The 144,179-nt window shown below is 37.5% G+C and overlaps 3 protein-coding genes across 7 annotated transcripts in view; 1 reads left to right on the plus strand and 2 right to left on the minus strand.

The window, feature by feature from the left end:
* Positions 1–26,258: 26,258 nt before the first annotated feature.
* On the plus strand, positions 26,259–28,629 carry h1m (linker histone H1M). Its single transcript, XM_084115504.1, has 5 exons — positions 26,259–26,396; positions 26,487–26,767; positions 26,861–26,978; positions 28,127–28,173; positions 28,261–28,629. The coding sequence occupies exons 1-5, from the start codon at positions 26,315–26,317 to the stop codon at positions 28,522–28,524; spliced, it is 792 nt and encodes a 263-aa protein (XP_083971630.1). The 5' UTR covers positions 26,259–26,314; the 3' UTR covers positions 28,525–28,629.
* Positions 28,630–39,401: 10,772 nt separating this feature from the next.
* ephb4a (eph receptor B4a) lies at positions 39,402–85,762 on the minus strand. Of its 2 annotated transcripts, none has more exons than XM_084113518.1 (17): positions 84,765–85,762; positions 64,442–64,512; positions 64,067–64,348; positions 62,581–62,971; positions 54,612–54,767; positions 52,932–53,267; positions 51,948–52,072; positions 50,285–50,453; positions 49,962–50,061; positions 46,165–46,229; positions 45,948–46,061; positions 45,213–45,460; positions 44,529–44,744; positions 44,251–44,400; positions 43,265–43,458; positions 41,484–41,642; positions 39,402–40,653 (listed from the first exon to the last, which is right to left on the minus strand). In XM_084113518.1, the coding sequence occupies exons 1-17, from the start codon at positions 84,844–84,846 to the stop codon at positions 40,545–40,547; spliced, it is 2,967 nt and encodes a 988-aa protein (XP_083969644.1). In that variant the 5' UTR covers positions 84,847–85,762; the 3' UTR covers positions 39,402–40,544. The 2 variants fall into 2 exon arrangements, with proteins under 2 accessions (XP_083969644.1, XP_083969645.1); XM_084113519.1 differs by having other exon boundaries at positions 49,962–50,058; positions 84,765–85,758.
* A 14,040-nt stretch (positions 85,763–99,802) lies between these two features.
* Positions 99,803–144,179, minus strand: part of dlg4a (discs, large homolog 4a) — a gene marked incomplete at its 5' end in the record, with an annotated part of 163,128 nt that continues 118,751 nt past the window's right edge. For all 4 annotated transcript variants that reach the window (XM_084115411.1, XM_084115410.1, XM_084115409.1 and 1 more), the window contains 19 exons: positions 99,803–101,654; positions 104,602–104,693; positions 104,803–104,915; positions 104,992–105,164; positions 107,546–107,647; positions 112,515–112,562; positions 112,686–112,716; positions 115,200–115,242; positions 116,477–116,653; positions 118,953–119,067; positions 121,555–121,657; positions 122,997–123,153; positions 125,928–126,066; positions 126,247–126,391; positions 126,801–126,937; positions 127,311–127,480; positions 132,629–132,753; positions 133,837–133,887; positions 134,209–134,262. In XM_084115411.1, the coding sequence (XP_083971537.1) occupies positions 101,548–101,654; positions 104,602–104,693; positions 104,803–104,915; positions 104,992–105,164; positions 107,546–107,647; positions 112,515–112,562; positions 112,686–112,716; positions 115,200–115,242; positions 116,477–116,653; positions 118,953–119,067; positions 121,555–121,657; positions 122,997–123,153; positions 125,928–126,066; positions 126,247–126,391; positions 126,801–126,937; positions 127,311–127,480; positions 132,629–132,753; positions 133,837–133,887; positions 134,209–134,262 (2,082 nt within the window). In that variant the 3' untranslated portion in view covers positions 99,803–101,547. The remainder of the gene's footprint in view (positions 101,655–104,601; positions 104,694–104,802; positions 104,916–104,991; positions 105,165–107,545; positions 107,648–112,514; positions 112,563–112,685; positions 112,717–115,199; positions 115,243–116,476; positions 116,654–118,952; positions 119,068–121,554; positions 121,658–122,996; positions 123,154–125,927; positions 126,067–126,246; positions 126,392–126,800; positions 126,938–127,310; positions 127,481–132,628; positions 132,754–133,836; positions 133,888–134,208; positions 134,263–144,179) is intronic.

Here is a 144,179-nt window from a genome sequence, read left to right on the forward strand (position 1 = left end):
TATGTAAAAATTAAATGGTTTAAATGAGTGTGTCTGGATTTAATGAGGCTTACTGGTATTTTTGTAAGGAAAGTGGATAATCTAAACCCATTTAGATCTTTGGAGTGAGAGAGAGATTTCATTAAATGATTTTTGTGTGTTGACATAGGCCTATATCATATACAGCCTCTTCACTTTTATTTTATGTTTACACACCAACCTTTCTTTTATAAAGGAGTACCACAAAAGGAGTGGTGCTGAACAATGGCACAGGATGACCTCCTAAAATAAAATTATGAAAGAACTAAAAGCCTCAAAACACCCATTTTGATTTCATGGTTTCTATAATAGAAAGGTTTAGGAGAGAGAGGAGCAATGGGAGCAGGACACACAGATTCGAGCCTGCGTCCCGTATGAGCACACGAAGACATGCACTATACCCACTGTGCAAAATCTCCATTTGTTTATTTCTTAAATGATTGACTGTGTACCCAATTGCTGCCGCGTCATGTAAAAAAACATGACATTCTTGGCCTCCTACATAGATGTCACTTCCAGAGGAGCATGAGGCGGGTTATTGTTTCCTTTCAGTCTCAGATCAGGAAATGTTCTCATTGTACCTTCACAGAACCTCATTTGCAATTTTGTTTACAATTTAAGGACAACGGAGGAAGTTTACGCATTTTTCTAAGCTAGTAACACGACGCCCAGCAGTGCGTGTTCAGGGTTTATGAGCAAACACACACACCAGCTCAGTCTGACAGGTAATCTATAGTTAGACACAGTCTACACTAGCTGTCACAAACACACTGCTGGCTGTGTGTGTGTGTGTGTGTGTGTGTGTGTGTGTGTGTGTGTGTGTGTGTGTGTGTGTGTGTGTGTGTGTGTGTGTGTGTGTGTGTGTGTGTGTGTGTGTGTGTGTGTGTGTGTGTGTTCAACGACCCCTGTTCCACATCAATAGCAAAAGCTCTCAATTTGGGTACATCTTAAACATCTCCTCTCAATTTTATTTCGATCTTACTCTACGCAGGGAACACGGGTTCAATTATCGGATGTAATTTGCTGTAAAAACAACAAAAGGCTGAGGGGATGAGGAGAAGTATAATAGGAGGAGGGATGGGTAGAGATGAGCGAAATGAAAGTCTCTCCCTCAGAGCTCTCCTCGCTGGGTTTGAGGCTTGTGTTTTTGATGGAGATGTGACTGTAATTTTTTATTTAGAAATTTCAGACGTTACACTGTGGAAGAGTTGAGTGAAGAAGCAGTGTATTATAGTTCTTGGTGTGTGTGTGTGTGTGTGTGTGTGTGTGCGCTATAGGTTTTGCATAAGAGTATTTATACTTCACTTTAAAATGTATAATGTATGAATGTAATGTTTTCAGACATATAATTGCATGTTATTTAGTGTAATTAGTTGAACTGAAGAGTGATTTTTTGACCCACATAAGATTAGATCTTCATATGTAATTTCATAATTACTCCTATTATCTAAAATACACTTTAATGTCATTTCTATTGAAACGTGTATGCTTGTATGTATATTTAAATCATTTATAATTACACATTGTAATGATGACGCTGCTATTTAGTGCATTTAAAATATATTAACTTCAAGTGTAATATTAAATAACACAAGTTTAAATTATATTCAAATTATAATCAAGTACTTTACATGTATGTTAGTCAACACATCAAAATAATGTGTACTTCTATAAAGCACCACAAAAGATTATTAAAACATAAAAAGTAGCCTACTTTAAAGTAAAACTTTTAATTTGACATTATTACAAAAATGCACTTTTGTTTAGAAAAAAAAAAAGAAACAGTCATGAGAACACGATTAAAGCGGCCTATTATTTCATTAATATTACATTATCTGCAAGTACAGTTTCAGAATTGAAGTAACGTTACACTCAAGTTCGAAGAAGCACTTCAGAAGCAAAGCGTATGACCAAATATGACATTTGTTTGCTTTCGTGAATTCATCGCTGGACAACCGTGTTCATGAGACAGCCACTTTTGTTGCAACTTGAGATAATAAACATTTAGAGGAATTCTCTTTTAAATCTGTCATGTTAAAACAAGATAAACAAATCTATTATGGATGGATGTTTTTGGATCACTAGGTTCATTTATGGTTTATTGTTTGTGTAATCGCCCTCACCACTTTCATTAGAAGCTTCAAGCAATCAGGCTCCATTACATTCATTCCCATCAGATGCGAAGCAACCGCAGATATATTTTTATATCTATCTGGGGGAAGTCCGGACCAATCACAGATGTTGTTTGTACAACTGAGATGCGGGGTTTTGTAGGCTACGCCACAGCTATGCAAAAATACAATGCATTGGCAAAATGTTGGCCAAATGCGTACTTTCCTAGAGTTTGTTTCTGCCACAGACTAATTCATTAATTTGTCAGTTGCTCTTTTTTCTGTATAGTTTGTTCTTTCTGTCTGAGGATGTAAAGGAGGAAAAAACAAACAAGCTTTCACCACAGGCTCAAGACACGGTGAGCGAACATTCAACTAAACACACACACATTAACCAGACACACTCTTCCTCTTCCTTCCCTCTTTTGAGTGTGTCCATTTCCTGAACTCTGTCCTCGACCTTTTCACAGACTCTTCAGACTGCCTCAGAGGAATGTGTTTTCTCATATTTGGTTTGAAGTTCTCTGTTTCCCCTTTCACCCTCCGACAGAGAGCATGGAGGTGCCGGGAAAGAAATCACACACACGCGCACAGTAAAATTGGACATGGGTTCCCTATGGAGAAGCCCAACATTTTTATTTTGGGATGTGTCAGTCGGCTGTGAGAAGCTGCTGAGACGGAGGACGACTCCTGCAGGTGCTGTGATATCGAGGGTCGTGTGGACGCGTGACCTTTTTCCACTACGTGTGCAAACATTTCAATGCAACATTTCATAGATCTGAGCTGGAGACAACTGTCAGCGCTTTGTGTTCGGTGAATAATATTAGCACCATTCTTTAGTCATAATGCCGCTGGGATTTTGAGTTTCAATTTAAGTGTGCGCAGCGTTCATCTTTAATAAACTGCTATCTGGATGTCAGCATGCTGTTTTAATCAAGTGTGTGTTAAATGAATTGATATTTGTGTGGTGACCTGGTGACTCACTGGGTTGCACAACAATCACAGGCCTTTTGTTCTGAAGGATATTTCAGACAGCTGGAGTCCTCTGTGTTTATGCATTGTTTGTTCGCATTTACATTTTATTCTTTTAGCAAATGCTTTTATGCAAAGCCGCTTGCAAATGAGGCAAGCAATTTATCTTACAGGACCCGACAACGTTAGCAGATACTGCATTGCTGCATTTCAAGAGAACAGCACAGAGCTAGAGAATAGTGTGATTGCAGAAAAAGATAACATTTGTGAACTTGTAATTGGACAAGACACAGTGAACTCAAAAGGTTCATTCACATCCCAGCATGCACTGGAAGGTCAGTGGCAATCAGAGCTTCTTCTACATGGATAATCTTTCTCAAATTTGCCTCAAATGTTATGTTAAAGAAAATAAATACCAGGTCAATTGCGTACAGGAATTGCAAAACTCCAAAAACGTAACAATATGTACAATATACTGCAGTTTCCAGATGAAATGAACACTAGTGGCAGTAAAACACCAACAACTTTTGTTGCTTTGCACACAAATTATGGTTATGAGGCAAATTATCAATCAGTACGGACTTATGTTCAATACCATGAACACTTTTACCATAGTGCACAAGTGTGAATTAATACATTTTGAAGTAAACATCTCATAATCAGCTCCAAATGTTTGGCTTTTGTAAAGGCGAAACTCTGTCCGAAACTCATTTCGCTTTCATAATCTGACATACTTCAAAGGAAAAAAATTCAAGGTGTGACTTAATTGGATCCATCTGAAACTGATGGGATCATGCCAGAATGGGTGGCTTGAAAAGAAAAAAAAATAGGGATTTATGAAATCATATTAAAAACAGGAATGGGGGATCAAGTTATTATATTTTAAGAAAAGATGAGATTACAAACATTTATGATGATACAGCAAGAAAGCAAACGGGGGTCGAATTTGAGTTCATGTTGAATATCAGTGTGTTTTCAGATGCCGTGTCTGAGAGAAAGGACAGATGTCTATGGGAGCTGTAGATTACTGATGTTTCTCCGTGCCGATGATATATGAGTGTTTTCCTCTATTGATCTACTTGTCCATCCATCCATCCTTTAATAATTCCATGCTAATGCTCAATGAGGATTATGGCGCAAAGCTTGCAATACAGTACCTTTTATATGCCGAACTCAAATTCTCTCTATGTTTCAGTGGCAGTTAAAATAATGTACTATAAAAATCTGAAAAGTCTGCACTACATTCCAAGTCTTTATTTTATTAGTTTTTACTTTATTTGTATGTTGTTGTGTCCAGAAACATTGCCTTGACAAGTTATGCCAGGTAATTTGCTGTCCAAAGCAAGGGAGCATGCAGTTTATATTAAAAGCTTCAAAAAATGTCATAAGCATATTGTTTCATTGGCTAGGTTGGCATGTCAGGTGCTTTGGCAGGTTGTTGTGTGCTTTTTAATGCATTTCAGAGATGTTTTAATGTTGTATACTCTCGTGGGAGCAGAACATTTGGGCAGGAAGTGGAAAAGCATTATTTCTAATGATAAAATACAGAAAATATATTTTTTTATATATCCAATATACTTATTTTTAGTGAATAGCTTGTCTGCTGCTGTGACTTCAGAAGAAATGTACATGAGTTGAACGCTTTTATTATACTTTATGGTGTTTTTTTAAATACAGGGTGAGTAAACAATGACAGAATAAGTTCAAACTCACGGTTTTGGGAATAACTTCAATTTTATTTCCTGACCAAAGTACTTACCAACACACACTCATACCTGCAGCTTCTAGTGATCACAGAAATATTCTTCTGCTGTGTTTATAGGGTTCGTAAAGAGTGTGTGTTTAATGAGCCGTGAACTGCTTATCTGACATCAGACATGAGGCTGGAGAAAGCACCGCACACAGCGTCTGCCCTCCAGAGAGGAGAAATATGTGGATGCATCAAATTTCAAGACCGAACTGAACAAAAAGGAAAAGTTTACCAATTCCTCAGAATGTCAGAAGGTAAGATCATGATCATGTCCCAACCAATGAGATAAAACAGGATAGATGCGTACAAAGGTTCTTTATCGGCTTTGATGGTTCCATGAAGAAACTTTAACATTCATAGAATCTTTCCAATGCAAAAAAGGTACTTTAGATTTTTTTTTAAGTTTTCTAAAGAAAATATTTAAAAAACTAATCACTGAAAGTGTAACGGTCACCAGCTGGAGTGCCCTTGAAAGCCACCAGAGGGCACTCCACTACAGACTATTGTCATTCCCTCACAAACTACATCTCCCATAATTCTCTGCCTGGACTCATTAGCACTCATTGTTTTCACCTGTGTCTCATCTTCTTGTTTACTCACTGTATATAAGCCTGGTTCTTTCCGTCATTCCCCGCGAAGTCTTGTTTAGTGTCACACTGCAATTCCAAGCATTCTCCTGGTTTTTGATCTTCTGTCCGGGTTTCTTGGTTTCTTCTGTTTTTGCCTGTGCCTGTGCCTCTTTGACCCTGTTATTGTTTGGACTGATTACCTGTGCCCGGTTGCATAAAGCACCTTAAGTTTTTCCCTTAAGTATGATACTTAAGGGGCGATTTCCCCTTACCTAAGAGAATAACTTAAGGGTGTTGCATATAATCTCTTAAACGGTTCTCTTAGGTAAGGGAAACATTTAAGTGTTTCACGACAGCGATCCTGGATTCACGTTATAAAAGTCTGTTGTTGCCATAGATACGCAAAACACTAACACGCCGCGTCGCGTTTAGGACAACTGTATCACACACCGGACGCGCACTTTCTCAGTTTATGGCCAGCAATATTGTTATGTTTAAGGACATTATGGAATTAAGATAATGTCTGTACGTTATGTTATGACTACTGTACTGTACAATTAAATATAATCGTTGCTATAAGTCTGCAGTCTGAACACTTTACCTCAGAGCGTCCGTTAACTGAATGAATTGAGAATATCACCTGAAAATCCGATACACACTAATTGTAGCCTACATTTATTGAATGGTAGCCGATTTATGCACGTGTAAAACATATCCCACTACTGAAAACTCCCAGTTGCAAAAAAATGCAGTGCTATAAGCAGTTGTAACACCGCAAGTAAAGAGTGGTTGTTATGTGTGACATGGTCAAGGTCGCTCTCTAGTTTGTTAGCGATATATTGCGCAAATATTGCGCGTCGATCAAATCGGTATTCTTGCAACAATTTTTCATCGCTAAGATGGTCCAAAGGGTTCTCCCTATCCTTAAAAATTCTTCTTGGCACATAATGATCTTCAGCTGGTTCCATAAATTCAGCCATGTTGTCTTATTTTTGTCCGCGTTACTCTTAAGGTTACGATTTCCAAACCTTAAATTATACTTAGGGAAATGACCGTTAAGGGGTTTTATGCAACACTTAACGCTTTTTAAGGGATTATTTAAGTGAAAAAACAGCATTTAAGGGAAATTCTAAGTGTTTATGACGTTTCACTTAAAGAAACCCTTAAGTAACACTCAAGGGTTTTTTTCTGCAACACCCTTAGGTTTAAGGGAAACATAAGGGCAAACTTAAGGGAAAATTACACTTAAGGTGCTTTATGCAACCGGGCACTGGTGTTTATGACCTTTGCCTGTTTTTGACTACGATTGTGGATTAGCCTTTCAAAAAAACTGGATTTGGATCCTCGACCTTCGTGTCTCGGAGCAGTTTGTGACAGAAAGGTTCTTTGGGGAACCCAAAATGTTCTTCAGTTACATCGCTGTGAAAATATCCTTTTGGAACATAAAAGGGTGTAGTTAATCACTTTCAGTGATGCACTTTATGTCCAAACACATGTGAACACTCCCTTATGATAAATTTGTCTGTTCCTGAGTTTCTGAGTTTGGCTATTCAAATGAAAACAAATCTTAATGCTATACCTTATGTGAGATTCTAGAGAATCCTGCTTCCAGTTTTGTTTGGAGTTTGGGGAGGTTTATTTCATCTAAAATGACCTTGCAACATAAAATATGCTCTGATGGGCTGCTATTTTCTGCTTCGTGCAGCATTTTCGCTTTCATAGAGAACAGAAAAATGATGTTGTGCTGGAAACTTGTTGTGTCCTGCCTTTGTAGAACAACTGTGCCATTCCTGTCATATCAAGAATGAATTAGTGCCGCTTGCCAAGTCAGACATCACTAATACTACTAATGGTTTAGGATTCAAACTCTATTGATTTAGGATACAAATCGTTTGGATTTGGAACTCTAAATATAAAACTGCAACTTTTCCCACACTGTTTGCTCTATGGACATGAATGGTATATCATATTTTGAAATATTTAGTATTTAAAAATAAAATTAAAAACTAAATAAAAATATTCTTGAAAACATGGTTTCATGACCTCTATCACATTAAGAAAAAAATGGTTATTTTAATTTTATCCCTTAAAACTCATCTTTGATCAACAAAATTACATATTGATTTTTATTTCCTTGAAAAACAATTCTTCATGCCTTAAAATAGCTTGAATTTAACTTGCAAATGAGCCCTGCCTCCACTCACTCACACAGCTCAGAGATCCACTCATTGACGATCACACGTTGACCTGATTGGTTACAAGGCAGGAAACTGAGACTGTCTTTGGTTCACTGCAGTTTTAAGGAGAAAATACTCATCAATGCTGTCGACTTATGAATTTACACATGGTTTGTCTTAAAGCATATTAAAAACACCACACAGACATATAAACAACATTAAAAACTTGATTTCCACCACAGGGGGACTTTAAGAACTTAAACCCAAAATGGTTCTTGCAATATATATGGCATTGTTTTTTTCTTTTTAACCTTCCTGCTTTTTTGTGGCTATTTCTCATTTAGGGTCTATGAATGTGCAAAGTTTTGACACATAGATGTTTTTGGAAAGGCTGTACAAACTTTGGTTACATCAATTGTGTTTGAGTCAAATTGGCCCCCATTGTTTTCCGTTGCTTTGAAAAACAGCAAAGAGCCAGGTTAAAAAAAAAACAGAAAACCTTTGTCAAACACTAAAATATTAAATCCATGAGAACTTATGAAACGTAAAAGTCAAAGCTTACTCAAAATTGACTCGTGTTCTGAATCAATGGAGAATACACACTTCAAAAATCAGTGAAAGGATGTTTTTGGCTGTTAGTTTTTTTGAAGCTTGATCACTAATCTGTTGCAGCACTGAAAATAAGTGTGAGAAACCCATTTTACTCTCACAAGGGTTTGAGAACCTATGGAAGCTTGTTTTCGCCACAGAATAAAAAATAAAAAAGGTAATTGCGACTTTTTATCTCACAATTCTGACTTTTTCTCACAATTCTGACTTTTTATCTCACAGTTCTGACTTTTTATCTCACAGTTCTGACTTTTTATCTCACAATTGCATATAAAGTCGCAATCGCAAGAAATTCTGATCTTCAGCAAATCTTCTCAGGATTGGGTGTATTTTTTCTCGCAATTCTGACATAACACTCAATTGAGACTTTATATCACGCAATTCTGAAATTATAACACGCAATTGAGACTTTATATCATGCAATTCTGACTTTATAACTAGCAAATGGAAGATATAAAGTCAGAATTGCATGATATAAAGAAGCAAATGTGTGTTATAAAGTCAGAATTGTGAGATATAAACAATTTGCAGCCTTGTGACTGAACTCATGAACATGTGACTCTCTTCAGGATTCCTCAACCGCTGCTAAGCACCAATAATCAATGAAATCACTTCACAGCATCTGCGGGATTGTATCTCAAGCTCAAGCTTTTTTAAAAAGACAGTTTAACTGAACCTATCCTCAAAACCAGATTGCCGCACTTAAAAGTGAAGAGCGTGCTTTTTCCCTGCCGCTCAAGAGACATTTCTACACATTTCTATTTTTAGCTGCTGGCTCTTTGATTGGACCATAGTGATGTGTGAGATGCATACATAAAAGGGAGAAGAACCGAAGCCATGTCCTTTTCTCACACTTTTTTTTAAGAAGTTGAGAAGGCTAGACATGTAAGATAGAAGGAGTACTGATGTATCTTCACAGATGACTATATGCCACAGAGTGCTGAAGAGTGGTAAACATTATCTGCAGGAGGGTAATGGTATACGGACTACCTGTGATGTGTTATTCTCACAGAAGCTTCATATTTTCCCTCTTCTTTTGCCTGTTCTCTTACTGAAATGGCTCTCTGTGCTATTAACGCAATTAAGTGAGTTGCAGGGATGTGTTCTTGATAGTTGTCGGTTCCACATGTACTAGTTTTATGTGCAAAATAGTGCAGCTGTTTATATACATTTAGTGGAGTTGAAAACATATTAAAGCTTTTCAAACTGTGCTTTTGCATGTGGTGCTGTCAAAACCTATAATATACAATTGTTTGGTGATAGAAAAAAGTATATTTTTATTGACAAATGTGTGTAATGTGTATTAATGACCCTTGTGAAAAAGAAATACACTTTTTTTTGTTGAATGTGCACTTGACTTGTACTTAAAAGTACATTTTTAAAAACTGTTCTTGCAGATAATATAGGCCTAATATTAATAAAATAAGGCAACTTGTACACGTTCATGACTGTTTCTTAACACATTTTTTAAAAAGTTCACTTTCTAATGATGTCAAATTGAACATTTTATGTTAAAGTACATTATAAATCCTTGTTTTCATAATCTATTGCTGTGCTTTAAAGTAGTTCACTTATTTTGATGTGCCGACTGACATACTAAAGCACATGTAAAGTTTAAAAAATTCATATTACATTTAAAGTGAAGATTTTACATTTATTTCATCATGACAAATGTGTGACTGCAAATATTTGAGCTGCCAAGTCAATTAATCGCGATTAATCACATCTAAAATATAAAAGTTAGTAAATATATATGTGTGTCTGTGTGTGCATAATATATATATATATATAAACACAAACTTTTATGTTAGATGCAATTAATCATGATTAATCGATTTGACAGCACTTATACTTATTTGCAGCTATATCATACAAATAAATAGTTAAAAAATCATACATTGTGATTTCTGGATTTTTTTTTTAGATTATGTCTCTCTATATAAGTACTGTATATTATTTCTGTAATAAGTACTCATTTTAAATGTATAATAAAGTCTATTTCTATTTTGCAAGTGAGACCATCATATAATAAATTGACTATCCTGTGCTAATCTTCAACATACAAGAGCAAAGTTTGCCATGAAATATTTTTATAGATAACTTTTGAAATATAAAAAAAAATCATCAAAAAGTCTGTTTTTTCAAACATGTAATCACGTTCAATTGACTAAGTACAACGCACAAAATTACACATTCACTTTTTCACCACACCTAATCAGTGTGTCATCAAAGAAATACCTTTCATATGAAGTAATTGTCTTTCACAATGCAATGCTCACAATACTTTTGATGTGCTTCTCATCTGATTTGCGTAAATACATTTAACCAACACTTAATCTAACTGATCTTAATGGTTAATCACTGAACCGTTTGGTAAACCTATAGATTTTCATTTCAGCAATATACAGTATATGGATTTTGAGAACTACAGAAATAAAATGTGTGTTTGTACGAACTTATAAATTACGTGTAACCACACATGATGGATACTCGTTATTGCTAATTGATTTCACATAGTGGTAACCACAATTGGTCACTATATATAAAAGTGGGGGTGTAAACACTGGCATTTTCTTTCAACATGGAGCAGGATAGACAGCAAGGAATAGGAAGAGCTCGTGGACAAGGGATCCGTCAGAGAGGTCAGAGAGATGGGCGCCAACAGAGAGGTCAGAGAGGTGGGCATGGGCACCAACAGAGAGGTCAGAGAGGTGGGGACCAACAGAGAGATCAGAGAGATGGGCACCAACAGAGAGGTCAGAGAGATGGGCACCAACAGAGAGGTCAGAGAGATGGGCACCAACAGAGAGGTCAGAGAGGTGGGCACCAACAGAGAGGTGGGCATGGGCACCAACAGAGAGGTCAGAGAGATGGGCACCAACAGAGAGATCAGAGAGGTGGGCACCCACAGAGAGATCAGAGAGGTGGGCACCCACAGAGAGATCAGAGAGATGGGCACCAACAGAGAGGCCAGAGAGGTGGGCATGGGCACCAACAGAGAGGTGGGCATGGGCACCAACAGAGAGATCAGAGAGATGGGCACCAACAGAGAGGTCAGAGAGGTGTGCACCAAAAGAGAGGTCAGAGAGGTGGGCACCAACAGAGAGGTCAGAGAGATGGGCACCAACAGAGAGGTCAGAGAGGTGGGCATGGGCACCAACAGAGAGGTCAGAGAGATGGGCACCAACAGAGAGGTCAGAGAGGTGGGCATGGGCACCAACAGAGAGGTCAGAGAGATGGGCACCAACAGAGAGATCAGAGAGGTGGGCATGGGCACCAACAGAGAGGTCAGAGAGATGGGCACCAACAGAGAGGTCAGAGAGGTAGGCATGGGCACCAGCAGAGAGGTCAGAGAGGTGGGCACCAACAGAGAGGTCAGAGAGATGGGCATGGGCACCAACAGAGAGGTCAGAGAGGTGGGCACCAACAGAGAGGTCAGAGAGATGGGCACCAACAGAGAGATCAGAGAGGTGGGCATGGGCACCAACAGAGAGGTCAGAGAGATGGGCACCAACAGAGAGGTCGAGAGGTGGGCACCAACAGAGAGGTCAGAGAGGTGGGCATGGGCACCAACAGAGAGGTCAGAGAGGTGGGCATGGGCACCAACAGAGAGGTCAGAGAGGTGGGCATGGGCACCAACAGAGAGGTCAGAGAGATGGGCACCAACAGAGAGGTCAGAGAGGTGGGCATGGGCACCAACAGAGAGGTCAGAAAGATGGGCACCAACAGAGAGATCAGAAAGGTGGGCATGGGCACCAACAGAGAGGTCAGAGAGATGGGCACCAACAGAGAGGTCAGAGAGGTGTGCACCAAAAGAGAGGTCAGAGAGGTGGGCACCAACAGAGAGGTCAGAGAGATGGGCATGGGCACCAACAGAGAGGTCAGAGAGGTGGGCATGGGCACCAACAGAGAGGTCAGAGAGATGGGCACCAACAGAGAGATCAGAGAGGTGGGCATGGGCACCAACAGAGAGGTCAGAGAGATGGGCACCAACAGAGAGGTCAGAGAGGTGGGCACCAACAGAGAGGTCAGAGAGGTGGGCATGGGCACCAACAGAGAGGTCAGAGAGGTGGGCATGGGCACCAACAGAGAGGTGGGCATGGGCACCAACAGAGAGGTCAGAGAGGTGGGCACCAACAGAGTGGTCAGAGAGATGGGCATGGGCACCAACAGAGAGGTCAGAGAGGTGGGCACCAACAGAGAGGTCAGAGAGGTGGGCATGGGCACCAACAGAGAGGTCAGAGAGATGGGCACCAACAGAGAGGTCAGAGAGGTGGGCATGGGCACCAACAGAGAGGTCAGAGAATTGGGCATGGGCACCAACAGAGAGGTCAGAGAGGTGGGCACCAACAGAGAGGTCAGAGAGGTGGGCATGGGAACCAACAGATAGGTCAGAGAGGTGGGCACCAACAGAGAGGTCAGAGAGGTGGGCACCAACAGAGTGGTCAGAGAAGTGGGCACCATCAGAGAGGTCAGAGGTCAGAGAGATGGGCACCAACAGAGAGGTCAGAGAGGTGGGCACCATCAGAGAGGTCAGAGAGGTGGGCATGGGCACCAACAGAGAGGTCAGAGAGGTGGGCATGGGCACCAACAGAGAGGTCAGAGAGGTGGGCACCAACAGAGAGGTCAGAGAGGTGGGCATGGGCACCAACAGAGAGGTCAGAGAGGTGGGCACCAACAGAGAGGTCAGAGAGGTGGGCACCAACAAAGTGGTCAGAGAGGTGGGCATGATGCTGATGTGAACCATCACAAGTACATTTTTGTTGATGAAGCGGGCTTTAACCTGGCCAAAACTCGTCGCCGTGGACGGAACATCATCGGAGATAGCTGCGCACATGGAGATGTTTCCTCCACGTTGTCCAGGCACTTGGACAGCGCACTGTGCCTGGACAACGTGGAGGAAACATCTCCATGTGCGCAGCTATCTCTGAAGATGGTGTCGTAGGATGTAGGCCATTACTTGGCTCCTATAATGCTGCACATCTTATTGAGTTTCTCAATGAAATTGAGCCGGCCTGTCAAGGTGAAGGGGTCACCTATGTAATTGTGTGGGACAATGTCAGGTTCCACCACACAGAGGTAGTTCAAGCATGGTTTCCGGCCAATCCCTGATTCATGACCCTCTACCTGCCTCCATACTCTCCCTTCCTCAACCCTATTGAGGAATTTTTTTCAGCATGGAGGTGGAAAGTCTATGATCGCCAACCCCTTGAGCATGCCACCCTCCTTCAGGCCATGGATGATGCATGTGATGACATCAGTGTAGAGTAGACCAATGTCAAGCATGGATTCGTCACGCCAAAAGGTTTTTTCCAAGGTGCATGAACAATGATAACATTCATTGTGATGCCCATAATATATATTAGTTGTGGTGTATACAGTATAAACGTTTAGCCACACATAAATATCCAAGTAAGGGACAGACTGTGAGATATGAGGATCAAAAAGCACTGACATGAGTGTGTGAGTGAGTGAGAGAGTGAGAGAGTGAGAGAGTGAGTGAGTGAGTGAGAGAGTGAGAGAGTGAGTGTGTGAGTGAGTGAGTGAGTGAGTGAGTGTGTGAGAGAGTGAGTGTGTGAGTGAGTGTGTGAGAGAGTGAGTGAGTGAGTGAGTGAGTGAGTGAGTGAGTGAGTGAGTGAAAGAAAGAAAGAAAGACTCCTGTCTTATTGGACTATAAGGTTTCACTCTCCCAACGAACGGCTGAGAAAATGTTTTTACTAGCATAGAAAAACACCTCCATAGCCTGACAGAAAATAATGTCTGCATTAAACTCAGAAGCTATTTTTGACTGTGTGTGTGTGTGTGTGTGTGTGTGTGTGTCACACACTCACTCACTCACTAAATGACTTCATTCATGAATCTGATATTAGAGAAACACGAGTTGTTTTGTTTCAAAACCCTTACGATTTGAAACCAACTGTTCAATTAGTGCTGTGAAATGTTGAGGAAAAGAGGAAGAGAATGAAAATTAATTAGGAGAAACAAAACAAGCAGCGGAAGAGACAAGAAGAAAACAAACATCAGGAATTAATGAAACATAAGGGCAAATAGAAACTCCTGCTTATGTTTCCAAAGACCCAAGTAATCTTCCTCTAGAAGTCAGAAGATCGATGTCTCGATAGAAGAATGTCTCGAGCTGAGCTCGGATTTGTTTAGATACTCCGATTTCAATGTGGGCATTTTTCATCAAATTCTTCCAAAAGCAAATGATCTCAGCTGCCATCCACATTCATTTCTGTTTAATGATATTACTAGTTGCCATATTCTCAAATATGCCAAACTTGGATATTTTTTATTATGAAAGTCTGTGGAGGATCATTGTGTTTTGATAGTTTTAAATGCAATTGTACAGAAATTATGTAAAATGTGTAAAATGTCCAAACTCATTCTGTCCCTCAGCTTTCACCAATTTATGAGGTTTTCTTCGTGATGGCAAGTTTTCCCACAGGCGAGCACCACTCACGTTTTCTCCAAAAGAAACTAGTTTTCTTACTGTAAGTCAACAATTGTCTTTCTTAAAAAATGTAAGGAAAAGTGTTTGAGAAAATTTGATACACAATTCTCAGTTATGCTTCATATCTACATTATAAGCACAGCAAATTCGCACACACTCACGTTGCGTTTCCATGTTTTATGGGGATTCTCCATAGACATAATGATTTTTATACTGTACAAACTGTATCTTCTCTCCCCTTACACTAACTTTCTTTATCACACAAAACTTTCTGCATTTGTACATTTAAAAAAAAAAAAATCCCTTAGTCTGATTTATAAGCTGTTTTCCTCATGGGGACCAAACAATGTCCCCACAAAGACAAGGATTTCAGATATTGCCGTCTTTGTGGGGACATTTTGTCCCCATAACATTGGATAACCAAGACCACACACACACATGCACACACACACACAAATCCCAACAGGGATTTGGGTTTATTGATATGAGGGGCCTCAATTAGATAAACAAAGATGAAGTCATTGCAGTCAATTACTGTAATCATCTACTAGAGCCTTCCAGAGGGAACACATGAGGAGAGAGAGAGAGAGAGAGAGAGAGAGAGAGAGAGAGAGAGTGAGAGTGAGAGAGAGAGAGAGAGAGAGAGAGAGAGAGAGAGAGAGAGAGAGAGAGAGCGAGAGAGAGAGAGAGAGAGAGACGACAGAGTCGGAGGAAAACAGGAAGAAAGTGAGGAGAGGGAAATCTGCAAGAATAATAAGAGTCATATTTTTACAGAGCAAATTTTAGATGAAACGCTGACAACTTTACATGGTATTCATAGATTTGTGAATTTGTTTTGAGAGATATTAATACTTTTATTCAGCAAGGACGCATTAAATTCATCAAAAGTGACAGTAAATATTATATATTATTTATATTATATTTATAGTGATATTTATAGTAATGTTACAAAAGATTTCCATTTCAAATGAATGTGACCCAGTTCCTTTTGAACTTTCTATTCATCAAAGAATCCTGAAGAATCACAGTTTAAGAATATGAAGCAGCACAACTGTTTTCAACATTGATAATAATCATAAATGTTTGTTGAGCAGCAAATCGTCATATTAGAATGCTTTCTGAAGGATCATGTGACAATGAAGAGTAATGATGCTGAAAATACAGCTTTGATCACAGGAATAAATTACATTTTAAATAAAACGTTCAAACAGAAAACAGTTCTTTTAAATTGCAAAAATATTTTGAAATATTGCTGTTTTTACTTGATATAAATGCAGCTTTGATGAGCATAAGAGAACAATCTTACCAACCCCAAACTTTTGTACAGTACTGTACATCTTAAAACACATTTTAGGAGTTTTCCCTCAACTATTCCCTCAATTATTTCTCTTAGGAACCATGTCAGGAAAAAACAGCTCATACCAGCTTAAATGGATAATTCTCCAAAAATGAAACTTCTGTCATTATTTACTCACCCTCCTGCTCTTCTAAACCTGTGGTTGTACGTTCATGTGTCAAAGTAAAAAAACAGCACAAAAGTGGGTCATACTTTTGCTGCTGCGCACTAGAGATGCAACAGACTGCAGTTGATCCGTGATCCGTACGGACCAGACTGGAAGTTTATCATTTGCATGTGTTTTGTCTTGCCGATTTACACATTCAAGCAATTTTTAACCATTAAGCGGCGAAAGAGAACTGGCCCGCTGTAATCTGAGCGTACAGCCGCACACAAACACACACACAGAGAGAGGCGCTTTTCAGCACGCGAACACCGAACTGATTCCTCTTTTGCGTCTCCTCGCGCTTGAACGGCCACATACACACAAAATCATATTAAAATACCAATCCTGGCAAGTATTCTCATAAACACAGTCTGTTATTTCTTAAGTGAAAGTAACTAGTAGAGAAAGAAATCGGATGTGTATCATTATATTAGATCTGTGCATTAGGTCTTAAAGTGACAGCAGCCTTTAAACACCTGCTGTCTGTCATTAATGTTAATCAATCAACAAAACACTGCTTTAACAAAGATTAATCTACTTAATTTATACAGTGAACACTATGATGATTACATTTCTGTACCTAAATACTACTTTTACACTTTACTATATTTGAAACTTTGTTGTATTGTATTTATCTATGGTTGTAATTTGTGTCTCTGTTCTTATTTGACTGACTATTCACTCGTCTTTAATAATGTTAGGAGTTTGCTGTGGTATCGAAGTACTTAAAGTAGGCTTTAAGTTATAAATGAAAAGTAAAGTTGCATCCCCCACAGCCACACCCCCCAATTATGATTATTATTTATTTTTGGCTGATCTGAAAAAGGATCCGATCCGTGACTCAAAAACCATAAAATGACCCGAACCACGAGTTTCGTGATCCGTTGCAACACTACTGTGCACTATTCTGAATGTGCACTATATATATTTTCTTTATTAGCGCTCATTAGTATAAACTGTTGTTGTGTGGGGGGGAAAATCTGCCTAAAGCAAACATACATTTAATTTATGTTCCATGAAAACCAGGTAGATCATCCATCTAGACTATAATGACCATAGAGCAAAACCAGCTCCAGTCAGAATCCATCTTTTGCTGGATTTTCCAGCATTGAAAACAGGAGATAATATAAAAAAATAAAATAAAAAGTAAAATCATAGGCGGGCGAGGAAGTCATCCTGACAGCTAAAGCTAACATAATGATGTTGATTTTACCAGAATATGAGAATGTAAGTATCCAGAAAGGAAATTATTCCTAATGTGAGATGAATGCAGAATGAAGAGTATCATAATGCTCAAATGAAATGAACACACACACACACACCCACACACACACGCAGGCACGCACGCACGCACACACTGGGGGAAAAGCTTATAAAATCTCTATGAGCACACCAAAGCCTCACACATAAACAACCGCACAATGTTTATCTTGGCTTATATTCATGAGAAAACATGATTGAAGTGAAACCATTAACATACTCTCACATTCTCTCACTTAAACACAAACAAACACACATACAAACTAAACAAAATCCGTATCTCTGTGCCATATGGGCGTACATGTACAAGCAGCACATTTCCACATTATACCAACACGCTGAGATTTACATTTATGTATTTACCCGAAAATAAATGTTTTTATAAATAAATTATCCAACTTTGAAATCGGCACGAAACAGAAGTTGCGAGTCTGTTATTGCTTACTGTGACGTATATCTGAGTGAAACGGCTTCTCGAACACTGAGAAATGAAGGGTGGGGCTTGATTTTGTCCATTGGGAATTGATTGGATGTTTGTGGTTTGTTATTGGTCCATCTCATGTGAGTGACAGGTTGCCCCGCCCTCGCGCCAGTAAACGCATCATCAGAGAAATGATGACGCTGCAAGAGGGGAGGATATTAGAATAAAGATTACAAGGGCACATGAATTAAAAAAAATATATAATGATGTGCACGGATAATTCATTTATAATGTGTACTGCAATATTCCATAAAAAATAAGAATTGTCAATTTGGATTTCATGGTGACTTTAATGTGAGATTTAGAGAGCGGAAACAGGCAAAGGAAACAACATTACAGGCCTGGTAAAGATTTGAACCCCCTAGTGAGAGAGGGAAAGGTCAACTATGTGCCCTGATACAGATATAAGGGTGAATGATTGTTAAGAGGATGTGTGTGTTGGGGGAGACACACTGAATCCGGTGACATATTAACATTTGGAGATGAAAGAGGGAAAGGCCCTCAGAGGAAGCTGTTTCAGTGGAGAAAGAGAGAAATTCTTCCTCATTCTCCATCCCAACAGGGGAAGAATGCAATTACTGCGGTGTTTCCATGCCCACTGTGGGCCAGTGTCCTCTGGGACTCACACACACACACACACACACACACACACACACACACACACACACACACAACAACAACAACTGATACTGAAGCATTCGAGGAATGCAGGTGTTCAAAAGCTAAAGCATTCGCTGCTCTTTCTGGCCCAACCTGTGAATATGTCAAATCCTCTAGACCCTGGACCTCTCTGCTGAAAAGCCTCGTTTCATTTGAGTAAAAGGCAGTTTAATGAATTAAAAAAGTCTAATGAAGGCAATTAAAGATTGTTGAGCATTTTTCTGTTGTTGAGCATTGCATCAGTCTGTTGTTTGCTCATCTTTTCTTTGATCCTTTTAAATTTTTCTTGCTGCATTCATCATTTGTGAGTTTCTTTAAACAGCTAAATGAATAAATGTAAAGGTAATTACGCACTCTGACATACATCCTTAGACCAGTCTCACCAGGTTTAGTTATATATTTATTAACATAAACTAACCTGAAGCCGAAAGTTAATAATAAAGTTTTGATGTTAAATATATTTTTGTTATTCATGTATCAGCTTCTCAGATATAGCCAGTGTTTGTCACTTTACACAAATATAGTGTTCAAAATATGACTTGAAGTGGATTTCTTTTTCAAACAAATTAAAGGAAGTGGCACCAAAAGGTTTGTTATTGATAAACTTTTATTTCCCAATATTAAAAAATAAAAATACTTTTTATAAATACGTTTTATAATTTTTCTTCCTATAATTTTGATAACAGGGTTGAATGGTTGAGCTTGTAACAGGACACCAAATTCCTTACTGTACATTTATATTTTTAGCAGATGTGTTCTTTCCAAAACAACATAATAAAGTGCACAAATCACTATATTGGCCAAAACAAAGACAGTCAGCTGAGTAAACACACTGCACAATCACAGCGAAGAAGCTTAGTACAACTGCAGAAACAACTTCGAAGAAGAACTTACATGAAATGCATTTGCAAAGTGGATGCGTGCATATGGTAATGCAGTGTGTGAAATAAACGCGTGTGACGTAAACGCGTACGCGACGCCACCGTGAGCAGATCGGTGCCTTCACTGTCTAGCAGACTTTTGCGTTTTTACCCTTTAGACGGGAACGCGACGGTGGAGCGTTTTTAAGGTTTCCACTCTGGAGGGTGGTTTAACTTTTTTGCGTTTTTAAGCCCCAAAAACGCCGTCGCCGTCTAAACGAAAGGCACATGATCTGATAAAATATTTTTACGTTTTCACCCGCGAGCGTTCTCGTGTAAACAGGGCCTAAACTCGTTTTCAAAATGTTGCATTTTCAGGCCCCCAAAATGCCGCTGTCGTGTAGCCTAAATGAACGACAAACCGTGTAAAAAGTTTTCAGTTTATTGAAAATGGTGTAGTGTAAACGGCCCCTTAAAAAGTCTGTAAAAATAGGAACAATCAATGTAGGCTACTGTTAATTTGAAGGAAATTTATGTATTGATTTTTCACACGTGTGCACTGTTGTGTTTCAGGATTAAAGAAAACTAGTGCAAAATGCCCGTGCAAAATCATTTTTTTGTGTGTTTTTAGTAATTGTTGGTTTGGTGCCCGTGAAAGAGACTGTGAACACATTGAATTCAGGGAGCAGGCTAGGTTACTACAAATGATGGCCGTGAATAAAATATAATATTCAGAAGTAAACAGTGTAGCTGACTGAGTGTTTATGTCAGAATGTTTATTTTTAAACCACAACCTTCTTGGGGCTTCTTTGACCGATACAACCCTCTAATGTCAGAATGTTTATTTTTAAACCACAACCTTTTAAAAATGATATATTTAACGATATCTTTAGCATTTCTCATCCAAACAACGTCAAACTTGGCACCGCACTTAAATCCATCGGACTAACGGAGATATGCAGACACACACACAGACAGACATACAGACAGACATACAGACAGACGTTCCTGTAATTTATAGATAGATGTCCATAAAATCAATGGATAATGTCATAGCAGAAAACTACTTGTACCTTTTCCGTTTTTCTGGATTTTTTTTTCTTACAGTGTATAGATTCATGTTATAGGGCATGTACGCTTTCTGGGCAGTGAGCTGGTTTTGGGAGTTACGATAAACCTGGTTTCTATTACTCTGGAAAAAGAGAGCAGGGTAAAGGAGAGGACATTTACACACACACACACACACACACTCACAAATGGTGTCTTGGGGGCCTCAATAAGCCTGCAAAGGTCAAAATATCCATAACTCACTTTGCACAAAACACCCATATGAGAAAATAGTGAGATTGTGCCTTCCCAGCCATCGCCGATCATCAACACCAGTTATTTTTACACTCGCCCAGATAACGCCTGGCCGAACGTCTGGGCTGGAACTCTTCTGCAATATGTCTTCCTCAACTCAACACACTTTCACTAGAAATAAAATAAAAAAATAGGAGAAACATGATTGTACGGTAAGTGTGTATGTTTATAGCCACACAAGACAAATTTGTCCACAGAAATATTACAAAAACCTCTTAAGGTTTTAAGCATTTTGTAAAACAATTTATAAGTGACAGAATGTTGTTGTTTTTTTATATTAAAAATGCTAAAAGTTTTCTTTCTCCTATTAGGCCGTTGTGTGAGCTCATACATCTCTACGCTACTGCCCACAAAATCGCGCTGAAATTTAAAACATTTAGATAAATTTTCAAGGGCGAATATGTCGATTTTCTATATTGTCAATAGTGTAGCGACGTGAAACACTGCTCACACAAAAAAGTCACTTTCAAACCACGGCAAATTTCACGTGACAAACTTAAACATGAGCAAAATCTGCATGAGAACTTCTTCACCCTGACACTAAACTCCTGATCGCACAGAATCTTACTGGAATGACTGGAATTCAATATTCAGTAATTATTATATTTTGTTTTATGTAAAAATGCATGGTATGTCCTCATTTAGATAAAGGTAAGTAATGGCCTGTTCAAACCAAGGATGATAACTATAACAATTTTTAGTTCTATAATTTTAAAAGTAGCCTATAGTATAGTAGAGTCATCACCACAATTATAACAAAAACGGCACAAAGAAACAATATTGTGGGAATCACTTTCAGAGTGATTTTTCCTTTGCTGATGAACAATAAAATCATTGACAGCCAATCAGAATCAATCCTGCTTTAAAGAACTCAAGCATTTAAAGTGGTGGACGACAAAACTGAAAGATATCATGTGTTGGACACTTATATTGTTATCGCTATATTTACCTTTTAAGTTATCATTCTTAATGTGAACAGCCCATAAATTTGTGTTTTTTTATATATTTGAATTTTGAAAGTTCAGAACATTACTGTGGATATGTGTAGAGAGAGAGAGAGAGAGAGAGAGAGAGAGAGAGAGAGAGAGAGAGAGAGAGAGAGAGAGAGAGAGAGAGCTATGGATAAGAGTAATCTCATCTGGGGAGTGTGACATGGCTCTCGTATAAATGGGTTAAAAAAACACCAACACACACACACATATATACACTCAAGCTCACAATCCCTGTGATCTGCACAACACGTGTAGCTACACACACAAGCACAGTCTGAACTCAAATCATACTCAGTCACTGCACAAACACACACACACACACACACACACAAACCTAACACAAACGGCACTTACTGAAGGACAAACAGTCATATCGTAACCAGATGTTGGGAAAAATCAAAACCAAATGATCCGGCCTTGAACGTGTGTGTGCACAAGTATGGAAACTCACACGTGCACAAGACACAGCTCTACATGTCCACAGTTATGAGTTAGCATGTGTTATAATCACTGAACAGAAATGGAATAATAAACAGACAGACAGATCACACCATGATCATATTAACTCATGATGAGACAAAGGCCAGAACACTCCAGCTCATTATAATATTAATCTGGGTTTCTCTGATTATTCATCTATCACCAAGTCCAATTCACTGTTTGTAATTGCATCAGAGTGGCTGTGTATGTTAAGTTATGGTTAATTTCCCAGCTTAATTCCAAATGAAACAAAATGTTCTCTTTCTTTTTCTTTTTATCTTTCTTTCTTTCTTTCCTCACATGGCAAAAGTTAATTTGTCTTTGCTGAAGTCAATTTAAAGGACCAAAACAAGGTAGTAAATCAACTTTAATAAGACGTTCTGGATGCATGGCAGTTATTTGCACACGGGTTGAGTTTTCAAAGAGAAGTTTAGGCGTTCGGTCAACTTGCGGTCAGTGTTGAGGAGGTTTAAGAATTTATGGTAAACTAGTTTCTGACAAGAATAATTGTAAACAGAGAACAGAAAGGATGAGGTGTTACAGGGAAAAAAAAGAGAGAACAGAAGGAAGCAGTGACTTTTTTTCAGCAGCCTTGGTTCCAGAAATATTTTCTTTTTCCAAATTAATTTTCTCCAAAGGGACTTCTAACAATTCGTCAACAAAAGAGACTAAATCAGCCAGCTCCAGGGTGAATCATAACATTAGAACTTTACAGGAAGGGGGAAAAAAATGAAAATGAAAAAATAATAAGACAAATCGAACTTTGCGAACTTTTATACGCCTATGCCTATATAAAAAAATAACAAAATGTTATTAATGAGAGAGTGCAAAAAAAAAAAAAAAAAAAAATCTAGGCTACTTTTCCTTCAAAACAAGTTTTTATCCAAATACACTTATATAAAAAAAGCCTAATATTGATTTATGTTTTAGAGCTGTCGAGGACGGATTTTGCGGAAAATTGCATATATATATACGCCATTAACACGTGCGTGTAGGCTAACGGTCACGTCACTTCATTTCGGTTGACAGAGAAAAGTAGCTCTGGCTGTGGGTAGCATGAAACTACATGACAGTTTGTTTGAATGAGAAAAATTGGCCATGGATCATTTAAAACGGCAAACTGACCAGTTGTAAAAACACAGAAACCGTTATTTATGTGTCGATCCATCCGCTCTAATGAGATCGTGTATGTGTTTTTTACAGTCGCGTTTCTTTCCACCGAACCTCATTCATCCGCGCAGAGGAGCAGAGCCGAAGCACAACCAAAACAATGTTCTTCCGCAAGACGCATGCAGTTTTAACAACTAGAGGCCCAAAAGTTACATCTTCCCCGTTTCACAGACAAGGCTTAAGGTAGTCCCGGACTAAACTGCATGTTTGAGCTTTTTTAACCGAAAGCAACTCGCACTTATAGACCTTATGCGCCAGAGAAACGAGGGCGCCGCCATCTTTAGAATATTTGAACTTCCGTTTTTGCGGTCGCTCTGTATATTCCTATGGCATTGCTGTCCAGGAGTAATTAGCTTTTCAAGTGGATTTACTTAATGTAAAGTTAACGAAAGTTATCATGAGGATTGTAATGTTTAAAGCAGATGTCTTAACAAATGTCAGTAGACCGGGAAGATTTTAAAACGAGCCGTTCATTCATAAATACGCAATATCACTGTGAAAATACAGACCGGAAGTCAAAAGACAACGAGCGCAGCGGTGAAAAGGGGCGGGGCTTCATAAGGTCTATAGGGGAGAGCGGGGCACAACCTAACACATTTTGGTTTTGGCTCAATTATAAAAAAAATAAAGTTAGATTAATCTATTTTTTTACACAAGCAACATACACATCTCTGCTACAAATTAACACTTAAAGTTTTTTTCTAGGACCTACCATTTTCGTACAGTTGCACTGAAAGTGACAGAAGTGCAAATGTTACAACTTACTCCACATGCAGGGTTAACTGTAACAGACAGAGGGGTTGTAAGTTGTAACACTTGTGTGTAACATACATAATTCAGTACTATTTTATCTGTATAGTTTGATATTGTTTGTACATCTGTATAGATAGATATCCATACATCCATCCCTCATCCAATCATCCTTCTAATATGGATCAATATCATGGATAGAGATATAGGAAAGGGCTGCACAGTTTTGCATTAAATAAATAAATAAAAGCATAAAATATTGTAATTGCTATTGAATTATATTTGTGTGTGGCAGCTGCATGCAAAATTATTATTATTAATAATAATAACAGTAATAATAATAAAAATGAGTTCAAAATCAGGGTTTATTGCATGAAAAACAGACTTTTTAAAAGTGATCAAATCATAGTAAACAATACTTTGGCATTTAAATTCCAACATTGTTTGTGAAAGTCCAACAAAGTTAAATGTGGCAAAATAAATATATAAATAAATACTCAAACCTGAAAAGTTGTGTGGCTCCCTGTTTTCATTTCATTATCGTTGTACACTTGGCGGGTTAGTTGTAATACTGTGCTACAACTAAGCCTGCTGTCTAAAAAATAGTTTAAGCATAGCTAACAGTTGCTATGTTTTAGCCAACAAGACAGTGATTAAGGTAATATAAAGTTAGATTTGGTGACGTACACACCCAACTCAGAAACCGAAAAAAACGTATGATGAAAAAATGACTGCATGGTGTCAAAACACTCTTTGTCCAGTATCTTCAAGAAGTCAAAACTTTCCTCAAATCCACGGGAGACCGTCTTCTGGCAGCGAGAGAAAAAGAGCGGAAACACAACTTGCTTGACCCTGACTAACTATGTAAAAGGTCCATGTTACATTTAACCCCGCGTTAGTTTGTGCCCCGTAATCCCCTATATCTTAATATGCCAGTGCCATTGTTTTGCCTCAAGATGCACACCAGCAATGCACTTTTATAAAAGCTACTTAAATGTCCTAATTGTACTAAGGCCTAATCCTGGTTTAATCTAAGCCCTGTCTGTAAAACCAGGCCATATGTAGCTTTAACATGCTTTATGCAAACTGCACACATTCAAAAGTTTGCAAATAATCATAATTTTTTACTAACCCTAAAAGATCATAATGGGATCAATTGAGAATCTACTGGATGAACTGTGCATATAATTACACACTTTATAAAATGTGTATGAAAGAATTCCAGAGGCAACACTTTACAATAAGGTTTCATTTGTTAACATTAATGCATTAGATAACATGAAATGACAATGAACAATAATTTAGTTTTACAGCATTCAAAAATCTTTATTAATGCTTTAGTTAATCGCAATACAAACATGAACTGCTTTTGTGTGTTCGTTCACAGTGAATTAACTACTTAAAAAACATTTATTTAAAAAATGAGTAAATGTTCAAATTAAGACATAAATGCTGTAGCAGCGTTAGTTCACGTTAACAAATTTAGGGTATAGGCTACATTTACACGACAAGATATGCTTAAAACGGAGAATCCGCGGACAGACACCGTCAAAACAATCCCCATTCACGGATCCACGAAAACGCTGCATTCTGCTGCCAGGCCGGTAGATGAAACACTATTGAACATGTGATGCGCATATGTCATCGTTTCCACAGATGTGCATTTTTGTTGTTTACATGGAGAGTTTTCAAAAACTTGCACTTTGAAACCCGTTCCCAAAATTTTGCGTTTTCAGGCACACAAAACGCTGTTGTCGTGTAAACGAATGGCCAAAACAAATAAAACAGTTTCTAGTTGAAAACGGTGTCATGTAAACAGTCCCTCAGTTTACTAATGTCCACATTCCAGAGGAAAATACTCATTAATCCTGAATCTGTTTCTAATGGTCCTTCTAAAAGCTCTTTTAGGTTGGAAAGGAATCAGTAGACATTTTCACTTCAGTTCTGAGCTAATTATTTCTGGCCAATCACGTTAATGTGGCTAATTAATTGGGAACAAACGACTTGATGATGAACAGGTGACAGACAACAGCAAAGCATGCTTTCCGTGGATAAAACACACACACAAGCTGTCTGGATTCATGCTGGAGTGAATTGAGTGGGTTTTAACTTTATTGATCTTTAATTTGATTTTGAAATGCCTCCTAAAAAAGCTTCTGCAGCACCGACTGCCACGATCCCAAAGGATCCTGAGGATGAAACTATTGACACAAAACCAGGTTTGCAAGCAGTTTTGTGATGTTTATCAAATAATAAAATGTTCCTGTTTTATATTTGTTGTAGTATGACTTGTTTAAATGTTGTTTAAGATGCTCCTGAAAGCTCAAGCACTAAGGCCGCTGGACGCAAGGTTTCTCCGCACCCATCCACCATGGAGATGGTGAAAGAAGCTCTGAAAGAGCTGGACTCCAGAAAGGGTGTCTCCGCTCAAGCAATCCGTAGCTACATCAAGGAGAAGTACAAGACCGTGGATGAGACCCGGCTGAAGTTTATGGTGCGGAAAACCCTGAACAAAGGCATCGAGACTGGTGTGTTTGTGAGACCTGCGAATTCTGGGGCAACGACGACAGGTGCTCAAGGGCGCTTCAGGGTAACTTCCATTTTCTCTTGCGCTGTTCTATGAATCATTGTTAGGAATTTCAATATAACATAATGCCTGAATGGTCACCGTGTCCTCTATCAGATTGCTGCCAAGACCAAAGCAAAGGAGGCAAAGGTGCAGTCAAAGGAAAACGCTGATCCAAATGTGCAGAAAGCATCCAAACCTAAGAAAGCCAAGGCAACTAAAGCCAAGGGTGAAGGTAAAGTTTAAGTAGGCTATTAAAGCGTTTTAAACTTCTTTCAAGTCATGTTTACACTAAAGTTAAGAATTGTTCTAATTCTAAGAGAATTGCAAGCATCCACAATGAATGCAGAGAGTAAAGGTGTTCTTAGGTTCACTTGCTAAGCTTTTTTTGGCAGTGGCTATGTGAAAACGGCTTTTTTTTTTTTTGTTTACGATAGATGCTTTTTACACTGTTTAAATGGCGCTATATATATATATATATATATATATATATATATATTATATATATATATAAAAAAAAAAAAAAAAATCTACACCAAGTTTAGTGACCATGGCAGCATTTTCTTAGAATCTATTCACTATTTTTATGTAGTAAATGGCATATCGCTATGTAAACTAAATAAAAATGGCAGTACTTTCTTTGCAATAAGTGTAAATAGTTTAATGCTATTTATACTTGCAATTGGTGGCAGATGCTATTTGCACCTCAGTGTTGTACGTTTAACAGTATGCTGTGATAACGGAGTTAGTTTGAATATTTCAATTTATTTATAAAGCGCGATTTTTAAAAACAACTGCCGTTGACCAATGTGCAGTACAAAATAAGTAACCATTAAATAAAATGCAGACAAAGACACAAGTAAACAACAAAGACCGAACTCATGAATTATAAGCCAGATCAAATAAAAAAGATTTTAACTTTGATTTAGAAATGGATATTGTGGGAGCAGTTCTGATTTGAACAGGTAAACCTTTCAAAGTCTCGGTGCAGAAAATGCCCGTCACCCCTCGACTTTAGTCTGGATTTAGGGACCACTAAGAGCCTCTGATTGGTAGACCTAAGAGCTCTCCCTGGTTTAAAAAGCCTCTGCCAATAGGTGGGCTATTTGCACTTGGTGTAAATAGAAAGTCCTTTTCTTTCTTTATATTAATCTCAATCTGTTGTTGTGCTGTGGTTATGTTGACATCACTGCAGGTTGCACTTAGAGTAAACCAATCATTGTGGTCCATTGGTGTAGATGTGTTATGTTTTTGGCGTGAACTGGTCTTGGGACTGAAAGCCCTTTGTGTAAACCTTGTCTATATAGAATAACTGCTGTGACAACTATTTTAGTAATGTCATGAATGCTTCAGTCTTTTTAATGGTCCCCCCTCCCATTCAAGGGACAAGCAAAGAAAAGAAGCCCACGAAGAAAAAGGAAGCCACAGATGTGAGTTGTCTTATTTTCACCTTGCACATTCTCAGCTGTGAAGTCAGAACGCACATCCACCCTCTTTCTAACTTCTCTTTCTCTTAGGATGCTAAGCCTAAGACGCCTGAGAGTGACGCCACCGCCTCAAAGGTGGCCCCTGCGAAGAAGCCAAAGGTGAAGAATGCTGCAGGGGAGGGTGGACCGGAGCCCAAACCCAGCAAAGCTAAAAGAGCCTCTAAAGCATCAAAAGAGGGAGCTGAGGAACCAGCCGCTAAGAAAGGAGGAAAGAAAACTGCAGCAAAGGCAGAAGAGGGCGAATCTGGAGAGAAAGTCGCTGCAAAAGCCCCGGGGAAACGAGGAAAAAAGTGATGCGTGGCCTTTTTACTGTTTTTACTCATTGTGTAGTGACTTTTATTCAAGCACTTGTATACCAAATAAAGCTTTTTACGTATGTTCAAGATGTCATTGGATCTCATTGAGCTAGTTTGGTGGGAAATGAGTGCTGGTTTAAGGCTCTTTCAAAGGCTAGGTTGATGGCTGCAATGTTAGCTGATGGTTAACCAGGTTCATGGTAGCCTATTACACTGGCTGTGTCCTAAATTGCATAGTCTGAGTACGTGCTTATTTAGAATAACTCGTTACCACAAAAGTACATTTCTAAGGCTGTTTAGACCGATGTACGTAATTGTTTACATGACGTGCACTACTGGTGAAACCCTTGACGTGTGTTTAAATGATACATCCTAAGCCCTTGATCCCTTGGAATCTGCTATGTAGCTTTTTTTTCTTTTTTCTTTTCCAAGGGACTGTTTGTTTTTTATTTAAGGGGCTACCAGAAGAGTTTTGAGATCTGTAGTCAAAATAGACTTGACCCTCCCTTTGCAAGAAAATTATTTTATGACCCTCAAATGACTGTGAAGAAGGCATAACCCTTCCCAATAACTTGATTACTTTTATACTGGTTTGCGCTTGGCAAATATGTTCAGCTTTGTTTTTTAACAACCATGACAAATGACTTAACCTCTGCTTTCTCCTCTTACACATCACACTCCACTGTTATGGTGGCCATTTCAGTAGATTTACTCACTAACATTGTTGTGGAAACACAAGCATGGAAACTAAAATGTGCTAGTATCGCGCTACAGCGCACATTCTATCAGCTGCAGTTCTGGCGCCTCAGTCCCAATACTGTAAAACTCGACGTACATTCACATCACATGTTAATGCAGCGGTAGAGTTACTCACAGGACACTGCACTTATTCGCAAAGTTCATTATCATTATTTGCTCGTGCTTTAAAGCTTTTCCGGGTAAACATTTCATTGGCGTTCTGTTCTGATATGATGCACTTTTTCTGAGCGCGCGCACTAAACGGCGCCTAACTGGATTTTTGTTGAGTCAGACCCATTTGCTAGCGATGGGGGGTTGAGACTGAGAGAGCTACATGGAAAAATATGCACAAAACAAGCCACTTTGAAATTTTGCTGTTTTAATGAATAAAAAAGTTGGATGACCCTCCCCTCAACAAAGAATAAAGACATTACCCTCCCCTATTTACCTCCGGTGGTCCATTCCATAAATACCAAACGGTCCCTAACTATGAAATAGTTACGCACCATTCTATAGGCCTGTGTATGATTGGGCTGTTAAGTTAATATAAAAATTAAAAACACAAATGTAAATAATATAAATTCTGTTAATGTCAACGTAAGGTACAAGTATTAAATGTCAAAATAACGCCAATATCATACGCTAGAGTTGTGTGGGTTGGGAGTACATGAAGCGCGATCTGCTGTGACGTCACAATCATGGTCTATGGATCTGCCTGAAGTGTACAAATTGAGGGGTCGAGGGTCTGTCCGAATAAACTAACCTCATCTACTTGTTGAACGCACTTTAAAATGGCGGTGGGTATTCTCTGTGGGGAAGTGCTCGAGTAAGTTTCCGAGTGTGTCTAAAAGTGGAGTTAAATGTAGGCTATGAATGCACTGCATTCACCATTCGCACTTCACTGCCATTAACAAACTCTCCCGTGGCCTTGTGGGAAATAAAGTGGCCATTGTATGTGCACTTCAGAATCTCGCCGGATGTACTAGGTCATCTAGCTTTTTGAGTACTGTGAATTCAGATGTACTACTCATAATTTATTATATATATATATATATTTTTTTTTATTAGTTTTTTTATTTATTTGCATACTCTATAGTAGAGAAGTGTTTTATTTCAGATGCAGCCAATGTTTAAAAAAACTGTTTATGGTTCTAAACCCAGCAGCTGTGGTTGCCAACTTTAGCTAAAAAACAAAATGCATTCAAAATATTTTAGTTTTATAGATTGAACTTGAATTTACAGTATTTCATCATCTGAAATGGTGTTTAACATGGCAAATTGTTAAATTATCCATACAAAATAAATGTTAGCATTTAGCAAGTAGCCCTCAAATAGTTTTCATTTAATCTATTAGTCTGTGTTTAAACTGCAATCACTGTCAATCATCTTAATTTTTGGTGGGACTCACGGAACGATAATACAGAGTCTACCGTTGGTCATCTAGCAACGAGGGAAAAACAACTTCTATTCAAATTCTTTCAAGTGAGCAACGAATACTCTTTATAATCACTGAGTTTGCCTTTTAGCACTTTTGGTTCCATTTGTCCTGAAGTTAATGGGTTTTTGGTTAGATGCCTGAATTAAGGTCTGTATACAGGTGAAACTCGAAAAATGAGAATATCATGCAAAAGTTTGTGTATTTCAGTAATTCAAAATAAAAGGTGAAACTAATATATTTAGTATATATAACTATATACATATGCATGATTATACTTTTCAGAGGGCCGACATTTCTGTATTTAAAATCCTTTTTTTAATTGATTTCATGTAATATTCTAATTTTCTGAGATTTTGAATTTGGGGTTTTCATAAGCTGTAAGCCATAATCATCAAAATTATAACTTTTGCACGATATTCAAATTTTTCGAGTTTCACCTGTATATAGATATATATTCTTTTTTTTTTTTTCTATGACATAAAATACATCAGTAATACCCCCTTGTGCTTTTAAAAGCTGTTAAGTGTCTTGAAAAAGGTGGTTTCTAACAAGTGTCTAAATGGGACTCCAAAGGTTTTCGCACCAAACGAGTAAACTCATCTACTCACTACACGCTTTCACAACCTCATTGTTTATAATCACGTTGTTGCATACTATTCTAACTCAAACTTTCAGAGAAAATGTGTTTGTTTGTTTTAATAAATACTGAAACAAGGTGGTGATGTTGAAGTCACGTGACCGTGGTGCTCTTTGTGCATAGCTTTTTACCTCTGCCGTTTATTAGTCACAGAGATTATTTCCTGCAATAATCCATAAGTCAATGGAAAAATTAAGCAAAAAAATTATCAAAGGAACCAGGGTGATGCCAACTTCTGGGTTGTCCGACAAAAAAAAGTCATGCTCTATAGTTTTAATTGAGTGCGTTTGAGGGTGCTTAGTGAATCACACCGATTTTCTCCATGTTTGATGTAATTGGCTGTTCGCTATTCAGGTCACACTTTCCAGTGCACATGCTATTGAGATAATTACAAACTCCTGATGAAATCCCGAGGTAGTTTGTAGCAAGTGTTGTGTGGCCGCTGGTTTTTGTCAAGTCAAAAACAACTCCTTTGTAAGACAGGCTTCTGCAGGACTAGTGTGGGTTTTTACTCAACAGGGATGTATGTTGATATCTTCATGCTATGTTTACAAGGATAAAAAGTATTTAGGCTTGCTAAAGCTGATCCCGTATCAGAGTTTAAAACCAACCCCCCACCCAGGTTAAGGGAAGGCCTGAGCAGTCAAGACAATCACATTAAGACTTGCTGATCCGCAGGAAAGACACCCGGATCAGAGGTCACCTGACAATGAAATTCTTCTGGGACTGAGACTGATTGTGAACGTTTGGCCCCTTGAGGGAAGTTTAATAAGACAGTTTTAACTGTGCAGTTTCCACCACGCTCGGGTCCCCGAGGGCCTGCGGAAGCCTGGGGCGAACGAAGGGCCGATTCAGGCGAAAATCCCTCTGATTACCCTCTCATTAGTGCACGGCTCCCAGCCAGGTGAAATCACTGAGGAGTGGGATGGTGGAAGAGTAGAAGAAGAGGAAAAACAGACTAAATGACCGCAGGTGGACAGAGGGAGGACAGGAAAACAGATTGATGAGGTGGATGTGTGGACAAGGAAGATGGATTGAGGAAGTGAAAACAAATGGAGTGATATGAAAGAGGACAAATAGACCGGGCTTTAAAGTTAAGACAGACTGATTGAAAGAATGATAGAGGTGGGCAAACACTAAACCGTACGCAGACTGAGAGAGGCATGGACAGATTGATGGAGGGAAGGAAAGATAACCTCAGGCTGAGAGAGAAGCGAAACATCTGAGCGTGGTCTGCTGTTCTTGAAATGCATGTGATGTTGAAGGACTCTTCCGGTGTGTGTGTGTGTGATGAGCTACTGTGAGATGAGGAAGGGCTGTAACCACCGTAGACAAGATCCCAGCAATAATCAGATATGATGCTTTTGATACTGATCTGCTGGATTAAATTATGCAAAACTCTGCTTGTTGGTGTTAAGATGACAAAATAACATTTTAGGATAGTCTGTCTCAGTACAGCGCTTGTCAGTGTCAAACTGACTGAGATGGCCAATCAAATCAAAGAAGGCGGGGCTTACTGTTCATTGAAGTTAAAGGTGAATTCCAGCATGACACTTCAGTTTTAATGGTTAAAGAGTGCAAGGTAAGATGTAAGTAGCTAAACATTTAGTATTAGACGACTTTTTCATGAATGAAGTGTGAAATGACCGTCAGTAATATCCAGTGATTGAAGCTATAAAATGTTTTGTCAAATTTCACATTTTTGAATGGACCCATTTCACAGACTGATACATTTCCACAGTCATTAACCTTGTAAATCTAGCAATGTTTTATATATATATATATATATATATATATATATATATATATATATATATATATATATATAATGTACATTACATGTTACACTACACTTTGTGTCATTGATTACACTGGTCATCTGATCAGTAATGAGTGTTTTGATATGCTTTCCTCTTTTGTAAAGTGCTAGAAATGCATATTGCATAAAATGAATATTTTGTATTTTGTATTTGTTGTAGTTTCTGTTCACCAGTTCACAAGTTTACCCAGCTATGACAACTTCCACTTCTGAGAAATGTTTAAAGGGTCCATTATAAATGTATAATTTACGTAGGCTAATTCATGTAATCCATAATTGAATGTGACATGTTTTCGTCATATTAGGCATACGAGCAAGAGTGAATGTGTGCATATTTTAAAATAATAACTTGGTTTGGCCATCCCAATGTTCAATGCTTACGGCTTTGATTTGTGGATATGACTTTATATAGCAGGGGGAAAACGAACTAAAGACATGTCACAATAATACACTTTCATTGGATGTAAAAAAAAAAAAAAAAGCAGAAATGTGTAGCTTGTATTTTAATAATGTGTACCAGATAATAATGTGAGCTATTGAATTATAAATTGTCTAGATGAGCAAAGGTCTTTGGATGCCCAAACAAAACAATTTTTAGGACAGTTAGGAAGTAAGAGTACCATCTCTTGCTTTTCAGGCCAAGCTTTCCTGTTTTCTTGCCTCCCCATCATCAATTTGTATGCTGAAGTTTACCTGGTCACTATTATGCTATATCCTACCGGTCAACTCGCACTGTTAAAGCTGAGGGCCCTCTTGTCTCTGGCAGTTGTGCCCAATGTCCCGGTCCATAATCCAGCCCTGCTACATCATCTTTTTCTTTTTTTAAGTAGGACTACTTTTCTAGGCGGATTAATTTGAGACTATACATTGGCTGTGGTGGATTTTTTCCTGTATTACAGAGCAACATTTTACACAGATCAGAAATCGTAATTGTTTCTGTGTTAATCAGCAGTGTCTCAGATGCTGTCCTCAAAGCTTAACTTGTATTCAACTCGGAAAATTATTTTAACTCTTATAATGACCAGCAAATCCCCCTAAAGCATGGAATGTTAATAATACACACACACACACACACACACCCCTTATGGAGTGTCTGGTTTTATATCACTCTTATCTCCGTCCCCTCTTCAGTCAGGTCTACCCATATGCTTCACTGCACACAAGAATGAACAAGACATAAAGAGCTGAGTGTTCTCACACACACACACACACACACATCTCTAATAGGACAGACCTCTGTCCTTATCTTCCCCGTCGTTCTATAATGGATGGCCATTCACACAAAGGTCACATACACACTCTGTCAACACTCAGGCACCAGAGACGTCCCTCTGACAAGTGTGTCACACACAGCAGTATACACTAAACACACACTAAAGCACAAGAGAATGACCTCCTATAAAACAGACCAGTAAAACAAAGAGACTTCAAAAACTAAATTACAGCACTTCAGTTTGTTCGTCAACGTTTGCCGAATTTTGTGAAACAACTTCGTTGTTGTTTTTTTAAGCCCATCATTAAGTGAGTATCCTATACTTAATTTACAAAAGTGTGCTTAATTGACAAAGACTATGTTTTTATTTCCCAATCCCCTTATTTTTGTGTTCGTGCAATGAATTTTATAGAATGATTTCAGTTCCATTAGCTTTCTAGTTTGTGCCACAATACTCCTCTTAGAAACTGTTTACAGCTGGCATTAAGATGCGTTTTGGTCGATCAGATCACAAGTGGACGACGCTAAATACTGGTGTAAACGGGGTCTAAAACGCTTTGAGCTTGTCCACTTTTGAACACTTCCAGAGGTAGTGGAAAACACATTCGACCGGATTGCTTTCGTAGTGTAAACGCTCATGTGGTCGAGTGTGTTCAAACCGCCACAGAAGACCGTCTACTCTCCGTCTACTGAACTAATGCGTGAACATTATGGGAAGAGCTCTAGCCAGACGGGATTTAAACTCTGTCGGCTGGAGACACAAGTTTGGTTTGAAGATGAAAAATGTACCAATCACAATGTTCTCTCATCATTCCTGATTTCTAACACACACTCACAGTGTTCGGCGTGATCTTGCGTCTGTCAGAGCAGAAACTAAAGCTGATGCTCTCCGTATGTTCTTCTGTTGTCTCCGGTTGTGTTCATATGTAAATTGTGTGTATTTTGTCCATTAGATGGAAAGAAGATCTAAAAAAAAAAAAATAGATATTACCCGCCCATAGACCCTCCCCTCGAGAAATCAGGACAGAAGTGGTTGAAAGTGGACAAAAGAGACGGATTAAAACACCAGGTGTAAACGGGAATTTGTCTCCTCGTCTACTTGTGATCCGATCGACCAAAACACATCTTAATACCAGGTGTAAACAGGACCTTAAAGACCTGAACCTGAAATGGTTTTGGGGAATAACATTTTCATTCCTGTGTTGACCAGAAATGCGTAGCCCCTATAGCATCCGTTAGTTTTCTTCTTCTTCTTCTTCTTCTTCTTTTTCTTCTTCCCCTTTTCGTGGGAAAATTATGAAATTTGGCACGCTTAATGGGGTGGGCAGGAATAATCAGTTTTTATATTATATAATATAAGCAATTTAAATATCAACTTTTCTTTTCCTTTTCAACCCTTTGTCCTAAAATTGAAAACTCTGTGTGCTTCATTACCATGATTTGAGGGTACAACAGAGCCACATAATGAAATCTGAAAAATTGCTTCTTTTTTTTTTGCTTATAGCTTGTGAAATGTTTGACAGAAAATATGAATTCCTCAGGTCATGCTGAATCTGTTGACACCAATTTTGCCAGAATTGGTCAAATCATCCATCCACCATTTAAACATTTGATGTAAATATTGATTTCCTTTAACCGCTTCAACACACTGGCACGAAATGTGGTAGGGATCATCAACAGCATGACCTCAAGGTATCTGAGAAGTTCAATGTCAGCGCCACCTAGTGTTCCAAAGACATACGCCTTTTCACAACGCTTCAAAATATTGTCTTGGTGTTTCTATGTTCCTTGGTTCCTGTATGGATTATTTTTCTCCAACTCCAACTACATCATTATCACTGATCATAAGCAGGACTGCTAGCATCATCTCAGCACATTATATAGATGAACCTTATGAACATTCATTTTACTCTTAAATCATATCCTTCGGTTTCACACACTGACTATCAAACACATCTATACCGAGCTTACCTAACTAATAAATTACTAAAGCCACAAAATACTAATTAAAATTTTGAAGGCCATGCTAGCTTCATGATTTTTCCTATTGCAGTATCTGAACTGAAATTGTCAGTGGATTACTGTCCCTTTTAAAATGTAGTTTGGCATATAAAACATACTAAATTGGTTATTGTTTAAGCATGAGAGTTGAGAACTCAACATTATTCACAGACACTTCATTGGGGAGCTTACTAAAGATGGGAAGTGCAGCTTTTTGGCTTGAGTAATGACTGAGGAAGATGATAAGTCCATATGCGAAGGAAGAGAGGAGTGTGCTGACTTCTGTCTTTTGTCCTGCAAAGGGATGCATGGTAAGAGGAGAGTCTGGCGGGCATTGTTTAAAGACAAAGATTGGAGTAGGGGGTGGGGTGGGACACTTGAGGAATGTGCTTTGTGTTCTTCCTCGAAAGATAAAGGCTCCTGGAGCAAACAGACACGCAACTGAGACAGACAATCATAGACCCCAGAAACTCAGCAAAGCAACATGTAATTTACTAAAGCATTCAGAAGAGCTTACCATAATAAGGACAATCATAATCTCTTAACCACTCTCCCGCCCTAATAATACGGACTCAATATTAAAGCTATTTGTATTTGACATAAGGCTTCTTGTTTCAGTTTCTTCCAGATGAACAACTTGGTCCACATAGGTTTCAAATGCAGCCTAAAAAAAAAAGAAAAAAAAAAAAGCTTTTTAATGTAAAAAAAAAAAAAAAGCGGTCATCAGTCATATTTCATTCCAAAATAAAAATAAGAAAATTAAATTTTCATGACAACTTCCCAACCCTCCAACTAATTACTGTGATGCAATTCTCATAATGCAGATATTTTTCTTCTAATAAACCATATGCATTATGAATATTGTTATTATTAGTGTTTTTTGTTATTTAATTTATATTATTAGATTTGTTCTGGGCTATGTTTACACTTACAGCTGTTTGTCAGTAAAAAAAAAAGAAAGAAAAGATAACCGACTGATTAAAAAGTTTCTTTAGGGGAAAAAAAAGATATTGGTTTAACTAATTATTGGTGTTTCTTTAGTCAGGACACAGTGATTTTCATTACTCTGTTTCTGTAATGGGAGTCTAAGGATAATTATCTTTGAGAACATAGATAATTATCTATGAAAATTAGAAATAACTTTTAAAAAGTAAAACATTGAGGCACATCACATTAGAATTCCAGGGGGAAATGTTTATAATCGTCTTTAAGAGAACGTAAACAATCTTAAGTATTCTAAATTACTTTGTGTCTATATGCAAATCATAATTTATTATCTCTTGATTCTAGGATTGAAAGTGTACCTAAACACATTTTCATGAGACTAACCAAATACCACTGCGTCTGAGACATGTTTGCAAAGAAGGGATGGATAAACTTACAAACAGACGTGCAAGGAAACTGCAGCATGGGAGGAAAAAGAGAGGAGGCGAAGTCAGAAGAAGGTTTAAGTCAAGGACATTTTCAAGGAGTCTTGGGAAAGAACTGGTTCTTTCTTCTGAAGGGATTGGGGACAAGAGATCCATTGGTAAAGAGACACAGATGGGGGAGGGGGAGGGGAACTCTAAGCCCCATTCCCAAAATCTCACTCGCACCTCTGCCGAGGAAAGAAGGTCATTGTCTCTTCAGGGAGGAATGCTTAAAACAAGAATGTCCAAGAAATCGGATAACCCCAAAACAATTATGGAAATATGCATTCAGTAGGTGTGTGTGTGTGTGTGTGTGCAGACAGCAGCATAGTCAGTCACAGATAAAAGGATCAAAGAGGAACACGGGAGAACGGGAAGAGAGGAAGAATTAAAAGGGTCATATAAAATTTGCATTCATTTCGATTTTTCTCTGAGGTCGACTTTAATGTTGAGAGATTTATGTGCCAAAAACATATTTAGTGTGTCATGACCATTTTCCACCCTCTCTCTGAACCTTAGAATTAAACAGGCTTCTTAATTCAAGATTATGTTTCTGCTGTGCCTTGACTACATATGTAAATGTGCCCTTCACCTTGAGTTTGTTGCCCCATCTTTCAATAACATCCTCTTTTTGCAAATCTGCATTACATAGCGAAATTTTCACAAAAACAACCCAATCTGGTCCTTTCAAATGGTTAAGATCAAACCAAAATTATCTCAAAAATAAACAGCCACCCATTTCCAACATTTTGGACACAGCACACAGGAACATCACACGCTTTGACAGACTTTAATACTTCTAATCTTATCAAAGGCTCTTCTGGTGTTTAGGAAAAATTGTATTTATCATTCTTCTTCCTTACTTCACATGTGCAGTCACATTTACCATTGTTAGGCGAAGTTTCGCTGATGAAATAGGATAGGAAATCCAGGCGATTGGGAATTTCCCCAAGCATATTTGGCATCAGCAGGTTCAGGTTGGTCACGTTGAGTTGCCATGTTGAACAACGAAAGCTGAATGGTATGAAAGTGACTTCAGTGTGAGCTGTGCTTTATACATCACTACACTATTCATAATAAACAATGGACCGTTTATTCATAATAAACAACCGGAGACGACAGAAGAACATACGGAGAGCATCAGCTTTAGTTTCTGCTCTGACAGACGAAGATCACACCGAACGCTGTGAGTGTGTGTTAGAAATCAGGAATGATGAGAAAATTGTGATTGGTACATTTTTCATCTTCAAACCAAACTTGAGTCTCCAGTCGACAGAGTTTAAATCCCGTCTGGCTAGAGCTCTTCCCATAATGTTCACGCATTAGTTCAGTAGACGGAGAGTAGACGGTCTTCTGTGGCGGTTTGAACACACTCGACCACATGAGCGTTTACACTGAAAGCAATCCGGTCTAATGTGTTTTCCACGACCTCTAGAAGTGTTCGAAAGTGGACAAGCTCAAAACGTTTTAGACTCCGTTTACACCTATATTTAGAGTCGTCCACTTGTGATCCGATCAACTTAAACGGTCAACGGTCTTAATAAACTCTTTATAATCAAGTGAAATTTGTTTCCTTGTGTTATTAAACATAGAAGCAATCAAGAAAGAACATTTTAAAACTAGACTAAATGTATACATTTTATTGTAACAGAAACACAGATTACACTGACAAAGAAACTGAATCTTTTTACATAAATCAAGATATATTTATACAAAAAAAAGAAGAAGAGGCAACAGAATAAAAGTCCCTGGTTTGTTCTTGTGGATCTCCAATGTGAAGACCAAATCCTCCTACCCATAAACCCCCGCGTGGTTTGAAAGGGTGGCTTTTGAATCTTGTGGTTAGTTGATGATGAACACCAGCTTCAAGTTGGTGAGTCAAACCAGCACAACATTCCTGTAATAAACAAACAGTATGGCACGCGTTCAAAGGTTGTTTCGAGTCTTTCAGCCACTCATAAAACAACAGACAGTCTTTTATTTGGTCTCTTTTTAGTGCCACTCAAGTGTTGCAGATCTCTACATATGTGTGTGTGTGTGTGTTTGTATAAGCACGTATGTTTCGCATATTTCGTTCACCAATGGAACCTCTGCCTCGTGTCTTTCTCCTCTGAAAAAAAGTGCTAAGACTTTTGTGCTCATTTTTCTTATTGCTGCTCACACACACACACACAGAGTGCATCCTTTAAAAAAATACCATTTTCCTAGCACTTCAGCCACGTAGTGTGTATCTGTGTGTGTGACCGTTCGCGCACAACACATCCTTAAAATGAAGGATCAAAAGTCGTCATTAATAATCACTTGTATCCACATTCTTGCGTTATAAAGATCATATGTCTCGTCTTATGCTGCATTTTCCTCCTTCAGTCTCTTCAGTATCAAAGTCTCCTTTAGAAAAATACTCTGCAGAAATGGAAACACGTCACTGTCTTTGCATTATGATGCCAGAGCAAGTCTTTTCTTTTGGATTACATCACATGGCACCCCGAAATGCTGAAAAGGGTGAGGTAACATCCCGTATGAGACCCGTTTGATATCACAAATGAAGCTTTGTAATATTAGTGGTATTACAGTGACAATTCCCACAGGTTTCCTGGACTGGTCCCCTTTAGGTAGTCTTGGAAGCAAGTAATCAATCTTGATCCTTAAGTGACCCGGTAAAAAGGAAGTAGAAATGTTCCTGATTGTGAGTGGACAGGTTACATGAAGGTTCTCCTGCAAACTCGACAAGCGTTTGCATGTGTGTGAGTGTGTACGTGTCACTCAGTAGAGCACATTCCCTGGAGTTTTGTTCTGAATCCCAAGAGCCTCGATGCTGGACAGAATCTTCTTCTGATGACCGGCCAGAGTTATTCCCAAACGCAGCAGATCCCTGAGACACGGAAAGAGAGAGATAAACAACAGAATTAGCTTTTAAAATAACAGCGGACATGAACACAGAAAAGCTTATATTATGTTGTTTGCATATGTAGAAATAATACATTTATATAAATATACACTACAATTCAAAAGTTTGGAATCAAGTATTTTTTTTATTTTTTTTTTGTGTGAAATAAATTCATTTGAACTTTTATTCAGCAAGAATGCATTACATTAATCAAAAGTGATACACTGTTCCCAAAAATTACATTTTTAAATAAATGCTGTTCTTTTAGATTTTTCTATTCATCAAAGAATCCTGGAAAAAAAAATTAAGCACAGCTGTTTTCAACATTGATAATAATCAGAAATGTTTCTTGAGCATCAAATCATCATATTAGAATGATTTCTGAAGGATCATGTGACACTGAAGACTGGAGTAATGATGCTAGAAAATAGTTATTTTAAATTGTATTTACATTTTACAATATTACTGCTTTTACTGTATTTTTAATCAAATGCAGCCTTGGTGAGCAGAAGAAACTTATTTCAACATTCAACATCGTACCGACTTCAAATATAATAATATAATATAATATAATATAATATAATATAATATAATATAATATAATAAAAGTCCTTTTTATGTAGTTTCTTTGTTTCTATTAAGTAAAATTATTATTTTTTTATTATAAATTTGATTGTGAATTCGTTTATTTCCTCTTCACCAAAGAAGATGTTTTTAACCTTCCTTGTAATGCAGTTGTATTTTTCCAAATTTGCTCTCTATTATATCTGTATTTCAGTGAGTTGTTGGATGAAGGTGATAGTATCTTCACTCACTCTGTGTTGATGTGGGCGAGCAGCTGCATGGACGTGTAACCGGCCTGTAGAAAACTCTCCTCGTAACGCTCCATCTTAATGGCCCTGAGCCAGTCGCCCACTGTCCCACAGGATGAGGGCGTCAGAGGGGAACGCTGGTCCAACAGAGGGTGAGAGGGTCTGAGGAGGAACACAGGGGACTGTTAAAACGCATGTAATTGCCCATATTAAGATGACGTCTTGAGTCAGCCTGCAGCAACACAAATCTAGAAAGGCTGCCAACTAACAGCTTTCCCTTGAGGCGAGGGGGGAGGGGAGACCAAAATGTGACGGACAGATATGAGCCCAAACTGAGACTTGATTGACAGACTGACAGGCCAACATGCCGAGAGGGGAGGGGCAAGACTAACATACAAGAGCCCATACTGTGAGCTAATGAAATGATGGACGGAATGAGATCTGACTAAAGCTAAAACAGACACTTCTATGTTCTTGATTGACAAGCATTGTTGGGGCAAATGCATTACTGTAATCGCATTACTTCTCCTGTGACCAAGAAACGTTTGAACTATTTTTCAGTAATCATGTTTCTGCACAACATTAACTCTTAATTCGCCAGCGGTTTTGAAAACAATTGTCAGTCACCGCAAGCATTTTTGATCATTTTCACAAAATTTTCTGAATATTTTGTTGTATAAATATCTGAACATGCATTATATTTTTGTATTATAATAACACAGACCTCTGCTTTCAAACAAACAAACAAACAAAAAACCTGTTTTATTCTAGCTTCATGCATTCTTTTTTTTTTTTTTTATCAACACTTGAATGTGGGTTAGTTTAATAAAAAAATCAACATTTTGAACAAAAAGCTGAGAAAATCACAAAGACTACATCTGGAACAGATTCAGAACGATGATCAAAACACAGATGGAGTAGATCGAGTCCATCAACACCCCCAAAGCTTCACAGCCCTGTATCTCATCCTGGGTCGACATTTCATTCAGTAACATTAGGCAGTTTTGATTTATATTCTGTTTAATGTTGGTGATCACGTTATTTTACATATGCATACGATTACTTATGATATCATTTGTTTCTGCTTCTTTTCGCATGTGCTCTGATCAGGAGATTCAGTACTCTTTCAGAAGATGCGTAATAGCGCCCCCTACCGTACAACAGTGAAAAAACAGAAAGCCAGAAATTTCCTCAATTGTTTTGGTTGACATGGCAACATAAAACCAATAGAAATACAACTGACAATTGGGTAACGCTTTTATTTGAGTCCACTTAAGACATTCTACAAACAATATGTAACTACGTCAACCAGCAGTCATTAGAGTATCAGTAGTCTGTCAACTCAATATCTGCTTTATTTCTGATTCTGATATATAATATCTGTTTAATTTCTGCTTTAATAACACATTATTTTGATGCTTCCCCCAACAGACATTCTGCTGGCTATAAGTGACTTTGAAACTACATGTCAACTTATTCTACTAACACCTAACAGTCTACTAATACTCTAAAGAGACTTAGTTGACGAGTTACTTATAGTTAGAAGAATGTCTAAAGTGGACTATTGAAATGTAACCGAAATATGAAATGTCCTAACATTTATTTGATCCAAAATAAAGAAATCAGTGGGCAATTTGATGCACGCTTTTCATAGTAATTTTGTGTAAAAAATAGAAATTGTTTGCAAGTTAAATTTTTGTTGTTGTTGCTGTATTCGGCTGCAATGCTCTTTGTAATAACAGCAGAAGTACGTGATATGGAAGCGTAATGGATGTGAAACTCACCCTGCCCCCTCTTGGGCGGTGATTTTAAGTGAGGCAGGGTTGCGGATTAGCTTGTCGAGTGCTGAGACGATGTTGGAAAAGCGTGGCCGTGCCGTCCGCTCCTTCTGCCAGCAGTCCAGCATCAGCTGGTGCAGGTATGTGGGACAGTCAGGGGGGGGCGGCAGCCGGTAGTCCTGCTCGATGGCATTGATCACCTGATTGGGTGAGACAGATTGCGTTAATAAGCGCAGGAAGAAAGAGAGGAAGTGAATTGAGAATGCAGGATCGAAAGAATGTATTAGTGAACATATACGTATAATGCATAATGTCAATATTAGCACTTTTAAGATGTTATTTTTTGTTTCGGTCAGATTAGGTTGATCGTTTGTAATGTACACTACCATTCAAAAGTTTGGGGTTGGTAAGATTTGCTTTTTGAAGGCTACATGTATTCAATCACAAATACAGTGAAAACAATACAATAGTGGAATATTATTACGATTTATTTAAATATATATTTTAAAATGCAATTTATTCCTGTGATCAAAGCTGAATTTTCAGCATCATTACTCCAGTCTTCAGTGTCACATGATCCTTCAGAAATCATTCTAATATGATGATTTGCTGCTCAACATTTATGATTATTATCAATGTTGAAAACAGTTGCTTCTTATTTTTGTGGAAACTGAGATGCATTTCTTTCAGGGTTCTTTGTTGAACAAGAGTTCACAGAGTGAACAGCATTTATTGAAATGTGAATTATTACTGTCACTTTTGATCAATTGAATGCCCTGTTAAATAAATCATACATACCGCACACTTTTTGAACAGTAGTGTAACTTAAAGCAATATTTGCAAACATTTTGACTATTTGCATACCAAACATAATTATCAACCACTGCAAATGGATCATTTTCTGTATCACCGCTCTATCATCTGCTTTAATCTAAAGTAAAGCTGTCACAATATTAACCAAACTGTAATCATATTAAAACACAAACACTTACATCCTGGTTGCTCATGTCCCAGTATGGTCGCTCTCCAAACGACATCACTTCCCACATGACGATTCCGTAACTCCACACATCTGATGCGGAAGTAAATTTCCGGAATGCAATCGCCTCGGGCGCCGTCCAACGGATGGGAATTTTACCACCCTGAAAGAAGCAGCAGATCAGTTACGCTCTGATAAATAATGGAAATTAAGATCATGATGCACGTGTTGCATTCCCCCCCCGCCCTAAAAATATTGAGTCCGTGTGAAGTCCCGAGCCTTTGCTCTCACCAGTGAGCTTGTGTATGTAGGATCAGAAGAATTCTCTTGCAGGAATCTCGACAGCCCGAAGTCGGACACCTTGCAAACCAGGTTACTGTTGACGAGAATGTTCCGTGCGGCAAGATCCCGATGTACGTAACTCATTTCGGAGAGATACTTCATTCCCGATGCGATGCCGCGCAGCATGCCGACTAACTGTATTGGAGTAAACTGGCCATCATTGAGCTGGAGAGAAACAAAGATCATGTCAGAGAGTCCTTGTGTATGAGAATCACTGGCTACGTTTACATGCACAACTTTAGTTTCTGAATTCATTCCGATCGATGAATCCGAACGTAGTGTTTACACGAACGCTAATCATGTGATCAGATTAATGTGCGCGTTTATATGTCACAAGCTTCAATCTCGGAATATATTTTTTTGACAAGTCCTTTCAGTTTCGGTTTTCAATCCGATCAAGTGTTTACATGTTCTCTCGATCGGATTAGAAAAGGAATAAACCACCCCTTTCAATCCGATCGAAATTTCATTCGGATCGAGCTCAATCGTTTCGAATAAGGTGTTTACATGAAGGCTTTTCAGTTCGATTGAGCCGTCAATCCGATTACTAATGGATTATTTGGTTCCATGTAAACGTAGCCACTGAGATGTTACGTCAACAAACACGTACCACTAGATCCTACGCATACTTACTCTCAGGAAGGAGTCCAGAGCTCCGTTCTCCATGAACTCTGTGAGGATCATGACGGGACAGCTGGCTGTTATTATGCCTTCCAGGTGGATAATGTTGGGGTGCTGGAACTGGCCCATGATTGAGGCTTCGGAAAGGAAGTCCCGCCTTTGCTTGTCTGTGTATCCACCCTTAAGAGTTTTAATGGCGACATAGTTCTCCTTCTTCCCAGGAATCCTCAGCCGTCCCCGACAGACCTCGCCAAATTCGCCTTGAAATGGCAAAACAAAGCACCCAATTTTTAACATTTTTTTAGTCCAACCAAGTTGCGACTAATAAGAAAAAAACATTTTCGTGAAATCTCTTAGCTGTGTGTTAAATATCAAAGACTTTGCTTTCTGTGCGAACATTAGTTAACTACATTAGTTAACATGAACTAATAATGAACTGCACTTATACAGCGTTTATTAATCTTTGTTGATGTTAATTTCAACATTTACTAATACTTTATTAAAATCTTAACAGTTGTTAATGCACTGTGAACTAACATTAACAGCTGTATTTTTATTAACTAACGTTAACAAAGATGAACTAATACAGTAACAAATGGATTGCTCATGGTTAGTTCATGTTAGTTATTACAACTAATGAACCTTATTGTAAAGTGTTACCGTTATATCTTACAAATGACTGAAACCGAATATGTGACTGTACTGTGTGTCCAAATGAAATAAATGTTGTGAGGCAGGAAGACTTACCCGCCCCAATAACCTCTTCGATTTTGACAAATGAGACATCAATCTCCTTAGCAAACTCTCTCACGGCCTCATTAGGGTCCTCGTAAGTGAATGGATCAATGTAAACTTTCACTCCTTGGAGAGAAAAACGTGTCCGTTACTCCATTAATCAAAATCAAAAAGCCACAACTTAAACAGAGTGCATAATTATAATAAGACAAGATGTTGCAGTGCTCACCTTGACCCATGAGATACTGGCCATTTTTATCACTCAGTTCTGGATCTTTGAAATGATTTTGCTTCCTGTGAACAGAAAAGGAAAAATTGGATATGAATAAGTAGCATTACATAACATTCCCAAATATGTAGGTCTTTCAATGGTAAACACTGGTGAACATGCACAAACAACAAAACTAGTTTTAGGTTTTTAGACATTAATGCCCAGCAAAACTCTAATTACATTTTCAAGGATTGAGGAAAATCCCATGGCAGCATGACGCACGCTTCAAGCTATTTCACAGCTGAGTGAGTTGAAGTTTGACTTAAAGCGTTTAGCTTTTCAGTTCAATCCGTTTTTCTCCACATCACAAGTCACAGACTGCCTGACGCTGCATGCTAACTGCTGGTTTGGTGCTAGTTTAGTGGATTTATCATGTCGTTGGCCACTTAGCAAGGTCTTTTTTGGCTGCTTGACCACAGGAGTATTGCTGGTTAAGCTAGTTAGCAAGTCTGGTTGGAACACCAGCATACTAGCATCCGAAACATGCTTGTCTCTTCAGCAAAGTTGGGTAATGTTAAATAGCTAACTTTGAGTATGACTTTGAAGAATCTTATGCAATCTTTCAATGCAACAAAAAAGTGCTTGGAAATGATGTTGGACAGCCGCTGTCTGAGATGTTTAGGAGTAATTTGCTTTATGCCTTTACACACACAGGTTTAAGCGGGAACTGCCGATCCAATATACTGCTTCTGGGTCTCACTGACATTGCTAGAAAAGGGCAAAAATAAATGCACTGTATTCATTGCATGGCCGCCGAAAGTACATTATTGCCTCGCTTACGGTTTCCCAAACTGGGGTTCATGGGTTGATAAAAAGCTAATGATTAATAAAATGGAATGTAACATTAAAATGGATGGTAACACTTTATTTTAAGGTGTCATTGTTACACTGTAATTATACATATTGAGTAATATAAAGTAACTACATGTACTTACTATAGGGTTAGGATTAGGCTTTGGTTTAGGGTTAGTTGCATGTAATTATGTATAATTTTTCTGTAACATATGTAACAATGACACTAAAATAAAGTGTTACCAAATAGATAAATATACTGTAGGGCTGCACAATTAATCTAAATAAAACTGTAAATGTGATGTAAATCAAAGGCTGGAATTTAAACAAGTAAATCTAATAATCTCGAGGGTTTGAATTTTTGAATTATTTAAGACATAAATATTAGTACTAGTAGTGTAAAATAAAAGTATTGGAATTATCACGTTTTTAAAAAAAAAACTTGCAGTACAACAACAATTATGTATTTTTATAATTAGAGTTAAAAATAATACTAATAATATTTTTAAATAAAAACATTGTTTTACTTGCATGTCATGCAACCATTAACCATCGTCAGAGAACCGTGAATAAATATGCAAATGTGTTGTTAAATTATTGAAATATTAACTTCAAGTACTTCAAGTAAAAAATGTTAGATTTTAAGGGATCGCAAGCTCACTTCTGACACGAAGGCTGTTCCAAACGTACCTTCTATTTCTCAAATTCTAAGATTGGATCGCATGTTAAAAACGAAATACATGTCAAATTGTATCAATTGTGAGTCAGCCGCAATCTGACGTTTTTAGCGAGCGCGGAGAAATCCGGGAAACTTGTTGTGTCATGCCTGGTTTGGGCTCGGTGTGCTTGTTGTGTTCCATGTTCTTGTTCTTGGTCTTTTGTTGTCATATTACTCTGAGTAAAGAATGAACTGAATGCACAGTAAATCCCTCTCTCCGCCCCGTTCTTCCTCTTCCTGTGTCTTTGTCTCTTACCTCAGGCTCTGGTCTCTTATTCAGACAGTTTCATGGTGTATTATACTCGAACGCATTCTTAAATTACTCAGGTCGTTCTCCTTGTTATTCTTGTTATTTTCTTCTCTCTCTTTTTTACTGTATGTCCTTCTCATTCTTTCTTTGTGTTTTGGACTTTGGACGCTCGCTTACGGCTCAAAACTGCGTTCACGGAAACTCACTGGTTTGCAACTTAAGGTTGAAAGGAGAATGAATGGACCTTTGCTTAAAAGTTATCCCTAAAACCAAGGACAACGGCACAAGACTGAAAGAATTTAGTTTTTTTTTTTTTTTTACCCCTAAAGACACTCAAGTTTGTATTCTAAAGTTTAGAGTCAAAGTCGATTCAGATTCTTTCATTATTTAAAAGATCTGAGCTATACGTTCATTTTATAGCAGTCTGTCCCATGTTCTGTTTCTTAAGGCATATTAGGAGATACATCCGAAACAAAAGTTAATACTTAGAATAACTGAATAATACTTATAACTGAGAACTTCATAGCTTTGAAATGGCAACCAAATTTTACACGTCTATCTTTCTCCCTGATTTCCCAGGATTAAAATAGCCACGTTTGTCCCGCCCAGTGCTGATGGCAGGTCTGGACCGGAGGCTCCCGGTGTGTGTGTGTGTGTGTGATTGATTGTAGGGACTCTCCGTTTAACTGGGTGTGAAAAATTGTGTATGTAATGTGTGGAAATGTGAACAATATATGTAAATATCCAAACACACACGATCCTGTAATCTTAGCTGTTCATATGTGGGCAAATATACGGCACATTTATCAGCAATATCTGCGTTTGCATGTACACTGGAGTGTACGTTCACTGTGTAAATAACACTTGCGCTTAAAGAAGTGTGTGTGTGTGTGTGTGTGTGTGTGCTACCCCAGGGTCATGACTATTGTTCTGCTGATTTGGCCTGTGGAGACTGGGGTGGGACAACTGTATCCTGTCTCCACTTCCCCTTTCTCTCTCTCTCTCCCTCTCTCTCTCTCTCTCTCTCTCTCTCTTTATTTATTTATTTATTGACATTTCGAATTGGTTCATTTTTATATTTTCGGTTTTTGTTTAGTGAGCTTTTGTCACTTTTATTATTAGTTTTTGATATATTTATACTTCCATTTAGCCTTAATTTAACTTAACTTAAACTTAAAAAAACTTAACTGAAATAAAATAATTTTAAGCATTTAATACAATTATTATATAATGTTTTTCAATTTTATTTCAGTATTATTTTAGTATCATTGACATACTATTTTTTTGTTCATATTTTGAATTAGGTTTTCATTTTCATTAATTTTAATATTTAACTTTTATGTGTTTTTTTAAATTCTATTTTTTAATATTTCTATTTAGCTTTAATTGATTTTTCAGTTTTAGTAATTGTAGTACTTTTCCAATTGTAGTATGGCAACATTTCTAATTTAATTAATAATTTTTATTATCATTACTTAGTATTTTTTATCTAATATTTATATTTAATTTTAGCTTCATTTTGAAAATGATTTTTAATAGTTTCAGTGCAAACAATTTCGTGCATGCATAATGACTGTTTCCGAACAGGTTTCCCAAACACTCCTTATTCATAACTCAATAAAACAAGTAGTCCTAAACTCTATTGACTGAACCAGATGACATAAAATAAATGATGTTTGAACCAACAAACAACCATTAACCTACAAAGAGCTTACTTACAGTTGCCTTTTATTAAGCCAGGACACGAGAAAGTATCATAACAGCACATTTATTCATGGTAAACAGTGCTGAGATTTTTATAGAGTTTTATTGCTTGCTGATGGGAAGCATTATTAAAAATAGCCCATTTATTTAATAAGCAAGCATGCAAGGGACAGTGGATGTGTGAATGACGGCTGTTTGAATTCTGAGGAAATCTCTGGAGCTTTCTGCGGGCATGCAGGCCCAATTATAACAACCTCACACCCTCTATTGCTTGTTGGTCTGTTGTTTTACCGTATACAGTAGATAGCAGCAGCGATGACGATGATGAGGAGCAGCATGCCCACGGCTATGAGGATCCCAGTAACAAGCAGCGGAGACGAGGAATCATCTTCTAGGGAAACAGAGAGAGGCAGACAGCCAAAGTGAGAGAGAGAGGGTTTAAAAACAGCAAAAGGTGTGATACGATCTCAAGAGAGAGAGAGAGAAAAAAAAGGCTTCAATCTGCACAAGGAGAGAAAAAACAATCAATAAAATGCCTTCTCACACAAAACTCTAGGGCACAAAAAGTTTGGCACTAATAAACTTCCACATTGCTAAGTTAGACTCTTTCTTACCGTCAGGCAGGGTTCGAAAGACGATAGCTTGACCGAAGCTGCCGTAGCCGGCCAGAGTGCGAGCGCGGACCTGGACCTCGTACTGTGTGGCTCTGCGCAGGTCGCTCAGCACAACCTCGTTCACACTGCTCTCCATATAATGACAGGAGTTCTCCTCAAAGCCACGCTCCTTTCAAAACAACACACACCGATATCTTCCATTTAGCTGATTCTTCACGTACAGTTTCTGAGCTGTTTGAATATATTAATTGTTAATTAGTCTGGCGGGTTTGTAGTGTAAACAGTGAACAGCTGCGGCACAGAGAGCCATCGATAGCGGTGAGAAAAAGAGGAGAGAAATAAAAATAGACTGTATTTCAAGCTGAGAAGAACCGAGGAAATGGTGGTATAAAAACAATACCGAATTACAGTGTGAGAATTCACATTTTCCTGAGTAAACGTGGTGTATCGTAGCCAATGTGAGATATCTGGATTGTAAGCAATGCAAGCTTTAGCATGCTTTTAAAAAGCAGACTATAATGCACTCAAGTGCAAACTGAATGTAATGTTTTCAGACACTTAAATGCATGCTAATAGCAAATAAATGAAAGCGTGCTTCAGTTTAAATTTGTTTTTAATTAAACGAGTGCTTTTTGACCATCTTTGTATGTAATTTCATAATTACTTCTATTGTCTTGAATATATGAATACATTTATGGTAAACTAAAATAGTCTATAAAATGTCATTTCGATTGACACTTGTATGTCATGTATTAAATTATAAAATGTATTGATAAAAGTACATTTAAAATGTGATATCAAACAGCACACTACAGTTAAGATTATAATCAAGTACTTAACATGCGCTTTAGTGTGTTAGTTGGCACATCAAAACAAGACTTAAGTGTACTTCAGTCTGTTAATAAACAGTCATGAAAGTTTACTCTCTTCAAGTGCACTTAAGTGGCCTTTTATTTAATTTATATTATGTGCAAGTCATTTTTTTTAAATATATACTTTTAAGATTTGAAGTGAACTATAAGTGCACATTCAATACAATTAAGTGGACTTCTGTCATTTAGAAAGAACAGTATAGAACTTATATAATTTAGTATAGAACAGTACAGTTCTCTATAGTGCAGTATAGAGTTTTATAGTGTTCTATTTTTGAAGTGTTGTGTAATATGTGACCCTGGACCACAAAACCAGTCACTTGGGTCACAATTTTGATACATAGATGTATACATAATCTGAAAGCTGAATAAATAAGCTTTCCATTGATGTATGGTTTGTTAGGATAGGACGATATTTGGCCGAGACAACTATTGAACATCTGGAATCTGAGGGTGCAAAAAAATCGAAACATTGAGAAAATCTCCTTTAAAGTTGTCCATTTATGTTGGCGATTGTGCTGCATTCACTCACAGAAATAAATGTTTTATATATTTACGGTAGGAAATGTACAAAATATCTTCATGGAACATGATCTTTACTTAATATCCTCATGATTTTTGGCATAAAAGAAAAATCGATAATTTTGACCCATACAATGTATTGTTGGCTATTGCCACAAACATACCCGTGCGACTTATGACTGGTTTTGTGATCCAGGGTCACATATACGAATAATGAAGAGTCATATAGCATTGTATAGTGTAGTCTAGTTCAGTGTAGTGTAGTTTACCTTCTCACAGTAGCGTAGTTGGTACTGTAGGATCGTGTAGTGTGATTGTGTCGGTGTGTTCCAGAGCAGCGTCAGACTGGATTCTGTGGCTGTGCCCTTCCTCAAACCCGACACCAGTACAGGAACTGTACAGTACAGGAACACACACATATACATGAGCAATGAAAACTAGCGGTGAGAATCTTTTGGTACCTCACGATTTGATTCGATTCTTCAGGTCACGATTCGATTTTAAATCAAATTTCGATTCGATTTTTATATATATATTAAAAATGGGAACAAAGAAGCAAATTACAAACAAAAGTTCGCAAAATACGAAAAATAGAAAAATGAAATTAAGTTTTTCAGGTACAGTAGCATAGGATTATTAAACATGTAGTAAGAAATACTACCGAAATTGAATAATCAAATGTAAAAATAAAACACTGTATAGTCTTCACTGTATGAATCAAATATAAATTGATTCGTAATAAGGATAAAAAAGTGTGGATAAAGAAGCGAGTGTTTTTTATTAACATTAATGAAACGAATGGCAACAGTTTATGAGGCTGCTGTCTCTTTAAGAATGAATGCACGGATATAGTTACAAATCCAATTTTCTCCAATTTCTTTTTGTTTGCGTAGGACATAACAGACTCTGTTTACAATGAATCCTCCAAAGTCCACACGATGTGTGACACACTTGTGTGTGTAGCTGTGAAAGAGAACTGAATACGAGATCGGATGCATGTGAGATGCGGCATCTGTGCGCGTACTTCGAGTCCTTATTCGCGGCTTATTGTGATTAATAACTTTATCAATAACTTTAGGTAACTTTAAGCAGTACTGCGAAGTTAAAGAAGTGTAACACTTTAGAAAATCGATTTTTGAAATTTGCGAATCGATTCAAATGGGTAGAAGATATATGAATCGTTTTTTTCCCACACACCCAATGAAAGCATTGACTGATGACAGGCTTCATTAATACGAGCTGCAGTGTCTCACCGTTGGGGCTGGTGGTGATGTTGATGGTCTCCTCCGCGGGGCCCAGGACACTCAGAGCCGAGACCCCGTTCAGGGCCGTCACGGTGAAGCTGTAGGTGGTGTGAGGTCGGAGTCCCCAAATGTCCACGCGCCGGCCCTGGATCCCCGTCTGAGAGGGCCGATAATTCACACCGTCCCCGCACGGCACGCACGGGCTCCTGGGGGTCGAGCACATTCGACACTCCACGCTGTAGGCGAGGTCCGATCGGCCCCCGCTGTCCAACGGCTCGCTCCACTCCAGCGTGAGAGACGTGTCATTGACCTGAGGAACAGGGTTGCGTGGGGACGAGGGCGGACCTGAACACAACACAACAAATACACGCCGTTTGAATCAGAGCTAGAAACGTCTGCGATACCCAGAATGCAACATAAAATCCAGAATAGCTATGTTTCCATCCAAAGTTGCGGATTTAACTTTGGAATATCGTTTGCGAATAAAGTACGTAATACGTGGCGCGTCGCAGACCAGCACAAGACGAACAATTGTGGTTAAAAAGTATATAATTTTTTACTTTTTTTTTTAGAAAATGACCGATCATTTCGCTAGATAAGACCCCATTCCTCAGCTGGGATCGTGCAGAGCCCTTTGAAGCACTTCAGAGCCCTTTGAAACTGCATTGATTTGAACTTCAACATCTTGGTTGCCATTGAAGTCCATTGTGTGGAGAAAAATCCTGAAATGTTTTCCTCAAAAAAATGTATTTCTTTTCCACTGAAGAAAGAAAGACATGGACATCTTGGATGGCATTGGGGTGAGTAAATTGTCAGGAAATTTTCATTTTGAGGTGAACTAATCCTTTAAGCATTTCAGAATTATCAAACCAACATTTGAGATGCTGTGCGATGCGATTGGTCCGCTGGTTAGTCCAGTTATCCAATCACATCCTTTTTTTGTTGCACATCAAGGGATTTGTTCGTAAATGTGTTTCCATCACAGTTTATGTGCATATCTTCTTATTGGATAAAAAAATCATCCACTTCAATTGAGGACATACGTTTTATGCACATTTTTATAATTTATGAGCATTTTTATGCTATATCCCAAAATTTGCATGAGAAAAAACGGATGGAAACACAGGTAATGTAGACCATAACAGAATGAAAAGAGGAAGGAATAATATCAGTCGTCACTCTATATCTCACAATAATAATGTCTTAGTAAGATGATATTTAAATGCTTAGTTTTATGATCAAAGCTCGGTGGTTTTCATTGTTGGGGCAAAACTTGCAATACAATGATTAAAAAATGAACAAAAACAATTCTCTGATTAATCATATGATACTCGCATTTTAGCCTGATTTTTAACTAAATATGTATGGATAATCAAGTTAACCCACGTTGCTTCAGTCCAGTAAGTGTTCATTTTGAAATATTACTAACAATATAAAAGTTATTCTGTTACTTTATAGAAATCAGCAAAGTTTCACAGCAAAAAGACACGTGAAGGTGGACATTTGTACAATTGGACTAAAAGGCCTTTTACTAGCTAAAAAAAAGAGTCTGAACTATCAATCAGACGGCAGAAGGCTTGCAGTAGATTGTGTGTGAGCAGTTTTGATCATGTTGATCATTTAGAGTTGCATATCAGATTTGATAGAACAGGATTTCTAGAGTTAAGCCATGAGGAGATCTTTACTCACGTGTGCAGGGTGTATCGGGACTGTCGGTGGGAGCGCGGTGGAAACCAGGCCGACACACACACGATGAAGAGCCCGTCTCTCCTGTGTGACTGGAGTCAGGACACGCAGAACACGGACCGGGACCAGAACCCATCTTAAAATGCCCCGCAGGACACGCTGGACACAGACACAACGCTTTTATTATCAGCAACTGTTAGCCTTTACAGGAAATATACATCAACACATCGATTATGAAATCCTTCTCGTTCTGCCTTTGCTTTAGTCTGAACAGTTCAGTATGTTCACCAGCACACACTAGTGTTTCCAAAAGAAGTCTTCTGCTCACCAGGACTGTAATTATTGGATCAAAAACACAGTAATATTGTGAAATATTATTACAATTTAAAATAACTGTTTTCTATGTGAATATATAGTAAAGTGTAATTTATTCCTGTGATCAAAGCTGAATTTTCAGCATCATTACTCCAGTCTTCAGTGTCACATGATCCTTCAGAAATCATTCTAATATGATGATTTGATGCTCAAGACACATTTATTATTATTATTATTATCAATGCTGAAAATAGTTGTACTGCTTCATATGCTTCGGAAAAAAAAACATTGTTTTCATCTTCAGGATTCTTTGATGAATAGCTTTTGTAACATTATAAATGTCTTTACTGCCACTTTTGATCAATTTAATGCATCCTTTTTGAAAAGCATTTTTATTGTTATTATTATTATTTTAATCCTTCTGGCGCCAAACTTTTGAACAGTAGTGCAATTTGGATTTAGTCAGTGATTTTCACATTGCTATGCTGGTTTGCTAGCTAAACCAGCACCAACCAGCATAAACCAGCCTGGACCATCATAAGTCTTTTTAGGGCTGCACGATATTGAAGAAAATTGTGATATGCGATAACACATTAAATAATGTGATATTCGATATGCTTAAAGTGTGTAAAATAAACTTAAATTATCTTTAAAATATATTTACAATTATATAACCTACATGTGTTTCACATTCTTTTTGTGACGAGAAAACGTCCCTACAGCTTCTGAAAGTGAACATCAGTGTTTTACTGTAGCATAAGAAGAGTTATTTTAACATCAGTGTAAACCACGGAGTTCAGGGGTTCAGGTTATCCTACATTAGCTTTATTTAACAACAGAAACTGAATAATCAAATGTAAAAATAAAACACTGCTTAGTTTTCACTGTATGAATGAAATATATACTGATTCTTATTAAAGCTACAAAAGTTATTCAGCCAAGAGCAGTGAGTGATTTTCTCTTTGTCTTTTGTTCGCGACCCCAGTTATTGCAAGCCGTTGTGATATGCAAATCGCGATATATACGTTTGCGATATTTCGATATATATTGCGCAGCCCTATAAAGCAGAGAAACAACATGTTTTGAGAGAATAAGCACTGTATTATCATTAAACAAACACACTTTTCCAGCAAATAAACACACACTCACGCACTCTCTGCGCAAACGTCATTTGTCCTGATGTGTCAACATTAAACAATCATTTAGACAACCATCCAAACAAGCGCCGGTATCTATTTCAGTGGACGCTAGTTTAATTTAGGATTTAAACCGCTTCTGAATCTCTGTGTGGCAAAGTCTGCAGTATGATATGGAAAATGATCATGTTCCTCGACGACTACGTGTTTAGCAGCTCAATCACTTGATTTACAGCCGGCCGTCTGACACCGCAGATAAAAGCCACACACATTCAGGTTGCATAAGAAACTCGAGTCTTTTTCTCCGACGTGACATGTACACACATACAGACACACACATGTATGAATGAGCGATGCAGAGTCTCATGAGACCGGAAAAGACAGGGTTGCAGACCAGTTTCATTTCATAATCAGTTCTCCACAACCCCTGTACTGATGGAAACACATCTGGATTTGATCAACATCAAATTCACTCTGACCAAAACATATGGTCTGAATTATCCTGCTAGTTAAAGCAGCTTTACACTGGGTGTGTGTGTGTGTGTCTCATTTGAAACATTTCCATAATGAATGTCTCTGAATTTCCTTGCTGAAGGATAAAGATCTTTCTAACTTCAGCGCTGGTTTTACACACATGAAGATGCTTTTACTGCTGACATCCATATCACTGTACTAGAGATTAATTATGAATTGAACAAAAATGTTTTTAACCTATTTTTAAAAAAACAAACAAAAACAGGGAGTAAATCAGTTATCAAAACATAAGAACACACTACCGATTAAAAGTTTGGGTTCGGTAAGATTTTTAAATGTTGCTGAAAAACTATGTGAATAAATTGTAAAATGTAATTTATTCCTGTGATCAAAGCTGAATTTTCAGCATCATTACTCTTCAGTGTCACATGATCCTACAGAAATCATTCTGATATGATCATTTGCTGCTCAAGACACATTTATTATTATTAACAATGTTGAAAACAGTTCTGAAGCTTAATTTTTATGTGGAAACTGTGATACATTTTTCCCCTCAGGATTCTTTGACGAATAGAAAGTTCAAAAATACAGCATTTATTTGAAACAGGAGTCTTTTGTAACATTCTAAAAGTCGCTTTTGATCGATTTAACGCGTCCTTGCTGAATAAAAGACTAATTTCTCTCTCTCCCTCGAAAAAAAATCTAACCGACCTCAAGCTTTCGAACGGTAGTGTTTATAACTTGAATACTTTTGACCTGCCATAATTTGTGTTTCATAGACACACATTGTGATTGGAATCCCATCTAAATTGAAAATGTCTGTTTTTCTCGCACAACCTCAGGAAAAAAATTACTGAGCAAATTACTCATGTTTTCTTTTCATACCAGAAGGTCCTCTGAGAAAACGAATCTTGTCCAGATAGGAATCTCTGTGATTGCGGTATGTTATTGTACCTCCTCTCCTCGTTCATTTCAAACCCTCGTCAGACACTATAACTAAAGCTAATTTTCTTGTTAAACAGCCTGGGGAACCATTTTTGCCAACGTTCTGGGTTAGTGGTACCGCTAGTGCTGCTAGCGTTTCATCCACAGTAAATCTGTTCTCAGAAACCACTGTACAAGCAGCGTCAGGTATGATCATTATCCTAATGCATTCCTTCCCTTAATTGCATACATAATGATATAATTATAGAATTAATTAATTGGGTTAGTGATGCACGCGTTCAGAGCACGTGATCTTCTGTAACGACAGACACTCCCATCTTAGAAACAACCACAAATATTCCAATCCCATCCACATCTTTGCATCAAACATCTGTTTTAACAAATGTAGCTCAAACATATTTCAGAAAACAAATCCAGTCCAAAAAGAGCTATTAAAACGGGCATTCATCTTTTAAATGAGTCTTATATGATCTCCTTCCACTGTCAGCATAAAGTGATTATTAAAAAAAGTTACACTCTATTTTAAGGTGACATTTTTATAGTGTAATTACGCAAATCAGTACTAATTCATATTAATTGACTAAATGTACTTACTAAAGGGTTATAGTTAGGGTTTGGTTGAGGGTTAATTTCTTGGTAATTATGCATAATTTACTGTTACTTGAAAGTACATGTAACGTGCAACTACGCCACCTTTAAAAAAAAGTGTTATGTAAAAACTGTGGTCCAATACGGTCACCAATTTATTTACTAATCAAACATTGGTAATTAGTAAGATGGTATACTTTGAAGTAACACTACTGTTACACTACTGGGTAACACTTTACTTGAAGGGGTGTGCATAAGACTGACATGACACCTTCATAATCATGACATGGCAGATGTCATAAATATGAAGGAGGTTTTATGCATGCTTATGATAACTGTCATTAAGTGTCATTCGCTCAATTATGACATTTTTAATGCAAATATGACATTGATTGAGATGTCTTTGTTGTGGCAACTTGACATAAACCAATACATCATAACCTGTCAGTGTCTTTGTCATGACAACTTGACATTACCAAGACAACAGAAATTGTCATAAATATGCCATAAACATGACATAGCAGATTAATTATCAAACTTAAAAAAAACACTTAGCTTTATGGGTTAACATTTCATTAAACTGTCAGGTGGTTGGTTTTGACATTGGCTGTCATGAGGTCATTATAACTGTCATGAATGTTTTTCTTGACCTCAACTACAGTGGTACAAATTGAATTTGTCATTAAAATGTTATAATGGCTTCATGACAGCCAATGTCAAAACCAACCACATGACAGTTTAATGAAATGTTAACCCATAAAGCTAAGTGGTTTCTTAAGTTTGATAATTAATCTGCTATGTTATGTTTATGACATATTTATGACAGGTTGTGTTGTCTTAGTAATGTCAAGTTGCCATAACAAAGACATCTCACACAATGTCATATTTGCATTAAAAATGTCATAATTGAGCGAATGACACTTAATGACATTTGTCATAAACATGCATAAAACCTCCTTCATATTCATGACGTGTCATGTCATGATTATGACGGTGTCATGTCAGTCTTATGCACACCCCTTCAAGTAAAGTGTTACCCATTACTGTTCAAAGGTTTGGGGTCAGTAATATATATAAGAAATGAATACTTTTATTCAGGAAGGATGCATTCAATTGATCAAAAGTGACAGTTTAAAGACATTTATACTGTTACAAAAGATAAATGCTTTTTATTCATCAAAGATTTCTAAAAAGAATCATGATTTCCACAAAAATATGAAGCAGTGCAACCATTTTCAACATTGTTAATAATCATAAATGTTTCTTGAGCATCAAATCATCATATTAGAATGATTTCTGAAGGATCATGTGACACTGAACACAGGAATAAATTACACTTATTTTAAATGATTTCTCATGCCATGTCATGCCATCACTGGTACCACCATAGTTTTTTCACAGCTAAACAAGAAGAGATTGTACATGTGTGAATCTGTATGCGACTAATTAGAGTCATTAGTACCATTAACCTCACCCACACACACATTTTCTGCTCTTCCTGCCCTTCACCTGTGACCCCGTGACCACACACACTCTTCATTCGGCCTTTCACCTGCCCAATAAACTGCAGTATTCTCTTTTTCTTTCTCTCTCTGCCCATACCTAATTGGTCATGTCATTAGAGCGGCTTTGTACCGGACACAACCCTGCCTGCAGGCGCCACTATTATGGCTTTGCGCTGCCTTTGTGTGTGTGGGTGTGTGAAAGAAAGGGATGAACAGCAGATGTAGTGTGTTTGAGTGGATGAATGCTGAGTAAGTCATTGAGTGTGTGTGTGTGAACTCCAGGGGTTCACGCCCACAGAAAGCACAGCTGCAGTTTAACACACACGCAGGGCCTTTAACACTCGCTCTCTCCACCCATCCCAAGAAACATCATTAAAGAGCTGAAGTCATATTTGAAAACTGGGAGGATTTGGACTGATCCACTTCACTGAGAGACGGCGATTACTCGAATTAAAGTAGATCAGTCATGTCCTTAAATTAATTTTCCTGGTTAAATCCTCTTCCCGGTCAACTTAAGCTGCACGCATGCAACATATGCTGTCGATTACCACGGAAAATCATTGCTGAACTTTGTAAAAAATTAAGGAAAATCGTGTTTGCAGTAACAAAGTCTATTAGGCAATCGTTCCCGAGGGTTCAAAAGCAGAAATGTGAAGTTTTGTTCATGCACGTCATAAAAAAAAGTTTGTTTTATGAGAGGCATATGAACTTAGTTGTGCATTACAATAGTTCCTGTTAGTGTTTAATGCTAACACATGCAATATTTGTGTTATGGTTCTACAACGAAAAATGACAATGAACTAATAAATGTTTAATTACTCTAGTGCTTCAAGCCTACTAGGCTTCCATTGTAAATGGATTAATTTGAATATTTTGTGAGTGACAGGAAAGACATTTATCATGAAAAAATCTATTTCAAATAAATGCAGTTCTTTCTATTCATCAAAGAATACAAAACAATATTATGCTGTTTTCAACATTGATAATTATAATAAATGTTTCTTAAGCAGCAAATCATCATATTAGAATGATTTCTGAAGGATCATGTGACACTGAAGACTGGAGAAATGATGCTAAAAATTCAGCTTTTATCACAGGAATAAATTACATTTTTAAATATATTCAAATAGAAAACAGCTGTTTTGATAATATTTCACAATATTTCAGTTTTTACTGTATTTTTGATCAAATAAATGCAGCCTCGGTGAGCAGAAGAGATTTCGTTCAAAAACATCTTACCAAAAAATCTTCCCGAACCCAAACTTTTGAAAGTAGTGTATGTCTGATCTATGTTTCTGCGGTCTTATTCACTCTTCAAACGATGGCAGTCATGTGTGCAATCACACTGCAAGACCGTGACCCCAAATTTTGGACACACTGGAGACTAAAATTGATCAGAAAGACAATTAATCTGCCATATGTGAGCATGTCATGTTAAGCGATCAAAGACTGGTGATTTCGCCCTTCGATGAAAGAAATCTTTTGCAATTTCACCACGAAACTTGTACAGTCGCTTTTGTACAAAAGTGTCTGCCACATGCAGAAATGTAAATGTACCCAGGATGCACAGCAACTGTAATGTAACAGCGAATGAAAATGTGTCCAGCCGTAGGACACTGATGAAATTCACAGTAATCCTCTCCTGATCTCTCCACTTCCTCCCTCTTTTCTCTAGTTTAGAGGAAGACCTTCATCTCACCTCTCTCACTCACTGTTTTCTCTCCTTCTCAGTGTCACAGTCTTTGTCTAATTCAGTCCCATCTGTCCTGTACTGTCTCTCTCTCTCTCCATCCGTTGTCTCTTATCAGTGCTGAAGTTGCAGTCATTGTCAATATAAACTTCCTCAACACTTATTCTTAAAGTAGAAAGGCAGTGTGTGTGCGTGTGTTTAAAATATTCTCAACATTCTCTCAGGCCGTTCACAGCTGGTATTAACATGCGTTTTGGTCGATCGGATCACAAGTAGACGAGAAGACACATTCCCGTTTACACCTGGTGTTTTAATCCGTCTCTTTTGTCCACTTTCACCCACTTCTGTCCTGATTTCTCGAGGTGAGGGTCTATGGGCGGGTTAATGTATGTTTTTTTTTTAGATAATTCGATCTAATGGACAAAATAAGCTCACGCAATTTACATATGAACACAACCGGAGACGACAGAAGAACATACGGAGAGCATCAGCTTTAGTTTCTGCTCTGACAGCCACAAGATCACACAGAACACTGTGAGTGTGTGTTAGAAATCAGGAATGATGAGAGAACATTGTGATTGGTACATTTTTCCTCTTCAAACCAAACTTGGGTCTCCAGCCGACAGAGTTTAAATCCCGTCTGGCTAGAGCTCTTCCCATAATGTTCACGCATTAGTTCAGTAGACGGAGAGTAGACGGTCTTCTGTGGCGGTTTGAACACACTCGACCACATGAGCGTTTACACTACGAAAGCAATCCGGTCGAATGCGTTTTCAAAAGTGGACAAGCTCAAAGCGTTTTAGACCCCGTTTACATCAGTATTTGAAGACTTCAGATGCAAAAGCCTCTATGTGCCATCTGAAATTTTCTTCTAGAATGAGCATTTTTATCAAGCTTGTATGTTTACGTTCAGTTATTTCACTTTAATGGCAATGTAAATTACCTATTAATTGTCATTAAAGTGAAACTACTGAACTTAAATATACGAGCTTGATAAAAATGCTCATTTTAGAAGAAAATTTCAGACGGCACTTAGAGGCTTTTGCATCTGAAGTCTTCATTTAGTGTGGTCCACTTGTGATCTGATCGACCAAAACGCATCTTAATGCCAGCTGTAAACAGGCCATCAGTTTCATACTTTTGTGATTGTAAGTACATAGATGGAAGTGTATGTTCAGAATGGCGCATTGCTTTCTGTTGCGTACTGTGTGCATGGATGATGTAGTTTAGTTTAACTGAAATGTGTCTCTACAGCTCATCGTCTTCACGTCGAGCTCAAATTATCTTCTGAGAAGTCTGCTGTATTCCCTCTCTCTCACCTCTACACTCCAGATCTCCATGGCTGGCCTCGAAGCCCGGCAGGCAAGTGCAGGTGGTGGTGGGCTGGTCCACCCACTGTCCATCTTCTCCACAGAACATCTTAGGCGGTCTGGGATTTGGTCCAGACTGAGCTGCGTTTGCCACACACTGGCCCACTGCCTCCTGCACCAGCGAGCGAGGAACCGTCTCCGGGAACACGGATAGTGAGCGCGTGAGAGCCGGACACTTCTTAAAGAAGACGCGCACGGATAAAAGGGCCATGCACGCTCCCTGGGCCTGGAACGCCAAGTAAAATCCACGTTTGGTCAATGGGCCCAAACGCAGCGTTTTGATGTTCGACTTCTTCTCTCCACCCGCGCGGAGCAAGAAGTCTGCGGCCACCGTGTCCACCTGATGGAAAACACGGATTCGGGAAAGACTGGTGAGATCCATAGAAGAGGAAAATCACAAATGTGATCTCTTTCACATCTCGAGTCATTAATTCATTAAGAGTCATTAACTCAACTGTCATTAAATTGCACTTAAGTACAATTGCTCATTGCTCTATTATATATTCAGATGACCTTCACTGGACACATTTTTAAGGAGTTAAACAATACTTTAAACTGTTCAGAGATTCGCCAAGATACCAAAGTCAGAGATCTCTTATCAAACATTTCTTATCAAAGTCTCCCAAACCTAAATAATGTGCACTTGAAGTGCACTTAAATGTATCAAATATGCGCTTGTAGTGCATTTCAAATCTTAAAAGTCTATTTTTAAATAAGATACTTGCAGATCATGTATTAAAATAAAAGGCCACTTAAGTGCACTTAAAGTACACTTTCAAGACTGTTTCATAACACTTAAAAAAGCGCAATTTGTAATAATGTCAAAAGAAAAGTTTTTCTTCAAAGTGCATTTTAAATCATTCTTTTAATAATCTTTTGTCATGCTTTAAAGAAGTACACATGTTGACTGACATTAAAGCACTGGATTTTAATTTTAACTGTAATGTTTTATTCAATATTTAATTTAGAGTTAATGTATTTTAAATATACTAACTTGCAACTTCATATAATACATGACATAAAAGTTAAGTTTAATTTAGTTAACTATAAATGCTTGTCAGTGCATATCTCAGTACACTTCTGTCATATTTAAGACGATGAAAATAATTGTATTACAGACCATAAATACAAGACAATAGAAGAAATTATGAAATTACATACTAAGATGTACTAATTAATAGGGTCAAAACCTAATTTTTCGTAAAACACATTTTCATCTAATTGCAGCCAACATGCAATTAAGTGTCTGAAAACATTACATTCAGTTCACACTTATGTATATTCTGTCAAAGTTCTGTAATAAGTACTATTTTTTTTTTAAATATGCTAAAGTGTACTCCTCTAAAATGTATATGAAATCTATAAAAATTTCCTTCCAGTAACGTTAATAACTATTTATGCAGTTTTACATTTGCGGTCGAGTGTGTATGAGCACCTTGGTGTAAGGGTTCTCCATCCATGCGGGGTAGCTTGCCGTCGCGTCATCCGTGTCACTCTGGTAGTAGTAAAGGTTAAAGGTCTCTTTGCAGGACCGGTGATGTGTGATCCGCGATGAACATTCGATCATGGTGAAGAGCAGCTCCACGTACACCTGAGACGCCCCTCGCCGGTCGATGAGTTTACTGCGCAGCCAGTGACTGGACGCGCCGTCGGCCTGGCAGATCTGATAGGTCCTCACGCTGTTGTTCTCCTCATCCAGGCCACTGACCTCGTCCCACTGCGCACACAAGAAGTGGACATCAGTCGTAATCATGTACAGCTTGCACATGAGCATCTGCTCTACATGTAGGGTCAAATCTGCAGCTCTCACCTCAGGTTTACTTCGAGAGAACGTCGTCCACTTCAGATCTGATGTCTCAGTCTTTGTGTTCATCAGGACCTCTGTCAAAACAGGGAGAAAACATAAATACAGAAAAAATGAGATCACGATCTTTAATGTCTCCGTCTGAAAAGAAGTGTGCTTAATTGTGCTCAATTTGCACTTGTAGTGTACTCTTTATCTGTTAAATACAGAGGAATGAAGACTTATGCTTGCAGAGGACTCTGTGATTGCGCGTCACATCTAAAGACTTCAACAATATTTCAAACTGTACAGAGATTTGCCAACAAACCCAAGATATCAATATGAACTCAGCGAAATTTTATAATTCTCTCTCTCTCTTTCTCTCTCTCAATAAAGAAGTGCACTTAATTGTATTGAATGTGCACTTATAAATGTACTTCAAATCTTAAAGTATAATTTTTAAAAACTGTACTTGCAGATAATGTATTATTAAAGGCCACTTAAGTGTACTTAAAGAGAGTACACTTTCATGACAATGTTTAAGTACGTTTTTAAAAACACAAACAAATGTTTGCACTTAACTTTTACTTTAAAGTACAGTGTTATAGTTGTAATGCTCTTTTGTCATGCTTTAAAATAAATACACTTATTTTGATGTGTTGACTAACGCACTAAAGCACATGTAAAGTGCTTGATTATAATTTTAACTAGTGTGCTATTACACACAGTTCTCGTGATGCTTTTTTAACTAGTATGGCCGAACCAGAAAGATCAGCTTCACCACAGAACATGTGTTTGCTGAAGAACATCATAACTATACTAGTCCACCAGCAAAAGCAGCAGCGAACATCACAACCCATCGACGTTCATGCAGATCTACGCTGTTTTTCAGCACAGTGTGACGGAGCAACATCTGAGCAATAACATTTTTCCTGCGAGCACACAGAGGGCGAGGGAAGTTCCCTGAGGTTTGATGGTTTGGTTATCGAATCATGGCCAACAGAAGCTTTAGCAAAAACAACTAGAAACTGCTGGTGATTTTCTCTCATACTGACGTGCATTGCTCCAGGGAAACCGACGGACATGGGAACAAGGGCACAGCCTAATTTTACACTCGCACACATATACAGTGACAATACAAAATCACTATATAGAGTTTCAACCCAGCGGTGAATGATGGTAATTTAATTACCAGTGAACATCCTTCCTTTCCGTTTCCACTCTCTCTGCTCTTGATTGCGTTTTTGCTTGAAGTATAGCTGTTGGTCATTACTTATTGATGGTGGTGATGGGTTTTAATCAGGCTTTCATTCAGTCACCCCCCCACCCACCCCCCCAGCACACGTATCGGCCCCAGGGTTCTTGCTATGGGAGCTGTGCTGGTCATGTGACCACCCGAAGCCACCATACAGTTCAAACCGACTCCAATCACAAAGATCCTTTGATCTAAAAATACTAGCAACGAATAAATTTCTCCCTCTTTCCCCTACTGTTATTTGTTCAAACTCCTTTCTTATTCGTGTCTCTAAGGAGAAACACCTTTATTGCTCTTCTTTTTTTTTTCTTTTTTTTTTGCATGTGCTTTTCCCATGAGTGTTGAAGTTTAGCATACAGAGATGGAATCAATGTGTCTCTGTCTGTATGTATCTGGGTCGAGACTTGTTGGTTTAGACTTCAGAAAAGCATCAATGAAAAGAAGAAAAAGATTATGTTTGAGCCCTGCTGATGGCCTTAGGGAGAAATGTTTAGAATGGATATTACATACTGTGCAGTGTATACTTTTTGATATTGAGATATTGTGTGTAAAGCAGTCAACAATAAAAATAATTTCAAAATTTAGTATGCTACACTATCATTACATGACATGACTATGTTGAATGTTTAATTCTGAGAGTAATTTTTTTTTTCTTAATTTTTTTAAATCGCGATGAAAAGGACGTAGCGACAGATTTTTCGTGTTGTGCTGAACATCAGAGTGATATAGATTATTGAAAATGAAAAAATGTGGTTCAGTCCATCAGTTGTTGACTGCATGGAGGAAGATCTGAACGCAATCTTGCAGTCGACTGTAAGAAAGGTGCAGGGTTTAAGAGGACTAAATGAAGTCCAGAAGATCAAGTAATGATATTTTGATTGATGCAAATATTTGCTTTTATTAATTACTTAAAGCACACTTTAAGTACTTCGATACCACAGCAAAAACTACTAGCCTAACTAATACATTTCAAACTTATTAAAGGCAAGTGAACAGTCAGTAATAAAATAAGAACAAATACACTAATTACAATTATAGATCAACAAAACACAACAAAGTTACAAATCAAGTAAAGTCTAAATGTAGTATTCAGGTAGAGAAATGTAATAATTAGGCCTAAATATAAAATAACACTATAGTGTACACTGTATAAATTAAATATGATCAAAGATTCATCTTTGTTAAAGCTGTGTTTTGTTATTTGCTTCACATTAATGACAGTCTAAAGAATAGGCTTCATTTTCTTAAAGTGCCCCATTATGCTTTTTGGATATTACCTTTCACATAGTTTTTATTATCGCTGTTTGTGTTTGTAAAAGGTCTGCAAAGTTTCAAAGATCAAAGTTCAGATAAATAGAGTTACAACAGAACAGAGTTAAAAATCACATCAGACTGGGCCATCTGACCAATCAGAGCAGAGCAGGCTCTCGGAGAGGCGGGGTTTATAGACACCGGATCCTTGAACCGTTTCAGAGAAAAGAGGTGATGCTTCACTGTATATTATGAGAAAAATAAAGTGTTTTTTGACCTTGTAAACCTTTTAGGAGACACCAAAATATGATTAGGAGCCTTTAAAATAGCATGATAGGGGCACTTTTTGTCTTTTCTTGTTGGTGTGAAACATAACATGGGCATTCATCCATGAAGTTTGTGTGAATGGTACCAGGTTACTGAGGACTACGGTGTGTGGTGTGATAGATTAGTGTCTGTTTCACTGTGTGTGTGTGTGTGTGTGTGTGTGTGTCTAAACTTCACCAGAGTTCGTTTGGAAGCGGACAGAGACTCATCTTTTCAGCGTCTCGGTCCACTTGTTTTCTGCACCAGGGTCCAGATGGCAGCGTTCACACTTATTCAGATGAAGCGCACTAACAGAGCAATCGCACCAGGGTTCGTTTTAATCCAACCAAACATGCCAACTGTGAACACACCCTAAAACTAAAAAATAAAATCTAATTCAAAAGCAATGATACTTAAAATAACACTGGCTCTGGTTGTATATTCTGCAAACGTTGTAAGTCACGCAGGTATTCTGAGTGCACAGAAAACTATCATACGCCGCACAGTTGACACACTGCATAACTAGTACAAGTAGCATAGTAGCACACCACTCCAAACACCTGATGTGCCTCTATCTGTATGTATCTGGGTCGCAACTTGTCTTGGGGACTGGAAGCTTCCCGTTGTTGGTTTTCACCCTTAGAATCGCATCAATATTAAAAAATCAAAATCAAAAACTGTTATTTAAGCCTGTATGGCCTCAGGGAGAAAACTAACATGTGCTTTTCACTCAGTGACACCTACACACGCCATCCATCTTCCAGACATTTCTCCCTCTGTCTTTCATTACTTTCCCCCATCACTTTTGCTTTTCCTGCTTTCAAATTTCACATTCCTTTCTTGCCATCCGTCCGTTTTCATTTCTCTTCTCAATAACCCCGTATGTATCCGTCATACTCTTTATCTCTCCGTGCTTCCCTCCATCCTCCTCTCTTCTGATGTCGAGAGGCTGTGGACGGCTGATAACCGGCGTCCAGCTCTGAGAATCAAAGCGAGTGACGCCCGGGAGGATGAAAGAGGGATGAGAGGAGGACACAGGGCGGGAGCTTTTGCAGAAGAGGGCAAAAAAGAGGGAGAGACGGAGGCCGAGGGATGAGGCACCGGATATCTGACGGTGATTTCCCACTGCGAGTTTTGCTCCGAGTTCAGAGGAAAAACAAATTACAGGCTCATCTAAATTAAAATGCACACACACATGAATCCCATGAAACCTGTCCACGACATGCCCAGGTCATATTTCACTAGGGATGAGTCCCGAAACCCAGTATTAAACGGATAAATTATGAAAGATCGCAGTATCGTTAAGCTACGACGTTACCGGTTCAGCTGTCGGTAATAGAGAACTTAATATTTACGTAATAGTCACGGATCAGATCATTTTTCAGATCAGCAGGAAAAAAAGAAATGTGGGGGAGGGTCAAATATTTGCTTTTATTAATTACTTAAAGCACACTTTAGGTACTTCGATATCACAGCAAAAACTACTAGCCTAACTAATACATTTCAAACTTATTAAAGGCAAGTGAACAGTCAGTAATAAAATAAGAACAAATACACTAATTACAATTATAGATCAACAAAACACAACAAAGTTACAAATCAAGTAAAGTCTAAATGTAGTATTCAGGTAGAGAAATGTAATAATTAGGCCTAAATATAAAATAACACTATAGTGTACACTGTATAAATTAAATATGATCAAAGATTCATCTTTGTTAAAGCTGTGTTTTGTTATTTGCTTCACATTAATGACAGTCTAAAGAATAGGCTTCATTTTCTTAAAGTGCCCCATTATGCTTTTTGGATATTACCTTTCACATAGTTTTTATTATCGCTGTCTGTGTTTGTAAAAGGTCTGCAAAGTTTCAAAGATCAAAGTTCAGATAAATAGAGTTACAACAGAACAGAGTTAAAAATCACATCAGACTGGGCCATCTGACCAATCAGAGCAGAGCAGGCTCTCGGAGAGGCGGGGTTTATAGACACCGGATCCTTGAACCGTTTCAGAGAAAAGAGGTGATGCTTCACTGTATATTATGAGAAAAATAAAGTGTTTTTTGACCTTGGACCTTGTAAACATGTTGTAGGAGACACCAAAATCAGATTAGGAGCCTTTAAAATAGCATGATAGGGGCACTTTTTGTCTTTTCTTGTTGGTGTGAAATACGACCTGGACATTCATCCATGAAGTTTGTGTGTATGGTACCAGGTTACTGAGGACTACGATGTGTGATGTGATAGATTATGGTCTGTTTCACTGTCTGTGTGTGTGTGTGTGTGTGTGTGTGTGTTCCTTTATGTAATTACAGTGGACTATCTCCTGCTGTCTACTCTATCATTACTTATAATGGGGCAGGAAAAAGTGCATGTGTGTGTGTGTGTGTGTTTCCCCTTATGGCTCGCCTCAAAAAAATAGGTTAGACACAGCGAGACTCCAAAGTTGACACATGGATTATCATTCACCTGACACACACACACACACACACACACACACACACACCTGTCAGTGAGTCTTTGGCCTGATATCATCCCCAGCACCGGCTGCTGTTCTGATGGATTAAGCTCCCGGTGGCCAATTTCTGTCCGAGCTTGTTTTTTTTGACCCATTTAATGCAGTGGTCCCATTTAGACACACCGTACCACATGACGCTTACTCTCTTTAGTGATAAACCTGTAGCAAACTCACTTTTATATCTTCATCTCCTATAAATCAATGAGTTTAAATGGAGAGCTAATGGTGACTTAAAGTCAATTTTTGAGAAAAAGACCCCAATAAAGTTTCAGAGATTTTAATGTCTCAAATACACTCAAATTTGCCAACATGCAAAGGTCTGCAGTGAAAAATCAAAAAATTTCATATGAACATTTGTCATCAAGTTATCGGAGTTATGTTTTCCAGAAAATCCAACAATTGTCTTTTATTTCTACTGATGAATTTTAAGAGGTCAGTAACAGGTAACTTGGTACACTACCATTCGAAAGTTTGGGATTGGGAAGATTGTTTTTAAAGAAGTATCTTATGTTCATCAATGCTGCATTTATTTGATCATTTTGAGAAATATTACAATTTGAAATTTGAACAATGTAATTTATTCCTGTGATTCAAAGTTGAATTTACTCTTCGGTGTCACATGATCCTTCAGAAATGCTGATTTGATGCTCAAGAAACATTTCTGATTATTATCAATGTTGAAAACATATAATATTTTTGTGGAAACTGTGATGCATTTGTCGTCAGGATTCTTCAATGAATAGAAAGTTCAAAAGAACAGCATTTATTTGAAATATAAATCTTTTGTAACATTATAAATGTAATGTCTGTCACTTTTGATCCATTTAATGCACTAATGTTGAATAAAAGTATTAATTTCTTTCAAATACACACACACAAAAAAAAATGTCCTGACCACAAACTTTCGAACAGTAGTGTATGTGTTTGAATAATCGGATATTTCCTGACTTTGAGGATATGAATAAAGGCAAACAGGACTCTGTGTTTGTGTCTGAGCGTGTTGGCATGTTAAGACGCGTGTGTGTGTGACTCGTTTGTTTCTCACCTCTGCAGTCGAGAATGAGTGTTTGTCTGCTTCATGTTTCTGTCTAGTTTATGACTGTTTTCTGTATGAGTGTGTGTCTAGAAAACACACCAGCCTATGGAAAACTATTGCTCAGAGGTTGCTTTTCACCGGCGCTCAGGTGGAGCTCCCAAAATATTTAAGTCAAACAATTGTTGATATACAGTAGAAGTATAAATCTGCTGACAGCAAGAAAGAGAACAAGCTCACTAAGTCCTGGGAGATTTTGATGAGAAATTTCAAAGAAAATCAAAGAAATCAAAGTCTCCAGACCTTGATATTTTGAGATCCGAGAACATAAACATCATTGAGATGAACTTACTAGTGAGATTGCTAGGATATTTTTTCCCAAGACTCTACTTGATCTCCAAGCTATCGTAGAGAAGTTTAAAGTGTTTTTCTAACAGGAATTTTTGATTGTAAAACACACTGTGGTACGTGACCTTGAGTTGGATATCATGCCTTGAGTGTTTCCTATCTGCTCTCCAAACCTCTGTAATTATAGACACATCCTCACTTTCTCTCAAAGGTAAATGACAGAAGACCAGCACCGGGCTACAATTAGTCTTTCACTTTAATTAAGGAAAGGAGACAGTGCCAATTACTGAAAGAGAGGAGAAAGAGAAAGGAGGGGGAGGGATGTAAAATGGAAAGGGAGTGAAAAAAAGAGGCCAAGGAGAAAGAGTGGCAGAGGAGAGATGAAAGGGAAAACAGGGATTAGAAAGAGATGGATGGAGATGAACAGATAGTGAAGAGAGATGAGTACTGTAGCGTGACAACACGTTTGAGAGTTTAATTACTGAAGCGCACCTGGACGACTGATGCTGCCAGGGATGAACAAAACTACACCTTTGCAAAATCACTGTCTCAACGATTAGTCGTGTTAAAGTCAACAGGAGAGCAAAATGGATCGTATTTACTTTCTCAGTGAACATTCCTCGTCTTATCGCCAACAATTCATCAGTTCACCTTATTCCAAAGAAAACCAGTTTGTCCTTGTAATCTTTCATCAAAAGCGAAAACTTTTAACATGAATAGTTATTACGTAAATAATATACACGCTGAATGTAATGCTTTCAGACAATCGTTAAATGCAATTAAGTTCAAATTGATTATAGTTTAAATTTATATTAAATGCAACTATCTGGAATTTTGACCTACTAAAGTAGGGCATCTAAAGTAACTTCATAATTGCTTCTACTTTTGAAATATGGTTAAAGTGTACTGCTAAATAAGCATTTATGGTAAACTGAAATATACTTTAAATGTCATGTATTTTCTTTCATTTCTTGCAATTTTGTACATTTGAAAAATATTAAGTTGAACTGTAATACGGACTAACACATTCCAGTTAAAATTATAATCAAGTACTTTACGTGTATGCTACTCGACACATCAAAGTAAATGTACTTCTTTAAAGCATGATAAAATATTATTAAAACATAATGATTTAAAATGCACTTTAAAGAAAGTACACTTTTAAAAGTGTACTTACAGTTTTTTTCCAATTGCTAACACAATATAATGAAATTAAAACTGACACACAGAGAGCAAAACCTCTTTTCAAGTCTCCAAAAGTCTAAACACATTTTCTGCTTTACACACATTTTGCAATTCAAAATGTCACTTTTTAAAAGCACTGAACACGGTTCTCTGCATAACACACAACAATCTGACATAAAGTCACATGTCTGCCATTTCAAAACACTGCCATTCAAAATGACACTCCATGAGCTGATTGGCCGATACATGTGTCACCTGACCAAACACCTCAATGCTTCATTGTTAACACTTCAATCTTTTTTTTGTGAGCATATTTCTGTTCAGTCCAATGTAAATATTTCTGCTGTGCATATGTTGCACTAACTTGTTTGGTGAAAAATACAAAATTAATGTTTCAACAGCATGTGTGTGTATCTGCGAATATTTCTGTGCATGTGAACAATCTGAAGAATTTTCTACACTTTGAACTATTTTAGTATTATGGCAAAGCATGTTAAAGATGAGAGTGCTTTTCATTATGCCCAACAGTGAGTAGTTGGTTAGACAAAAATCTGCTAATATGAATGAAGTGTGTGCCATTTCGTGCAAAAGTCTGACAATTTTGATGCTTCATTTTGCAGGATATATGAGGTATGTGTGGTTTTGTGAATTGTGTTAATATTTTGATAAAACCAGCCTAGTTTGCAAAATTATGTGTTAGCAATTGGAAAAAACTGTAAATTATATGTTGGAGCTTTCAAAGGGATCAATATAGAGAATCCATTTTTAAAGAGGTTTTAACATGCTAAGAATGACTTTTATTAGCTAAAAATAGTATAATAGTCAATATAACTAATAGAAAATCTCACTAGTCAACTTCACTTATCAATTAGCCAGGGACAAGTTGACCATCCGATTATTAGTTTCTATTCCCCTAAGAAAGAGGGCCAACAAGTAAGATATCTTTAATATTTTATTTGGCTTACTGAGCTATGAAAAAGCAAACTGTGAGCATTTACAAAAAAATAAAAACTTACCAAAACAAACAACCTTTCACTACATAAGCATAAGCCGACCAGCCTAACTCACTGAAGCGATGAAACATCTGCAGCTTCTCAAGCCATCTCATGAAAACAAGGCTTTGTCTCTGAAATAGACCGCCATGAGAAATAATATGCTTCTGTTTTTTTTCTATAGCGTCATTGGACGGTGATATGTGAAAGGAAAGTGGACCGCTCCTAAGTCCACGCTAAACAAATGAACAATCCTTCTCTCGTCTCAACTCGTTTACATACTTCATTTGGCTGACGCATCTTTGAATGTGGATCCGTTTCCTAGCATTCAGCCGATGAGCAAACACACACTAGACAGTGTTTGCACTTGTATTGCTGTTGGGGGAAAATGAAAGAGAGAGAGAGAGAGAAATACAGAAATTGTTTGCCTTTTGACACACAAAAAATAGGAAAGCCTGAAACATTGTGTATGCAAATGCTTGCCAAGTGCATTGAAAGCGCATGTCCCTGTTGTTCATATTTAACTCGTGTTATTGCGTTACTGTGGCAATGGCAAACTTCAGTGCTTACGACACAACCCTGCAGAGATTACATATTTGTGTAGGCCGACCCGGAAGTTAGTGATGAAGTTTAATGTCCCGACAACCTCTTTAGTCCCATTTAGATATTTATTAGCAACTGCCTTTTTCAAGACAAGTAAAGCACAAGGGGTATTACTGATGTATTTTATGTTGTAGAATAAAACGTGAAAATATCTTGAGCTTTTGTTCACCACAGACGTTATTGCAGGCATTTAACCAAAACCCATTGACTTCAGGAAGTGCTAAAACTCGGGTTTTGTCTTACACAAATACGTCATCTCTGCAGCCCTACATATGAGTTTGCTTCAAATGTTTGTATGATAGTATATGACCTGAAACAGTAAACTGATTATTGCTATTGTGTGTGTGTTGCGTTTACATCCAATGCATTAAGAATTTAATTTGGAAGGAAGATACTTGAAATCAAGCTTGGGTAGTTAGAATCGTTACAGTTCAGACCTACTGTAAATAAAGTATGTTTTGGGCCTTGTTGTTTTTCTAAAAGAGCACCCATGTCCAAAAATAGATCATCATACTATTATTGTAGCATATACTATGCACAACATCTGTTGGCTTTTGTTATCTGTATAAGGATCTACATTCACCTAAATGTGCATATATATACAGTAGCCTACTACTGTATCCCTATCATATACATTACATTATCATTATCATTAATCCTTACATTTCCGGATGTGATGAACCAACACCTATTTCTTGATTTATTAATCAATAATCAGGTAAAAGTTAAATATTTTACACACAAAATTGTATAAAATAGCAAAAACTGTTCAAATATATACCAGGCCGTATGCAGTGTATTCTGAGTGCACATATGCTGTAAACTAATATTTCATTCCCAGCATAGCCAAGGACTTCCTTTGCAATCTGTTGAACTCTCGAGCTCTATTGATGTGCAGGCCATCAGCGAACATCACAGCTTTTATTATCATTATATCCCCATATGGCTGCTCACACGGTACATCATGAACACACACACACACACACACACACAAAAACTGACCCTTAATCATATCCACTCCAACACACACACACATTGAGTAAGTGTCAGTGGCAGCCAGAAGCCGTGCTGGTTTGATTGGTGTGTGAATAGAGAAAGCAGACTGTTCCTGTCTGTTGCACGCGCACACACACACACACACACACACACTGACCCAGTATAACCCCAGCAGATATCTGATACATAATACACTCTCTGCATGACTCTCCTCTTTCAATCTTTTGTTTCCTCCATCTCCTTTCTTTCCTGATCCCTCAATTTCTTCCCCAGCTTTCACTGAAGATCAGAGAGCGAAGGCAACGTGTGCTTACCCAGAACGAATCTAAAATCTCACACTTATAAAAACACATTATGCATTATGACTTCGCATACTGACCTCTTCAAGTCGTGTCATGTGTGTGTTTATTTAGCTATTCTTTGGGGACAAACTTGTACCCAGAAGTGATCTACTTATGATCAAACCTCCTCCTTTGGGGACTTCCTAATTTATAAAAACAATGTTTTTGTTTTAATTAAATGGAAATGGGATATACTTAGGGTGTGAGGTATTCTGTAGAATTTATAATTAACTTTATATTAAAAACAATTCTGGCATGCCCTCATTGAGCTAAATAAATGTGTATACAAGTCCATGTCGTGTTTTTCTGAACTATAAAAAAGCAACAACATATTTTCGTTGCTTTTGGGACCGTTTGAGCCACAAATATTAAGAAATATGAATTACTTTGAACTACATAAAAAACATTGTCAGACCAACAATGGTTGTTTCCAATTGGAAAATTTCCTGAACAAGAAATCTGAAGCTGCCTTGATTCATTTATTGGATGAATGAGGCATTTTAACAAACACATTTAAATTGACAAAAAAGTAGTGTTACTTATGACTATTTTTAAGACAGAAGTTGAGAGAACCTAAAAACATGAATGCATCATGTTGCGTTGAATTTTTGTGTTCTCTCAACAATTCCTTTTTTACAGGGTGTGTATGGAAACACAAGCCTCCATGTGTTTGTCAATGCCCACACACACACACACACACACACACACACACTGACCTGTTTTAAGGGCACTCAGAGACCTTAGTGAGGAACATTTAGTAATGTGTCTCTGTTTTTCATTATCTGTCTAAACAAAGGGTCTTCATGATTAAATTATGCCTGCGGTTTATCTGTCAACGCATTAATCAGTGTAATTAATTCACAAGGACCTATGTTCATAGTGTTTAATGTGATTTACTAAAATAGGATGTGTGCAACATTCACATCAACCAATCAGTTTTTTACATTACGTTTAGGGCAGCTTATGGATTTAAGGCAAGGCAAAACATGTGGCTTAAAAAACAACTAATAGATATCACCATACTTTCCCTATAGTCGATTAATCACGGTACATTAAGGCATTTCTTTGTTATACAAGTTTTCTGAAATGTTGTTTAAAAATGCCAATTACGCATTTCTATTTAACTCTTTCCTCGCCATTGACAGAATTTCCTGGCTTTCCATGTTTTCACTGTTATAGGCGGAGTTATTATACGCGTCGTCTGAAAGAGTACTGAATCTGGTTACACTTTATTTTAAGGTGTCATTGTTACAGTGTAATTATATATTTAAGTACTGAGTAATATTAAGCAACTACATGTACTTACTATAGGGTTAGGATAGGATTAGGATTTGGTTGAGGGCTATTTGCATGTAATTATGCATAATTTACTGTTATTACTATGGTAAGTACATGTAACATATGTAACAAAGACACTGTAAAATAAAGTGTTACCCTGAATCTTCTGATCGAAACACAGGTAAAGAAGCAGCAGAAACAAGTAGTAGAAGCACTGCTTATGCACGTTGTAGTCTTCAACAAAAAAGCTTGTTTGAAATGTTGCTTTTTTAATTAAAGGGGTGATGAACTGAGAAATCTAATTTTCCTTGAGCTTTTGACATATAAGAGGTCATCATACTATAAGAATATCCTGTAAGTTTCAGAACTGAAAACTTCCTTGTTAGTCCAATAAGAGCTTCTATTGACACCAGGCACAGCGAACGACAGGTTTTTCAAAGTGGGGATCTCTGACGTCAAAGGGTATCAAACCCCGCCTCCGCAGAAGAAGATCAACGCCTACTTCAACACTGCCTGTTTAGCCCCGCCCACCGATTCACGCATTACATGAAACTCATTATAATATGCAAAACTGTTATGCAATCATAGCAGTGGGCGTTTACTTCCAAGTCTTCAATGCGGCACGCCCATAAAAACCGAGCGTTTCAGGAGCTAGGCTCAAAACCAGGGTAGAAAAATAAAAAAAATAGCCTATTACTTATTCATTTTGATGTTTCTGAATGTAAAAACCAAGCGAACGTCATAAGTTGACCTCAGAAAACAATGTAGTTTTTTAAAAAAAAGCCATGAACCCTTTAAACTTAGCCACATTTGTGTTGCTAAAAAAGAATGAATGAAGCTAGAATAAAAAGGTTTTGTTGTGTGTTTGTTTATAAGCAGAGACTCTGATCTTTCTTTTGATGTATTGCATGTTCAGATATTCTTTCATGTAACAAAATATTCTGGGGGCCATGAAAGTTTTTTGAAAATTATTAAAAAATACTGTCGGTGGCAGGGAACTTTTTTTTTAAAACGCTGTCGGGGAAACTGCACTAATCTGCATAAACTTCCAGAACAGAAATATGAACATTGGATAAAACCAGGTTGACGACATATTAGAGTTAAAGGTTTTTACAAGGAGGATTTTGGATATCTCTTAAATTATTATCACTCCCTTAATCAGAAAATACTGTCAACAGACAGAAGAAAAAAACAAAATCCCCATATTTAGTGGTGCTTTTCAAAGCAACATTGTTTTAGGAGTGCAATCTGAAAAAAAAACACCTCTTTAAAAAACCTCTAGGATTAAAACTAAAGTTTAATTTGAAATATAAAGTGCTTGACGTGGAGATTTCTGGCTCATTGCAGGAGAAAAAAACTCAAATGGGCTTTAATGATACGTATTGTAATTGAATCTGCAGATACAAATACATAAAGTGTAATAAAATAAACACTTAAATGTGTATTTTGGACGTTTTCTTTCCACTAGTCTAAAAGAAAACAAGTCATGGAAGCAAAATAGCCCAAATTGGCTCAAACTTGACCAGTGCAAAAACAATGTCTTTGCCTGGAGTGTCTTGCTTTAATTAGCATTCTTATCATATGCACAAATCACAAAACGCAACCAGTAAAGATGGATCGGGGAAGAAAAGGGAGGGGGTCGCGCAGGTATACAGGACAGAGAGAGAAGGAGAACAGAAACAGGAGGAACGTGCTGTGAACTGCAGAGAAGACGAATGGCTTTGAATGTGCAGTCCCCGGCGGGGGGGCAGTGGGGGAGAGCAAGCTTGGGAGAAGCACAGAACAGGCTCATTTTTGGGGGGATAACAAGAGATCCCACACTGGGCCGTAATGGGAGAACTAACACACGGTTCAGAGAAGAAAGCCTGTGCTGTGTTTGAAAAGTATGTGATATATACGACAAGATTAGTGGAAAAGGTTCATATTCCTTACTTGGAAACACATTGTTTATTTCCTTATGAAACTTGCAACTTTAGATTTTTAGATGTCCGTGATACAATTCTAAGAGAAAAATTGGTCAGCAAGTAATTTGTTCATCCCATGGGTAACTAAGAGATAAATAGAGTTGTAATGATGAATTGAAACAGGTTAAAAGATGTCAAGATGATTTTGCAACAGGACAAGAGTTTTTAACGGTGTTTTTAGTGTTTAGTGATACTAAAAGTGTCTTATAGTAAATCTGCAGATTAACCAACCAGTGGATAGGATTTTCATAATCAAAAATGCTTTTTTAGTTTGATGTAAGAAAAGTGTTTGGCAATTTAGCTGAATGCTCTGGTTTGGAGGGAACACATTCAGAGTACTAATATCTCTGAAAGAGCACACATTTTGGTGCACCGTCAAATACTACATGTCGCACAAGCCAAGCGTTTCGGTATATGTATATTAGGTATATTTCAGGAGCAGCAAAACTGCCTGAGCTGCTCAATCAACTAATACCAGATCCAGCAGTTCATTTCTATGAAGTCTATCTGACAGACTGAAAATGTGGAAGTGAAGGGATTATTATAGACGGGCATAACGGCACTCCTAAGTGAAGAAGACAAACATGCCTCTGGCAGAACAACAATACTATCAAACAATCATAGTTTCAAACCTAATCATGACCCTAGCCATACCACAAACCTTATAGGTAGATGTTCAAGCTGTTCCTGGTTGATAAGAATGATGTTCCAGGACTGACAATCATATGTTATACTCGACTAAATGGAGTTAAAGTGAAAATTCTGTCATCAGTTACTCACTCTTGTTGTTCCAAACCCATTAGACTTTCATTCATCTTCAAAACACATTCATATATTTTTAATGTAACCTGAGATTTTGGTCCATCCATTGGAAGTCCATTCACCCAAAACCTTCACACTTTAAAAAGTTAATAAAGAGATTTTTATTTAGGCTTTCATTCACATATAAATAGTGATAATCAAACATATATATTTAATGATCTCTGTGTATGTGGCTTGATCAATGGATTAAACTGCTCGATATATATACGGATTTATTTTACAATCTCTCTATGAACTTTTTGAAATATCAAATATTTGTCGGAATGGACTTTCAACAGAGGGACAGAAATCTCTCAGATTTCATTCAAATGTCTTCATTTGCGTTTCAAAGACAAACAAAACTCTTATAGGTTTGGAATGACATCATGTTGAGTAAATGATTACAGAATATGCTGAAACTTTCTGAGTGAAGTAATCTTTTAAGTCTGGCACAAGTTGATTCGGTTTACAAGTTGAAACAGACCCGACATGACTAGAGGAAGAAGTAATCGTCAGCGGCACACCTAACTTCAGCAAATATTATTATTTTTCATAAATATCTGTACACTGTAAAAAGTGATCAGTTGACAACTTAAAAAAGTGAGGAAACCAATTGCCTTAAAATAAGTAATTAAACCATGCGTAGTTGAAATTTTTTTTTTTTATATGTGCAATTAAGTTCACATAACTTAATTTTTTCAATTACGCATGAAATTCTTAATCATTTTAAGGCAACAAGATTTTCTGAAAGCAAATTTGATTGTTACATAATTTTGCTCCAAGGATTGTGCTTCAATGATATTTAGTCATTTTTACAGTTAACAAGACTGGAAAAAAATATTTCAGGACATATTTTTTGCAGTGTGTGATCCAATCAGGGCTGTAAAGTGTCTCTAATCGGCTCTATAGGTTTGGTTTGAATCAATCCTGGACAACTGTTGGAAGAGTGGTTGGATTACATGACCATGATCCTTCCAAACCTTTCTATGCAACTCTATACAATGAAATGTGTCACCACACAAATGCCTGCCCACTTACAGAAATGACCCACTACATTATTAGAGTTCCTCCATCATCTGATCGGTTCTCTTCCTTTTGCACTGATTGTGAAGGGTTAAAGGTCTCCTCTCATGCTAAATGGTGTTTCTCAACCGCTTGTAGAGGCGTGTAGGAGGGATTCAATGATGGTGACAGAGAGAAAAAGGATAAAAAGAGAGACTCTTATGCTGTCAGCCCCTCATCCATCAGGGCGGTATTGACACTGATGCACTGGCTGAAGAGACATGAAAGAGAGAGAGAGAGCGAGAGAGAGAGTGTCTGCTTGAGCTCTGTTATCATCCTATCAATCTGCACAGTGTTTGGATCAGCAACCGGGGCAATGCCAACCACACACTCAAACACAAAAACACACATTTGAAAAAGTTGAAAAAGGATTCCTTCCACATGAAATCCGCCATGCACACACACACACACACACACACACACACACACACACACACACAGGAATCTCTCTGGGTTTGAGACAAACATACTGTTGAAACTCTGTAGAGAGTAAAGGTGCAGGATTGATGATTAGAGATGAAGCGCAGAGCTGCAGTTTAAATCTTCAAGCGGCTAATCACAGGATTAACAACCAAAGAGAGAGAGAGAGAGGAGAGCGCTGCTTTAAATGCAAATCCCCGTCTTATAAAAATCAGTTCCATTTAATAGGATTTCTGGGGAGGGATGTGCATTTCTGCAGCGGGAGAGGAGCAGAGGAAACTTCACCACGGCCAAAAAGAACGGGTGAACCACAAAAAGAAGAGAAGAATTTTTTTGCATCACAACACTTAAATAAATTGGCATGGAAATAATTTTAACTCAGAAATTGCTGATAAATTTAATAGACAATCACAAAGAAACAGACAGTAACCCATTGAATTAAACATGAAATTCTAAATTAGATAATAAATAAAACACACTATTTTGCTTCTTTTTAAAATGTGTTTGACCGTATCTGCCTGGCCAAGCGCATCTCAGTCTCACATTTATATACCACAGAAATACCACTTAAAGGAATAGTTCACCCAAAAAAATTTAAATCCTGTCATCACTTACTCACTCTCAAGTTGTTCCAAACCTGTATGAGTTTCTTTCTTCTGTTGAACACAAAAGAAGATTTTTTTAAAGAATGGAAGTCAATGGCTAGTCAACTGCTACCAACATTCTTCAAAATATCTTCTTTTGTGTTCAACAGAAGAAAGAAATTCATACAGGTTTGGAACAACTTGAGAGTGAGTAAATGATGACAGGATTTTCATTTTTGGGTGAACTATCCCTTTAACATGTATGTTGAGAAGGACACATGACAACTATTCTTACTATTACTGCCGTATGAATACTGTACACAGTAAGCAAGTTTCTTGTATGCATTTAATACATAGTTGACCATCTACTTGGTAAAACTGAAGCTAAATGACATGATTGGACTGCCAAAATTGGATTAAAAAAGGCAATCAACTGTTGCTTAGTGTGGCCATGTGATAAGAGTGTAGCTATGCATGAGAAGTTCATTGTATATAGCTTCACATGCAGTTAAAAAAACAGAAGACAGTGTCCACACTGCATAGTACACAAGTATTCCATTCCAAACATAGCAAATACATGAGACTGAACACATGTGCGTATAACAGAGAGAGACACACACAGATGAGATGAGTGAGACAGTGAGAAATTGTGAATAAGTGACAGAAGGTGAAATGGATAAGCTCTTTTTTGCTCCAGGGTAACAGAAGACGGAAGACAGAAGAGTTCCTGAGCTCTGACCTCACATGAAAGCCATTGTTACCTCTCTCTCTTTATAGCTGATATTTCCTCACAAAGGGAATTAGAGATCAGTGCAGTGATCCTCACAGATCTGGCATTAGTTTAATCTCACACAGGGGTTTGAGTTACTACAGAATCAAATCCAATCTCCCTCCTGCTGCTTCTGTTACTGACTTCACCATATTAGTCTTTACAACTTGCCAAAGCAACCCCTCCCCAACCTCAGACAATTATTGGGTACAGTTAATGAGTTGGACATTCATTTGAGCAAAATTCTGGTGTGAAACCAGGGCCAAAATTGCAAATGACTTGCCAAATTAGAATAAAACGACACATAAAAATAATAATAATATATATATATATATAGTTTTCATTATGGCACAAACTAATCAAATCACAGATAGGGTCTAAAAACGGTCACAGGCCAACATAAGTTGCTTTAAAACATGCTTGTCTTCAAGTTTTTAACTTTTTTCATCATTTTCCAAGAATAGTTCATTGCAACAAAACAAAAAAACACATCTACAACAGTAAAAGAGAATTTTCGAGAGAAGCTCAATGTGTTAATAAAACAACAACAACATAAACTGTGAGAACTATAAGCAATCACCAATAAAGCAAGTAAAGTAAAGAGATTAAATTAGAGTTGCTTTTTAAAGGTAATGGACAACAAGTTTTTCCTTGGAAGCCAACTGTTTCCAATGGAAGCTTGTTTCTGCCACTGAATATAAAAAAAGGTGATTGCGCCTTTTTATCTTGCAATTTTTATGCTTTTTCTCAGAATTGAATGATATAAACCCGCATTTGTGAGAAAAATGGTCAGAATTGTGAGATAAAAAGTCATAATTATGTTTTAAATTGCATTATTCTGTAGTGGAAACAAGCTTCTTTTACTGTCACAATTCTAAGTAGAGACACAAAGACGAATATTCGAATAACTAAGAGGTTTCATTTTACCGCGAAAAAGGCCTGAACAAGGAAGGGGAAAAGTTATCTTTGTTAGGCCCTACTTAAAAATATAGCTAAGCTATATTTAATTAATTATTGCAAAATACTGCTTCGTGTACGGTACATTAAAGTTCTTAACTCAAATAGCATAAAGAGAGCATTCTGCAGTCTCCGTTCCGGATTGAACGCGTTGCTCACTTGAGAGCGCAAGCTGCGGGTTTTCTGACACTCATCTGCTAATTACCGCGACAGAAATGCGTCAATAACTCATTAATTGGACAGCGTTGCTGTTGGAGGAGCATCACCTGTGCGTGTCTGTCACACAGGTCGGTTAATTGATTTCGGCAAGCGGGGAGCAGGTGTGTGCACAGCGCCATGTAATGCGGAACTAATCCGAATCGTCCATCCGCCATCGATTAAGCAGCCTGCGGCAAACCGGTAGACTTACAACAGGTATGCGTGCAGTCACCTTTACCACATATCCTCAAACCCAACTTTCTCTGTCTTTTTTACATTGCAGGCTGAAACCTCCATGAACAACCATTCATCACTCTATTGATCGAATGACTACTTATTGAGGTTACTGGATGGAATGTCCCCCGACAATTACAAGACTCAAATTTCTATCGACCCAAGACGTCCATATATCGCCCATCCTCTTTGTAATTTAACATTTGCGTGTTACTTGAGCTGCACTTATTGTGCCTCCTGTTTGATCCACCCAATGGCAATTTTCAAAGGACTGAAGAAGACAAAGGAATGGCTTAAGAATGAAATCAATGTTATTAAATGCATAGTCTATAGTGATTACAGGAGCATAGTAATTATATTGATTATTAAAGAGCACTTTAAACGGGAAGATGTGAATGCAGGGGTGTAGCGACCATTATAAGTGCACTTCTACGTTGTCTCCATTTTACATTCGCTCTTTCTAGGAGATAATTATTACTTTTCAAGTGACACCCCGAACCAACCCGTTTGGAGGAGTCCCTTTGTATAAAAAACGGATTAATTTAAGGAGAAATAAAACAATAACAAAACCAGTCTATTCAATTGTTCCTTGCATCAATAAAGCTAAACAAACACGCCAACTACAACAAACAAAAGCGTTTAATAACTCTCAATCTCACAGTGCCTCTCCTAAGTAATAAAACAGACCATGTGTAATAAATTCAGTATTTAGCCTATGCATAACCCAGAGTACTGCTAACTAGCCATCGAATACACTTTGAATGCTTTCTCAGTCCTGAGCTTGTAAAACATCAGGTCTTAATCCCAGATAGCACAAATAGGCATACGTCTTCTAGATGTCTTTTTAAGAGCGCTTAATCTGGAAAATATCTGTTGTGTACTAACATCTGATACACATCTTTTAAAAAGCAGTTTTACAAATTGTAAATCATAAACTTCTGAAATCTTCTAAATGTCTATAGGACTATAACATCTGACAGGAAACATCTTATAGACGTAGGATATTGCAGATGTGCAAACACTCAAAAAACATTATCTACGCACATCAAATATACATCTTTGCTAGCTATGTGTGCTATCAGGGATGGCCAGACAAAACATTGCATGCAGTGAATAAAAAAAAATGCTCTTGTTTTATATAGGGCTATAGCCCATAGATCATTGGTTAACATCAAATGTTATAACACTTTTATAGAGCAATCCGTCTTAATCTTTAAGGAGCCAACAGGTAGTTGCGTTTTAATAAAAATGAGTGAGTTACCTTCCTCCGCCACTGATTTGAGCAGGAACTCCAGCAGGATAATCCAGAGCACAGACACATTCCTGGAGAAGAAGAGCTCCATCGTGGAATCACGAGTGTTTCACTGGGGAATGTTTACAAAGATGGGCAAACAGTGTGAAGGTTCAAGAATCGTCAGCTGGGTCTTGTACCCATCAGGAATGAACAATCGCACGGTGGGATTCTTCACAGTACAGAGAAAAGCCACCAAGTCACGAGAGGGGGGGGGGGGGGGGGGAACTTTTAGCTTCAGACTATCATATGGAGAAAACGAAATCAACTGTATCAGTGAAGTTTGTTATAGAAACACAAATTCAGCTGATCAACATTTAAATCGAAAGGTTAAAAAAAAAAAGAGTTTAAAAATCACTTATAACTTTATATGCAAATCGAATGGCAAAATAATGTCCATGTCTTCAAATATCACAAAATCTCCCAAACGACCTCTTTATCTACGCGCCAGTTTTGCCAAAAACATACGGAGTAACAACATGCCGTTCGCTCGGCTGTGCGGAACCCCTTTGTGAGGGGTGTCGGTCGACTTGTCCTAATTTTCCCCTCTGAAATGGGATGGCTTTTTAAAATCCACCAATTAAAACAAATTCGATAGGCCACTTCGTTCACGAGCAGTGAGAAATAAATGTTCGTATTCGGCTGGGGTTTAAATCACATCGACGTCCTCATCCAACCACCGAATTCTGATCTCCGACAGTCAATCCACCACGACCTTAGTAGCCGATCTTTAAAAACATAAAAATCCTGTGAAATAAAAGCGATGTTTGAATGCAATCATATGCCAACTCAACGAGTGAACATCGTGCTACTTATCCGATGGCGAATGCATGAAAATCGCGGAGTAGTTTGTCAAAATAATCGCGAAACCCGCGGCGAGCGCGTTCGAGATGAGAAAAAAAAATCTCGGCAAATCCAAGAAGTTGGTACGAGGTGTTCAGTCCTCAGCTCGCAGCAGATGTGTGGTCAATGCGACTGGAGGAACAGTCTCCTCCTCTCAGAGCACCTCCTCCACAAGCACCCCTCCACTATAGGACAATTCACCATGCCGGTCCAAAATAAAATAAAAAACATTTTGGGACGAAAAACCTACATACTTTTACGATAATATTTTGTCCGTCTTCTCTGTTCAGTTAGTTAGGTCGTTGTATTTAGGTTGTGTAGCCTAATGTTGCACATTTTTTACTCTTGAAGTTATGCTCTGTGATAAATAGCGAACTGTTTAGAGAGCTCTTTAAATGGACTTTTCCCTTTTAACAAAATTAATAGTGTTTTTAAGAAAAAGTCCCATATTGAAATTGCTACCTTTAGGCTACTGATCTAATTAGTCTACAGCTTTTTTGACATGTTGCCTACCATTGTATTCTTTGAAGTAGTCTACTTACAGGGTCCCTCTGCATGGAAAATTTATAAATATCAGAAAAAAGAAAAAAGTCCATTGTCTAAAGCTGGAAAAGTCATGGAAATTATGGAATATCTAATACAAAAATGGATACAAAAATCATTCTCTGGGTTCATGATTAGTGGAAACAATATGGAAAAGTCCAGTCTATTCCAAGTAGCTACCTTTGGAGTAAATAGCATTGTACTGTAAATAATCATTCAGTAGGTATATCAGACTATCACTATCTGATATCATCACTGTACCATGAAAACACTATACTGAACTTTTAGTAAAGTAGTAGTAACCAGGGCTTGACATTAACACCCGCCAATCCACCAAATAAAGGTGTGTTTCAGCAGTGGTGTGTAACACAGTCACTCCTACCAGCCACTTTGGCGGGTTGAATTTTATTTATAATATATTCATTTTTGATTTAGTCTTTTAAAAAGGCATCTGATATAATAAACTAAGTGTAGTGTTGTCAAAAATACAGATTTTTCGATACATAAAGATACTGAAATATCTGAAACTCGTCCAATAATCATTTTAACATACATGATAACAGCTGTTCTTTCTCGCTCTCTCATCTCTCTGACAGCGAGTGACACACAAACCCGCCTCTCCTCACTCACTCGTTTCATTTGCTCCGGATGAATATTGTTGGTGTTACAGGGCTTGAATTTGATTGCGCGGTTTTCACATAATTTTACTCATTCCCGCTGATTTTGTGCTCACACACAAAGTGTGTACTAAATTGAGTTATTTTTCTCTGCTTATTGCGATTACACAATCAAATACACACAAAATAATGTCAAAATGCCGGTCTTAGCGAGTATTCACGTAAACACGGTCAGTTAAGTCTAAAGTGAACGTAAAGAGTTGAGAAAGAAAACGCATGTGTAACAGGATAATGGATCAGTGCATTAGGTCATTACGTCAATATTCCTACTGCCAAATTATGAGATAATGTTAAAAATATCTATATGGCAGTTTTTCCCCATGTATTGATGTCGAAATTGTGGCCAGTGAAAATGCTGAGAGGCTAGTATCTTTGGAAAACTACTAACCACAGTGGCTGGTGAGCAAAAAAGTTAATGCCAAACCCTGTAACTCTTATCAGCACTTAGATCAGCTCTTCTGTTGAAAACCCAGAGCACAGCAACACTGACTTTAGAGCATAACATCTTCAAATAAACTGTCACAACCTTTTTTCTTTACAAAGTAAGATGAAACCACACATAGGGAGCTTTCCCCCCCTTTTAATTCCGATGCTAATGTATCTCTGGAGCCCTCTTCATCACACCTATGTGGATTGGCGTGTTATTTGGCTCAAGGATTGCACATTGACTCAGGTTCTTGTCATGTTAATTCAAGCACTTGTCTTCTAGCTGTAAATCATTAGCTTCTGCAGGAAGGGTATAAAGGAAAAGTGTGAGACTTAAAAAGCTTGGAGAGAGAAAGTGTGAGGGCCGTTGAGAGAAGAGCTACTGGAAAAGGAAGCGGAATCATGCCGTGACTTGTTTTGTTTTATGTTTGACAAGTTTTAAATGCAGATGAGGACGATACTATCAAGTGTGAGAAATTTGAGGCTACCTCATGTGTATGAGATTCTTCTTTTGAGGCAATGAAATTCTTATGTGATGATACAAGACAGAAACGACCGTTACAGTACATTTGAAAGATTGTGGAAAAGGACAGTGTGAAGGGAATTTTTGATTGGAGCATGACAGGGTTGAATTCCATGTTTGGATATTTATAATCTGGTCTGCTATGTATCCCTAGAATGAAGAAGTTTGTATGAAAAATGTTCTTACAGTGTTTAATAACAGAATCTCATTTAAATGTGGCTCTTCTTTAAAGGAACACGCTGACTTTTTGGGACTTTAGCTTATTCACCGTATCCCCCAGAGTTAGATAAGTCCATACACACCCTTCTCATCTCTGTGCGTGCCGTAACTCTGTCTGACGCACCCACCGCTAGCCTAGCTTAGCACAAAGACTGGAGGTAAACGGCTCCAGCTAGCATACTGCTCCCAATAAGTGACAAAATAACGCCAACATTTTCCTATTTACATGTTATGATTTGTATAGTCACAGCGTGTGCAAATAACAAGGTCACGTGAGACTCAGCCATCTTCTAACCGTGTACATACTGGGAACTATATTCTCAGAAGGAGAAGCACTGCTACTTCTGCGGAGTGATTTTGTCAGTTATTGGGAGCAGTATGCTATGCTAGCATCTTTGTGCTAAGCTAGGCTAGCGGTGGGTGCGTCAGACAGAGTTACGGCACAGACGGAGATGAGAAGGGTATGTATGGACTTATCTAACTCTGGGGGATACGGTGAATAAGCTAAAGTCCCAAAAAGTCATTTAAGCTGCATCTTTGGCTGACATAGTAGCTAAAGTATCTCACTATGATTGGAAAAAACTCAGTGTGTCTGAGCTTTCTTGTCCTCCTTCAAAAACAATTTATAATTATACTTTTGGTGAGTATATGGGTCAAAACCAGTATATATGAATCCAGACCCATTCCCAGAAACACACATGCAATCATAAGAGATGCACTTTCACAAAACTTAGTCAACATGTAAAACAAAATATATGTATACAATAAATCATAATATTTACTTTTTTAATTTAATTGGTGTATGTTATTCCATTGTCTTCATAATCTTTAATGAAAATAACTTATTCTGACTTTCCATTTCGGCTGAGCTCATCATGACAGCATGCAGCATATCCAAACTGGTCTTAACCACTTCCCTCCATTCACTTTATCTGGTGTGTCCACCGCATAAAACTAATATTACGGGGGAGGAGGACTGAAATCATCGTGACTGAGGCATTCCCAAAATTTGAGGTTTACTAGAGCTCTGCCCTTAAAGTCAACATGGAATCAAAATGCATCCTGTTTCATTTTTGTATTTTATTTTATTGTGCATGATTCATAAGTACAAAGGCAGATCGTATGAATGGGATACAATTCAGCCACCATTTTGCCAAAACGTAAAATAGTTTCATGAGATTGTATTGGGAATAAGCCTCTGAATTGTCTTCTCATGTCTGACATCCCCTCAAACCATTGCATATGTTATACTAACAAGCAGCTTTACTTCCCAGTGACTTTAATATCAATGCAAACAGAGCACCGATCATACAGATCAAAGCAGTATCAGTCTGTGGTCAGCTCTTGAGCGAATTCTCAATGGAAGTTTCTCTGTCTCTCTGGAGTGTGTGGTGGACTCCAGTAAGTGTGAAAAGCGGGATAGTGACAAAAGTGTGTGAGGAGAAACCCAGTGTGAAGTCTTGGGAGTCTCAAGGAAAGAGGTGCGAGAGGAAAGCGTGAATGGACCAGTTCAACTACAGTGTGTGTGTGAGGCAAGAGACAAGACGGAGAGAAACCTGCATTGTTATAGTTTTCTTTACAGATTCCAGGAGTGACGTATTCTACATGAGGACTTGTGGTAAATAAATGTATGATATTTCACACGCATATAATCACACCCCACCGACTCTCAACAGTTCAAGTGAAATGACGAGTTATTCCTGTTAGCGCTGCTCACATCCTTTAATTCAGCTTGCGGCTACTGTTTCCTCTATAGGACGAGGATACAGTTTCATCTCATATGACGGCTCTGCCTTGTACTAACACTGGTGTTATTCTCATTCACATCTCACTTAAAGTCTGGTCCACATTGCAGTTTTTTCTAATCAAGAACGGCCCACGCTGACAGGAAGTCTTCTTAACCGACAACCACAGTTTGTTGATTTTGTGGAATGTTTAGAGGAAGGGAAATATGAAATCAGATATGAATATACAGCCACAGATACGTATATTGTCTACTTGCTACTAAGTGTCTCAAACAAAACTATTTCTTCCATATGTTTAATGGCACAAGCTCTTGCTAACTGTAGGAACCTTCATCATGACTTGTTTCATTGATAAAATTGTGAAACATTAGTCAAGAGTCTAAACTGCCAGCCAATCATATCAGTGCTTGCTACTATCAGAGCAATTTCCATCGGATCTGAATACCCTCACTCTGACTTCAGGGAACTGAGCGCAGATTTTGACAGAATGTTTTTGATTGATATGATAAAAAGTCATATCATTAATTTTAATATATGCAAATGGTTTGATGACATTTTGTTCTAAATGGCTGAACTGCATTTTTAAAGGATAATTCAAAAGTGAACATTGTCATGATTTTCACTCACCGGCCACTTTAGGTAATCACTTCAGAAAATCACATGCAGCAACTCGTTGTATTTAGAGATGATCAAGACGATCTGCTGAAGTTCAGACTGAGCATTAGAATGAGGAAGAAAGTGATTTAAGTGACTTTGAACATGGCATGGTTGTTGGTGCCAGATGGGCTGGTCTGAGTATTTCATCTGATCTACTGGGATTTTCACGCACAACCATCTCTAGGGTTTACAGAGAATGATCCGAAAAAGAGAAGATATCCAGTGAGCGTCAGTTCTGTGGGAGAAATGCAGTGTTGATGTCGCTCCTGTCAGATGAGAACACAAACTGAGGATACAATTCACATGAGCTCACCAACACTGGACAACAGAAGACTGGAGAAACACCGACTGCTCTGAGTCTGGATTTCTGCAGTGACGTTCAGATGGTCGGGTCAGGGTTCAGTGTAAACAACATGAAAGCGTGGATCATCCTGCGTTGTATCAGCGGTTCAGGCTGCTGGTGTGTAACTGTGTGTTATATATTTTCTTGACACACTTTGGGCCTCTCAGTTCCACCTGAGTCTTAAACACCACAGCCGACCTGAAGTGTGTTACTGACCATGTCCAGTCCTTTATGACCATCTTCTGATGGACACTTCCAGCAGGATAACACGCTGTCACAAATCATCTCAAACTGGTTTCTTGAACATGACAGTGAGTTCACTAAACTCAAACGGCCTCCAGTCACCAGATCTCAATCCAGTAGAGCAGTTTAGGGATGTGGAGGAACGAGAGATTCACATCATGTCTGAAAATCTGCATTAACTGTGTGATTCTATCGTCAATATGGAGCAAAATCCCAGAGGAATGTTTCCAGAGCCTTGTTGAATCTCTGCCATGAAGAATTAAGGCAGTTCTGAAGGCAAAAGGGGGTCTAAAACAGCACTAGCCCGTTACTTGAGCTGAATTCAGAATCACTCTCTCGAGCAGAATGGTAACACGCTCTTCTGAATTCAGCCTTCGCCTGTTTTTGCTCCAAAGAAGTGTAAATGTTGTATATTTTGCAGTATGTCTTCAGTCACTCTTTTACTCAATGAAAGTGAAAATGGCTCACATTGAATTTATTTATATAGTGTTTTACATAATACATAAAAGGATATGACTTTTGCTCTGATTTTTAAAGTCATAGGATAGTTTGCCCAGATTTACTGTTCTTCAAAAATTGGAGAATCTCCAGAAATGTCAAATCTCATGTTCATTTGCATAAATTTAAATATGCATGTCAAGATTGTGCCAGGTTTGACAATGACATCAGATGTGGGATATTGAGGAACAAACCATGACATCACCACTTTCCCTTGATTAAGTGCTTCAATAATTAGTGAACTCTTAATTATCTCTAATCCAAAGTCTCTGAGCTTTCTCTTAAGATCGCTGGGTAAACACTGGATCAACGAGACTATACAATCCATAGAGAACACTACAAATGTACTTACAAAATTTGCTGTTTTTATTTTGTAAACAAAAACAATAATTTGCAGTTAAGGCATTGCGATTCAATGTGAAAACATATTTATGATTACAAATTTGAAAGTGTTTTTAATCAGATTTTAGATGCAATTAAAGCGCATTAATCTGTGTGATTATTTCTTTATTTTAAATGGATGGATTGCACACACTAAAGGTGTTGATGTTCACCTCGGGAATGTTATGTAAATGTTTCTGTCTGTTTGAGTATGCGGTTTTACTGCAGCAAACTTGCCACATCTACTTTTCCTTAGTGGCCTTTAAACATCTGCATACACAGGCGTGAAACACACACACACGGATTACACCCAACCAGACCCGTTTAATCAGGGACGTTAGGATGGAGACGACACATGAAAATGCTCTGTTGCCATGGTGACCAGCCAGGATGGAGAGGTGTAGTGAGGGGAATTTTCTGTGTGTGTGTGTGTGTGGGACAAACACACATACATACATGCATACATACACAGTCTCAAAACCCGTGTTTCAACCTGATCTGGTGACAGGTATCAGTATCACCTGTTTGATGGCATACCGGGAAAAAAAGAGTCTGTGTGTTTCTCTCTCCCTGCAGGATTATCCAGAACACACTGCTGCGCTAGACTGACCCCATTCTGACTATAACACCTCAAGAGCAGAAAGAACCTAAAACCTGAGAAATATTAAGTCCAACTGGACTTAAAATGAGAAAGACAGAACAGGATTGGATATTTTAACATTGGAACTTTTTTTTTTCATCTTTAAAGAATCAAATAGCCAACTCAAGAACAATATAAAATGGTTCTTGATAAAAGATCATGGTTCTTGAACAGCAAAGAACCATAGAAGAACCTTTTGTTTTTTTTACAAGCCTAATTGTGAAGCCATCTAGACTAGAGAAAGGGCAATGGAGCAGCTCCTTCCCACACACACAAACACACACACACTTACCACCGTTCACCCCCTGTTGTTCACACTGCATGACCTATTTCCTGTTTCAAACAATGGGCAGATGACCCAATCAGAAGGCACTGGAAACTGTTTGTGAGAATGTGTGTGTGGGAAGTTTCCCTCAAACTCAATGACCATTAGGAATTACTAGGTGATGCCACACACTTTTCCCATACCATAATGCCAAGTTTGCCATAAATGCAAAAAATAAATAAATAAAATCATATCACAGGTTATTATTAAGTAGCCTATTTGCATCTATTTTAATTATTTAAATCATATTTTCAAAATGTATAGCCTATATTCAGATTCCTTATGATCCACATTAATCAGTTAGTTATGAAAACATTTAAATCCATTCAGTTAAGAAGTATGAACATGGTTCGATAATGGTTGCCTCTGAGTGAGTTCACGTAGTGTAACAGCGCTGCGCTTCTGGGTTGTATGCAGAACGTAGGCTCACTATTGGCTGATGCTGGTCATGCGTGTGATGCTGGCCAATAGTGAGCCTCCGTTCTGATGTACAACCCAGAAGCGCTGCGCTGTTACACTACGTGAACTCACTCAGAGAGACACAGAAGAAAATGAAGCGTTAAATAAAGCAGTTATTTTTTTATTTTTTTTCCGCACAAAAAGTATTCTTGTCGCTTGATAAACTTAAAGGCACAATATGTATTTTTTTTGCTTTAAAAATATAAAAAATCACTATATCTATGTTATATATTTTTTAAAGTTGTGTATTTACATTATCCCGACAGTTCCAATTAACTTCTAAATCCAGAGAAATTAATATTTTAATTCGAAGACACGGACCGTGTCTTTATTTCCGTTATGTCGCAGTCAATGGCGTCATATCCGCGTTGTCCCTGGTTTCCGCTCGTGCAGCCATGGTAACCAGAGCTATGAACCAGAGCCCTCTTGATAGTAACCAAGACGACAGACGTGGACCACTGTTCGCAATGTCTATTTGCACGCTGTTGTTGTTTCGTTCAAACATTATGGACCATGGCAAGCTGACTTTGGATAAAAAAGGAGAACTAAAACGAGAATCAATATCAGCGCGGTGTTTTCGAGATGCCGAGAGCTCCCATAGACAGTATATAAACGAGAGCTCCACGTCCGAGACTTCGACCGCTCCTACATGTACTTTATTAAACAGGTGAGCACATTTACATAAAACTAATCAATGTTATATAGTTCAACAATGATAAAATGTCAGAATATGATCTGTATGTTATTCTAATGTTGATCTAGCTTAACGTTACTGCTAACGTTAGTCTCATACAGACAAACTAACACATAAGTTACATTTCAACACATTCAAATGCAGTTTAGTGTGCTAGTGTAATGTTAGACCAAGTGAAACAGCGCTGCGTTACCTCACAAGTTTAATTTGTCTAATAAACTGACCTGTGAGTAGTAATTCTGCGTGTAGTTCGGTAGAATGAAATGTCCATATTCCTTTTATATCCGCGGGACTCGCGTCGCGTGTGGAGCGTCTCTTAGCAATCCCGAACTGCTTCATATCACAGTCATGATAAAAACATTGATGTATTCAGTCATTCATAAACATTATTAGATCGGTCGGCTTGACGTTGACGACAACATCCATAATTCTTAGCAAATGTTGCGTCATCAAACTACGCCTTTGTTATTGTAAATAGGTTAGCGACCCCTAGTGGAGAAAAAATCCCATACTGTACGTTTAAGGTTGAGCCACTGTAGTCACCTGGACTATTTCAACAATGTCTTCACCAACTTTTCTGGGCTAGCAGATATCGATTAGCAGCCTATGGAGGAGTGAGACAGCTCTCAGATTTAATTTGTGTTCTGAAGATGAACGAAAGTCTTACGGCGTTGGAACAACATGAGGGCGAGTAATTACTGACAGAATTTTCATTTTTGGGTGAACTAACCCTTTAAATACTTTGTGTTCTTCTTTAACTCTTTCCCTGCCAGCGTTTTTTAAAAGAAGTTGCTAGACCCCATGAACATGAACATGGCAAATATATCAAAAGAAGAGCCTCTGCTTTTAAACAAGCTTCATGTATTCTTTTTTTTAAATCAACACATGAATGTGGGTAAGTTTCATAAAAAAAGAAACATTTTGAACAAAAGCTGAGAAAATTGCTTTTTTTCCCAAAGACAACATGCACAAGCAATGCTTTTGTCGCTTGTTTCTGCTTCTTCTTCGCCTGTTTCAGAAGATGCGTAATAGCGCCCCCTACCGTATAACAATTAAAACATGGAAAGCTGGAAAATTAATGGTGGGGAAAGAGTTAAAAACACGAACTTTAGGCCCTCTAGCGGTTAAAAATAAATCTGCATATGTCTTGCGGAAGAACATTGTTTTTTTGTGGTTAGGCTCTCCTCCTCTGCGCGGATTTTTGTGGTTGGAGACACCGTTGGAAACATGCAAACATGATCTTGTCAGAGCGGATGGACACGTGGGCTACTACAGTTTCTTTGTTTTCACCGCGGTGAGTTTTGCCATTTTTAATTACCCATGGTCAATTTTTCTCATTCGTTGTAACAACTTGCATTCAACTTCACGGTTCACGCTTCCTACAGCCAGAGCTACTTTTCTGTGTGCGGACATGACGCGGCACGCACGGGCGAATGACGTATTAGTGCAATTTCCCGCGCAACCTGTCCCGACAGCACTAAAATATAAATCAATATTATACGTTTTTATAAAAAAAAAGTTATGATTAATATTATTTTAATAATATAATTGAATAACGAACTACAAATTAAATTGTAATCAAATGTAAAAAAAAAAAAATAACTAGAAAATAACACTTTTTTGTTTGTAATAAGGATAGCAAAAAGTCAATAATTACCAGCTTTTGTTTATTTATTTATTTGAGCAACTGCACAATCTGCTTCACTTTTGGCAAATCTGCTCTTATACATATGTTGATTCATTTTAAAATGTAATTTATTCTATCCTTTGCATCTCAAATTAATGATTCTCCCGAAAAATGACAATTTGATTTATTAGAATCATTTACTCACCCTCATTTTCTGCCCAACGTGTTTTGTGTTCCATTTAAGATAGAAAAGTAATGCAGGTTTGGAAGAACATGAAGGTGAATAAACACTCATTTTTTTGAGTGAACTACTCCTTTTGCATTATTAAATTTCCATTTATAACTGGTCACTGGTCTAAGATCAATACCAACTCAGTGTTTTCATTCATTTCTCTGCACAGCTTTCTTAGAGAACACCGTTTCACATCCCTCACTCTTTCTGTTTCTCCTTGACCCCATTTTCCAGTCTTTCTCCTTTTTGTACTCCAGTCATCTCTCTTTCTCTCTCTCTCTCTATGTTTCATTCACATTTAGTCTGAGAGGCGTGACTGAATGCTTTCTGACAGCCATTGCTGATAAATAAAGCAATTGACAGTCTGAATGATTCCCTCAGGTGAGACTCACACACACATGCCCAATTTGTCCTTCACACTTTTACTGGAATCTCACCATTTAATTTCATATACTGTAGCTGCAATCACACACACACACTACACACACACACCCCCCTAGAGACTTTGCTTGATTTGATTAGATGATATCCATATACCACAAAATACACAGTTTGTGTGTGTGTTTCACGGCTAATCACGTTTGACCGCACTGTTGGTTGAAAGCCATTTTGTCCAGTAATTCCTCCTTCATGCCCTGAAGGTTAGCATGTAAATCCCTCACACAGGTTACTGTATATCAGGGCGGTAAGGAAGCATCTTTGTTCTTTGACTTCCTCACAGGAAGAGGGTGCAACTCCCTTAGTTGATGGAGAATATATATACACATTCAAGTTGAACATTGCTGAGCAAGTTGTGTTCGAGGTGAATATAGCACAGAATATACTGTTTTTTGCTCAGGCCTTTGTTAAAAGTAAATGGAAAGAAATAATATGGGTTCAATTCAGTTTTTTTTCCCCCATAAAGTGGCCTGGAATATTCTGTGCTTAATTGTAGACAAGTGTCTCGACAGCTCCCCCTGCTGGCTGGTGAGACTCAGTGATGTTACGATACATGGCCTGTTCAGAGTAACACAATAACAAACTAGTCTTACTATTGCTCTTAATATTGTACATTTATAGCCACTTTCTTGATTTATCATTTGATAATTAAAGTCACCATGTGCACTACTTCTTTTTTTTTTCTTTACATACATGTGCCCTCATAATCTTTAATCCGAACATCCTCCCCTCACTCGACATCTCTCTTCTCTGATGATGTGTGTTCTGGCGTGAGGGCGGGGCCAACCTGTCACTCACATGAGATCCACCAATGACAAACCACAACCATCCAATCAATTCCCCATGGACAAAACCAAGTCCCGCCCAAAATTTGTTCTTGTTCGAGAAGCGTTTCACTCGGATATACGTCACAATAGGGAACAAAAGAGTATTGCAACTTCAGTTTCATGGCAATTTTACATTTTAAAAAAAAGTAAAGATTTTTTTTAAATGACATTCACAATTAAAAATGCTGATGAGGGCTATTTATAAAGAAAAAATAGTGCACAGTATGCATACTGCAAATAAGTGTAGTGTGTAGTCATTACCCATCAACTCCATAACAACAAAAAAAAAAACTTCTACAGGACACTTGTTAACATAATTAGTTTTATTATTTCTGTAGCTAATTTACAACAAGCATCTCACTGAAATGAAACATTTTTATAATCCCATACTGTCATTGGTAAATCTCTCTTTTAAGATAAATCATTTAAATATACTTTTGCATCAGATGGCATTGTTGTTTTTCATAATTCTTCTTTTTTTAAAATAAAAGCAATATGTTCAATCTGTTCAGGATAATTAGAATATGGCAAATACAAATCGATAAAATACATTTGATTCTTTCAAATAAATTAATAAATTCAACTCATATTTCATTCTAGTAAGAGTGAAGTCATATATTTCTCTTGGTAATACATTGTGTGCGTGTGTGTGTGTGTGTGTGTGTGTTTTGTGCAGCTCATTCAGACAGGAATATACGTTCATATTTTTTATTAGTTATGTAGCTAATAATATGATTTGGGAAATTTATTTATGGGCTACGTTTAGAAAAGTTATCCGTATGTGGGATGTGTAATGCGTGCAAATTGTTTAAAAAAATATTTGAAAATTTCACAGTAAAGTTGAATTTTTTAACTTCCAGTTTTCACATTTGATTGTGTGCAGCTCCACTTTGGAAAGCACAGCAAAAGCGTCTCAGTCTTCACACAAAACAAAGCAGTAAACAATTAAATAAACGATCATATAAAATCTATAAATAAAAATACCGGCAAGAAAGAAACTGTCACTGCACTCCAAACACACTTAAATATCGAAATTCAAACGCAAAAAGGTCAAAGGAAAATAAGTGAAAGTAAACGCGCCTCCGTTCTTTCTGTTGTTCATCACGTCTGATCAAATCTTGCCTTTAATAAGTGCAAATGTGTTTCACTTCATCTTCTTATTATCACCTGCAAACACTGTGTCCGTTTCCCCCTCAAAGTCTGCGTTTCCATTAATCACTGTGGTAAAGTTCATGGCATTGATTTAATGAAATCTCACTAAATCCACAGAAAGCGCTGGACAGTGTTGTGTAACACCACGGTTTCGCCCTCACTTTAGACCTTGAATATGATGCCCTCTGAGCTCAAAGCACCGTATCGATTTTTACCGCATCGCTGTCACGGCACAAAAGGGTAAAAAAGCCAATTTATCATTCTGCCATTCTCACGTCGGCCAGGGTGGAAGTGGGCGCTTTGTCAACCCTCTCAGAATTATGGGTAAAACGGTTTACAAATGAGTGAGACGGGTAATTAGTTGGAGGCAGGCTTTCGTGTTAAACTTGGCTAGCTAAGCTGATTATTCCCTGGCATTACAGCCATTCATTTATCTCATCAAACATAATGAACTCACGATCGTATTCCAATTAAAACCAGCGTCATTAAGACCCTCTTCACGACATAATCGACCCACCGATTAACCGGTGACGATGTCTGCTGACTGGCCATTGAGATGCATCAAAGTAGCCTCATTGGTTTGATTACAAGAGTTATTTATAATCTGATACACGGCATTAAAAACATTGTACAATACACCATTTTCCTGATAGTATTTGTGTGTGTGTGTGTGTGTGTAGTGTGTGTGTGTGTAAACAGAGAGTTTATAGATGGGCTGAATGAATGGCCATTTAGGCTACGTTCACACTGCAGCTGATTGGGGTAAACGTAAAAATCACATTGAATTAAACTCTGAGCCAATCGCCTGAGCCGTAAACATCATGTGACTAATCACTCTGGAGTCACAGAGAAACGAGATCTTGACGATGCTGAATTTCCAACCTTATCTCATGAACTATGAGAACTATTTTACCAGGTGGCGATTTCGTGTAAATTCATATGATGGTTTGTACGAAAATGTTCGATTATTTCTTTTTTGAAGCTCCGCCCCTAAACCTAACCGTTAGTTGGGCGTAGGCAGATCGTACGAAAATAGGATCGTACAAACAAATATCTGAGATTTAAAGGAATAGTTCACTTAAAAATGAAAATTCTGTAATCATTTACTCACCCTCAAGTTGTTTCAAACCTGTATGAATTTCTTTCATCTAAAGGTAGATATTTTGAAGAATGTTGGTCACCAAACAGTTGATGGACCCCATGGGTTTGGTGACTGACATTCTTCAAAATATCTTCTTTTGTGTTCAACAGAAGAAAGAAGCAGGTTTGAGACAACTTAAGGGTGAGCAAATTATGATAGAAATTTCATTTTTAAGTGAACTATTCGCTTTCATCAAAATAAGCTACTACTTAAGAATGGCTTTTAAAGGAGAAGGACGGCCAGAAAATGGTGTAATTACCATGTTTACCGGCCAAACCTTGACCTCCGGTGTGTACAATCAGGAGAGTTGATATTTGTTGATATCAAGTTGAACTTGATATTCGTCATAAAATGCCTGATTAACTTTTTTTTTTTACCTTTGCTGTGTTACGATATATCGGCCACCATATCGGTATCGGCCGATATCAGTTAATTTTTTATGTTATCGTTATCGGCCCGATAAGAAAATTTGGCCGATATATTAAAGCCGATAAATAATGGATTGTTTCCTTCAGCTGAGACACTTCAGATTCAGGAAAATACAGTTCAGTGCAACATGTGCAGCGCGAGTCTGTCATATAGGCTATTAATGAGAACATCATAGTTGTGTGTTTAGAACGTGGATTTTAATGGTGAAACTTTTGTTTTTGAAATCAGGCTCTCAAAAATGACATAAAAATGTGGATTTAGATTTATCGGCCAATATATCGGTTATCGGCTTTCAAATATAAAGAATTATCGGTTATCGGTATCGGTCAAAATGTTCATATCCCTACTTTGCTGTGAAAAAAACAGAGAACAGCTACTGGCTGTATAAACAAAAATAATATTATATTACCATAATTTAAATACTACATAAAAACGTCAAGGTATTCCTCAGGTTTCAGGAAGGTGACCGGTGTCTGATATGGGCCAGATCGAACACCAGAAACGGATTTCAGCAGGAATGTGGAATCGGTGTTGCGGTGTGAACGTAGCCTTTCAGCACAAGTGTGATCTCAACCCAACGGGAATGTTAAAATGACGAAATTATTACGTTTGATAATTTACCGATGACTTCAAGATCCAAGCATGGCTAGAATTCGTTACATTATGAGAAGATTAAGGAAGAGCCCGATATTGCACATTAAAGAGCAGCCTGGAGTCTGTGTGTGTGTGTGTGTGAGAGCTGAGGCGCTCGGGGAAATGAATTTCAGCTCAAAGGAAAACATCAATCAGGCTATTGCAAGAAGATCCAGATAGAAGGCGGCAAATGTGTCGAAATGTGCATGTTTACATGTAAGCGCAAGGAAATCAAAGAAAACTGAATATCAAGCATGTGGCTTTCTATGATGATGTGCAGAATGAGAGTCTTCCAGTTTCTCTTCCCACCCTTTCTTCTTATCCAGTCGATGCGATGAACTAGCTGCGAACGGTTTAAGGGGAACATTCGAAGGACTGAACCTCCTGGATTTCAGAAAGCACACATCAAGCACTTCAAATTTTGTAAAAGGAATTAAACGCCCTTGATGCTGATAACTGTGGGTGAACGCCAGTCTCTGAGTAGTCGTAATATCTTTGATATTGAAGATTTCAGCGCATTATTGATACTGATAAATATACTTTCATAATTCAGTTCGATTCACCTTTAGTGTTGTAAAACGAGCTCCTTTAATCAGGAATCGCTCTTGAAAGTCTCATTCCAGTAAAAGCCAAGGCGGTCGCTCATCTCTCTCCTCTTCCTGTCTTCCTGTTTCGGAGAGAGCGAGAGGGAATCTGACGATATACAAAATTTCTTTGTAGCATCCCAGTTCGTGACAGAGTAAAAACAGCTCACCAGTCCTGTGTGAGAGGACGTTATTCAGAGAGAAAGCCAGAAAGAAACAGAGAAGGACTGAGAGAAAGACAGAGAAAGGAAGTTAAAAGCAGAAAAAGGAAGCTAGGGAAAGGAGGAAAAGAGAGGCAGCTCCTGTGCTGTTCCACTCCATCATTTTTCCTGGTGTCTCTGTGACTTCTCCCTCTCTTCCACTCCTCCATCTCTCCCTCTCTCTCTCTGTCTGTTTCTCGTGAGCTCTGCGAGTCGAGTCCTCGGTCCAGGCTGAATGGTGACTGGGAGAGGTGGGTTGGCTCTGGATGGACTCTCACAGACGCTCCCGGGTGGGAATCCAGATATAAGGCCCTGACTGCTCCTCGATCACAGTTTTCACCTTGTGATAAACCTCCTCGAAGCTGTCGCCCTCCACGATCGCTGCGAAACAGAGAACAGCAGAGAATGATGCTCACATTGATGTTTCCGTGTCTTTTATTAGGTAATTGACCCTTCGCAGGGAGTTTGATTGACAGGCGATCTGACCAATCATAATCCGCCATTTTTGTCCGACAAAGCAGTCAGGAGAGTTAGTAGACTAACCATTAGGGCTGTCACTTTTGTGAAAAAATCCTGTTCGATTTTTGAGACATAAGTGTTCATTGAATCGATTGTAAAATCGATTTTCCATGTTTAAAGACGTTTCCATATTAAATGCCAAATATGGGCAAATCCACGGACAACTAACAGGCATTAGGACGAACGTAAAGAGGGCGCTTGAGACGCGCACAAGTCAGCAATATTCCTGATGATTTATTGGCGTGAAGTTTTGTGCACAGTGACAAACAGGAGTGCAACATTCTCGAAAAACAATAAGCAGAGTGGACTGCCATAACATCAATGAAAAACATCACTGCAGGCTTCAACATGGCTGTGTTACGAAATGTCAAACTAATTTCGCCTACGTAGGCGATTGTAGACCGTACCCCGAATCTGAATCTGTATGCATGAGACTGTCTGAATACCGGCAGAATTCACAGTTTTGTTGTAAAAAGAGACACATTATGCAGAAGGATAATTTGCTGTTATGTGTGTGTGTCAGAGCCTGCAGTTGCTGTGTGACGCGCGTTCACTGCGGGCGTATCGTGACGAGCTGGACGCGCTCAGAGAAGAGACCGTTAAAATCGATTCCCTATTTTCATTTTCGAAACTTGCGTTGGTTGGTCCGATCGATTGTGCAATCGATTTTCGAACGTAAAGTGACAGCCCTAATAACGATGGAGGATTTGAACTTGAAAAGCGGAGTGTACTGACGTCTTTCAACAGTTAAAACAACATTCTGATGTTCATTCATGTTTGTTTGATGCTATAAATGAACTAGAAGGAAGAGATGATCGGTTCACGAGCAGCTTTAACTGAGGCTCTACAGCGATCTGTCAGACACATTAAAGAGCCAAAAAACGCTATTTATTGTTTAAATTTCTTTAAAATATTACCAAATTTGAAAGTTGAGACTTTGTTTCATATCAAAAGTAACCTGGTCTGTCCTGTCTGTCAGTGTGTTGTCAGTTTCTCTGCTCCGCGATGTATTTTTCACTGCGTGAGAACGTGTGTGTGTGAGAGCGGCATCGCTTGTCGGACCTAGCAACAGTAACTAAAGGGGGCGGGTCTTTGCGAACGGTCAATTGGCAGGGGTGTAAAGTCCAGGTTCAGAAAGTAAAAATCCTCCTCAGTGTTTTGTTCCAATCACCTGGATTTGCTAATTAGCACCGTCTTTCAGCCAGGAGAGAGAACTAATTAGTGAAATCAGCTGGCCGAGTTCATGGGTGGAATAAACATATGGCAGGACTTTTACTTTCTGACCCTGGACTTTACACCTCTGGTCATGTGATTCCCTGCCAAAACCAAAACCAGACATGATGCAAAGAGATACACCTTCAATGGGCCCCATTCTTGAAACACACTCAAAACTAATTCCAGTGTAAATCGTGTATAAAAACACGCGTTCATAAACTGCAACTTTAGAATAATTTGCTGCATTAAGACGAATAAATAATACCACTCTTGCTTTTACAGTGATATATAGTTAATATAAAAACGGTAATTTTCATGCCGTTTTTTAATTTAAAAATCATATGTAAAACTACACTACACTTATATATGAATTGTCGCGTGTGTGCAGCATTTTTGTGTGTATCGTTAATAAAAACCATGTATGTAAATGGTCACATTTCTAAATTGCAAATGCAGCAATTTACACAAGAATGATTTAAATATAGATTCATTCTGCACATTAATGAGGCCAAAAATATATTGGGTCGGATTTACTAAACTTAAATCTAATAAAAGTGCAGATGGCAGTGGGAAGTTCTGCGGATGATCTTTTGACAATGCGCAAATTCAACGGAAAATCGGTTAAGACATGCCAGCTTTTTTGGGGTGGTAAATAATGGCACAAATAGCAGTAAACTGACTCCCGCAAACTTTAGTGAACAATGTTGCATGATTCATTTAATACTCTGTCCATAAATTTATGACAGGGAAACTCCTACAAATAAGGTCAGGAGCAAAAATAACTGTCCATGCCTTTTTATTGCCAATTTCTCACAGCGTGACTTTAGTAAATCCTGACACTGTCGTTTTTATTGCCAACAGAGGGTTTGCGCTGGAGCGAGCTGTTAGTAAATCTGGCTCATTGTGTCACATGTACATAAATGACAAATAAGTAACACCCATCCTTCTCAAAATTCTACACACATGTTCCTTCATTAAATATTTTGGCTAATTCAATCAAGCCTTCAGGTTGCATCATTCCCATTCCCTTTGAATTCTGCAAATTTTCTCCCCAAATCAGTGAAAAGCCAGCAGATTCTGGGCCGGATTTACTAAACGGGGCACATCAGCGTGAGAGCGCAATTCTACAAAAGCTCAGATAGAAGTGTAAAGTTCTGTGGATGATCTACTGACGACACAAATTAAAAACACAGACTCAGCCGGATCATTTCTATAATGACAAACACAATCTACAGAGAGCAGCGCAAATTAGCGTCTGGTTTAAGACATGCTTTTTTCATTGGTGAATAATGGCGCAAATACCAGTACATTGACGAAACCTTGTAACCTTGCAAAAACCTTATTAAATCACCTTTCGTGATTCATTTAAATATTCTACTCTCAAAAATGTTGCGTCTGAACGGGAAACTCCTACAAATGCATATTCAATAAGATCAGCCACAAAAATAACCCTGTCCACGCCTTTTCAGCGCTAATTTATCACTTTAGTAAATCCTGACACTATTTTTTAACGCCAAAAGAGAGTTTGCGCTGGAGCGAGCTGTTAGTAAATCTGGCCTAGTAATTAGTAATTAGTTGCATGAAAATGTCTTACCAGAGAAGCACTCCAGGAAATCTTGCTCCAGTTTAATAGCGCGGTCCATACCTTTCCTGGCTTGTTCCTCAGTTAAACGTGTGTTGATCTCTCTGGATAATACAGCACAGACTCCATCAGTTGTCAGTTTCGGCAACATTTACAGCTAAACATGCACAGGCTCAATTTGAAGTATTTGTGTAGTTGTTTGCGGTTACGTACAGGACGTTCTCCAGTGATTTGGGCCGTACGAAGATGGCGATTGGGTGAAGCTGTGCAGCCTGTAGTCTACGAACTGCGTTTGCGGACACATCCAGAATACAGTGCTTTCCCTGCTGCTCACAAAAATAGACATGCATATTAAGATTTGCAAAAGTGATGCACGAGTTCATGGTTTTATTTCAGACGTACCTGTTCTGCCACCTCGCGCACGCTCTGGACGCTGGTCCCGTACAGGTGACTGTTGTACTGGCCCGCCTCAATGAAACGATGGTTCTGAATGTCTTTCTCCATCTGTTCCCGTGACGACACAAAATGGTAGTCCCGTCCATCCACCTCATATTCCCGCTTGGGTCGCGTCGTATCTGAGACAGAGCGATGACATCATCTCATGATTATGATATCAGTCACACTTATTGGCAGCGCATGATAATTGTGTTGAAAATGACTGTTTACTGCATATAGTAAGTGAAGACATTTTGGGCAAGCTTCAAAATAGTTTTTTTTTTAATGAAATCAGAACTGTGACAGCAAAATATAATTTATTTCTTGTGTTTTAGAGTTTTAAAGATAAAATCCTATCTATCTATCTATCTATCTGTATGTCTATCTATCTCTGTCTGTCTGTCTGTCTGTCTATCTATTTGTCTGTCTGTCTATCTATCTATCTGTCTGTCTGTCTATCTATCTATCTATCTATCTATCTATCTATCTATCTATCTATCTATCTATTTGTCTGTCTGTCTGTCTATCTATCTATTTGTCTGTCTGTCTGTCTATCTATCTATCTATCTATCTATCTATCTATTTGTCTGTCTGTCTGTCTATCTATCTATTTGTCTGTCTGTCTGTCTATCTATCTATCTATTTGTCTGTCTGTCTATCTATCTATTTGTCTGTCTGTCTGTCTGTCTGTCTGTCTATCTATCTATCTATCTATCTATCTATTTGTCTGTCTGTCTGTCTATCTATCTATTTGTCTGTCTGTCTATCTATCTATCTATCTATCTATCTATCTATCTGTCTGTCTGTCTGTCTGTCTGTCTATCTATCTGTATGTCTATCTATCTATCTATCTATCTATCTATCTATCTATCTATCTATCTGTCTGTCTGTCTGTCTATCTATCTATCTCTGTCTGTCTGTCTATCTGTATGTCTGTCTATCTATCTATCTATCTATCTATCTATCTATCTATCTATCTATCTATCTATCTCTGTCTGTCTAGTGTCTATCTATCTATCTGTATGTCTATCTATATCTATCTATCTATCTATCTATCTATCTGTCTATCTATCTGTCTTTCAGTCTGTCTGTATATGTATAGCCCCTTTCACACAGCGCGATGATCCCGGCAAATTGCCAGAACACCTTCTGTGTGAATGCAAACACGACCCGGGATTGATGCCGGCATTGATGCCGGGGTGGGGACCTAGTAACATTGCCGTGTTCAGTCCCGGAACGTGCGCTGTGTGAACAAAAGCCGTAATAATGCCATGTCGTAGTGATGACGCTGAAGCGCGGGATCATTCGCCAGCTACGGTACGTAATGCGCAAGTTTATGATCGAATCAGAGAAAAAAATGCACAAGCGTGGTTTCTCGAGAGAGAAATCGCAGCTCATAAGCAAACTTAAGACACTGCTGAGACATTACAAGTCACATCGATGTCACGTGTCTTTACGGGATTTTTACGGGTTGTGTGTGAACGCACTCTCTTGATTCCAGAAAATCACTGGCAGTGTGAATGAACCAAAATCAAACGAACCCGTGTCAAATCCCGGGTCACTTTATCCGTGTATTTTCCGGAATCTCTGCGTAAAAGGGGCTTATGTGTCTGTCTGTGTTAGTCAAGCTTTCAGGCAAGCCAACACATAAAAGTTTATCATAACAAAGTATCCTCGTTTAGTTGTGATGTTTGCATTATTAATCTTGCACATTTGTTCCTAGTGTTCACACAATGTCAGAGAAGCATCATTACTCTTCAGTGTCACATGATCCTTCAGAAATCATTCCAATATGCTGATTTGATAATCAAGAAACATTTCTGATTATTATCAATGTTGAAAACAGCTGTGCCGTTTAATATGTTTGTAGAGACTGTGATACACTACCATTTAAAAGGTTGGGGTATGATTTTAAACAAGTAATAAAAACTCGGTGAGTGTTTTAGCGCAATTTTCTCACCTCATGGGATCACAACACTAAGAGATAGTAAATCTTTTCCTGGATTTTTTTTGTGCGTTCCCGAGATTAGACCTTCCTTAACATAATGCCGAAAACCCGAAGTCTCTAGGTGGTCTGGTTGAGGAGTAGATAGAAGTGCAAGATTGGTGCGCACAGACGCACAGAACAGAAATCATGAGTTAACAAGCGCAATTTCGGGGGAAAATTGCGCTAAAAAGTGACACTTCAGCAAGGACGCATTAAATTGATCAAAAGTGACAGTAAATACATTTATAATGTTACAGAAGATTTCTATTTTAAATAAATGCTGTTCTTTTGAAGTTTATATTCAAAGAATCCTGAAAAAAATTGTCTCATGGTTTCCACAAAAATATGAAGCGGCACAACTGTTTTTGATAAATAATAAAAAAAAATGTTTGCTGAGCACCAAATCAGCATATTAGAATGATTTCTGAGGACGGAAATTGCATGAAGCCAGATCAGACCATTGTTGAGAAAGCTCTTGGCACTTTTGAGAGCAGTATGCATCTGAGCGTGACGACAGAGTTGAGGAATACTTACGAGGGACACAAGAGCCAAACTTGTCTGGGAACTCAGACAGCAGGTCATCATTCACTCGGTCCTTCACCGGGCCCAGAATAATGATCGGCCTCGCGTAGTGCACTAAATTGGATGAGAGATGAGACAGAGACTGTACGAATACATACACTGGTAGACAAAGCAAAAATGGATGTGAGGAGAAAGAACAATATGACATAAGCTAGAAACTCAGTGGCTCAGTTCCCAACCCTAGTGAGCTATAGGTGCGCTCCCCATACAAAAACTGTAGGCAGCAAAATGAAGCTTAGAAAATGCTTAAAGGGACAGTTCACCCAAAAATTAAAATTATTAATTACTCACCCTCATGTCGTTCCAAACCTGTAAGACTTTCGTTCATCTTCGGTACACAAATGAAGAACTTTTTGATGAAATCTGAGAGATTTCTGTCCCTCCATTGACAGCTACGCAACTACCACTTTGATGCTTCAAAGAGTTCATAAAGAGATCGTAAAACTAATCCATATGAATTGAGCGGTTTAGTCCAAATTTTCTGAAGAGACTTGATCGCTTTATATGATGAACAGATTTAATTTAGGCTTTTATTCACATTTAAACATTGATCAGCAAACATTAACAGAAGCTCAACCGAACCGGCTTGATGCACGAGAATGAACCTCATTGGTTCATGTGGTTCAAAATAATTCCTTCGTTAATAATTCGATATACAGAACTTTATTATATTAAATATTAATCAAAAATGCTTCACACCTTCACAAAATCCACACACCCAACCCAAAATCCACACATTTAACACCCTAAAAATGTCATAACAGCTTATATAGTGTTTTGACCTTGACAACCCAACTGCATTTTACCGCAAACTTGCGACTAACGTTAGTTAACTTACTAAAGAAGGCTCAATCGCTTGTTTGCTAAGGGTCGGGACTCCAACATTAACACACTGACAACATTGTATTCAGAATATAAAATATTTTTTGATCTCGGATGATCTCGTTTTCATGGTGAGGGGAGGGGCTGTGTGTGTGTGTGTGTGTGTGTGTGTGTGTGAGAGACGCATGAGTGACAGAGAGACGGAGGGAGAGCAGGAAAAGGAACGAATACGCTGCACGTTTTAAATAGCGTAAAAAAAAGAAAAAAAGAATAACGAAACGCAATATGTGGCGGCCGGTGTTGATTCTGTGGCGCATTGCCACGAATTAGTCTGTGTGGGAAACACTGTAGTTGCATAGCTGTCAATGGAGGGACAAAAATCTCTCAGATTTCATCAAAAATATCTTCATTTGTTTTCCGAAGATGAACGAAAGTTTCACAGGTTTGGAATGACAGAATTTTCATTTTTGGGTGAACTATCCCTTTAATTTGACTCAACTTCTAAAGCAAAACATCCACAGAACTGCAGCACAGGCCCATCAATTTCCCATCAGTTTCAAGCCAGGAATAAGTATGGTTTTCAGGAGGGTCTCCCTCGGTTGAAATCACAGTGGCTCCTAGAATCGTCACTCAATCTTCCCTCTAGCGACGGCCCTGATAATGTGCATCATCAATAAGGTTTATACTGAATGTGGCACACTGTGATGATGATAAAGAACTGTGTGTCAAACTCACTGTTCGCATACGATAACCTACACAGGAAAAAACAAAGTATACTTGCACGCTTGCTTTGTGGATAAGGCTGACAAGTTTAAAAAATATATGTATTTTTGTTCAGTATTGAAAAGAAGAAGTGTAAAGAGTACCAGAAAACCATACTTCAGTAAAAGTGGAGATAACTTACTGCAAAAATGACTTCATTACAAGTTACAAGTCACCAATTCCAATACGACTTGAGTACAAGTCTTAGACCTGGTTTCACAGACAGGGTTTAGATTAAGCCAGGATTAGGCCTAAGTTCAGTTAGGACATTTAAAGGGGTGGTTGATTATGATTTCACTTTTCTAACTCTAGTTAGTGTGTAATGTTGCTGTTTGAGCATAAACAACATCTGCAAAGTTACAACGCTCAAAGTTCAAAGCAAAGGGAGATATTTGCTTTTAAAGAAATTGTTTTTTAAGGACTACAATAAACGGCTGGTGGGGACTACACAACATTCCTCCCGGGTTAGTGACATCACCAACACTAGAATTTACATAAACCCCGCCCCCGTGAACGCGATTTATAGATTATCATGACAGAATATGCTAATCAATGACTAGAAGATAACTACACATAAGCTACATAAATTCATCAACTAACCATTCAGAAATGTCCTGTTGCTTCTACATGTTGTCACTTCTTCTTGAGTCTCTCCATCATTGTCTGACTCCAGTTTGAATATAAAAGGCTAAAAGTTTTTGAAATAATCAGTGCATGTCTGTGTGAGGTAAAATGACACGAGCTGTTGAAGCTCCACCCCCTGTGCCGGGAGCAGCAGCTCATTTGCATGTAAAGGAACAGACACAAAAACGGTGTGTTTTTGCTCACCCTCAAAAAGTGACAATTTTAACATGCTATATAAAAATATCTGAGGGGTATTTTGAGCTAAAACTTCACATACACACTTTGGGGACATCAGAGACTTATTTTACATCTTGTGATAAGGGCATTATACCACCCCTTTAAGAAGCTTTTATGAACGTTCCTTAGAACAAAACATGGTGTGCATCTTGAGACAAAACAATAGCACTGACATATTTTAAGATATATCAGTGCGAGTTGCTTTCAGTTAAAACAGCTTGTCTGTGAAACCGGGGGTTAGAGTATCTGATTTGAATGATTTTGTACTCATACTGAATAAAGGCTCAAAGATGCACTAGTCCTCAACAAGACATGCCAGTGAATCAAAATAAAACTGAACACCTCAATATTGCAATAAATCAAAGTTGACACAACAGCCTCTTAAATGTCTACAGATTCTCAAAACTCAAAAGTCTCAGTTAACTTGGAATTTTTTTGAGAGCTCCGACTTGTACCATGTGATCGCTGCAAATTCATTAAAGGCACAATATGTAACTTTTTTGCTTTAAAAATAGCAAAAATCACTATATCTATGTTTTTTTAGTTGTGTACTTACATTATCCCGACTGTTTCCAACAACTTTCAAACCAGGAGAAATTTGTAGTTTAATTCGAGAAACGTCCCGTTTCTTTATTTCCGTTTTGTCGCTGCCAATGCCGTCATATCCGCGTTGTCCCTGGTTTCCGCTCGTGCTGCCATAGCAACCAGAGCTATGAACCAGAGCCCTCTGATAGTAAGCAAAGCGACTGACGTGGACAACTGTGTAGTTCGCAATGTCTATTTGCACGCTGTTGTTGTTTCGTTCAAACATTATGGACCATGGCAAGCAGACTTTGGATAAAAAAGGAGAACTAAAACGAGAATCAATATCAGCGCGGTGTTTTCGAGATGCTGAGAGCTCCACGTCCGAGACTTCGACCGCTCCTACATGTACTTTATTAAACAGGTGAGCACATTTACATAAAACTAATCAATGTTTTATAGTTCAACAATGATAAAATGTCAGAATATGATCTGTATGTTATTCTAATGTTGATCTAGTTTACTGCTAGTCTCATACAGACAAACTAACACATGCATTTCAACACATTCAAATGCAGTTTAGTGTGCTAGTGTAATGTTAGACCAAGTGAAACAGCGCTGCGTTACCTCACAAGTTTAATTTGTCTAATAAACTGACCTGTGAGTAGTAATTCTGCGTGTAGTTCGGTAGAATGAAATGTCCATATTCCTTTTATATCCGCGGGACTCGCGTCGCATGTGGAGCGTCTCTTAGCAATCCCGAACTGCTTCATATCACAGTCATGATAAAAGCATCGATGTATTTACTCATCCATAAACATTATTAGATCGGTCGGCTTGACGTTGACGACAAGATCCATAATTCTTAGCAAATGTTGCGTCATCAAACTACGCCTTTGTTATTGTAAGAGGTTAGCGACCCCTAGTGGCGAAAAATGCCATACTGTGCCTTTAAAGCGTTGATAGTGTTGCCATAGAAATGCGTAATTCAGCATCATGAACAGCTCAGAGTCGATCTTGTAATTATAATAATAGACCTTAATCAGGGTAGTGCCATGTTTAATTTTGGATGGGAATGAAAACGAGGCTGAGGGACAGAATACAGTGTGTTCAGTCGATTGTACTGTTGTTTAACAACAAACCGATTGTTCAGCTGATGAAATGTCTTTCTGAAAAACAACTTTTAGTAAACAGAAACTCCATAAAAAGTTGTGAACTAGGACCTTTACACAGTGTATGCCATTGAAAAGTCTATGTCCCTCACAGCCTTGTTTTCATTGGCGATATATTGAATATGGCGTCTAACCTGACTGAGGTGTATCACAACATGGCGTGAACGCAGCACATGTCCTCATCTCATGAAACACCTGCGCTTCACCACTGCCTGCTAATGCACTCACATTTGTGTAAAAAAAGCCTAGTTGACAAGTTTAGATGAATAAGGGCAAAACGCACAAGATATAGTACCTTCAATGTCCTGTAGATGGCGATATCGCTTCTTTTGTAGCAGAAATTGCTGCAGAAAAAGTTTGGTGCCATGCAAAATGTAATGAGTAATTGCATTACTCATTACAAATGTACTGGAGTACATAATCAAAAATGTGGTTAAGTAGACACTAAAAGATGCTGATAATCCAAGTACAGAGTAACCAAAAAGACACTTAAGTACAGTAACTAATCACATCTACTCAAATACTTGACACCGCTGCTGAAAAGTATCTATAACAATAGTTGCATCTAGAAATGTCTGATTTCACATCAATAGTACTCTATTCAAATGAACTTTACATGAGGAGCGCTATTCGTGTGGTTGCTGTTGTCTATATATGCCGTGTTTGAATTGAGTCTCATTAAATTAGATGTAATGCTGCCTGCGTACACCGTAGAAAGCAAGGTATCTCACTGGGGTTTGTATCAGAGCCAGTGTATAAATGTCTCAGTTGAGTTATCCAACCTTCCACTTGTGCAACTGTCTCGTAACTCCGTACTGCCTCTTCCCTTCCTGAGAGAAAACAAATACACATACATCAGTTTCTGTTTGCAGTGCATTCAGCAACAAAACATATAAATGTGTATTCAGGGCTATACTGTGCTGTCTATGAGGGAAAAGAAGGTTGTAACTCACCCTGTGAGCCTGTACTGTCTCGACTTCGGTCCTGTCAAAGGGAAAATATAAGGCACAATGCTTATCAAACTGTAATAGACTGTTTCCTACATCAGTTGTAAACATCCAGTTATTGCATCATTTGTCCTGGCTTGAAGAGGTAATAACAGTGTACAAGTGTGTGTGATGCTGCTTCAAGTCCTGTCGGAAATATCGGATTAATGAGATGAGCAGATAAAGTACTTTAGCATACTTTTTATGGAATCTTCGTGCCATCGACAACCTCCAGATCTTCAAATCAAAACTTAAAACTTAAATATATTTACCATGCTCAATAAATAATCTTCAATTCTATTTCTCTGTCTACCACTCTCTCACCTTTATTTTATTTTACATACTTTGCCGAAATGTATATGTTGCTAAAAAGGCTTATATGTGTGTTATGTTCATTATTTGTAGTGTTTGCTTGTTTCCATCTGCTTTTCTGTTTGTTTGCTTGATATAGCCTAATAAGCTGATTGCTTGTTTCTTTTGTCTGTCTACTATTTGTATTATTTTGTGAAGAGACCTTGGGTTCTTGAAAGGCGCTATAAAAAATAAACATATTATTATTATTATTATTATATTATCATTATTATTGGAAACAATATATTTAAAAAATATATATACTTAAGTGTGAATTGAATGTAATGTTTTCAGACACTTGACTGCATTAGATGAAAATGTATTATAGTTTAAATTTACATTAACTGCAATTAGCTGAACATTTTTTTAACTTAAGTAGGACTTAATTCCATCTTTATATGTTGTTTCATAATTTCTATTATTGTCTTATGAAATACACTTAAAATGTACCATCGAATGCCATAAATGAGAAGCATTTATGGCAAACTAAAATGTACTTTATTGTAATTTTTTCTATTTAAACTTTTAAATCTATTTGTAATTACACATTTGCGATGATAAATGTGCAATGTAAACTTTAAATGTAATATCAAATAACACTACAATAAAAACTATAATCAAGTACTTTACATGTGCTTTAGTATGTCAGTCAACACATCAAAATAAGTGTACTACTTTAAAGCATGACAATAGACTATTAAAACAGTGTTTTAAAATGTACTTTAAAATAAAACTTTTAATTTGACATTATTCATATAAATATGAATATAAAAAAAGTTAAGACATATAAAAAGTTAACAAACATAGTCATGAAAGTTTACTCCCTTAAAGTACTTTTAAGTGGTCTTTTATTTCATTAATATATTATCTGGAAATACAGTGTTTTAAAAATATGATTTTTGTGTATGTATGAGTATTTGTGCACAATAAATGCAATTAAGCACACTTATTTTTCAAAGGTAACCCTGTGACAAAGTGGGGGAAAAATGCATCTGGGAAGCCTAGACTGACATAAACCAGGACCAGTAACATGAGCATGTGATTTTTTAGCGCAATTTTCCACCGGACAAAATTGCGATTGTTAACTCATGATTTCTGTTCTGTCTGTGCGCACCAATCTTGCACTTCTATCTACTCCTCAACCAGACCACCTAGAGACTTCGGGTTTTCGGCATTATGTTAAGGAAGGTCTAATCTCGGGAACGCACAAAAAAAATCCAGGAAAAGATTTACTATCTCTTAGTGTTGTGATCCCATGAGGTGAGAAAATTGCGCTAAAACACTCACCGAGTTTTTATTACTTGTTTTTGTATGCAAATGTAATTTTAGGAGCTCTACATATGAATATCACCACAATGCCATAATTGCAAGTGGGAAAAAAATGTTTTAATGCTAAAATACACAGGCAAAACATCAATGTCATGCTTAAAGGGATAGTTCACCCAAAAATGAAAATGCTGTCATCATTTACTCTTCCCCAAACCTGTATGACTTTCTTTCTTCTGCTGAACACAAAAGAAGATATTTTAAAGAAGGTTGGTAATTAAACAGTTGCTGGTCCCCATTGACTTCCATAGTATTTTTTTTTCCTACTATGGAAGTCAATGGGGGGTCCATTAGTCGTTTGGTTACCGACTTTCTTCAAAATATCTTCTTTTGTGTTCAGCAGAAGAAAGAAATTCATACAGGTTTGGGGAAGAGTAAATGATGACAGCATTTTCATTTTTGGGTGAACTATCCCTTTAATGCACACCATTTGCTGTGTTTGCATTGGCTCTAAAAAGCTACCTGTCTTCCGGAGAGTGAAAGAGAGGAAAAAGATAAGCTTAAAATATGAACTTCCCGAGGAAACCCCCAGAACAGTCTGCATGTGTGCAGTGATCTGTGTGTGCAGGCAGCACAAGCTCACAATGCCCAGGAGTTTCAATGCTTTCATTAAACAACTCATTGATAGACTCCCATGAGCTGCAAACACACACCACTGCTAGCCTAAACCCATCAGAACCCATTACAGAGCAGGAAAACACATGTCACAGGAGAAGAGACCAATGTTTCTGGAGTAATTTAAAGAAAAAATGACTGCATGGGATGAACTGCAAACAGCTGTTTGTGTTTTTGCATGGAGCTTACCCTTTCTTGTGACTTCAAGCGCGACCACTCTTTTCTCTCAACCCTGGAAGAGAGAGTGGTTGAATGAATGACACAAGATAAATAAAAATAGGATAAGGAACAGTGAGGGGGAATTCTCTAAGAAGGAATTATGCACATCTGATGCTGTTGTTTATTCCCACATGCAAATGCAATTATGCAAATGGTGCAACCCCCCACCCCCCACCCCCCAACCACACACAAAATAGCAATTCACTATCTTCTGAGAGCTAGGTTTTTGAGAAGACTGCCATGATCTGGCATACTTTATCGAGACCGAACAGCTGATATTGGGGAAAAACAGCACTCTTTCTTGCTTGTATGATATTGCTGAACTATTGAATATCAAAAATGACTTTTTTTTGCCACAATATCCTTAATTTTGAGGACATTCTAACTGCATTCTTGACTCTCAATGTGTGTTTCTGTTTGCTTTTTGCAAAGTGAGTGACAATCTCGATGAACACAATGTTAAAACAACAGTTACACAGCTGAAATAGCACATGCAAAAATGGCACCCCTTTTTTAGTGAATTTGTCCAAAGCGAGATTAAAGCCATAAAACATTAATGTGAGACTCGTATGATAAAATCTCTTATTTCTGTCACGGCAATGTCAAGCTGGTAATCTTGAATGCTTTCGCTTGATTCGCATAAGAATAACGAAAAGTGTTCTTTACATAGAATGTTATAGATTTCCATTTCTTTTAAATGCTGTTCTTTTAAACTTTCTATTCATCAAAGAATCCTGTTAAAAATGTATCATGGTTTCCACAAAAATATGAAGCAGCTCAACTGTTTTTAACATTGATAATAATCAGAAATGTTTCTTGAGCATCAAATCCGCATATTAGACTGATCTCTGAAGGATCATGTGACACTGAAGACTGGAGTAATGATGCTGAAAATACAGCTTTGATCACAGGAATAAATTATGAGACTTCATTAAAAAATCTTACTAACACCAAACTAATTTTCACTTTTATAATCTAAGGGAGGAGTGAAAATGATTGGTTTTAACATTTCACATGTTGTTGATAGAGCTTCAGTTAAGTATTTATCACAGAAATGTCTTTTAAAATGACTATTTTAGGGTTCGGGCTGTGTGCGGATAAATGCTTCTAGAGCACGTCCTTGTAATCGTTTGTGAATATTATTTTGTTCAAGGACAACAGAGGAGATAACACACACACACACACACACACACACACACCCACACACACACACACACACACACACACACACACACACACACACACACCTCCTCTTGCTGGGGATGAAGCCGACCTCCTCCTCGTCCCCCTGAGGACTGACTCTGCAGGCCTGCCACCACTCCTCATCTCCACAGTCCAAAACATGCAGCACATCTCCAAACCTAAAGCCCACGGCCTGACTCAGGAAACCACAGTCTGCGGTCTTATCATAGTCAAACAGAGCCCTGCCGAGAGAGAGAGAGAGAGAGAGAGAGAGAGAGAGACATAAGTCACAGAGAAAAGAGAGGATAAAGGAGGACAGTTACAGACAGAAGGACTGAAAAGGAGGAACATCAAAGGAAAATTAAAGGGATGGTTCGGAGTAAAATCAACCTAGGGTCCTTTGCACCATGACCTCGAGCCAAACACCCCCAGAAGCCTTTATTCCCTTGGTTGAACATTATTAAAGTTAGAGCTTATTTAGAGAGATCAGCCGGATGGCTTAGTGCAGGCGCTAATGGATCCAAGGCTGTATCTCGTAAATTACCCCTCTAATAATGCCCAGAATGGTACCAAACTTCTACAGTCGTACAAATAGGTTCTGTACTCATAAAACGAGGCATTGGAAAGTTTGTGAGTACATCAGGAGTTTATTTAAATAACACTTGCCTGACGGCTAATGCTATCGCTAACCCGGACGTCGACGTCACTAGTTCAGTGATTTGGGAAAAGCCTGTAAAAGTCCTGGCAGAAAGCGATGCGTAAGGATGTAGTGTAACGACGCACAGTTCCAGGAATGCACTAATATTTTGTTGGTTGTACCAGTTTGCAACAATTATTAGTTAACACTAAGTTGTTAACACTTCGGAAAAAATAATAATAATTCGTCGTTACACTACATCCTCACGCATCGCTTTCTGCCAGGACTTTTACAGGCTTTTCCCAAATCACTGAACTAGTGACGTCGACGTCCGGGTTAGCGGTAGCATTAGCCGTCAGGCAAGTGTTATTTAAATAAACTCCTGATGTACTTACAAACTTTCCAATGCCTCGTTTTATGAGTACAGAACCTATTTGTACAACTGTAGAAGTTTGGTACCATTCTGGGCATTATTAGTGGGGTAATTTACGAGATACAGCCTTGGATCCATTAGCGCCTGCACTAAGCCATCCGGCTGATCTCTCTAAATAAGCTCTAACTTTAATAATGTTCAACCAAGGGGAAAAAGGCTTCTGGGGGTGTTTGGCTCGAGGTCATGGTGCAAAGGACCCTAGGTTGAAATTACTCCGAACCATCCCTTTAAGCATCACAGACCTTATATTTTGTCCTTTTTCATTGTTATTCATTGGTTATGTTCAGAATGGAATACTAGCCCTCTGATTGCTTTCTGCATACTGAGCAGTGTTGCCTATTTTTTAAAGAGTATGTTAAACAGCACTCAGTGTGCAGCAATACACATCTGAAACTATAGAATGCTACACTTCTCATTGCAACTCAAAAATTAACACTTAAATAATGAGAAAGAGATTAAAATAGCAGTATATATCCAGTTCATTTGTCACTCTGGAGAGGGAAGGTGAAGTTGAGTGCAGTGGATTATGGGATACATTTACACAGTGTGCTCAGCTTGTAGAAAAACAAGTGTGCTTAATTATATTGAATGTGTTATTATAGTGCTATTCAAATCTTGAAAGTACACTTAAAGAGAGTCAACTTTCATGACTTTCTTAACACACTTAAGTACACCTTTTAAAAAAGTGCATTTTGTAATATTGTCAAATTAAAAGTTTCACTTTTTTCATTTTAAATCATTATGCTTTAAAGAAGCACACTTATTCTGATGTGTTGACTAACACACTAAAGTATATGTAAAGTACTGGATTATAATTTTAACTTTAGTGTTATTCAATATTACATTTAAAGTTAATATATTTTAAATGCACTAAATTGCAACTTCATCATTATAAATGTGGAATTACAAATATATTTAAATGCTTGACATACGTTTCAGTAAAAATGACATTAAAGTATATTTTAGCTAACCATAAATGATTGTCAGTGCACTTTAATCATATTTCAAAGACAAAAGAAGTAATTATAAAATTACATGTAGAGATGTACTTAAGTCCTACTGAAGTGGGTCAAAGTTCAGATAACTGCATTTAATATAAATCATTTTATGTAAATAATGTAAAACAAAATGTACCGGTATAAAACATTTTACTTTAATTTTAAACATGTTGAAAACTTTACTTTCAGTTTTCACTCAAGTATATTTGATTAAAATATATTATTTCTGTAATTAATACAAGTATGCTAAAGTGAACTTCTTTTTCACAAGGGCATGCATACAAAAAACTGAGCATACTGCACATATTATACATACTGTCGAGGAGTATAGTGGAAAGAGGACAGGAAATGATGCAGAGAAGAGGAAGGTAATGGATTTGGAAATATTGTAAGCCAGATTTGTACATGTGACTCCTTCATTAGTGTGTGCATAATGTAGAGTTGTGGTGTGTGTGTGTGTGTTGTATGTTTACCTGATATAAAACCCTCGTTTTGGGTTACTTCGTAATGTAGTTGTTCCAGAGCCCATACTGCTGTTCATCAACTGCTCTCTGAGGTCATGAATTTTAGCTTCAAATCGACTGTACTCTGCACAAACAATCACAATATTCCATTTTATCTTAAAACTACAAATTTACAAGGTCACGCTGTAAAGAGTGCACAGTTATTAAGCACATGTTATTAATTTTGCTGAACATCTTATTTCCTCATCAGCTCTTTGAATCAATGACGGTTTATTGAATCCTGCAGACTGACAGTGCCACCTACTGGCCGGAACAGGTAATGAGGGCTTTACAACTGAGGTAAGCTAAAAGAATACATTTATTTGTGCTTTTAAAAAGCAAACAAAATAGAAAAGAGCGCAGGGTGGCTAGGCCTGTTTTTAAAAGTTGAGCTTTTGACTTGACAAGGCGCAACGGTCAAAGACCTCTGTTTACATCATCGAAAGCAACCTTTTCTGTTTTCATCTCCACTAGGCCAGGGCAAACCCAGTGCAAGAATTTATCTTAAAAACTATATTATTTGATGTTTATAACATGAGTGCATCTTCAAAAAAAGATCAGTGGTTTCGACAATAATAAAGGGCTTAAGCCACTAAAGTAACTACTCATCAATATTAGATTACAAGAGCACAATACGTCTGTTGTTGTTGTTTTCTGAGCTATTCTGAGATGTCTCTGAAGTGTGTGTGTGGTATTTTGCTTCATATTTAATAGCGCTCCATTATGATACTGTTGATGAGGAGCTTAATATGATCATTATTCGCTAATGCGCGTCATACCTGAGCGTGGCTGATTTGACTCCTCCCCTCATCAAGACCATTGTTTACACAGATATACACATTAAAACATTCATTATCGGCGGTGCTATGCAAATGTCTGACGGGGCTCGAGCCCCAGAAAGCCTAGCGCTGTCACTGACGGTAGTGTATACAGTGGCCCCAAAAACTATTTGAGACTTCAGCCACAAATAAAAAATGTATAAACATATAGTGTATGCATTATATAGCAAAATATCGAAACAAGAGCCGATTATTTTAAAGAAATATAGCACAAACACACGTGTTTTCAAGTTCCTATAAGATTAACTGTAAACTGTCCATTAACATTTTATTTATTTTATTTTTTAACCTGTATTAAGTGCGTGTGACCATTGAGTGTGTAACACTCAGTGTGTGTGTGTGGTTCAGGTATACCCTAAGTTATGTGGAGGACAGCTTATAAATCATATTAAATAATGTTTTTTGAAAATGCAGAAGGTTTTCTTATGGAAGTTTTTTCCTAACATAATTAAAATTAAAATTAAAATGCTTAAAAAGATCAAATAATAAATCAAAGTCTCAAAACAACTGTTCAAATGATAAATCAAATGGTCAAAATATTAAATAATAAATCAAACTCTCAAAATGGCTGCACAAATGATAAATCAAATGCAATTTCATTTCCTCATTCGGATTTGATTTGTAATTTTCATTATCAACCCAGTATAAACCTGTCATAATTAAATCTATAAGTCAATGCTCAAATCATAAATCAAATGCTCAAATTATAAATCAAATGCTCAAACGCACATCGAAAATGGCAAATCAAATGCTCAAACGCACATCGCAAATGATAAATCAAATGCTCAAACGGAAGCCGGAAATGATAAATCAAATGCAAATGAGGAACGTCAATAAAGTAGCGTGGGCGGAGTTTTGAGACAGAACAGCCATATTTTTCAAGAGGTACTTGAAAAGTGCTTGAATTATTAAAAATAGGGATGCATCGATGCCGAGCTCATGTACTCGTATGCGTGAAAATGCTCCGATACCAACAACCGATAGGCCTACCAGGCAGCGTTGCTGTGGTGCGCGAGCTGATAAGAGAAAAACGCGCAGTGGATTGAGCGCGCACCGGCACAGATGTGCGAGCTGGTCGAGCACATCCCTTTAAACATACATCAGTGGAAAGTTTTGTAGTTCAGTCGAATGTCAATGGCAAATGATTGGCAAAAATATGGCTGTTTTCAAGGGTTTTCCAGGACTTAAATTTCAAAAAGTCAAATTCAAGTACTTAAAGCACTTTAAGCACCTTGTACGAACCCTGTTTATATACAAAAAAATCGATGTCGTCGATGAGGTAAACACAGTAACGTACACAGATAGCGGCTGAGGTACCCCAAAACTCCGCCCATGCTACTTTATTGATATTCCTCATTTGCATTTGATTTAGCCTATCATTTCCGGCTTCCGTTTGAGCATTTGATTTATAATTTGCGATGTGCGTTTGAGCATTTGATTTATAATTTGTGCAGCCATTTTGAGAGTTTGATTTATTATTTAATATTTTGACCATTTGATTTATCATTTAAACAGTTGTTTTGAGACCTTGATTTATTATTTGATCTTTTTAAGCATTTTAATTTTAATTTTAATTATGTTAGGAAAAAACTTCCATATTTTCTGTGATGGGTCGGTTTAGTGCAAGGGAATATAATATACAGTTTGTACAGTATAAAATCATTATGTCTAAGGAAAGTCCCTATAAAACATGGAAACCCAACATGTGTGTGTGTGTGTGTGTGTGTTCTGACCTTCTGGCCTGTACTGAGCGATGATGGTTACAGTCTGTCCTGCATTCTTCAAGGCAGCCGCTGCTTGTTCATGTGTAGCGACCCGGAGATCCACTCCATTCACCTGAGAAACACATCATGTCATTATATGATAGGGTGACCATACGTCCTGTTTAACCAGGACATGTCTGGCCAGGATTTCGAGATCGCCCAAAATGTCCGGGATTCGGCTTTTGCTTTCTACAGTCACCATTCATTATGTTTACATTATTACATTATTTGACACTGACACGTACGTGACAGCTTTGCAGGTCATGCATTCTGCTTCACACGGATCCCGATCGAGACGAAAACAGGAATTTTCTTAGCAATGCTAAAACGCACATTAACCGATCACTTGTTTAACGTTCATGTAAACACTACATTCAGATTCACCAATCGGAATGAATTCAGTCCTACTGAATCAAAAGGTGTGCATGTAAACAAAATGAATATGGCGACGAGAAAGCAAAAGCCGTATCCCGGATATTTTGGGCGATCTCGAAATCACGGCCGGACATGTCCTGGAATATGGTCACCCTATTATATGTCACATCTCACAGTCTTATTAACACATTACTGCTAAACCACTCTTCAACAAGACACAGCAGAAGTGCACTGTTATCAATACTGCAATACAAATATCAACAATAACTTTTCTTTATTGCTGTGAATATTAGACTCTTACCAAATTTAATTTCGATATATTTGCATTTGCAGATCCCTGTATGCTGGCATGAACTAATCCAAACAGCTTTATAATAATAATAAAAATATTATGACAATCAGCATATTTAGCAATAAAATAAAAATTTACAATATGGGAGTCTAAAATGACTTCCACAAATACACACTACTGTTGGAAAGTTTGAGTCGGTAAGATTTTAAATGACTCTTTTTGATAAAAAAAAAAAAAAAGTCAAAATGGTAATATTGTGAAACATTATTAATGAAACATTATTAATTTAAAGTGTTTCCAATTTGAATATATTTGAACATTTCTGTCTTTTAATATGGCATATTAATATTATGATGATAAGCATACTCAGCATTATAATAAATATGTACAATATTGATGTATAGGATTTTTTCAAAGAGCATTTGTTACACTATGCACTTCATCTTTGATTGTCAGGTGTATATTTATGATACATGGGCAGAGATGAATGCACTCTCCATTAAAACATACAGAATGTACGTATAGTTAATCATTAAACATATTGATCCGCCATCATGTCCAGCATTAGCTGCAGTTGTCAGGCACATCATGGTATTTTCTGTACTGTAATTCTAGATTCAGAACATGTGATTTGACTGCAGCTGCTGCTCAAATCCCCAAAATGCAAAAGGATGGTGTGAAAATCCTGTCATATTATAGAGATTATGTTGTTGATACATGAGTACGTGTGTGTGTGTGTTCTCACACTCAAGATTTGATCTCCCTTGCGCAGTTCTCCGCTCAGGTCCGCAGGGCCTCCCGCCAGGATGAAAGAGATGAATATTCCCTCGCCATCCTCTCCTCCAACAATATTAAACCCCAAACCCGTCGATCCTCTATGGATCACAACACGCCTCGGGTCCCTGAGACACACAACAGAAGGGAAAGATATATTACAAAGGAATTCCAGGATAATGGTGATAATCTTTGCCAGTAAAAAACACATTACTTCACATTTGATTTATCCTGTGCTGTCAGCCAGATATGGAAAGTGAATCAATTAATTTTTTTAATGCAAACAAGCTAACATTTATTTTAGGGCTGTGAAAAGATTAATCGCGATTAATCGCATCCAAAATAAAAGTTTGTGTTTACATAATAAATGTGTGTACTGTGTATAATTATTTTGTATATATAAATACACACACTTGCATGTATATATTTAATACATTTAATAGGCTGCCCTTACGAAAAAGAAGTATACATTTTTTTAGTCTATGAAAGTGCACACTGAAGTGTACACTCAGTAAACTACTAGGTTTAGTAGTTTATTCTGCAAGTATACTTGGAAGTTTTCTGTAAGTGAACATAACATTATACTTATAGTTTAATATTCATATAATATTTTTGTTTTGATCCAGAGATTCTGTACTAGAAGATGTGTCATAGCGCCCCCTACCGTATAACAGTGAAAACATGGATGGCTGGAAAATTCAGTCAGTGGTGGGAAAGAGTAAAGTAGAATTAAAGTAAATTCCTATGTGCACTACCAGTGGACTAGCCTACACAAAAATTCAGATACGCAGAATTAGAAACATATCTGTTTTATATCAATATTCTAATCAATGTAAAAAAAGTACATTTAATAGGCTACTTGATAAAAAGAGTTAACACAACTACAAGTCAAGTATACTTTGAATATTTAATTATACTTTTAATTATATCTCGATCAACAAGTAGAGGCCAAATATACTTTGACTTTTCTCTCAGTACAAGTCAAGTAAACTTAAGTGTAATTGTAAGTATATTTCTGAGAAGTATATAAAATGTAGACTGAAAGTATACTTTCTTAAAAGAAGTATACTAATAGAACACTTGAATAAACTTCTTTTTCGTAAGGGTGGCGTGAGTTTAAAAGTTGTTGAATTTAATTTGCAGACATTTTCTTTTTTTCTTTTTGAGAAATATAAAAACCTGTATGTGCATGTTTTGGTATACGGACAAAATTTCAGATCAGATTACTATATGATGAAATGTGCTGTATCATTTAAAACAAAAAAAATACTCCTTTTGTGGTATAAGATTTTGGTCACATCGCCCAGCTATAATTATCTTTATCTGGGAACTGCAAGAAAGTTATCCCATGATTCTTTAGTCCTTTAGTCCGGCATTGAGCAAGCCTGAGGCGAGAGTGGCAGGGAATGAAATTAGATATGATACTTTTTCAGCTCTGATTATGAAGAGAAGCTGTGAAATTCTGCAGAATGGATTTAATGAAGGTATAATGCGTCAGACAGAGCTGATACTACACTCTTATTGTTAGTTTAACTTTAAAGCGTTATCAAATTGATTAAAATATTGGTTCATTATAAATTTTGTGAGTGACAGGTGCTCTATCTGTGGTTGCAGATGAGCACATTATTTAGGAACGTTACAGAAACCCATAAATCATTTATTTAGGCTTTTGTTGTCCATTTTCTGTGTAAAAGTCAGGCCTAGGTGCAAATATGTATATATATATGTATATATATATATATATATATATATATATATATATATATATATATATATATATATATATATATACACACACACATATATACACACACATATATACAGTGCTATGCATAAGTTTAGACACCCATGCTAAAGTTGACTAAAAAGAGGAATAAAAAATCATCTTTTGGAAATTGAACTTAATGCCTTAATTAAAAAAATTAGGAAAAATCCAACCTTTAAGGACACCAATTTTCTTTGTGAATGAATAATGTATCATAAATAAATAAACGTTCTTCCTTAAAATACATGGTGCATAAGTCTAGACACCCCTATGTTAAATTCCCATAGAGGCAGGCAGATTTTTATTTTTAAAGGCCAGTTTCTTCATGGATCCAGGATACTATGCATCCTGATAAAGTTCCCTTGGCCTTTGGAATTAAAATAGCCCCACATCATCACACAGCCTTCACCAAACCTAGAGTTTGGCATGATTTTATTTCAGTTAGCCTAATAGCTGGTTTGATTTGCATTGAGAGATGATCTTATGGAAAGTACTCCATGCCAATCTCTAGGTATGGTGAAGGCTATGTGATGATGTGGGGCTATTTTAATTCCTTTAGTGTCCTTAAAGGTTGGATTTTTCCTAAGGCATTAAGTTTAATTTCCAAAAGATGATTTTTTTATTCCTCTTTTTAGTCAACTTTAGCATGGGTGTCTAAACTTATGCATAGCACTGTATATATATATATATATATATATATATATATATATATATATATATATATATATATATATATATATATATATATAGTGGATCTCATTTGAGGGATTTAGTTTTGATCATAAAGGGCCCTGTGCTTCAGAATTAATATGTTAAGTGAATAATACAATGAACCCTTTGGGATCAAAGCCATCCATGAATGTCACTCAATGGTCACCAGCTTAACCTTTACATTTTTAAACTTTTGGGTATTTATTTGCTCTTAACTTGGAGAAACCAAACAGGAAGGTTTACTGAGGTTTAATAAATTCAAAACACTAAATCTATAAAGACAGTTTGGCAATACAATTTCTGCTGCTGTTTGCATCAAAGCTGTTAATTGAGTTGATTTTTAAACTCCATTCTAAATCCTTCCAATTTATTGTAATGTGCAAGAACTGCTGATTCATTAGCTTGCAGTTTGCCAGACAGCATTACCTGGGTAAGTCATCATCTCCCATTAAGCCATGCAGCACAGGAGAAAAGCGGCTCGGTGAGGTGGGAGTGAGGGCTTGTGGGTAATCCGAGGCCAGGAAGTTTGGATGTCCAAGGTCCGAGTCCATATGCGGAGAGTACGCTGAAGGGTGAACACACACAAAAACAGTTAAAGCTGGATTTACTAATGTTTGCCACTGAATCTTGAAAAGATATTTAAGAGTTTTGCTTGAAAATAAATGAGATATCCTCAAGCACAACTGTTTATTCTCCTGTGTTAAATCTGTGAAATAGTCAGCATTTCTGTGCGCTGTGTACTCACTGCTTGTGAGGTCTGGTGGGTTGTAGTTGTTGGTAAGGTACATGTTATTTGGCTTTGCCACTCTGAGGTAGACGACCTCTGCTGTGTTCTTCAGCGCACCCACCGCATCCTCATGCATCACGTCCTCCAAACACACATTATTCACCTGCAGTTGACATTAGATTTACATTCACGCATTTGGCAGACTTACATTGCATTTCAAGGTACACATTTACATTCTTATCAGTTCTTGCTTTCACTGGGAATCGAACCCATGGCCTTGGCGTTGCGAGCCAACGCTCTACTGTTTGAGCTACAGGACAGCCGCATGGATGCAGAGACTGACGTTATTGAGCAAGTGTGCCTTGTGAAAAAGAAGTGCTCTTAAATGTTTCAAAGTGAACACTACAGATAGATGAATTGACTGCTTTTCTCCTGTACTGCTGTTGTTCCACTTGTGACCAGCAGGTGGCAGCATTGAAGAGCCAGTGACTATGTGATGCTGCTTAAATCAATTACAGTCTATCTTAACACATATATTAGTCCTCATCAATGATGCATATGTGTCGTCTTACCGCCAGTATCTTATCACCAATCTGTAGTCGTCCGTCCTTATGAGCCGCCCCTCCCTCGATGATCTTGGTGACATAAATGCTGTTGTCACCAGGGATGTGCTGGTTACCGACACCACCCGCTATACTAAAGCCTAGCCCTGAGAGAGAAAGATCATTTGTTAAAAAGATGCGCTTGGACACTTTTTTGACAGTTGCAGAACAACTTAATAATGGGTGATAATACTCTAAAATCCTAAATATTATTTGTATTGCTAGCGCTTCTTGTGTTATTGCCTCCTTAAGATGAATCGCTCTGTTGTATTCCTCATTTTCAAGTTGCTTTGGATAAAAGCGTCTGCTAAATGAATAAATGTACATGATAAATAGACCCATAAATATAGAGTATCTGGTAAAGAAAACTTTTGCTTTTGTGTGATGCTGCATCCACCCTTGTACAGTGTCAAACCAAAGATACAGTAACACAATCGTGTAGTGCATCTTTAGTACTCAAATACGTTTTATTGTCCATACCTTTTGGCCCTTTGATGAGCTTGAGTTCGGTGACTTTCTCAGCGATGGGTTTCCTGCGTAATACATAGAGTCTGACGATAGCGCCCGCCTCTTTGAGGGCCTCCACTGCCTGACTGTGGGTCACCTCCCGAACATCAACGTCATTCACAAACAGAATACTGTCATTTACTCTGAGAGAGAGAGAGAGAGAGAGATGGGTAGAAGTAAGGAAAAAGAAGTTATTAAAGGGATATTTCACAGCTGGAAAGATGAATGTGTATTTAAATGGGGTCATTTATGTAGTAGAAATGTGAAATTATTTTAGAAGTTGGTGCCTTCTAGAAAAGCCAGATAATGTATTTTTGGCTCATGTGGATGAAAGACAACAACTCCCAGAATGCACTTGCTTCGCTGCCCTACGAGGACACTCCCAAGCCACACCCACCGGTTACAGAGGGCAGTATCGGGAGAAATGATACAACTAGGCTACTAGTCGACTCGAAACTGGAAAGACGGCATTTTATCGTGAGATCCCCCTATGGGCGGGTTGAAGACATGCGGGACGAGCTCCTCCTACTGGCTGGAATCTCTCGCCTCTGGACTAAAAAGCCTCTGATGCTAAATGACGATATTTGCGTCATCTGAGTTTTTTTTCCAGACACACTATACAGAAATCTCTGGTCTCAGGGGGACATGAGGGAGGGAAGCACGGTCAGTCGAAAATACTACCGGGTTTCTACTGATACAAAGCTTAATGCTAATCGGAGAAGTATCCCTTTAAGGCAGTTTTCCCATCAGAATTCAGAACTCACATGTGTCAGAAGCTGCTGGAGCTCAGCTATAAATGAACCTTTGAACTAACAGCTGTCAAAAAAAGTCACAAAACTTCATTCATTTTCTCCATAGGGACATTGATATTTAAAGATGTCTTATAAAACTTTAAAGAAAGCCCTAGTTTTGCGCTCCGAGGTTGTTAATCAATGGGATATGCTTCTGTTGAAGCTGTCAGCTGCATTATTTCTTTCTTTTTTAAAAAAAATCATGTTTGACAGCCCTTTTTTTATTGTGAAAAACTACATTACCCATGATGCTGTAGAGAAAATTCCACCAATCAGAGAATCATTGCGAACTGTGCCCAAAAAAACTTGCAAAAAAGCTGCCATGATTATACAGTATATATATTTTTTGCAACAAACTGAAAATAAATACTTTTTATAGTCAACAATTCAAAATATCAAATGTATAATTTTATATTTCTCCATTATTTTTAATTGATGTCATTCGCAGTGCTTCATTGGATTGTAGTTTTTCTATCATCAAAACCATTAAGTATACAGTATTGTACCTTTGTCTATTTGTCTGATTTTTTTAAATACTTGTTTTTTGCTTCAAATTCTTGTTTTTTAATCTTGTGATTCACCCCGTAGTTGGTTGGTTTGGTTCATGGCTTACAACGCTAACAAAGACATTTTTCTTCTGGAACAACAGCTAAAAAAACTGTGTGGGCACTAATGCAATTATTTTTACTATTATCAAATTAAACAATGTTATTTTTTTATTTTTTTCCGTTTAGACATGATCTGGCAACACTGGCATACAGAACAACCTCCAGGATCTCATGTGCAAATTAAATTATGTTTAAATTTGACAGTCTAGAGAGATTTTATTCCTTACAGAAGACACAACCATCCGGCAAATACACACAGTGTTTACACAGACTTACTAATGCCACACTCTGAGGCAATAGAAATGTATTTACACAGAAAACAAATGTCTGAAATTTGGCCATTTTGAGATTATCGACATCAGACAATCACCATGTCCGTTGGCTGACTGTCAGAAGCGTTCACTCTCTACTTGATTCAGCTCCAGAATCATATGACAGACTTCTCAAAGTATAAACAAGTTCTGTTTTCAACTGGTTTCAGAATGTTTTGTCTTTCTGCCGAAAACTGAAAACTTTTTCAGCGGCTGAAACTCTGGCAGTTTAAGGGCCTTATCTTACACCCGACAATGCAGCGCCAAGTGCAATGCAAGTGTTTTTTGCTAGTTTCAGCCCGACGCAGTTATCATTTTCACGTCCTGCGCCACGTTGTTTAAATAGCAAATGCATTTGTGCCCATTTGTGTGCCCATGGGCTGCTGGTCTGAAAACGAGGTGTGTTCTGGTGCATTGTTGGTGCGTTGCTATTTTGAGGCAACAGTAATAGACTGAGCCATTGACCAACTGAAACCTGGTCTAAAGTCAATGCCGTAATATTATTATTTTTTGTTATTTAAAGAGCTCGTTAGTAATGTGCGCCTACAGTATAGGCGGGTCCACAACGCACGTACACTTTGCTTATTAAACACACAGGGATGCACAGCAGCACACAAACATGCCAAATATTTAAAATAAAAAGATTACAATGTAAAAGATTATTATTGTGTACACAAAGATATGGTGGAATCCGGCTTGTGGTCTGCTTGCACACTTTTACCTCGTGCACGAGCAGTTCTGTTTGATAGGAGATATCCAGATATCCTTTGGAGATATCCAGATATCGGATATCAGTCCTTCCACTATCAAATTGCGTCATGTAAATCCGCCATGGCGTGAGCGCCGTAAATCCCAAAACACACCCATTACTCATAAAGAGAATAGGGACGACACTTTTAGACCATGCGCCGGGCGCGCCGACCATTTTCCCCATCGTAAACTAGCAAAAGTGGATTCGGACACGCCCTAGTGAACTTGCGCTTTGCACTTTAGACCATGCGTTTAGAACGGTAAAATTATCGATAATTTTTTTTTTTTTTTAATCATATTTTTAAAAAATGAGTATCATCAAGTATGATACATCAGCAGTTTATTTGTTAATCTCTCAATCATTGTATTGCATGTTGGCCATATAAAGATCAGCATCTGCACCAAATTGCATATTTTTGCTCAGTTTGGGCTTCTGAATAATATAGAGCTGTTTTTTCCTTCGAGTATGAGCTTCATATTCTTACTATATGAGCCAAAAAACCTGATGTATCAAATGTGACAAAAAACAAACAAACATGGAAACTTTAACAAAAAAAAATGTGTATAAAGGTTCAATACACTGGACTAAAGTACAGTAGACTGCTATTTTTTCAAGCAGAGCATTTTTTTCACAGAGCTCAACACCATCTGACAAAAGACATTTCACTGAAACTGACAACTCGACAAAACACCACAGATATTCCTTAGCTTTCAGAAGTGCAAATGCAGCAGTAGCTGTGCTGTCATCCAGAAACATACAGAGAGAGAGAGGGGAAAATAAGTGCCGTCGGGATGACTGACTGTCAATAGACCTTTCTGGAAATATCTGCCCATAAATATTCATAATTAAGCACACTCATTAATACTGACCACCAAGTAAGATAGTAGAAAACAGAATAGATGCTTCATTTTTTCCTGTCCGTTTAGTCAGATCTCTCATGCATTTCATTAACTGATTTAATGTTGAATTCCAATCTATTTGAATCTACCAAAGTGAGCTTTATACCTTAAAATGTACTGATAACCAATATAATACTACAGGCGGTACAGTAGAAAGCCACAGGATGAATCAGAGTTCACCATAAGTGGCCTATCCATAAAATATGACCAATAGTTGAAGATCGCTGGTGAACATAGCCATACACACACAGGCAGAACACCATCAGGATACTATAATGCAATGAACTTTAACTAAATAACAGAATATGGAACACAAAACAATGTAGATTACTGATTACAAAAATAATAATAATAAAAAAAGATTTAAAGAAAATCATCATGCAGGGACTTCTGTTAATGTCCTTTTACTGTTTTTCACCATTAAATATGGTAATTCATTGTATTTACTTGCAATTTTTTCTTTTATTTTAGAGCAAAAATTACTTATAATGTGAGTTTTAAAGTTAAAGCAACCCATTTTCACCGTTCACCATTTTCATATGATAAAGTAACTTACTATAGCATTTTTAAGCATTTAATTTTTCTGTAATTTTTAAAAAAAATCTTAAAACATATTAGTTTCCGTTTTCTGTGAAACACAAAAGGAAATACGAGGCAGAATGTTTATGTAAATTTAAAAGTAATACGTTACTTTAATAGTTACTTGAAAAAAATTGTCTGATTACTTGCACTGTTACCCCAACCCTGTTAGTCAATACATCACTCATGTGTTTATTTGATTATAATTTAAATAACATTTAAATAATTGATTTGCCTATACTATGCAAATACTTGAATGCTTCATGAGAATGAAGATACACTTTAACTGAAAAATAAAGAGTATTCTCATTCAACTGTAAAATTACACTGTGGGGAGAAAAATGTTTCTGTCTTTCCAAACTACAGTCCGTTTGCTCCCAGCACATCAGTAATGAAGAACAGGAGAGCACAGCGTTAAACAGCTGACAGTCCATCAGCTTTGACAGTGTGTGTTTGCCTCAAGCTGTGCGGTTAATAGTTCTCTCATCATTAACTAACCAACATGTCGATACAAAAAAATCATTATTCACTGAGTCTTCACCTCCACTGAGCTGTTAACCAATCGTTCACACTGCTCTGTTAATCGGATCACTGAGGGCGAGGAAATAATGACAGAATTTTCATTTTTGGGTGAACTTTAAGAAAGTTACTACTCTCAAACTGCTATTTCTGTCTATCTCTTCTCTTTCTCTGCCTCTCTCTCTCTTTCTCGCTTCTGTGCTATTTCTGTCTGCTTAATTTCTCCTGCAGTGTGAGTGAATTTGTGTGCCAAATGCATGTGTGTGTGTGTGTGTGCTGCCATGCTCTGGGGTAAAACTGCATTTGTTAGCAGGAACCCCAGCTGGTCCCATTAACAATGCATCACAAGTACATCCACAGAGATATTTAACTGTGAGTATATTAATATGAATGTAAGCATGTCCATATACACATATAGTGAACATAAAACTATTCAGTCACACGTAAAATGTGGATGTCATTGTGTTAGATAAGAAAATATAAAAACTAAATGCTATATAGATAAAATAGCATTTATATATATATATATATATATATATATATATATAGATAAAATAGCATTTACAGCAGAATTTGAATTTGTCTCGTTTATATATACTGTATATATCTATATATCTATATATATATATAGATACAGTATATATAAACTGCTATATATATAACTATATATATATAATTCTGCTGTAAATGAGCTCTAAAAAGAAAGGCTTTTAACGATTAATCAATCAATGTTACCTATTGCAATGTCACATTCATGTGTAAATGTGATTTTGGCATATAAAACCTTTTGGGGCCACTGTGTGTGTAAACTACACCCAGTATATGTGTGTTACCTGAGTCTCCCGTCTTGTGCAGCGGCTCCTCCAGGAATGATCTTGGTGATAAAGATGCTGGGATCGTCTCCTACATGAGGATTATCAGTCCCTCCAGCGATACTGAAGCCTAGCCCAGAGTTCCCCTACACACACACGCACACACACACACACACGCACACACACGCACACACACGCACACACACGCACACACACACACACACACACACACACGACTGGGTCATTATACAAACTGAGAGACATTTGTGTCCCTTATTTATGTGTACACTGAAGCTCTGTCAACATATATTTACATGAATTTATTTAGCTTTAGATGTCAAAGGCAAGTTATTAAACACTGAAACATGTTATTTACTTGACAGAATCTCTTGTGAAAAAGAAGTACACTTTAGAATACTGTACACAAGTACAGAAGACTCAGTGTGAACTGAATGTTATGTTTTCAGACACTTAATTGCATGTTAATTGAATGTATTATAATTTACATTTTTATTAAATGCATTTAGCTGAAATTTAGAGTGTATCTGTAAAGAACATCTTAATGTTTAATTTCATAATTTCTTATATTGACTGAACTATGATTAAAGTGTACTGCTGAATGTACTGACAAGCGTTTATGGTAAAATAATGTCAGTTCTAGTGAAACTCTACTGTATGTCATGCATTTACATATATTTGTAATTCTTCACATTTGTAATGGTGAAGTTACAGTTTAGTACATTTAAAATGTATTAACATTAAATGTAATCTCGAATAACACAACAGTTAGAATTATATCAAGTTCTTTGCATGTGCTTTAGTGTGTTAGTCAACACATCAAAATAAATGTACTTCTTAAAAGCATGACAACAGATTATTAAAACAATTATTTAAAATGTACTTTAGAGTAAAACATTTAATTTGAAATCATTGCTTGAGTGTGTTAAGGAAGTGTACTCTCTTAAAGTAGCCTTTTATTTCATTAAAATTATATTATCTGCAAGTGCAGTTCTCTTTTAATATTCTTTTAAAGTTTAAAGTGCACATTCAATACAATTAAAGGACTTCTTTTTCACAAGGAATATTCAAAATCTTACTTACAAACCTTACAAAATAAATACTTCATAATAAAAATATATTAAAAATATCTTGGCAAAATGAAAAAGTTAGAGTGACCTATGTTAAATAATCAAACTGTAACACAGGACTGTAAATGCTTGTAAGATTACCCTTTCCAGCGTAATCTCTTCATATTCAATCTCTCCTTCTGCTCCGTTTACCTGCAGAAAAACACATGCAATGTCATTCCCTTTAAGACAAGATTAAGAATGCAAATATATGTAATATAGCAATAAAACAGCCATTGTGTCATAAATGTTTTCTTCTTTAGCTCAAATCACACTGTATTTCTCAGGCTGGATCAGCTAATGTGTATTATAGAGTTACCGCTACAGGACTTCTATTTCTACAGTTTCTATATTGAGTATTTTGGTGGTTGCTCAGGTTTTTGAGCGTTACAGGTTTCAGGCATCTTTATATATGCACCACTAATTATTTCTAGAGATAAAGACTAAAATATGCATTCTCTGCATAATACTTACATAAGGTGAGCCGTCCAGTGTGTCTGTATTCACCACTACTGGTGGAGAGTTCGCCTGAAGGAGAGAGAGAGAGAGAGAGAGAGAGAGAGAGAGAGAGAGAGAGAGAGAGAGAGAGAGAGAGAGAGAGAGAGAGAGAGAGAGAGAGAGAGAGAGAGAGAGAGAGAGAGAGAGAGAGAGAGAGAGAGAGAGAGAGAGAGAGAGAGAGAGAGAGAGAGAGAGAGAGAGAGAGAGAGAGAGAGAGAGAGAGAGAGAGAGAGAGAGAGAGAGAGAGAGAGAGAGAGAGAGAGAGAGAGAGAGAGAGAGAGAGAGAGAGAGAGAGAGAGAGAGAGAGAGAGAGAGAGAGAGAGAGAGAGAGAGAGAGAGAGAGAGAGAGAGGGAATGTTTAGCACAGAGCTCATGGCTATGTTGGGAATATACTACGGTACTACTTGAACTACTTTTGCAGGATGTAGTAAATACTGTGCACAGTCAGCACATTCTCTGTGTGCAAGAGAAAGCTTGATGAGCTGCTGTACTACAGTTCAAACGCTTGGGGTCGGTAAGATGTTTAATTGTTTTGAAAGAAGTCTCTTCTGCTCACCAAGGCTGTATGTATTTGATCAAAATATACAGGAAAACTGAACTACTCTGAAATGTTATTACAATTTAAAATAACCATTTTCTATGTGAATATATTTTAAAGTGTAATTTATTCCTGTGATCAAAGCTGGATGTTCAGCATTATTACTCCAGTCTTCTACTCCAGTGTCACATGATCCTTCAGAAATCATTCTAAAATTATGATTTGATGCTCAATAAACATTTCTGATTATTATCAGTGTTGAAAACAGTGAGGAAACTGGGATACATCTTTTTTCAGGATTCTTTGAAATATGTAAAGTAGAAATCTTTTGTATTATAAATATCTTTACTGTCACTTTTCATCAACGTAATGCATCCTGAATAAAACTATTCATTTCTTTCAAATAACAGAAAAAAATCTTACTGACCCAAAACTTCCAAATTTTTATCTCCTAGATAAAGTAGACACGCAACATAATTTGACAACAATGTAACATGCTGTTTGAAATGTACACACACACACTCACACACGCTGTTGGTGAATGTGTAACGACACCAAGATCCCCTGTTAGATAGGTAGACGAGTACACTCACATGCACACACACTCCCACACGTGCACACACGCACACACACACACACGCTGCAGTACACCAGTATTCCACTCCAAACAGCCATGATTTGTCCGATACTGAACACAGTTTTACGGGTCTTTCCACTGATATAATGTAACAGCAAACAGCAAATACATCTACTGATAAGCTGAACTACAAGGTGCACTAACCTCTTACAACTCTCACACACTACAAGCAATTTACAGCTGTAACATCTGCTAGCACCTCTATTGCTTTCCAATAAATCTGATTAGACACACACACACACACACACACACACACACACACACACACACACACACACACAAGCAGTAATGCCTCCCAGCTCTGTTCCAAACTACTGGCTTTTATTACAGAGCGCAGCAGCCGCCCACATGATCACATCAACACACACTCAACTACACACGCTGACAGAAACTCATTCAAGTGTTCAGTGCCCCGCGGGTCAGATTGCCAGTGGATCTCAGAGATGAATGTTTCCACGCAGCCACAGGGAGGAGTTTGTGGAGTGTGTGTAGTGTGTGTCTGTGTGCTGTGGGCGAGACTGTTCTGACCCTGATCAAATAACATGGAAACAAAGCAAACGGTTTTATGGCTGTCCAATACACATATAAAGACGAGTGTGCGAACTGCACATTACCCTTGTGAAAAAGAAGTGTGCTTAATTGCATTTTAATGTATGCTTATATTGCTTTTCAAATCTTAAAAGTATCTTCTTTTTTTTAAACTGTACTTGCATATAAAATAATAAGGAAATAAAAGGTCACTGTCACAATTGTTTATGTTTGCGTTGTGCCTTATTTCCTGCGTTTCCTTCTGTTTAATTCCTGTTCCTTTTGTTCACGTTGACTGTTAGTTGCTATGGTTACTGATTGATTTGGTTCACCTGTTTCTCATCTAGTTTCCTTTGCTGTTAGCCTGTATATATACTGTGCTTCAGTTTCTCATGGTCATGTTCTCGTTCACGTTTATGTGTGGTTAGCTTTTCTCCTGTGATTTTGTGTTTTAATTTTGTAAATAAAGACTATATAGTTTCTGTAATTTTCCCTTCGTCTTCATCATCATGCTTGTTTGCAACCACAGCTTATGACAGTCACTTAAGTGTAAAGACAGTACACATTCATTATGTTTTAATATTTTGTCGTGCTTTAAAGAAGCACTTATTTTGATGCGTTGACTAACATACTAAAGCACAAGTATTTAATTATCAATCCCATGAAGCACTGCGAATAGCATAATGGAATTAAAAACAGTGGAGAAATATACAACTACACTGTGAATGATTATGTCATTCGCAGTGCTTCATGGGAGTGGGCGGGGTTTAAGAGCTCTTATGGATTTTTTTTTTTTTGTCTATTATATTGGTGTAGTTTCCTTATGGAGAAAATGAATGAAGTTTTTACTTCCGGAACCCCACTGTTGCACTCTAATATCTTTGAAATATGGTTGAATGCACTGACAAGCATTTATAATAAAATAAAATACACTTTAATTTTATTTCTATTGAAAGTTGTATGTAATATATTTAAATATAGTTGTAATTACACTTTTATAATGAATAAAGTTGCAATTTAGTACATTTAAAATATACTAATTTTAGGACACATCTCTCTGAAATGCTTGATTCTGATTGGTCAGTCAGTCACGACATTCGTTTAATGACTATCGTCAATAGTAATGCTGTATAATGACCATTCATCTTTCGTTTCATTCAAATGCAGCTGCGGCCATTATTCACTGTATTTACTGTAAAATGAATCCAGAGCACTTTTTAATTAGTTTTTAATCAGCCATTTTAATTTGTTCATCAGCGTGTTTAAACTAATGGGAATCATGATTTCAGTAACCTACACCGAAATCATACCAGGAATAAAATGGAATAAACATGTAAAACTATCACACATTTCAAAAGACTGCTATTCTAGAATTTAAAAAAGCTTGAAGAAAAAAAAAGCTAAAAAGTCAGCTCACTAATTTCAGCTAGTATCCATACATGACGTAACTACAGTATCTGGCATGATGCAAACACCACCCACAGGAATGATGTTGGTAACACAACACCAGACATTCATGCAGTCCTCAGATAATCAAGAATTCATGTAAGCACTTTCATAAAATATAATCTTCATGTTTTTGCTACTAAACCTTCCAGTACACACGCTTCATAGAATTCCACTGTGTTTAATGTGCCTTCATACAAAATCAGGGGTTCGAGGTTTGACCACTGCACATTAACCATTATGAGGCCATTACGAGGTGATTTGCACAAAAATACATACATATATATATATATATATATATATATATGACTAAACAATGTTTAATTTAGTGTTAGTAACATATTCATAAGTACATGTAACATATGTAACAAGAACACTGTAAAATAAAGTGTTACTGTACTACTTGATTTTAATTTTAATTGTAGTGTTATTTTAAATTGCAACATCATCTTTTAAATGTGTAATTACAAATATATTTAAATAGAAATAACATGAAAGTAAATTTTAGTTTGCATTCATCAGTATCTTTAACCATATTTCAAAGACAATAACAGTCATTATGAAATTACATACAGTATAAAGATGTACTTAAGTGCTACTAAACTCTAATTGTATTTAATATAAATTTAAACTATAATACATTTGATCTAAATGCAATTAAGTGTCCGAAAACATTACATTCAGTTCACACTTAATTATGTTCTTTTAAAGTATATTATTCCCCTAATAAGTATTTAGGGCACTAGTAAGTATAAAAGTACTGTATGCTATGCTAAAGTGCACTTCTTTTTCATAAAGGCAGGTCTTTTATAACTGCTCGAAACTAATGGATGAGCCAAACTGTTTTAGGCAATAAACACTACGTTGAAAATAATAATATATTCTGAATATTCTGAAATGAGAAGCTGGATTGAATAGTGGCGTGTGGGTGGTAAGAGCACTGCACACCTCTCTCTCTCTCTCTCTGCTCTTTTTCCACTGGATTTCTCTGCACCTTATTCCCCTTCATCTTCCTCTCAGCTCTCCCTTGTTCTTTCGGGGGTTTCTGGTGATTTGTTGTGCTGCAGTCGTCTGTTTATTAGCATGAGAAGATGCTCTGTAGCTAAAGCATGAAATCTGCCTCCTACTCTCACACCATTACTTCTCTCCTTCTCCTTCTCTTTTCATTCCTCTTTTCTTGTCTGTTACAAATTGAAAACAATGCAACAATTAAATATTATTGGCATTTTTCAAAAGACTTGCAATGTTACCGTCATTTTACCATGGTGTTATTGGGCATGATGCGAAGCACATTCAAGTGGAATGAACAATTCTGCCAGCAGATAATATTAGGATGTTTCATACAGAATAGAGTCATATGTGTGCGTTTATAGTCAATTTACAGTTGCTTTGCAAATGTAGCCTAGAAATCTAGACCCAGCCAGTGTCGTCTAGCAACTCTCCGTTGGCTTTCGAGGTGGAAAAACCAAACTCTAGTCAGGCCAATCACATCGTGTATAGAGTCGGTGGGCGGGCTTAACATAATGATGACGTTCCGCATGAATTCTCTGCTACTTGAAAACAAAAAACGGCTTCTGCTGCTGGCCAACAGCGGCCTTTCGAATCGGCTTTGGCCGCGACTCTGGAAGACTTGGAGTTAAGCTTTTCTTTGAGAAAAGAACAGCACTGAAGTAATTCTTAAAAAAGGAAGACGTGTTCGGAGTTTTGCCGACCGGATCCAATTGCGCTATCCAATTGCATGCAGAGGGAATATGAAAGACAACCGTTTATCCCGCTCCTCAGATTGAGCCGTGTCAATGGTGTGTTCCCAGACCCAACATCTTGATGTGGGTCTGGCTTGTCAGGCTATTGCGAATGGCTAATCCAATACAATTTGACTATCACTTTAATAATAATATTTTAGTTGAATTCTGAGATATAAACTCGCAAAAGATATAAACTCGCATATATAAACTTGCAAATATAAACTCGGAATTATGAGAAAAAATTATATAAACTAACAAAAAATAAACTTGCAAATTAGGAACCCTAACCCAAAAGATATAAACTCGCAATCATAAACTCAAAATTATGAGAAAAAAAGTTAGAAATGTGAGATTAAAACCTGCAACTACTTTTTAATTATTAATTATTAATTATTAATTGGCATACATGGCATAAACAAGCTTCCACATAAAGGTCTTTGGCAAATGGAAAGAAAAATCCCAAAAGATTGCGTGTTCTTCCTCCTCCAGTCATGACACTCAAACATGCTGATAACAGGACACAACATCCGTGTCCGGGGTGTTATTGGGCATGAAGCGAAGCAGATTAAAATAATTTATTATTAATGAGTGGAGTGAACAATTCTGCCAGCAGATAATATTAGGATGTTTCAAACAGAATAGAGTCACATGTGTGCATTTATAGTCAATTTACAGTTGCTTTGCAAATGGCTAATCCAATCCAATTTGACTATCGCTATAATAATAATATTTTAGTTAATTTATGTTTCTGGTAACACTTTATTTGACTGTGTCCTTGTGACAAATGTCATAACTGTAGTAATAACAGTAAATGATGCATAATTACATGCAACTAACTCTAATCATAACCCCATGTTCTTAATTATTATTACTCAGAATGTAAATGTATAATTAAAATAAAGTGTAACCACATTTCTTCTATCTGATCTTATTACGGGAGACAACTACAAGTAAATAATTTGTGTTTAATGTATATCCCACAATGCAATTGGCTCACAATTACCTTTCATTTTCCTGTGATGCACAAACAGGATTTAATATCAGTCACGATTTTAAACACCCCTTCCTATTTCATTTAACAAAACTGGCAAAATAACTGGATCACATGACAACAATGTAGGAAACTGTGTTTGTAATGTTCTTTGTTACACTCCATGTGCACAACTGGTCAAAAGTTTGGGTTCAGTATGTTTTTTTTGTTTGTTTTTTAATTCAGCATGAAAAGTTTTACACAAAAATATGAAGCAGCACAACCATTTTCAACATTGTTAATAATCAGAAATGTTTCTTGAGCAGCAAATCAGAATGATTTCTGAAGGATCATGTGACACTGAAGACTGGAGTAATGATGCTGAAAATTCAGCTTTGATCACAGGAATAAATTACACTTTAATATATATTCACGAAAACAGTTTTTTAAATTGTAATAATATTTCACACTATGACTTTTTTAACTGTATCCTTTGAGCAAAAGAGACTTCTTTCAAAAGCATAAAAAAGTGCATTAGTAAGAGACGTGTAGATGTTCTTGAGGTCAGCGAGCAGCAGACAGATGTGCTGTTCTCCTACTCCCACAAACAGAAGCTGTTTTCATCAACACACCACAAAATCAGACTCGTCCTCTCATTATACCAAACATCTGCTCACTTATCCACACTTTACATCTTCATTTTCTTTCCATCTCTCTTCCCTTATTAAGACAGCTTGTTAAGCCTGCAATTTATCCATGTCACAGAAAAAGAAAAAAGGAATATTTCTAGAAATAAGTGAACCCAATGAGGAGACATGATGTAATGCATGTCTATAAAAGTAAGCAATGACTGCTAAATTTAGAGCAAACAGAACCAAGAGAAGCTTCCTTTTAAGCTGCCTTTGATGGGCAAAACAAGCATGTTGTCTTCAATTCAGTGTCCATTGAGTGACGCTAAAGGGTTAATGCTCTATCACGTTTGAAACTCTGCCCTAAACCTAACCATAATGTAGAGAAGAGCAAACAACACATTTGCTTAAGCAACCATATAATTTGAGCTTTCTTCTCCTCAGCTTTGAGCTCTTTTATCATGACCTGTATTTCACAGGACTCAAACACATATGGAGCTGGTTATGAGATGCAAATATCAAAATGTATTCATTTACAAATCATGCACTGATCATAGTATTCATAGTATTGTGCAAGAAACCACATGAAAATATATGCGTTTATTAACCGATAATCTTCTGAGTCAGAGATGGCATTGAAGACACTGAGGGAATCAAAGATCATAATCCGCACTGCCTGAAGTCAGACTTGACCATCTGTGTAAGACTGGGGGATAGCCTGTGATCTGGAGATGTGTAATCACATCAAGAGCAAGCATGTCACATCCTAAACACATGTAAATGTAATGCATGAATAAGATATTACGTCAACTAGTATTAGCACAGTCATTGCTCAGAGTAAATGTTGTGTGTATGTGTACCCACAACCATAACCACGAGCTCTACTCTTCAGAACAATGGTAACCACAAAAGCTTCAACAGAAACTCTTTTAAATGTCAAACATAACAGCATCAAGCGCTAACAAGTCTAAAAACACACAAAACAACAAAATATTCAATATTTATTTTCCTTATCCAGTTATATGCAAAGCTTGCTGGGAACTAGAAATCCACTGCCCAATTTCCAAAGTTATCAAGACAATTTCATTAATGGGATAGTTCACCCAAAAATGAAAATTCTGTCATCATTTACTCACCCTCATGTCGTTCCAAACCTGTAAGACTTTCGTTCATCATCGGAACACAAATGAAGATCTTTTTAATGAAATCTGAGAGCTTTCTGTCCCTCCATTGACAGCTACGCAACTACCACTTTCAAGCCCCAGAAAGATAGTAAAGACATCATTAAAGTAATCCATGTGACTCCTGTGGTTTAACCTCAGTTTTATGAAGTGACATGAGTGCTTTGTTTGCACAAAATCTTCATTTTTGGGTGAACAAACCCTTTAAGTTAACTTATTTGTTAATCAACTAATGGAAATTTGAGTTTAAATTACACCCAACAATAAGTTGATGTGATGATCAACATTAATATGTCAACAGAACTTATCAAAATAATGTTTGCAACTTAAAAGGTTTAATTAAATCAATAAATTAGAATTTGTAACTTGTATTTAATTAAAGTGTGGTAATAGGTTCCCTTAAATTTGAGTGTACTCTGACTTCACACTTGCACTGCAAGCATTTCATTGAACTTGGGGTCTTACCCAGTAACGTGCGACTAAATCGATACTTAGATTATTCATATTAAAGTATTATAAACTTTATAGCATGTGCATTTCCTGATTCAGACCAGCAAGTCTCTCATCATGTCCTGTTCTATAATAATGGAATCTGTTTTCACTGACAGCCACCCAAACCAGACTTATAAAAGATCACTTCATTAAAGCACTGATGCAGACTATAAAAAGTTCAAACCAAACAATTTACATAAACAACTTCAAGCCATACTTTTATATTTAATGCACGAATACAGAACACTATGCTTTACACATACTTTTTAAATGGGAATGGTTGCATAATCTTACTTTGTTCTGCTTGACTGATTTCTGTGGTGGAAGCATCTAGTAAAGGTCTTAGCAGCCCTTGGTTTCACACACTTTCCTGCCATTTAACTAGGGCTGCACGATATTGAAGAAAAATGCGATATGCGATAACTCACTAAAGGGATGGTTCGGAGTAAAATCAACCTAGGGTCCTTTGCACCATGACCTCGAGCCAAACACCCCCCAGAAGCCTTTATTCCCTTGGTTGAACATTATTAAAGTTAGACTTATTTAGAGAAATCAGCCGGATGTCTTAGTGCAGGCGCTAATGGATCCAATGATGTATCTCGGAAATTACCCCACTAATAATGCCCAGAATGGTACCAAACTTCTACAGTAGTACAAATAGGTTCTGTACTCATAAAACGAGGCATTGGAAAGTTTGTAAGTACATCAGGAGTTTATTTAAATAACACTTGCCTGATGGCTAATGCTACCGCTAACCCGGACGTCGACGTCACTAGTTCAGTGATTTGGGAAAAGCACGTAAAAGTCCTGGCAGAAAGCGATGCATAATGATGTAGTGTACACTTCTGTCTGTGCCGTCTTGACTTCTTTGCTCACTGTCATCACTTTTGCTTTTATTCTCGTGCACTGACTCGTTCACTAAACTGAACATCAGATCAATCAGTTTCACGACAGTCCTGACGGCAGTTCAACATGCTGAATGGGGTGAACCGTCACCGACGGGGCCCGACTAGAGCCGACGTGTGGAACACACTGCAAAAACGACCCGACAAACACTGACCGACAGCTTGCTGTGTCACAGCCTTCAGGCACCGCAGTGGAGCTGTTGCTGGATAGTGGACTTTAGCATGGCTGGAACACTGAACTGTACACAATACAGTATATATATATGCACTAATACACAATTTTAATGCTTTGTGGTAAGCTGCTACAGAGAATTAAAATGGCAATGAGCCAGCAGTTACGTGATGAATAGAACAGGATTTATTTGAAATATAAATCTTTTGTAACATTATAAACAAGGGTGCACGTAAGTTTTTAGCACTGCCGAGTGAAGCGCATCAGTGAATGTCACAGCTTTGCGTTTTAATATGCATTCAGTTCAAATTGAAATCTTCTCCAGTATTACAGTTAGTCGATCTAAAACGGTGATTGTGCATTAATAGCTGTCAATGTCGGTATGCAAATGAGTGGTCTGAACTTATTTACCCAGTGTATTTTTTATTTTGGTCGCGCATGCGCTTCTTATGTGCACCCCTGATTATAAATGTCTTTACTGTCACTTTTATCAATTTAATACATTCTTGCTAAATAAAAGCATTAATTTCTCTCACAAAATAAACAAATAAATAAATGAATGAAAACTTACTGACCCCAGACTTTTGAACAGTAGTGTATATTATTTGAGGAAAACAAATATTGCAAATATTTTTACTAATACATAAAAATTATCTATCATAAATGTCTTATTCTGCATTCAGTTCAATAAACTTAAATGCATG

This window comes from Abramis brama (genome assembly GCF_963993115.1).
Source record: "Abramis brama genome assembly, chromosome: 5".
NCBI lineage: Eukaryota > Metazoa > Chordata > Actinopteri > Cypriniformes > Leuciscidae > Abramis > Abramis brama.

Bases quoted from the DNA above. Each gene is read 5' to 3' on its own strand.
- ephb4a (XM_084113518.1), bottom strand. From the start codon at position 84,846: ATGGAGCTCTTCTTCTCCAGGAATGTGTCTGTGCTCTGGATTATCCTG. The intron at 50,062-50,284 runs GTAAGAAAGAGT...CTGTTTCCCTAG, and splicing joins CTTTCGAACCCTGCCTGACG to AAGATGATTCCTCGTCTCCG. The intron at 41,643-43,264 runs GTGAGTTTCACA...GTTCCTCCTCAG, and splicing joins ACCGCCCAAGAGGGGGCAGG to ACCCTCTCACCCTCTGTTGG.
- h1m (XM_084115504.1), top strand. From the start codon at position 26,315: ATGCCTCCTAAAAAAGCTTCTGCAGCACCGACTGCCACGATCCCAAAG. The intron at 26,979-28,126 runs GTAAAGTTTAAG...CTCCCATTCAAG, and splicing joins AACTAAAGCCAAGGGTGAAG to GGACAAGCAAAGAAAAGAAG. The intron at 28,174-28,260 runs GTGAGTTGTCTT...TCTTTCTCTTAG, and splicing joins AGAAAAAGGAAGCCACAGAT to GATGCTAAGCCTAAGACGCC.